A 144,179-nucleotide genomic window follows, 5' to 3' on the forward strand; every position below is an offset into this window, starting at 1 on the left:
GGCAAATCATATACAGGAAGTTTTAAATAGCAACTTTCTACATGGCATGGAATCCCTCATTTCTATCCAGCATCAGAAAGACTTTATCTGCTATATTGTGCCTTGGGCACCACTCTTCAAGACAGATGAAGACAATGTGGAAAGGGTTCAGAAGAGGATAGCAAGAACAACTAATGTTTGATGTAGAAAATATGGCCTCTTAAGAAAGATGGAAAGAATTGACCTGTATAACCAAGAGAAGATTGTGGATGGAAAAGTGAGAAACACTTTCCTTTTGAAAGGAAGGGCAATAGCAACTTCCAGTACACCACAGAATGGGAAAAGGAGTAACAAGTTTAAATTAAGGCAGGATAACACTGACATAAGAAAACAAAAAATAAGGAAATTCTACTATCTTCAAGCATTAGAAAAAAATTATGAGAGCTCATTATTTCTCCATCCATAGCTGATTCCTCTCTCCTTGAGCACCTTCTGCTGCAGCCCCTTCTGCCCCCCATTGCTGAATCCACTTTGAGGACATGCTTAAAGGAAGGAGCAAGAAAGATGCTTGCACATACTATTGGTTACCAGCATTCCATGAAATGGCAATGACAATACATTATAACAATCCAGGTAGTGATCACTCCATTGTTTTTTTTTTTTCCTGTTTTGCCTTTTTCTGCTAATATTTTTGCATGAATTGAGTAAAAGTATTTGTAGTCTGCAATATTAGCAAATGCATTACTTCTGTCTTAAAAGTAGATAATATTTGAGAAGCTTTTATTAAAAGAGAGAGCTAAGCAAAACATCAGAAGCATTAATCTCAAAAAAGCACTTATAGAGGGTCATGCAATGTAACAGGCATTGGAAATAAACACTTTAATATATTCTAAAAAATACAATATTGTCCAGTGAAAGCTAAATATATACCAAATACATACCTGTGTATGCATGCATTTTATCTCAGCAACCCATAAGAATTCTCAGAAGACATTTTGCTGCAACTAGGCTATAAAGAATTAACTTTATCAGAAACACGTTATCTATTTGTCTCAGGAAATAGCTATGTAGTTACACTGGCTGCATCATTACTTGTTAATTTAGCACCATAACATAAGAACTGAACAGCACTTAAGATTGACTTCAAATAATAGAGTAAAAAATTTGCATTATGTGGGAATGCAAAAAGTGGTGATGATCTCTGTCAATAATTGGTTTTCTTAATCTTTACTGCATTAAGTTTTAGGGAATGTGTGGTTTTAATAACCAGATACATGTGCTAGGAATGAGTAGACAGAGAAAGCTGCCTGTGACCAATTTACAACCTGGAACCTGTTTGTCCAAGCCATTTGGGAAGGATGAACATAAGATGGTTGGTCTTCACCCCTTAGTGTTTGCTTAAGAATGAATATAAAACAACCAAAAAAGAAAGAAATTTTTCAGAATCAATTTCTTATGTAAAACACAAGGGGACAACATAAGCCTTGTTCATCTGAAGTATTGCATAAGCATAACAACTCTTTGTAAGGCAGCATCACAATAAAAAAAAAAGTTCAATCACTTGCTGTATGGAGAGCCAAGTAACTTACAGTTTGTACTTCTTAATTCTATTCACGTAACAGAATAAAAGACTTACGTAATTTGTTTTATGAACTCAAGCAACTTGGGCAAGTGGTGTTTTCTGGCTTTTGTGAATTACAGTGGTTTGCATTAATAGGAGTCAATGGATCTGCAGGGCTTAGAAACTGCTCAGCAGAACATCAGTTGGGCTCGAGTTACAAACATCTTAGAAACTGCTTGAATCAATACAAGTGCTGTGCAAAGCTTGCCCTGGCAGAGAGTTCCACCAGTGAGGCAACTGTGACAAATGGAGCTGGGAATTCCAAGCCATAGAGTACAGAATCTTGTCAGTCAGGAATAATTAAATGGCTTGTTGCTTGTAGCGTTAACAACACAGCCAGAAAATAGCAAACAACCAGGCATTACTTTGCCTCAGGCAGTGAGGCACCAAGGATCCAAGCTGATACACCTGGTAACCCAAGAACTCTGTAAGTGACCAATGGGACAATTACTAACAGAGGGAAAGAAGTGAAGAGATCAGAAAGAGAATGTGAGGGGGCTTTTTTCTTATTTTTTCCTAAAGCATTAATCAAGTACATCCCAGGTTTGAAACTTCTAGTATTTTTTATTCACTTTTATTAGCTGTTCAGCTCTTTTCTTGAAATAAATTTCAAACTAGATAATTTTGCACATTAACAAAAAAGCGGCATCTGTACTTTTGCATAAGGCCTTGCTGGAATGAATGACCCTGCATGTATATTCATCCTTGCCTACTCTTAGGAGTAACAGCTTATTTTTGCTGAAATGTCCACAAGAACATGGAATCTGGAGCTGGTTATGAAGACAGCTATTCAAATTGTGGATGAACTGTATCCTGTTCCTGGAAGAAACCTAGTGAGACATTTACTGCCCTCCACATCAGGAAGGGGCTCCTTATTTACTTCAAGAGAAGCTATTCAGTTCTGAATGGCACAATTTTAGCAAAGATCACAGGCCTTTCTAAAACAAAAGGAAAATATCTGAAAGAAATTTGTAAGGTGATGCAATACACAAGCGCACTTGTACTGCTATTAGCATAAGTAATTGAAATGTATATAAATGTGTACATCTGATCCTGTAATCAGAATTATCTTCTCCTTCACATTGCAGACCATTGCATTGTGTTAATAAAAGGCAAAACATAGCAACCCCAGCAGGTAAATGATCTAGTCCCATGTGTCATTGAGAATCACCTCCCATTTAGTGTTCTATAAAAGCCATTACCTAGCAGTGATCACAGTGGTAAGGCAGCTTCTTATCCATCCCTTCCTTACTGAAATAAGCACAGCCTCATGGATCAGCTCAGGAGAGTCATTCAATCAGATGCCAAAGGTACGTGACTAGGTATATTAGAGTACTTTACCAAGAGCTTTGTTATTTGTCATCTTGTCCAAAAGGAGCAATGATGTACCTTTTCAAGATACAACAAAGAAGGGAGAGCTCAAAAAAGCTTGTAGAAAAAAATTTGTATGCTTACTTAAGAAATTTTTAAAGTCTTTAGCTATTGGCCCTCTGTGTATTTAGAATAAAGCTAATACAGTTTTAACTAGGCAATTGCTAAATAGCATTTTCTAAAGAAATCTGGAAGCAGAGTAAGCATCATTCAAGACATTCACAAAGTAGTGCTAATGAAAACAGCAGCATGCTATTATTACATAATCCTACACATTAAAAGCAAAACTCTTAATGTTTTTCTCAGATGAAATATGATTTTTACTTACTACTATTTACTGTACTAGCTATACACAAGAGCTGAAATACAGCTTAGCTTCATGTTTGCTTAGATTCAAAGTTACACCTCTGCTGATTAAGACAAGTAAAGTTTTTTTATGGCACTGGACTTTATGTAGAGACATGCTATCATTCTCATACCTAGCACAGTGCACACAGGAGAAATGAACACTCCCAGCACTACCCTTGGAGAAAAGGATCTGACTTGCCTGTGATCTCTTGCTGGAGTCTAGAGGCAGCAGATGTAGACATGTTAGGAATGTACTTCTCCTTCTGCTCTTTTTTGAGGAACATGCAAAGAACTCGTCCCACTGCCCATGTGCTAGTGAGAGAGAAGCCTACAGCAAAACCAGAAATCTTCTCCATTCCAGCATGATGTACAAAACCACACATGGCTGAACAGATTTGCAGTGGGCTCCAATAGTCACTAGAGCTAGGAGAGAAACTTTAGAACAGTTTTGTAGCAGAAAACTGTCTGATGATAGAACGAGGTCATAGTAAATTACATAACATTGATCAAAGTTCTTACACAGACCTTAAAAGAACAACATAAAGCAAATTCTTTCCCTTCAGAAACATTTTGAAATCCAGCACCATCTGGGATTTCATTATCACGGTCCAGAGGCTGTGGACCAAAGAAACACCCCAGAGTACTGATGTGGTCACGATGTGGCTGATGTGGCTCTGGCAGATGACTCTTACATCACTTTGTTCCTTTGCCCAACTGTAATAGCCTCAAGTAACTCAGTCATAAAAAGGCCATATTCTCTTCCTACCACATATGCAAACTATTAAACCTAATTTTTGGATAAAAACAGAAGAAGGGAAGCATTTAATTGCTGTTAAAAATGGATATAAATAATACATTTTCGGATCTTAATAACTGTCACACAAACTTTCTTCAATTGACTGTTCTTATGGGCTTAATGCCAAAATAAAGTAGTGGATAACAATCTGTAAAGGAAGCACTTTGCAAAAAGAGTGATCCAATTATGATATTGGATACAAGGTACAAAAAAGGTCTCATGAAGTTTCCCTCATTTAGATATTTTGGGAGAGAAAATGATGTTTAAATCCATGTCCAAAAGATTATTCAGCATTAAGCATAGGAAAGTTACTGCAGTTCCAGGTATTTTTACATTCATTATTGTTATAGCCCTTAAACTTAGCTTTAAAAATTGTTTGGTTTGGTTTATTTTAATATCAGTTTATAGAAAACTAAACCCATCCCATATCAAAGTTGTGGAATCAGACAAGTGAGAATCTAAGAAAATGACATTAGAGATTCTTTTGAACCTCCAACCTTCCAATACTTATCTTGAAATTTTTAATAGTGAAAGAGTGAAATTCCCTTTCATATAATTCTATATCATTCATTTTAAACCTAATTTGTCAGAGCATGTGTGAAGGACCAGTGCTTTATGGAGTTGTTGCTGTAAAAATGAGATGTTTAACTTTTCACATAAGTTCACAGCAATGTATGGTTATAGAGCCCTGAGGTATGTCAAAATCTTATCTTTCCCCCAGAAGTGGAACTACTCTTTTAAATTAAAGTGCTTAAACATCCATGGACTTGAAATACTGCAAGATATACTTTATACTCAGGGCAACAATGAGCCCATCTCTTAGCACACAACTCTTCCATCCTCAGAAGCAAGTTCATTACTTAAAGAGAGAATTTACAATTAAAAGGAAAATTTGCATCAGAATTATGTAGATTCCTTTTTTAAGTGACGATTAAATGCTAATTTTTAAGAAATTTTAACTTTGTTCCTCATTCAGAAGCACTGGAAAAGATACGGTTGTGTTTAACAAAGAAACTGCTGCCAGATTTGGAAGACAGAAGGAAATATCATGAGGAGTTTGCCTCATCCACTTCATTTCATGGCGTGCATAACATTGTCCACACACAGAGCAAGGCTCGCAGGGTGCTGTGGCTGCTGATAGTTGCAGGCTGCCTTGCCATTGTTGTTTGGCAGATCTGCAGTCGCTTCATCTACTACTTCAGCTGGCCAACCACAACTACAGTGGTGGTTCAGTATGTGGAAAAAGTCAAATTCCCCGCTGTGACCTTCTGCAACTTGAACCGGTAAAAATTATATTTGTTGTTTGCTCTTGAGACATAACGCATCTTTATCTGAAAGTAGCCAGGGTTTCACAACCTGTTTGGACAAATCACATAAACCAAGGAAAATATGGCTATGAGGGACATGTCTTCTACACCACCACATGGTACTTAAAAGAAGATGAAAATACGAGAATCAAGAAAGGGAGGTTGCTTTTTTAATCTTCTCTTTCCTTCCGATGACATGATTTTTAAGTTTCACAACAGAAGTTGGAATAGAAAAACTCTGGTGGTAGTCTTCTATTTATGAGTGTTGCTTTTCGGTGTAACTAAGGGACATTCATCAGCCACATTCAAGTTCAAAATAAAAGAAGGGATTAACAAATGATTTTAAATAGAAATCTCATGCAAAGGTAAAAATCTTAGGTAAATAGATACACTTTTTTCAAAGGTGCTCCGCCTTTACAGCTTCAGCTGATGTCTGGAGTTTTTTGCAGGAAGAAAGCATTTGGGTTGTTTGGAAATAATGTGTCTAAGCAAGAACGTCACTACAGATTTCTACATTTGAAGACAATGGCCAACATTCAGTGCAGCCACTTCAAAAGTAATTTAGTGAAATTGTGGCCTGATTTTTAGAGCAAAAACATAATTTAGAAACAGTTTCAGAAACATGGAAAATGTATCTACATTTTTTTCCTCAAAAATTAATAATTTTTCTCATTTCCTACCTTTTGCTGGCAGAATCAGCCAGAAGTCCAAGTCTCAAAGACCTGGAGTCATTCTGCTTCCCTATGCCTCCTTCTCATTACCTACATAAAGCTACCCTGGGTTATACCACATGATGTGCACTGCAGACAGAAGTCCATCTGGTTGCAGTGGGCTGGCTGTTATAAACATGCCTCACTTCTTGTAACTATAGCAGCAGCACGCTGTAAGGAGTCAGCTACTGAGCACGGCGTTTTTCCATCTAAGTAACAGTTTGCTGCCATATCCATCTGCCAGTCACACTGTGCTTATCCTCCCCTCCTGTTTTTATTAACTGGGGGTTTTTCATTGGCAGGACAAAGAGGCACAGCACTCCCTTTTTCTTTATTTTTTTGACTCAAATTCAGTTGTGAAGAACTTTTCCTACTAATCTTCCTTATACTGGGGCATTAAGATCTATTACATTAATACATTTTTGAAAATAACTTTATAACTTCTGTAAAACCTTACTTTACTTCAATAAAGAACTTCAATGTTGTACATAAGGAAAACACCACCAAAGTCTCATCATGTTTTTGAGACTTTTCAAGTGGATTCAAAGAGTAAAGATCACCTTTGATTTAAACCACTGTGCCACCAGCTCATGGGAAGGTACACTGTCCACAGTGGGGTGTAGTACCTTAGTAAAGCAGGTACATGAGACTACTGCTAATGTGCTTAGAATTCAATTTTCCAAATTAAGGAAGAGCTTTTTTTCTGAAAGAGACAGCTCTTCTCAGCTAGTTTCCCACATGTAAATGCAATTGTTCAGCTTGTCATTAGTTCTGCTAATCTGGTTGTTGGCTTATGTGAATGGTTCATCTGCTCAGGGGATTTGGTTTTTAATGTTTAATAAACAACCACACACAGCAGAAATGCCTCCTATATGACTGACTGGAATAGCCATGGGACGGTGTCTATTTGCTGTTTCCAGATATAGAAGATACAATCCTAGAGATAGGGACTATATTGTTTATTCATGTTGTAGAGATCAAACTGCAACCTGTTGGGCAACAATCAGTCATAGTTTGTGAGCAGACAGCAAATTGTGTCACGGTTTTGTCAAAAGCAGCCTTGAGATCAGTCCTATAACTACAGAATTCCAAGCAATTCTTTCTCCTTCTCACTGACAGATTTCAAGCTCATGCAGTGAGCAACCTGAAAGCAATTTTTTTAATTTGGAACATTGTATCTGCAATTTTCCAAAGATTTGCTATGGAAGATAAATATTCCGAGGAGTTAAATGATTTCCTTCTTGGGAACAAGGACTTCAGCATCAAAGACTTTACAAGGAAAAATGGGTTTTATCTGAACAGCAGCACATTGCTAGAATGCGATTTTTTTGGAAAGCCATGTTACCCACAGGTAAATATGTTTATTTTATTAAAACAATAGCACAGAGAGGAAGGGGATATATTCTTATATTCATGATATCTAGCTTTGCCATCTGCTCCCCTATGTTCCTTTGCAGTCAGAAAACAGAGAACAAAAGTCCTGCTCTAAATTACCCTGAGGGTCTCAATTCTCCCACTGACTACAGAGGCAGCCTGCTGGACTCTCTGAGCTGTAAGATGGGATTTCAGTTTAAATTGCTCTCTGCCTAATGCCACTTCTGCACAGACAGCAGCCTTTGAAAGCTGTCATACCTCCAGGCTGTATCTAACAACCTTTTCCATCAGTGGCCTATAATGAAGGACAGTTTGAATGAAGTTTTTTGCATGACTTTTGTTCTTGAGGTCAAGAATATCGACAGCCAGGGTAACAGGAACTTTAAATATTGAAAAGAAAATAGCCCATCTTTGGGAATTTGGGACAGCAGCCAAAAAATATGATCATCCCATTTTTATGTCAATGCTTCTGTAAAGGAATTCCCAACTTAGACAGAAAATATGAACAAAAAAGTCGGGTCTATATCCTTTCAGTTTAATCTAACCTTTAGATATGCTGTAGTTTCTAATATTAGGCATTAGAGACTTCTCTTAACTGGAAGACACTAGTGCTAAGAACTAAAACTAAAGTAAAGAGATGCAGTCATATTAAATTATGAGGTGGTTTCGGGAAAAAATGCAAATATTGTACTTTCATATGTAAGATGACATTTAGTTTTGAAACAGTCTTCACTAAGCAGCTAATGGAAAAAAAATTAAAAGTTCTTTTTGAATATACAATTTCTATATAATGTAACAGGTATAGAATAGCGGAGGATCTCATAAAATTACTCTGAGCAGCTCATAAGTATTAATAAACAATGTGAAATTTCTCCTTTAAACTTCATTTTCTATAGAAAGGGCTGAAATACTTTTGAATATTTCATCAAAAAACACTGTTCTGAATGTAATATTGAGCACTTTGGAGGAAAAAAAAATAACCCAACAGCAACCCCAGTAGTTCCCTTCTTGCATTGTAATTAACTAAGGAAACTGCAAGTGTTCCTTCTTTCATTTTACTCTTCCCTATTTTCCTTTATTGAAGGATTTTGAACATGTTTTCACTGAATATGGAAACTGCTTCACTTTTAATCACAATGATCTTTCAGCAAGAAGAGTGAGTTTGTCTGGAAGAGGCTTACATTTGCTTTTTGATGTCCAGCAGGTACAGCTATCCTAAGCATTATAAGCAATGAATCACGTATTGATTTTTAAATTGGTGGAGGGTTTTTTTTTTGTTTGTTTGGTTTGGGATTTTCATTTGATTGAGTTTACACAGGCCTCCAGAATTTCATGCACAAAATTCAAAATCAACACTATTTCCAAGTTAGAGGGTATTTTAAATGAAATACCCAAATAGAGATTTTAAAAGACAGAATTATTAGTGACTCTGTCCCCAGCTAAGGGGAAAAAGGTTATAAGTGAGCATATACATGCACTGTTCACCCACAACTGAAACATGTCATCAGAAGAGCTATTTAATTTTATACAAGCTGTTCATTTTAATAAAAGGCCCATTAGGGAAGGTCACCTGGTGCCAGTTTCTAAGTAGCACCAAATTTTAGTTACAGCAGCTACAGCAGCTCAATGCCAGCCAAGACCTTTGCACTGTAAATTGTTTCTGACATTAGAATTGTCTTTGACCAACAAAAAGCAGAAAACAGGGACTATCACCTTGTGAGAACAGGGGAAAAAACTAATAGATTGATAAATTACTTAGACATTGGCTTTTGTTCTCTAGGAATTATGAGTCAGAAGTGAAAGGTTCTGAAGAGAATAATGAAAAGTTTAGTGAAATGTGATGGGTAGTCGCAAGTAAAAGGAACAAATCTCCAAGTTATGAGTAAATGCTCATCTATGAATTCTTGTATTTAAAATTGGGGGATGACAACAGGAATAAAAAGATTAAAAGTTTAATAGCAACTGGAAGGAAACCCACAGAGGTAATGAACAAAGGAAATTCAAGTCAGTTTGCTTCTATACTTTCCTGTAAACTGCCAAAAATATTACTAAATAGCATAGTACCACAATAAACATAGCTAAAAGTTCAGATGGTAAGCAAAGCCAAAAACTACTTAAAAGAATTCTTTTTGTATCAGGACAAATTCACTGACGAACCTACTCTTGGTTATACTGATGCTGGAATAACTTTCGTTATCCATTCACCCCAAGAGCTTCCACGTTTTGATGGTTTAGGTTTACTGACACCAGTGGGGATGCACGCACAGGTTGCAATCCGCCAGCTGAAGGTAAGGACTTGGACGTGGACTGGAGGTGGTATTTTTTACTGTCTCTAATTCTCTTCTGAAGCACTAAAAATGAATCAGACATTTTGGAATGTAAAATATTTATTATGCCTTAGTGACTCCAAAAAATAACATTTCCTCCAGACACAAATGAAATTACTGCTGTTTGGGAGAGGATATAGTTGATATTTCTAATTTGTATCTATCAAAGTCAGCCTTTCTTTCCTGTAACTTTACAACTTCATTGACAAATAATGATAAAAAGACACCACAGAATTTCTCTATCAACACATTCTGCTATCATTAAGGGGATCTCACATTCCTAGTAGAATTCAAGCAGAGCAGAGTACCTACCATTTTACACTAAACTGTCTAATCAGGCCCTACTTTTGCTGTGAGAGAGGAGAGATGAATTTTTAATCCCAAGAGCATGAACTGTAATTGCTTCTAATTAAATCACAATGTTACGGCTTATGTCTTCAACAGGCTTCCTGCAGCACTTTAAAATGTGAAAAAGCAATACTGTTTATAACAGACCCAAAAAATTATATCTTTTGTTATTATTACCCTACAGTCAATTATCCAAGAATATCCATGGGGAGAGTGCAAGCCTGATATAAAGCTTCAGTACCACAAGATTTATAGTACTAATGGATGTTTGCTGGAATGCAAAGCCCGGTACATACAGGACTGGTGTGGCTGTTTGCCATTCGTTCTTCCAGGTATTTCTCAGGAGTATCATCATACCACACACTGATCATCTTCCTGGAAGACCTCACATGTTACTGAATAGCCAAGGAGATAGACCACATATTTGAGGGAAATCTCCAGTTGATATTAATTAAAATTCCAAGGAAATAAGCAAGATATTTGGTCAAGCCTAGACCTAGCATCTGGGTCATTGTCTATTCTTAGGAGTGTGAGAATTATGCCTCAGGAGTGTGAGACAGGTCTATAGTCTTCAACCTGACTTCCTAAGGAGCTGGAACTAAATCCGTAAGAAGGCATACATTTTCACATGTAATCCAGACAACTTACTTTGCAGGCAGGTGTTCAGCAAGCACAGCAGAAGAGCTTGCTTGAGGACAGAATCTCAGGACTCCCACATGAGCCACAGAAAGAGCCTGGCAGCAGCAAAGGCTCTACAAAAGCCAAAAAGCTGTATGGAGCCTTCTAAGCAGCCTCAAATGTGCAGCACCAGGTGCATGCTCTAATACTCCCCTAAAGTATCCAGGCTTCTTAATCACTCTAGAAATGTAAAGCAGTAACATTGAGCTCTCACGCCTTTACAGCATTAATGAAAATACTGTCACCTAAAGCAAGAGCTGGAACCCAGGTCTCTGCTCTTGCACCTCTTCTTTTCACAACTGGTGGACAAGAAAGCCACTAGATCGCAAGAAAAGCCACAAGAAAGCCTGTACTTTCTGACTCATTGTATTTTTTAAATACGCTCAAGCAAGGCAGAATGCTCTTACTAAAGTAGACCCATTAATGTATAATCTCTAGCCTGTTTGTTTGAGAACCCCTGGGAAAGAAGGTTGGCAGTCTTCTGCAAACTGTCATGGAAAAGGGGTTGCCAAGGCAATTAAGTCTGGGTCTCCCATGCCTGGGGTGATAGCTTTATACAACTTTATACAAGGACAATTAGTTAAAGGAGAGCAATGCCTTCTGGAACCATGTGCTAAATTGCTACACAACATTTCCATCTGATGGAAAAAAAATTAAAAATGTGAAACTGAGGCCATCTGAGAATTTTGCTCTAGCTCAGCATACTATCTTACCCCCTGGGTCTCCAAAAAACTCCTGCATGAAGTTCAAAATTTCTGCAGAAACACATGGGATGTAATCTCATATCAAATCTACCTTACTTTGGTTTTCTTTCTTTTTTTTTTCATTTCCACTAGGAAAAGCAGAAATTCCTGTCTTTATCAAGCTAACACAAAGAGTGAGCCACAAGCTTACAGGCAGCTCAGGCTGGTACACATAATGAAGGCGTTTGCTCCAACAGCAGCCTCCTGGCTAGGTCTGTTGTGTCTCTTCAGCCTGTATCTCTCCTGGTGTTGGCAACTGCACTGCTCCCAACTGAACTGATTTCTCAGTTGTGTAATCATTAACGTGAAGTGGTGAGCAGGCTTTGATGACATTACATTTCAGTTTAGTACAAACAGAGCTAAGGGTTAGATGGTTAATTGAGGCTCCTAAATCTTGTTATTTATTTTTAGGAAATGGAACAGAATGTGACTTGCTGAAGTTTTACAAATGTGTTTATCCAGCAGTCTGTAAGTAATAACTTCATATTCATGATTTCCAAGCCAATTCCAAATAGTAGACAATATCAATAATGAAAATAATTTGAAATGGAGTACATCCCCGTTCATTTAATATTCTGAAAACAGAGACCAGACAGAACATGAAATATATGCCCATTAAAAAACAAACAAACCACACAAAAACACTCAAAAATAAAAGTGTGTGTATGTGTATATATATATATATATATATATACTAATAGAAGAATTCATTTTAGCATTTAAAATGGAAGAATATCCAACTAATCTATTTTCAATTACCAAGCCTCTGCCTAGCATTTTCACATCTTCATGGCATCCTTCTAGATCCAATGTTGTATTCTTTGTGCAAGAAGAGTGAACAGTACAGTAATAACAGATCTGTTAACAGGTAAAAGATAAATCAGTGGCTTTAAGGTTTTATCATTTTAAAAGTAAATTATAAATTTTGAAAGCACTTGAAATGCAATTCTTTTCCACAAACAAATAATCTATGCAGTGGGTATGAAACTTCTAAGTCACTGCAAGAGACTGGAAAATACTTAAAATGGTAATCTGAGAAGTAACTTCTCATGAACTTCAGAAAGCTTTCTTTTTTAATTGGTTTGGTTTGTATTGTGTAATGTGACTCTCTCTGAGTGATTAGTAGACTCAGAGGTTGGTGGGGGGATTGTTTTGATAAGGTGTGCGCAACATTCAGGCCAGATCTACTATTGTGAACAATTACTTTTTTCCCTGTAGCGATTTTAAAATGGATTCCACTACGTTCACATTCTTACATAACCATGATCTTTAAAAGCCTGTCATGAGGGAAGATGTGTATTATTTCACTTAATAGATATTCAGTGACTGAATGTCAAAGAAACCACAGAACAATAAACAAAAATGACCCCAAATTCCTCTGAAAGATGGACAGGATTCAGAGCTGAATCCCAGAAGATTTTGTAGATATATGGTCCCCGGGATTTCATTTTAGGTGCTGACTCTCCTCTTGGAGAGATAAGACATTTGATAACAAAATCTCAAGTAACCGCACACTTACCCAGTATCTGCAGCACCCACTAAGAACATTATTTTAGGAGCTCTAACGGCTGCCTTTCCAGAATAAAATCCAGAACCCCAGCATCCCTGGAGAGTATTTCAAATCATCAGCTAACAGGCTGAGATATCTCCTCCTCTGTGCTTTGCAAAAGTGAGAAGCCCACTGCAAACAGACAGAACCTCTGCCACCCCACAAACAGGACAAATAGAGCATCACAAGCAGGAGATCCCAGTACTCATCTCACAGTGATGGCTTATGATTTAGGAAACATTTATGCCTTACAATTTTTCATCCACATTGTTTTTCTCTAGCCTTCCCAGATATCTGTAACGATTATTTTCTGTAATTCCCTGTTAAGACAAATGGCTCCTCACTTTCATGGCAGCCAGACCTGCAGAATTTTATGACTTGTCTTCATTATTTGAAGAGACAAAGCTTTTCTTAAGCCTTCTTAGCTGTCTTGGGCACAATTATCAAATGGCAGGCAAGAGGTAAGGTAAAGTGAATTTAGCTTACCAAGGTTTTTATAGTTATCAGATGATAGCAAACTACAGTTGGAATTGCTCTGGAAGCTGTTTCTGTGCACTGAAATGAGCTGGGCAGGCACTAAGGCATCAAGACCAAGGATACATACTTAAGAATTTAATTAGAAAAACAGTTCAGAACATGGAAAGTCTTCTGTTGTCTTTTAGTTTAACTGCGGGTGAGAAATAGTAAGCACATAAAGCCCCAAAAAAGGCAGAAAGAGGTGCTTAGAGGTGCTGTATTTCTTTGGAAAAAGTGAGAAAACTATCTCAACCCTTGTTTCTGTGCACCAGTTTCCCAAATGACAATTGCAAATACTTATTTCATCCTTCAAAACTGGTAAGTATCCACTTTTCCTGGGATAATTAATCCACACATTTATCAAAGACAAAAGTAATTTAGTAAGTTTTTTTTAAAGTTTTTAACCTGTGTGCTTTTTTAGAAATAATACATAAAATTATTTCTTCTGAAATTGCAGATGATATAGAGATAAAAGGATTATGTACAGTAGGAACACACAATTCCACTTGCCCTGCCCCATGTGAAGAAACAGATTATCCTACCACTGTCACCTATTCAAATTTTGGAGGAGAAAAAGCCATTAAATATTTTTCTACAAAACTGAAGAAAAGCTCAGAATACATCAGGTAATCTTGCTTAACACCTTGTCTAAGAAAGAAATTATTGATTCCCTTTAACCACGCTAGCAGAGCATATGATGAAAATATGACCTCAAAAAGCTATTCTTATGTGGGTATTAATAATGTTATCTGTGAGATAACATAATCTCTTGGACAAAACTGGTTAAGATTTATACAAATTCATATCTATATTTACATATATATGTATTATACAGATAGATACGTTATATATATATGTATGCATATATATATATATATATATATATATATATATATATATATAAAAAAATATACTTAGATACACCTAAGACTGGATAAGAATAGATAATGCAATTACAAACTAATATTCTCAATTACCTTCTCTCTCACTAATCTCTTATGACAAAGTTTTTTGATCACTTATGACCAGTTTTGATCTTATGACCAGTTTTTCGATTAGGAATAAAATATGTAGAGTTATCAAAGCTATTCACAATCGATCCAGTAGAGAAGACAAATCTTCACACTTCCACAAATTAAGGCACTGAAAAACCACAAACAGATGCTGCATAAAGCTTTTCTTATTTTAGTTTATTCCCAAAGGAAGTTTTGTAAGTACTGAAGACCTGGGTTTTATTGTAGCAGCAATGCCAAGCATTTAATAATATTTTCTACTGTTAGCAGAAGTCCCTAACACTATTTATATTATAGAAGTTATTTAGAAAATCTTTGGTATTGCATCAATTCTCACGAGGTAGCAGAAGAGTGAAACAGGATTGTTGTGTGTGACTGAAAGCACTACCCAGAAAAGGAGGAAGAAAATTTAATACAGTTTCATACACTGAATTGCCTCTTTCTCATAGCCAGAGATGTCAGCAGTACAAATAAGTATTAAGGCAGGTGCTACATGAACTCATAGTATATACAACATCAAAATATATTTGTAAACAACTATAGACTATTTGCTTCACTAAACATCTATGAGTTTCATTGTCTCAGTGACTTTGGTTTTCTCACATTTGAAGTCATCAGTCTGCAAATGCTGGCCTATGTTTATACGTGCACAGGAACTATACAAATCATAAAATGGTTGGATTGGATGGGACCTTTAATGGTCAACTAGTCCTAGTCCCCTGCAATGAGCAGGGACATCTTCATCTACATGGGGTTACTCAGAGCCTTGAATGTTTCCAGGCATGGGTCATTCACCACCTCTCGGGGCAACCTGTTCCAGCGTTTCACCACCCTTGTTGTAAAACTGCCTTCCTTACACCGAGTCTGAATCTACCCCCTCTTAGTTTACAACCATTACCTCTTGTCCTGTATCTACAGGCCCCATTACAAAGTCTGTTCCAAATGAACATTATGAAAATTAAACTTATTATGTACAAACAATATTAATCCCTTGAGGACATTTTATCTTTGTTGATTATTTTATTATCTGTAAATATCATGCGCAACTCAGTGATTATTCAATTAAGCAAGGGAACATACAGGAAATTCCCCTGTTACCAGGCCTTAACCAATAGGAATCCTGCCAACATATTGAGTACACATTTCAAACTATAAAACATAGAGATGCAATTATTTCTGAAGATGCAAGAAGGAAAAAGTTAAATATTTATTGGATAGTTCTGCTGGCAAATCCATTATAAGGGCAGGGGCCTTACTAACAGAATCTAGGAGAATAAGATTATTTTTATGCATTAGTGCTGAGATTTAGAATTATCACCTAAAGAGATAAAAGTGATGATTTTGTATAGAAAATACTTTATTTTCATGAATATTGTTAATGAGCTCTGTCACTGTCACATGTCACTGTCAGACCAAAAGCCTGTAGCTGTTAACCCTTCTGAAGAATCATAGAAGGGTTTGGGTGGGAAGGCACCTTAATGATCTGGATCATCTGATTCCAGCCCCTGTGGGCAGGGATAACACCCTCTACATCAGGTTGCTCAAAGCCCCATCCAACCTGGCCTTGAAGACTGCTAAGGATGGGGCATCCACAACTTCTCTGGGCAATCTGTTCCAGTGCCTCACCATCCTCACAATAAAGACTTTCTTCTCATTATCTAATCTAAACCTACCCTGTTTCAGTTTAAAGCCATTCCCCCTTGTCCTAAACCTACATGTCCTTGTAAAAAGTCCCTTTCTGTGTTTTGTGTGAGCCCCCTTTAAGTACTGGAAAGGCTGGAAGGCTGCTATAATATCTCTCCAGAGGTTTCTCTTTTCCAGGCTGAACAGCCACAAGTCTCTCAGCCTGTCCTAAAAGGTGAGGGGCTCCAGCCCTCTGATCATCTTCATGGCCTCCTCTGGACTCTCTCCACATCTTTTTTTTTATGATGGGAGCTCCAGAGCTGGACAAAACACTCCAGGTGTTCTGTTGTGCCCCTCAAGTCACTCCACTCTTGTGGACCTTCCCTCTGTGTTCTGGTCACTTTTCCTTTGATGCAGACCAGGCTGACTCTGAGGGCTGCATGTGCACAGTGCTGGTTCTTGTTCAGCTTCTCCTCAGTGAACACCCCAAGTACCTCCACTTAGGGCTGCTCTCATTCTACTCTCTGTTCAAGCTGTACTTGGGCTTGTTCTTGCCCTGTTCCAGGTTCAGTACTTAGCACCTGGCCTTGCTGAACTACGTGAGGTTCGCACAGGCTCACCTCTCAAGCCCGTCCAGGTCCCTCTAGATGGCATCCCTTCCCTCCAGCATGTCAGCCACACCACACAGCTTGGTGTCATTGACAAACTTGCTGAAGGAGCCCTCAGTGCCACTGTCCATGTCACTAGAAAGATGTTAAACAGCACTGGTCAAAATACTCTACTTGGATATTGACCATTGACATTACGTGTGCAGTCAGTTTTTGTGTCTGTTTTCTTCCAAACCAATTATTTTTATATTCAATTTAATACTTAGGCAGAGTCTTTCTGCAGACAAGATACCATAAAGAGGAGCTCTTCAGTCAGTCTTGCTTCACAGGTCTTGCTCCAACTGAGATTTACCTACTCTTACACTTTTGCAGCAGGCAAGAATATAATTAGATAAGTGAGGCTACTAGCAGAGGGTAGAACTGAAGAGCCAAGTTTAGGACAAGCATGCTCTGCTCAAACATGCCAGTTGAAATTAACACAATCAACTATGCAGTTGCACATAATCAAGAGTGGTAGGCTACACTTTGCTTGACATTTCCATTCAAGATTCTCTCAGTGACCCTTAAAAAATATGAGTCTGCCCCACAGTACAGATCTAGAGCTACCTTTTCAACACAGCAGGAAGATCTACTCCTGATAATCTGCTGTTGTTATTACAATTTAGGGTTTTCTCCTTCTCTCATGTAGCTGATTTAGATAAAATTCATCTAACTTTTCATTAAAGACACCATCCCTCTCCCTGAACTCAGACCATGTTGACAGATGATAGTAAAAATGAGCAGAACTCCTGACTATCTCAATTAAACTCTATGTATTTGTCATTAGGCAAAACCTTGTGCGTATTGAGATTAAATATCATGATCTGAGCTACAAAATAACACAGCAGCAGAAGGCCATGACTATCTCTGATTTGCTTGGTAAGTGAATGCTTAGTATTTATTATTAATAATTAATCTAAAAATAATAATTGAAAGAAACCACCAGACAACAAAAAACACCCATTTTTAAAATTCTCTCACCTCCTCAATATGTAGGCTTCTGAACGGGAAGCCATAATTTTTATACTAGAATAGTAATAATCATGTCTGTCTTGTGGTAATTTTTGGTACTGTCTCCTATCATTCCATTAAAGAAGCTGTGGTATGGACAGCAGCTGAGAGTAAGAATTAAGTTTGCCACTAGTTTATGGTTCTGTCACAGACAGGACTGTAAGAACAGTGACATTTTAGGGATTTGGAGAGGAGAGGGAGAACATGGGGATGAGAAGCAAGGGAACAGCTAAAAAGGCACAGAAGCAGTAAATATTTTAAGTATCTGTTTCACAGTAGGATGTCTTGTGTTGTACTTGCTTTATTTAGAATTTTCAAAACCACATTAGTCTTCTTCAGTAAACTTTCTTAAGAATATTAATTCTGTTTTCCTAAAGTGATGGATTATGTATATTGAATTCATGTAACACTTGAGCCTGGCAGGGTTTTGTTTGCTTGCTAGACTAAACCAGATGCTTTGTATGACATATGTTTATTTCCTTCTATTACAGCTGATGTAGGTGGCCAGCTTGGATTGTTTTGTGGTGCCAGTATGATTACAATCATAGAACTGCTAGAGTATACTTTTACTAACTTCTGTTGGATGTGCATCTTTCTTCTTTTGAAAGCTCCTGAAATGCCTCAATGGAACAATCCATCCCAGAACCAACCAACACATAAGGGAAAAAAGAGGGGAATACAAGAATGTTAATGGCTCGTAGAAGTCTGGAACTAATTGATTTCTTTTTAAGATACAAAGGAGACTGTAGAATTTTACACTGCTCCCTTCTCTGCTCTCCTTATTCTCCCTATTATTCCCTAAAATGATTTAACTGTGCTAAATAACTTTAAAGAGTGCATTTCACAAAGTCTCACTTTCCTTCTCATATAAAGAAAAATGCAATCTTTAAATTTTATTTTTAAAAATTATTTTAGAATAGGATAGCAAGTGATGCTGACATATGATACAATTTAGCATTCGTAACCCAGTTTTTATCTTTTGTTTTGAGTGATGAGAAGTAATACACATGCCAAATTATCTCACAGAAATTTCTTGACTACCATAAATATGGAGCATTGCTATTCTTAAAATGCTGGTTCCTTATTAACAACTCTTCTAGTAGGTTATCATTGTAACATATTCCAGTGAAGAATATGGTAACTTCACCTAGAACAATTAGGAATGCACCTAATAGCAATAAAATTTACAGTACTATCTCTCTGAAACACATAAAAAAAATCTCATGAGTCTGCCAGCTACTGTAGAGAACTACAGGGCATCCAAGTGGATGGCAAGTGGGCAAACATGGGTTGAGTTCAGTGTTTAATGTCATGAAAGATGATAATAAAGGTTAAAGACTTCATCTAAGTCTTACTAAATATGAGTCAGTGTAAGAATTTTGTGGCTTTGGTACTGTTTCAGGCTTCCTGAACATTAAATTCTTTAAAAGTGTTCAGAAAAGCTTCTGTCATTTCCTGCATCTGTTTGGGCCTATAGAGCAGTAGTGGTTCAGTCTTATGTTTTTTAAGAAGACTGTAGTGATTAAATAAGTAATAAGTGTATTTAATGAAGAGCCAAGTCCTTAAGGGCAGATATAAAGTAATGAAAATGCTACCATTTGGCCATCATTGGCAACAGCTTCCCTTCAACATAAGCCCTAGGATTTACAATTCAGGAAACACAGAAAATGTTTTTGCTACCTAGAAAGAGATGCCTTGATTTTTGTCCTCTAACCTTAAGCAAAACTCAAAGATTTTTTTTCTCAATTCTTATTTATTGGTCACTCCACTTCTGCTGGGACTTTTCCCCCTCACTGTTACCAAGCAGAGGTACATTTAGCTCAGCACCCCTATAAAAAGGTTGTTCTAACCCCACTGTCCAAGTTGTGCATTAGCCAACCCAGAGGAAGCATGGAAAGAACAGAGCAAACATACTGCAATATTTCTCCAAAGACTTCTCCCAGCCTCAAACATTTTCTAACTGTAGAATTCTTAAGCCAAAAGAAATTATAGGTTTGGAAGTAGGAACCAGGTATTATCTGAGTTCTGGATAAAAAGAAAAGCAGGGTAAAGTTTAAACACACCTTGTATTTCAGAGATCAAAGTGTTTTGTAGCTATCAATCACAGTGATTTGTTTTGTTTGCTTCTATTAATAAGGGCTAAATAAAATAACATTAGTATTGTAAGGACTAAAGAAAACAAAACTGGTATTGTTTCTGTCCAAAGGTTCATGTGAAATGAAGCACAGAACATGCTAAAAAATCAGCCAAAAAAAGCACCAGTCCCCAGAAAGGGAACGTACTGAAATCTTTGCTTTGTTTAACGAGACTAAAATTGCTTTTGCTTACTCCACTGACTTTGGACAAGGACAGCTGAAATCACGGCTTGGTTTCAGATTCTTTTAACATACGTGGCAGAAGGAGCTCTGAAGAAAGCACAAAGACTTGTTTTGCCCAAGGTTAAGTGACAGACTTGAATGGTTTTTTTTCAGCAATGGATTGTGATAGGATTATATAAAGCAAATGATTCCCCAGAACAGCTAAATTTAGCAAGTGTGCTGTGCAGCAGAGCAGAAGTAAGGGTGCTTTTGTATTTTGATGTATGACTACTCCTCTATTATGGCAAAAGAATTTTAAAAAGTGTTATGGAAATGTCTGGCTTTACTGACTAGGTGACAATGTCATATCTATAAGGACAGCAGAAGCAAGGTATTTTAACAGTTTGAACAGATCACTTCCTAGTTTAGCATTACTTTGTCACTTATTTATTCAGCTTTCCTTTTCACAAGTGCACATCCATGCTCCAAGTAAACATACTGGCAAGCTTTTCCCATACCAATTGATTCTAAAATGGTAGTCCTAACAATGAAATTAGTTTACATGATTGGGAAGGCCCCCTTGGGCTCCTCCCAAGTCCTTGTCTAATTTGCAAAAAGAGATGCAACATAGAATTAAAAAAAATATATATTTAAAATACCTTTTTAAAGGCATTCTGTAGAAGTCATTAAACTTTATGCTGTAGAGAATCTCACACTGTTGCATACATTTTCTGAAGAACAGAGGAAGGCAATTTAGTTATGTGGGTAATGACCTGTGTTTGGGAGCTCTGGGTATTATAGAATAGTGTTGCATTCACTTATTAATTTTATAAGCATTTTTCATAGATTATTGTTTATACATAAAGTATTATTTATACATAGTATTCATTTTCAACCCGTGGTCAGAGTGTCAGAGCTCCTGGTACAAGGAAGACAGACAAATTATCAGAGAACTTGCCATGAGAGAACGGGGTGGGGGAAAGTTTGAGATAGCTAAAGACATGAATCATACCTTTTGACAAGTTTCTTTAGCTCATTTCCCTTCTTCTAACTGTCTCACAAGAGTACTATTGCAATGTACATGGCAGACATCTCTAAAGGAGTGCCAGAAAGTAAGGAATTATTCAAGAAGAAATTGCATTTTTCCCCCCAAGAGTTCAGGAAACAGATCTGGCACTTGCTTATTTGGCAAAGCAAAATGTAGAATGTACAGAATGGTCTGTACAGAAGGATTTGGAGCAGACTCTCATGGCATAGATGAATTCACTGCAACATTTCACCAGTAGATGCTCCACTTACCTTAGGCTGCTGTTCACAAGGCTTCTCTTGCACAGTTGATTTCTCAGCACTTAGAGAATTTCTCAGTGTAACTGAAGTCAGATTGTTTCCCTCTGGTTAATGATGTATCAGCTGGGGAAATATTTCAAAGGAGCTCCTGACAAACCTGCCATTATTTAGACTGAACTAAGAGACATAATCTTTGCAGCACTATGTTTACATTGATTTCTGAGGAAAACAAACGTATACAGCCATCCCCACTCTGCATCAAAACAAGCTACCAAGCATTTCTTAAGTAGCTTATACAAGCCAGCTATCTAATGTTGATTAAGAAAGTGTGGGTTAAGGCAAAATATCCTCACCAACTCTTCAAGCTGAAACTATACAGGGCGGGGGGGAAAGTATTTCCCTATATAATCACTCGTTTGAAGGTAGTTAGCTGTGCCTACAGCCTAGCCCAAATACAAGTGTTTGCACTGTGTGTTAATCTGGTACTGGCAAAACTTCAGAAAATAACTCTTCCTCACCTGAGCAGTACCTCATGGCAGCATGAAACAGTCAAGTTTCTCATAAATAAACATTGCCTCACAGTTGCTCAGTATTCTGGAAATCCAAACATCACCATGCAATTCTAAAAACTCCCAGACCAACATAAACCATAGTGTTTCACTCACACTGTCTCTCAAAGTATGAAGTGTTTCAGGAACTTCAAACTTCTGTACACAGAAGTGAATATCCCTTTTTAGGCTATAAACATTAGTACATCTTGTCATACTAACTGTATCCAGAGTTAAACACATTTTTGAGTTGGCAGTTGGTGTGCTTAATAAACTCAGGATACAGGAAATACTTCCAACTTTGTACCATATTAATTAGTGCAACACTGAAACATGACAGGGTTATAAATGATAAATTCTGTATATTGAGGATACTGCTGCAGATCCAGGGTTAGCATCACATCTTGTTCATGTTGCATATGGCCATCCTGCACTGTTAACCCTCTTGCACTCTGTCCCTTTATCCAGCAGGAGATGCTCACCTCTGTTCACTCCTCACTAAAAGCAGTCACCACAAGAAGGAAAGCTTCTTTAGAACACAAAAACTTCCAAATAGCTCTTCCCACTGCACACGCAATTGATGTTTAAACAGGGAATCCCCACCTATCTTGTCTCAGGACAGAAATGCCCAAGGTGGTGGGGGTTTTGTGGTTTTTGGTTTGGTTTCATTACTTTTTAGCATCTTTTGGGATCAGGACTACTTCCACAAAACTAGGAGAAAGAGGTTCACACATGTAGCTATTCCTTCCCGAGTGAAATTCTAAAACACTTCTATCTCCAGGGAAGAATGTCATTTTGCAACAGGAAGCCTGGTTAAGTGCACATCTAGTTTTGTCTTGCTAATTCTTGGGGGTTACTTTCAAAGAAATAACCCTGAGCTATAGAAAATTTAGTACCACTTGCAGTACACTTCAAGGTCCTTAATAGAAAGGATGATAGCTCACATAATACTTGTTAGTATTTCTGCCTATTTTGTGACACTCAAAGCCACTCTCCCCTTAGCCAGTCATTTTGAGTTAAAGAGATGAACACTAAATAAATACAGGTTTGTCCCTTGTGGATATCAGTCTCAGCACAGCATGGGAATCCGTTATCTACTTCTACCTATTTAAGACTTGGCAAACAGGTCTGCAAGGCAGGATTGATGACTACACACTTGGCCATTCCTGATGTACCCCTCACATACTGTGAATCAGCTGAAGATAAGAAATGGGAACAGTTACAACAAGGAATGCTCTCATGCACAAGCTGTAAAAAACGTGGGTTTGTCAGGGCTGCACACATACCACAGAACATGCAAAAACCGTTCATTGAAAATGAAAATTTTCTTCTGGTGTTTTTCAACTGAACCCATATGCCTCCCACAACAATGACTCAATTCTTATGCAGTTTCCATAACTGATACTCCCAATAACTTTAGCTAAGAATTTTAAAATAACCCCTCTTCCTGAGGTAACCAACAGGTCTTTGTGTACAGTAGCTGCAAAGAAAACCTACTTAGAAGGCCTACTGTGAATCCTGGCTAATAGGACTAGCCCAGGAATATTTCCATTGGTCACCTGGCCTGCTACATTTTTAATCCTGAATTACACCTGAATGTTTCCAGCCCCATTGCATAGGACTCATATTACTTGCTACACACTTTGATTCAGAGTTCAGCAGAAATTTTCCAACCTTAAAATGCCAACAACTTCAGACCATGTCCATGTAAATATACAGTTCACTTATAGATGGTGCATGCTCTAGTCTGGAAATGCTGCATCACATCTTAATCTTCTCCTGCAATCTGAAGAAATGGAATTTTCTGGGGTTGTTTTAGTCCAAACATCTAAGCAATGCATGAATCAAAATGGCAAACAATGTCCCACATGAAACAAACCAGGTATGAGAAAAAAAGCCCTATCTGACTGGAGAAATATCAAAAAAGTCTGTTTTAAAACTTATTATAAGAAGCTGCTCACTGTTTAAACATGGAAGTCAAGCAAACAGTAACAAGTAGGAGGAAAAAAAAAATTAAAAAGGCAATACTATTACTAAGAGACCTACGTAATTCTAAAAGAAATACCTGAGGGAAGTGAAGTCATAGAGTGCAGTACAGCACCAGATTTTAGAGAATTCACTTGTCCTGAAGCATAAGTTGTTCCTTGCTCTTTTTTTTTTCCAGTATTCCAGTTCAGACAAGGACTCTGCTGTGTGAAGTACCTCATAGACCCTGTCCCAAAGGTCCTTCAGCTTTAGAAAACTGTAAGGCACCTGGTTTGCTCCTCAATTCAAAGCACCTGTGTGTTTGGGAAGCCACTTTACATGGTCAGATAAGTGTGGTTAGGTAGGCAATGGCAATTACCTTTTCTCTCATTATTACATCTTGCACAGAAAAGATGTCTCAAAACAAATGGCCTTAATAGTATTCAGAGAACAGCAAATGCACTGTTATGTGATAGACGTGACTCTTCCTGAGCCTCCCTTGTGAAGGCAAACATGTTCTGCACCTGGTGTATGAAAAAGGGTGGAGAAACAATGGTTTTGAGTTATGTGGACAGAACAACTTCCTGTCACCCAGTTGTTTTGATGACATCTTTGGGTTTGCTCCAGCAAATACTCACCCACATAAGCTTTGCTGGTGACACTAGCAAATACTGCTTTATGAGGTTTATATCTACATTTGGAAACAATCTATTTGTTCTTTATTGCTGACACATGGCTGATTCTCACTGGCTGGCATTGCCAGTTTCTGCAGACTCCATGGGAGGTTTTTAGTACAACAAGCCAATAAGAAACTTCTGCCAGAAAACTCTTGTCTGAAAATCAAGAACATTATTAGCAAATTAGTAATGATATTCAATTCCAAAGATGCATCCAAGGGTGAAAACCATCTCTTTAGGGAACAGGAAGGGGTAGGTTCCAACTGAAAAAGAGACTATTTCTCGTGATGGTATAGTTCATATCTCTGAGGAAAATCAGGAGGGCTGGGTTGCTGTGGTAAGGGAAACACTAGACTTTTGCTTTCTCAACCTTTGTGTCTTTCATAATGCCAAACAGGAAATAAACCTTCTAAAGGTATAATCTTCTACTGAGTTCACACCCAACCCAGCAATAGAATTCAGCTCTTCAGCTCCATTAATTAACCCTTATATAAAACACTCATCACTTTTTCACAGTGTAAAGTCAACAAATATAGTTCTGAATTCAACTGCATAATTCTGAATTCTTTGCTTTAATAAAGAATATAAAAAAACTCCACTAATTGATCAGTAATTTACATATCAAGACCAGACCTAGGATGCCCTGTAAGGAAAATATGCAACAGCTACTTATCAATATGAATGTCATTAACAAACTCTATGGAATAGTGGTTGAAGCTAGCAAAAATCTCCAGGGTTATGTAAGGACAAAGTTTGACTATTTTTTTCAGTCTCCCTTGATTTATAAATACTATGTTACTCAAAATTTTCTACCTCCAAATAATCAGCAGAAAGATGTAGAGGGTTAATTTCTGAAATTGTTCAGCAATCAGCTGAATAGAATGACTCTCCTGCTGAGAAAGCTACAAGTGGAATGGATTTTTATCATGTATTCTGAATGCATGCATTTGGTTTTGTATTACTAAGAGCAGGTTAATTAAATAAAGCATATATAGGTCTTGATAATTAAAATGAATGCACAGTTCACATGCCTCAGTAGATGAGTATTTGCCCTAAGGAGGTGAAGGACAGCAGATCCAGATCCATAAACCAAAATAATTCTTTTGGCCATGCTTACAGAATCTGCTAGTACCCAAATTCTTTCCCTCTTTTTCTTGTTAAAAGTGGGAAAGCAGCAACATTGCTTGGTACTGTTGTTGTTTTGGATGCTGCTGGAAGATAAAGTTCTCAGCAAGGACCTGGGCCTCCAGCACCTTGCCTAGGTCCCCTGCACCCACAGAGCCACACTGCCTCTGCTACAGGGCAAGGCAGGCGCATCCCAAATGCTGCTGCTTGTGCAAGTGTCCAGACAATGAGAGAAACCCAAAGGAGGCCTTGTGCTCAGGAAGCAACAAATCTCTTTTTCTTCACCCTCCTGATTATTTGCTCCACCTCTCCCTGCAGGAAGGAAAGCACCATAGTTGAAAAAGCCATGGCAGTGCTTAAAGTTATTGCCTGACTAATCTGTGTGCTGGTGGGTGGGACTATTCCTTTCATAGCCTAATTTCCCACTCAGAATCCTATTCCACTGATTACTACTAATTTTTTTTGCACCAAGCTGTGCACTGATGGAGTTCACCTACTTGCATACCAGCCAGAATAAAGCTGCTTTTTGTTTTTCCACAAGCAGGGGGCTTTCCAGCATATGTTCCTTGTTTAGGAGCAGGAGATGTTCCAACCTGACCTAGTGGCTGCAGTTAATAACTCTAATGACCTGTGGATGTTTTCGAGTAGACTGAACAAGTAAAACAGCTCTGACAAATGCTACCCAAAGTTCAAATCTGCATTACTGAGATGCATAGAAGGGAAAGGAAATTGTTACAGACACAGATGAGGGAAAGAATCAAAGACTCTTTAATTTCAGTCCCTCCAGTTTGTCCACATCCTCATAATTAACAATGGAAGTCGTTTGAAGGCTGCAGAACTGCAGAACAGAATAGAAGCAGATGCAGAGAATTTTGGCATACTCCAGGTATGAGCAACAGCCTGGAAATAATATATTAGTTCTTCCTGATTTGCAAGTATTTTTAATTCCTTTCTTCAATTCAGAGACACTTTCAGTAGCCCTTGTCTCAATATAACTTTTTCAGTGTATTTACCAGAGAGCTGTTGAGAAAATGAACATAAGGTACAGAAAGAGATGTGTAAAATTGACTACTCTGCATCAGGAGTGATATTGTTGGTCAGTAGAAACTCCTAGCAGAAAAGTGAGCACTCTACAACAGAAGCCACTCCTGAAGTGCTGATGAGCTCTTTCAAACAATTAATTAACAGATCAGATAAATTTTTTTGCAGCACTGTTACACTTGCCAGAGGCTTCCACATTCATGGGGGGCAATAAAATCAGTCACTATGCAAGCAGAAATGACCCAAAAATCTTTGTATGAGAAATTATACATGAGTGATGAATTTGAATGTTTATAAAGACTTGTCAGTGTAGTATCTTTGGCTTGTAATTTTTAAATAGTTAAAACAAACTATCTCTTCAAACATGACCTACATTGGAACAACCTTTAGTTAGTTCTAGGATGCTTTCCTTCTTAGACCCTCATGTAAATGTAGCTATAGGAATGCTGGGTGCTGCTTGGGCAAAGTTGAACTCCTTTTCTTGAACTGAAGTAACAACACTGTTGTTAAATAATCCTTACCAAAATGTTACCAAAGACCTGTGCCATTGTAACCATGTCTTATGTTAGATGTTGGAATATTATATCTTCATTTAAAATTGTAGATTATATTACATGCTTTTATATGAGAGATGCTACAATACAAAGTACTGACACATCCATTAGAGACAAAACACCTGATCTGTGTATTCCTGAACTAAAATGTAATGAGCTACGCGATGTATGGATTTTGGATAGCATCAATAGCACCAGTAATACATGAAACAACCACAAATATTGGACTGACTTCTGAAGTCCAAAGCAGAGTCAGCAGACAAGAAGGAAAAGGCTTTTGATTTCCTTCAGGGTGCCAGGGGCAGTCAAGGGTAAGGTGAAAATTTAGCACTTAGTAAAAACAAAACCAATGAACTAAAAGGATGGACAGTGTTCCTTGACAGCTATGCAGCATGGCTTGGAAAATAAGGTTCAAGTGAAAATTGAGATTGAGTCTCTCAGAGATAGAAATGTTATCATTAGCCCAGCACTTTTGCCCAGATAGCCTCTCCCTTCAGACTTATAAAATGAGCAATGGAAGGAAGCAATTGCTTTCAAAACTTAACTGTATAAACAAAATTGATCTTTCTTTTTTTCCAGTGACAAAAGCAAAAGAGTAGTTATTTCCATGGTCTTCCTTTGGAGAATTGACTACCTCAGGAAAGCAAGTTCTTCCAACAGCTGCTAACTTTAGAATTTACAGTCTGTACATCACTCATGACACTCTATGCAAGAATGTGCAGCACTGAAATGTGTGTGTGTGTGTGTGTATATATACACATGCATCTATAAAGCCTGAAGGCTAGGATAATGTGGGAAAGGCTGTGTGAAAAGGCATGAATCCTTATTTTGTGGGCAAGTTTCTTATCCTCTAGATCATTGCAAAATTGCCCAGAAACACATATATAATGTGACATAAAGTGAAGCTTGTATAGGTAGCTCTCATCTGAAAACTATGGCCTTGTAGTTTTTGTGGGAGGTTTTGTTTGGTTTTATTTTTAAACAAAGGCTCAAGGACTATTGGCTTAATTGGTCTCCAGGATTATGATTAACACCGGCCAGGAACTGTGAACATTTTCAGCCTTTTGTTGGGGCTCAGCTATGTTCTGTCATTTTAATCACAGCTCAGTTTTTAGGGCTCTAGACAGGACAGCACATTTACCAAAGTGTAAAATCAGTTTTTAAAAGCTAGAATGACCCAGACAACCTACAATATAAAAAGGCACACAGGTTTCCTGCCGGAGCTGCCTAGCATATGAACAAATACATCCTCAGCACACAAAACTGCTGCCCTTGAAAGCACAGCTGTCCTGTGATGTTGAATCTGTATTAGGTGCATAATCACCTTTGGAAAACAATGCCAATATGAATGCTGGATATGGAGAATAGTCTGGGACAAAACCTTTATAACAGAGATCACACATCTTCATCCCAGAATAATAATCACAATATTGTTTTCACATTACACTGTTGTCATTATCTCCAAAATAGTTACATTGGCAAAAAACACATTGATTATGATGAAACTGAACATTAGCCTTTTCCTGTTAATAACAAAAAAAGAATTGGTAGAGACAGCATGTGTTGCAGTTTTTCCAAACTGTCACCTAAAGTCAGACAGACATCTAAAGAACAGTAGAAAAAAACACAGTGCCTTGTATATGCAGCTTTAGAGTTGGGAATTGAACCTCTTTTTTGGGTTTTTTGGGTTTTTTTTACAGTTATACTAGCACAGCTGTTTACTGGCTTATTACTTGCTCCTCCCATCCCTGCCCCATGGTCAGATCAGTGCATGAAATGACAGGAGTTTCAGACTATCTCCCCTGTGAAAGAAAGGATCTTGTTAAAATAAAAAATAAAATCTTGTTAAAATAAAACAGGACTATAAGTCCAGTAACTTCCCTTTATTTGGATATGATAAGCCAACACAGGGACAGGCAGAATTAATTTAGAATTGCCTAAAAGATCCTGTTTGTACTAGTATGCTGAATGCCTGGAGAACTTGAATACTAAATTCTCTTCAAGTTCTCATAGTGCTAGAACCCAATGACCCAATTATTTCCTTTTTTTTTTTTTTAATAATATTTGATGGCTCTAGAAATGCACGGAATAACCATTTTACAGTTTGTGACAATACAGTAAAGTGTTGACCTGTCTACATGGTGAATGAAAAACACATTTTAGGGTACAGATGCCTCAGGCTGTGCTCTGGCTCCATGAATACAGGTGATCAGGTGATGCTGACAAGGCCACAGACATTGCAGAGTACAAGAATGTATATAGTAGTGCATGACTGCCTGCATCACATTAATGTATTAGCTTTAGATTTTACTAGAGGTTTGTTCAAAGCAAAGGTCCTGGGGCCTCCAGCACCACCCAGTTTTTATTCATATCAGATGCCAGCACATCCCTTCCTATTTCCTTCTTGTGCCTGTGTTTGTCTTTCAAAAGTGAGCTTGGAACCAATCAGACATGATTTGCACTATCACCTTATACACTGGAACCAAGCCATAAAAAAAATCTCACATAACCTTATTGGTTTTGTCTTCATGTGTCCCTCCTGGAGGATGTCCTTTACAGAATCACAGTTTGGAAAACAACTCTTAAGACCATCGAGTCCAGCTGTTAACTTAGCACTGCTGTGTTCACTGCTAAACCACATTCCCAAGTGCTGCCTTTTGAACACTTCCAGGGATGGTGATTCCACCACATCCCTGGGCAGCTTGTTCCAGTGCCTGACAACCCTTTCAGTAAACACATTTTTGTGATAAGCCTGTAAGCAGATATCCAAATGAACATCTCATCCACTGTTTATCATTTTGTTTAAAAATAAATCAAACATGAAGTTATGTCTCCAGAGGTTGTTGCTACCAAGGACTGAACCAGCACTTTGGAAGCCAACTGCAGTGCCCACTTTAAGACAGCATTAGAGTCACAGAGTGCCCTGCACAGCCAAAACAAACACCACCGAAAATCAACTTCCCCCGCCTGTCTGAATTCAAAGGAATGCATAAGATCCAGGAGATTCCAAACTAAGCATTCCATAATTTGCGATTTCATGGCTAATCTCCCCTTTTTTCTCCTTGTTCCAGTTTTTCTTTTTTAAACAAAAAATACCAGAATAAAATACATCCATTTATAAAGACCTTTGAAACAGACTTTGGTGATTATTCTGCCTCATGTTTCAGCTAGAGAGCTTCTATTGAAAAAGCAAATCACTACAGTTAAATAAAAGAGGCAGTAGAACACACATAAAAGAACTAAGTACCTGCAGAAGTGTTTAACTGTTAGCTGAGAGTAATATTTAACCAAACTATAAATTTAGTAGTTGGATGCAGCATTTAAGTGAAGACCAGTTTTAGTAACAGAAGTGGTTAAGTGCTTAAATTGTACTGAGATAAAAAGCTCTTACATGAACACAATATGAGCTATCATTCTGTGCTTTAAGAAACTGGTTATGTTACAAGGTAGCTTAATGGGAACTTTAATCTTTTGAAATTATTAATAAGATACAATATAAACGCAGAGCATTATTTAAGTTTTCTGGCACGCCTTCTTCCATCAGCTTGAAGTGTGATGCAGAGCTTCAGTTTCTTCAGAAGCATTTGCATATGAATTATATCAATACACAACCCCAGCTGTCACAATTCCATGTCTTTCAAAGTCACCATAAAGTTCTTGTAAGCAGGAACAACTTGATCAATCCAAATTGCTGCTGTGTACCTCTCTGAGAGAGGGCAACCTCTGACGATGTCTTGGGATGTGTTGCTGTCTGGCAGTGAGATGATGGGGAAGAAAATATGAGGTTTACTCTCTTCATTTCCCATTGCTAAAGCTTGGGTTGCTGATGTACATCCTGCTCAAAGCGTACAGCTAATAATGTTTGATTGTTAAATATTGTCCAAGGGTTTCAAAGGAAGGTTTTATGCATTTTTGTCACCTCATCTACTATTTTTGAAGCATTAACCTCAACATTTTGAACACTACTTTAATTTGAGGATGTGATCCATTAACCTGAATATGTGAGACACTTGGACATTTGCAAACATTGGAACAATGCCTCAACAATTTATTTAAATATGAACTGCAAATTATTTAATTGAGAAAATACTTTTTTTTGTATCAAACAATGAAATAAAGTTTTCTAAGAAAGAAAATAACAAGATTTCTAGAAGTCCGTGGAAAAAATAATTTATTGCAATTTCTTTTGCACATTAACATGAAACATTTATACATATATATTCTGTGCTAATAAGATATACTAGATATAGACAATTTTTATACACAAAGTAATTGCACTATTCTATTTTATAATGCAAATATTCAGAAATGATCAGTCAGATAAGAACAGATACTATTCACATAAAATGCACTATATATTAAAGTTATGGAAGGTCTATGCATCTGAAAACTTGTCCACTTTTACTAACTGTATCAGCTGATGAAACACACTATGTCCCTTTCCAAGCTTTACATCCTTTAATTATGTCATGATGTTAGAATATTGCCAGGTCCTCTCAAGGAATAAAATAAGATCATTTCTGAAAGTAGAGAGACCAAACCAAAAGGCAACCATGTCAACCATGTCCCAGCAGCATGCCTTCCAACTCCAGGGGCTACATCAGATGAGAATCAATGCACTACAAGTGGTCTAAAATTGTCCAGCAATCTATTATTAATATGACAATTTAATTTTCTGTATATAAATCAATGAGAAATACATTGCAAGTGAACAGCATTTCAGTAGAAGTACATTGGCACATGCTTCAAATGGCAGTATCAGAAAAACAGCTGCCCCCTTCCAGTACAGAAGATGTTTACAGTGTCCACAAAGGGAAAATACAGGATGATATCAAATGAGAAACCTTTTTCTAACCAGGAATTTACAGAGCATCAAGTGTTATTCACAAAATGAATGAGAAGCATGGTAATAGCAGAACTAAATCTGATACCATTTATGCAATAATTTTCGTAATGCTGCTTTAGGGTTTTTTCTTTTAATAAAGTTCCTTAGGTTCATTGTTCTGCCTATCAATTGAAATCCTGTCTTTCAAGAAATGTCATCAATTCACATAACCACAGTACTTCAGAGATGAAGATGAAGATGTTAAGCATCAGATTGAAGTAGTTATTTGTGGCGTGCATACTACATGGTTTCATTCAATATTATCTGGTGGTAGGAATGGTCACATGACTGACATGCAAAAATGCATATCAAAAAAAGGAAAGCTTGAAATACATGCTCATAGCAGAGATATAACAGTACCAAACAATAAGGACAAAAATTAGCAAGCAAGCCTGGAGAAAAATGGTAAGTATGACTTCAAGAGTAGGGCAAAAGACAATGGTATTGCACATGGCAACGGGAGATATAATGTGGAGAACATCCATAACATAATCTTACTGCCTGGCACCCTATTTGGAGACAGTCTTGCACCCTATTCAGCATCCTCTTCCTCTTCCCTCAGATCAGAAAGCATCTTGCTTTGTTTCCTTGAGAGCATGCAAGCAGAATTGTAGAAGTAAGGAATTTTCTTTGAAGTAACAACATGGTGGGTTAATGCAGTGACAAAATACATTTTATAACTTGCAACCAGTATCAGTAAATAATAAAAATTTTAAAAAACCAAAAAGCATAGGTAGTGCATGTATTTCTTTTATATGTCTTGTATGTAGGAATGAAACAATTCCTACATGCCCTGGTGAACTACCAGCTCTGCCTGAGATATTTCAATTCGTTCCCACCAGTAATGTGGGAACAGGGCAGAAGAGAAAGATATTAAAAACTGCAGAGGGAGTAAAATTGCAGTCATGCATCTGAGGCTCTTGGCAAGATTTATTTTTTACAACAAATCTGTTTCTCAAAAGAGAAACTTCAGCTGAACCTCTGTTAATGAAGATAGTAATAATTAATTTTATGCAAACAAGCAGATGCAAAGTGAATAACTGGTCACAGTTGCTTTGTTCTACATGTATTTCTGATCTAATTCTAGTTATTGCTGTACTGGTATCATGGAAGAGATATCAGAGAGAAAAAGTGAAGGAGCAGCACTCCAAACCAACACTTATTCTTGTAAATTAGGTCTTTCTCAGAAGTAACTGCTGCTCAAGGGGACTGATATTAGAGATGTCAACCCAGGAATCAAGTTTGAGGCATGCTGAGCTGCTTCAGCCCTATCATTTTCTACTGGCCTAGTAGAGAAACAGCATATTTTTAGCCTTGGTTTCACACCTCTTATGGCATCTGTAAACATTTTTTCCTTTTTCCTCACCATGTCTTTATTACTGGTTTTCAGAGTAAAATATGCTGATAGATTTGCAAATGCTGAGCTAATAACTCTCCAATGGATATAATGAAAAGAAAAATAAATCACTAATGTGCATTGATCCTAATTGAAGATATTGGAAGTAGAAAACTTCACAGTAAAAGCATAATTAGCAGAAGTATTTTCAGGATGATTTAAGAAATATTTTCATGCTTACTTCTATATGCCACTTCTTGCAATATTCTGGAGTGACCTTTCAGGAAGTTTACCATACAGTTTCTGAATATATATAATCATGCCTTTATTTATTGTCATGTACAGTGTTCCTGTACATAACAATAAGTGGCACTGCACAAAATACATTAGCATTCTGAAAAAAATTCTGGAAAGAAAACCAAGACTACATGTGTGCATAAAGCAAAGTGATTAAAGTTTAAAGTGATCAAACATACAAAGATGGCTATCTGATTTCTGCTTTTGGATTAAAACAATTATGCACAGCCTATAAAGTGCCAGAAAAAAACATGAGGAGTACGTTCACAGAAGAAATAGTTCAGAAAATCTTAAAGGAATAAAATTTTGTGCATCTTTTGTGTATGGACAGCTGAAATTGTGCAAGCAGTGGAAAAGAATCAAAAGGTTAGAGGAATATATTCTTTCACTTTTCAAAATCACCTCTGACAAAATGATTATCAGTTCACATCATCACATCAGTGTATTTTTCTATTCTCCTATGCTCCCAAACTTAGTACAATTTAGAAGAGATATCTCTCTTGCGAGAAGTCCTTCTGTCTCTAAGAATTACATCTATAACTGAATTTCAGAATTAACAAAAACTAACAAAATTAGAAAGGCTTTTTCAGTGTGCTTAAACTGTGAGTCTTAAGTGGTCCTGAAAACCAGGCTCACAATATCTCTCAGTCAGGTTTATCCCTGCCCCCATGTCTCCCTCTACAAAGCTCAATTATTGGATAATAGTATCAGCAAGTGTCTCTCAGGACTGCTGTGAGGATTAACAAAACCAGCTGTTGTACAATACCTCTGAAAGTCTTAAACTACTTGAACCTTATATTCATATTAAACACGTGTTAGGCTAAAACAAGGAAAATACCCACCTGACTCAGTGCCTCTCTGAAATTTACATTTAAAATTATAATGTGCCTTAATACAAATGATAGGACATTTATAAGGCAGAAAAAAGTGAAAGGTGTTTAATTAAAATGTATTTTAAATACAACAATAGATTCAAAATAATAGTAGCCATGTGAAGTTATAGTTATTTTACGGTAGAATAAGAATAGAAAATTATTCTCAGAAGTGGCACCCAGAATATAATTGTAAGTAATACATATTAAAATACAGAATTAAAATGCAGAGCTAAAGTATAGGGGGTTAATACTCGGAGTTACCATTAAAAAATCAATATTCATATACTTGAGTACCAGTGGTAATAAATCTGGATTAGATCTCCTAAAAAGCCTAAACAGTTTAACAGCCTAAATTATATTTTTAGAAGTACATGAGCATTCAGACACATAATTAATTTCCTCTGACTTACAAGAATTATTTCAGCCAAGATGACTGACGACTTTCATTATTTTAGTCAAGGGTGTTTTTAAGATGAAATACATAGCAGAAAACTCCTTCTTTTTATATTGCTTCAGGGCAAAATTCAAGCTATGTCAATTACTTTTAACTTTTTTTTCTTCCTGTTGATATGTTGGATGGAATGTATGCACCTGCTCAGCTATGGCAAAGCAGCTGGCATACTGTAACCTCATTGTCTAAGTTTGTAGCACACTTTGAGTCTAGCTCTCATTGGCTTTTACTAAAATTCTGGACAATAAATGCCCAGAATTCTGAAACTGAGCCATAAGCTTAAAGGTCCCTCAGTGCTTGAAGAGATTTATCCCACCTCATTTTGAGAAGACAACTTAGGCTGATATGTCATTTACAAGAAGTAGCTTTCACCCTGTGTATTTCTAAAGCGGGGCCCCTGCCATGCAACAGTCTCTGAACAAGCAGGTGCCATCTGGGGTTAAGAGACCACCATACACATCAGGTGTGAACCTGCTTGCAAATAGTTGCTAGACGCCTAAATATTTGAAAGCACATTTTTTCACTCACTGCAAGAAAGCAAATGGCAAATTTTGAAGTGCTGATAACCAGGCATGTCAGCTAAACAGAAACTGACATTATACTGCAAAATCTAGTACAGTGCAGAAATCTGTAAGAGGGAGATATAAATATTTAAACACTTGGCATTTCCTCAAGGACTTTTTGAAATCAAAAGTACTCTTTCAGGAACTGCACAAACTGCAAAGACAAATAATCAAGGATTTTCAAGTACTGTCAAGATAATAAATGTGTTAATGAAAGAGTGTTGCACAAAACTCTTCATTTTTTTTCCTATGGAACATTTAGTTTTGCAAATGTAAATGGATCTCCGTGGTTTAGATTAAATTTTTAATGTTTATGTTTGGAAAAAAACAAAATTACACTCTAGTTACTCATACCTCTGTCTCTGCACTCTTTCTGGACAAAAACCAAACCTGCATTGGCTCTTTTTTGCCCTTCATAGAAACTGGACCTCTGTACTCCAGGTGGAACTGAGGATCTGAATTTTCTGGTGTCATAAGACACCTGAAATTGAAAGAGAAAACATGTAAATGAATGGACTTTGCATGCATGCCACACACTATGTAAAACACCAATCATGCTACATGTACGTGAACAGACTATTAGAAGATTCAAATCTATCTCTACATCACTATTATATGTGCAGACCAATAACTGTATATCATAGTGCACTTTGCCATACAGTTTCAGGAGAACTCACATACTTAAATAATGGTTGCAGGAGGACTGTCACTTTCAACTCCAAAAAAACTTTTATGTTATGCTGATGAAGTGATTTATTTTAAGATGTCAATACCAATAAAAATAATACATCACTCACCTGTAAGTATATTCAGAGACATTGATCTTTCCCTTTTCTCCAGTAGTTTCTGTTCTGCTTGTAAGATTGACCGTATTTCCAAAGAGACAGTACCGTGGCATCCTTTGACCTATGACACCTGTGACTACCTCACCAGTATGGATTCCTATGGTTATCTTTAGAGAGAAAAAATTAAGTTTGATTATTCAAAAGTAATGTAACTAATCTGATGCCTCTGACTAAACACAGGCAACATGCCACTTATATCTACTAGAGTTTATTTTTCCAAAGTGCTACTCCTGCTTCTTCAAAGCCTTGTATTTTTTGGGTTTTGTGACTTCTTTGTTTTTTTAACTTTAGTACAGTGTCGTGCCTCTGCCCTCCACATGAACAATCAGACTCTGTAATTTCCCAGCCTGCACCCTGCTGTTATTATGTACTGTGAAAATAAAAAAAGAGGTGGGCAGAGAGGCATACTCTGCAGGTCTGTGTTTAATGAGTGCTCAGAAGGCGCAGAAAAGGATGGCATGGTTCAAGAAAAAAGATGTTTCTCAAAGGAAAAATCATGGTATTTTGTATTCAGAAGGTCAAGAGATAGAAGGGAGGTCTGGAGAAGCTCATTCTTGTAGCACAATACAGTTACTGTAAAGCCCCAAACCAAACCTTCTCGCTGCTTTGCACCGTGATAAAGTGAAGTACACAGCTCTAAGCTAGGTGATAGAACAGCAGCATTCACGTAAATAGAAATACGCATTGCACGCGTTAATCATTTTCTGCTCACAGCATGCTGATGAGGACAGTCAATGCTGCTTGCCCAGATCTCTGTCAGTGCTACAACATCTCCAGAAAGTCCCACAATGTATGAAATTCCACTAATATACACTGGTGTCAGTAATCATTGCTGTACCTGTCCATGGATCTGTAATGTTTTTTTCATGCAATAATGTCCTTCTGACATGAGGATCTGAGGCATGATCAAAAATATCAGGGAGGGAGTATTATTTTTCTGCTCCTTGAGTTGAAGACTCAACAGATTGTACTTGATGCACAATAGGAATTTATTGATTATATTGAAATTATCAGAAAATGGACATAAATGATGTGGACTTAAATGAGTACTTAAATGAGTACTTAAATGAGTACTTAAATGAGTACTTTACCTTTTAAAGCACAATAAGCATTTTAAGGTCTGGGAACTGCACCTCACAGCTATGAGAATGTGACTTCTCATATTATTTGTATATATCAGTCTCAAAATCTAACAAGAAAAAAGCCCATCTCTTGCATGGACTGGGACTAGAGCATTATCTTATTTCAAAACATTATCATGCTGTCAAAGAATGGGTTTTGGTTCAAGCCCACATTTACTAACCTGTACAGGCTCACCATCCACTTGAACTTGGCCTGCTATTTCCATCATATCCAAAGCCAGGTGGCAGATAGATCGTGCATGATGCATGCAAGGCTCTGGTAGACCACTCACTGTCATATACTTGTCCCCAACTGTTTCCACCTATCAAGATAGATATTTTTCAATTACTTCATTATTATGGTTTTTACAGTACTAGAATTGATGTAGTGCTTCAAGACTGTTTCTCCTTTAAAAGAGTTCCCTTTCCCTTTCATTCAAATCACCCTAATTACTGTCATCTCTGCTTGTTATTGAAGGGAATTTATTGCAAACTCACAATGTAGCAACTTACAATGACTGTGATTGTGTAAACCTGAGTCTTTCTTTTGGTGTCTTGTGAATGAAACTGAGCTCTATGTCTGTTCTGACTCACACCCTTAATTCACATGGTACAGGACATAAAATTCAGTTCTAACAAAACCTAGGAATGATCTTCATAGATATAAACACCCAAGCAAACACATGTACATATATATGGGATGCATATGAATCTATCTCTGTACCTTCCTGCTACCAGCCACATTTGCAACTGCACCTCGTTCCTGAAGTGAATGGAGGAATGAAATTCACATTGAGTAACTAAATAGTAAGTTATATACTAGAAGACCCAGGAATAGAATTGAAAAACTTAAAGCACAAGGTCAGAAGAACCACAAATGGCCTGTATAAGTTCACATCTGCTAAATGTGGAAGTACGTTTATATGACCACCTAATGGATGATGGCAGAAATTGCGATGAGAACTTAGCACTTTATGTTCCTTCAGACATTTAGAGATAACCAACATACTCTTCTGTAGCTATCTAATATCAGGTAACACAGTTCAGACTGAGAACATTAAGTTCTTTTTTAAAAAAGCCTAAAATCCAATAAGACTGCAAAAGACTGACACCATAGTAAATTATAGAAAAGTAACAGTCTAGATACTTTAAAACTCTTATGCTTACCTTATAAACGAATGGATTCCTTCGTGAATCAGTCAGAATATCAAATCTTGTGTAAAGATCATTTAAAAGATTGACAATTTTCATGGCCCCCTCTCCAGAGGCATGTTTGCTGCAAAAGGCATTGAATCCCACAATGCCACTGAAAAGAATGGTGACGTTGTCGTAGCGCTTGGCTGGAACAGGACGCTTGTGTCTCAGCTCATTTGCCACTGATGGCGGCAGAACAGAATACAGCAACCTACACAGGTAAGGAAAGAAAGGCAAAAGAGAAGCAGAGAGAATCTGGAGAAAGATGTTTACAGCAGCACTGTTCATATATTAACTTCCCACCCCCCACAGGGTTTATACCATACTCCCACCATCAACAAGCAATAGAAAAGGTGTTTACTGAAGAATATGTTATTTGGAAAACAGGAACTGATCTACATCAGCATACAATTTCAAACACATTAATACATCTAAATTATCAACAAAATGAGACATGTATTTCTAATTCTTTTGACATGATTTGTTAATAGTGTCTTGGATAATTTTTACTTTTTTCTGCCACATCCTCAGCTCATATAATTTAGTTTTGCTCACAGAACCATAAAAACTGCAAAAAACACCATGAAGAGATCAGTTTTCCATCTCTGATCAATTAATGCATTTCTAAATGCTTCCTCTCTGTTGTGCATGCTGTTTTTAGGGTCTAGGGTGTCTTTTTTTTTAATTAATAGTCTATATGCTGTATTAACACTTGTTCATATTATAAATTATGCAAATAAAATTCAATCACACACACAGAAATTCACCCTATTCTCATGTGTCTTCCTTCAACTAACTCCTATCTTAATGTCCATTTCCCTCCTGAAGATCTCTGACTGTTTCACAAATCTTGAACATCATTTTCTTGTACACAGCCTCCTGCACAAACCCTCATTAGCTGCATTTTTGGCAAGTTCACTACTTGAGTTATAATTAGTGAATACTTTTGGCACATCATACAGTAACTGACACTATCTGTTCCAGCAGCTGCCATGATGGATAGAATTCCTGAAGATAAAATGACTTTATAAAGGAAGCCAACAGGAATGAAGAGAAAAAATACTTCTTAGGCTTTGTTTTCTCTGGTTCTCCTGTCCATCCCTTTCAAGTATTTTTAAAATAATTTCCATTACTCCATTACAGAAAAAATGTATCTGTCAATAGAATTAATATAGAGATGGGACTGTGTTTTATAAATAAGAGTCAATCATGAACTCCATGCTACTTTTCACACAAGCTTTTGTTTAATTTGCCAGTCATTGTTGAGCTGAAATGCCACAGACTAATGACATTTGAATTTGACTTTATAGTTATCTGTAGAACTGGATTTGGGGCCTAATGCACACTTACTGTTATGTGTTATGTTTATGTACTTATATATAGATAAACACAAATTCATTTCTACAAGTAACTATTACAACAAATTCATAGCATTAAGATATTGCAAAGTTTCAGCTTTACACAAACTGTTTTCAAGGTTTATAAGATATGTTTTTCTGTTCTATTATCCTGTGCCAGAAAGACAAAAGTTGGTTTACTGAACTCTGTCAAATAACATTGGGCATTCATCAGATTCACCTTTGCTACAGTGACTGCATGTAAGTTTCCAAAATTTTAGGTAATTCACAAGAAAAAATGAATTGTCAGCTCATTTCTTATAACTTTTCTTATCAGGGAGGGAGCTATCAAAACATCTAGGCATGTAATGGCCTAGACCGTGGGTGACGTTTGACAATCTAAATAAAGAAATACCCCATTAAATGTTCTTTCTTGACTGCAAAATTGCCAGTCCTGATTATCTCTGATATTCCTTACAAGATTCTGTTATTCTTTAAAGAAGGTAGCTATAAATAATATATTGCTTTGAGTGTTTCAGCTCAAAGTTGGGATTTGGTTCTTACGTGTCTGTCTTTTTCTTTTCATCTTCCAGTGCACGCAGTGTGTGCTGCAGTCTGTCAGTGAGGATCTCAAGCTCCTGGGTCAGTTTATATTCCTCTCGAAACTGCTCTCCCAAAAGAACCAGATCACGGGTAGCATCATGCAATGGAATATCACTCAGATATAAACCTCTTCTGGTTAAATCATCCAAGTTCATCACACTGCAAAGCAGAGAAATACACAATAATATGGGTAAAATAAGCTTGTCAAAGGAGCATTTAAAACTCAAACAGCAGTCTGCTGAATAACAGTAGAAAGATGAAGCTTCTGAACTTGTGATGAGCTGTACAATATGTCCCTTATATGAAACACCTTATTTGTGATCATTCATTTTAAGCCACAGTTCTTGATTTTTGCATTTAAATTCAGAATTCTCATGAAGAGTTCCACGAGCATATCAAATGTATGTACTTCAGCGCAAAGTGAGATTATGTAAAGAATCTTTCCATTTAATCATCCAACCCAACCACTTCTTTATCACCATCTATTACATTAAAACTACTGCAAAAATCCATGAATCCACATAGCAAACCAAACCATTGTCACATTTCTTAGCATTCTCTGAGTAAAAAAACAAAAAATAAAACTTGCTAAAAAAAAATGGAATATGAGGAATAACCATTTGTACAAACTGGGCCAGGGCAAGCCAATGTTTATATGGCTTGCTCTGGCCATATAAATACTCAGTCAAGTTCCAATGTTTAAATGCTCCTACCTCTTTTAGTATAAATACATAAAAACTAATTAAATCAATACTCGAACCAATGCTACCAATACTCTGTAGTACTACTCTCAAAAGTGTTCTTAAAACTAGTAATTGTAAAATGCAAATCAATATTATAGAACTCTCTAGGTTTGAAGTACCTTGGTGAACAAAGAAAGAGAATGCTGTCTGCTTCAGGCAAGTAGATCATTTGCCCTTTCAGGCGTAAGCAGCTGATTTCTGTGCCAGTCAGTTCATCTTCACACTCCAACTTTTCCACATCCAACAGCCCCTCCTGGTGATGAAAAGCCACCACTGTGTAAGGGCAATGGTGCGTTGTGCACCAGGCCTTGTATGTAAGTGCATTCACTACGAAGGCAGTCAGAATACTGGGAACAGACTTACAGCTTACATTAAACCCTGAATAACTTCTCGTGTGAACACCATGCGCTGTCTGTATTTTAGTACTACGATTTGCTACCTTGAAGACACAAAGCATGGTATCTTTCTTTACATTCATGTTCGTAACTCCTTGTTTTTTTCCACATTATTTCTTAATGATAGTTTTGACAATAGTATTGTCTGTTCTCTGAAGTTCTGTCTGTGCCTGGGACCATCTCTAAGGAATCATCCTGGTTTCTCTCAGGTACAATTTTCTTTAAATACAGGCTCCTTGATGTAGTACGCATTACTCTACACACTGCATCTGTTCATATCACCTGTCTTGTCTCTTGCCCTCTTTAGAGAACAGGACACAGACTTTTGTATGAACATATGGGTCCAAGCAAGAACACATTTCATATTTGTCTCCCATACTCTCATTATGAAGAAAAGTAAATGTAATTACCTCTCTACATTTGCTTTGGTACAACACCATAAACAAGACTGGCCCCTTGCAGAGAAAGCAACAGACATGAAGTGCATTTACTTCACCATTCCTGTAAAACATTCTGCTTAACAGCTACTCATAAATTCGTATCTGTGACTCTCTCTTGGCTCAAGACTCAAAAAGGTCTGAGCATACTACAGAGAATTTTCTATGAAGACCTCTGAGCTTTCTGCACTTCTTATCTCTCCAAAGCACACTTCCTTAATGAAAAGCTGGGAAAATATTCTCTAGTTACCTTAGTCCTCAGTACGAAGACTGTATTGATATGGGAGAGGATCCCATGGAAGCTAATATCAATATGAGGCCGGACCAAGGAGAAAACTGACAACAGACTGCAATTTCCTGGCTGCAGCTAGAATATTAAAAAACAAAAAAAACCCTGTTATTCTTTATAATAAAAATATACATAGAGCAATTATATTCTATTTTCTTAGATGACAATACTGAATAGAAGAGAATATATACTTTATGTATCTCTCCATTGAATCGCAAGGTTTTTAAATTATTCTCTTACTCCATATGGACATGACCATAAGGAACAAGCTGTTGTAGAATTAGGTTATTTTCAAGTCCTTTTTCTAACAAGAGAAGGACAATTTAGTAAATATTATACACTTATATTGGAATGCTGTTTAGACAGAGAATACTAAATCTGCTTTATTCATCTCTATATTAACCTCTGAAGCATCTACCACTATGAATTTTCTATGGCTATCCATGCATAAGAATTATCTAACCTGTGGAAGGACTCTGTATATAGCATTGCCACATTGTGTGACCACCAGATCTCTGTCAAATATGATGTGGAAAGGAAATGCCTTGCAGAAAGTATAGGGACTGATGCGAGACTCTTGGGTACCATTTTCTTCAAATCTGTCAAGGTCCTCATAGTAGTCCTCTTCTTTAGATTCTTTCTCTTCAATTAAAAATTGAATGTGGTCACACTCTTCATTTCTCTGTTGAATAACCTAGAGAAATTAAGAAAAAATGAAAAACTGAAAATTCTGCTACTTGTTAGTAACTGGAGTGCTACTATGGAGACAGGAATGTATTTAGAGGAGAAAGATAAATTCAAGAATCATATTCACATCTTGAAAAATACCGTATCCTAATAAGAATTTCTGATTTCATAGTCTTTGTAATTCCAGGTGAATAATTATGCCTTTGCTTAGCTACAGTTTCTCTGTGCAAGAGTAACATATTGAAGATCACCCAAATACAATTTACTAAGCCTGAGTGAAATGCAAATCCTGAAATGAGGGATCAAGGCTTAAGTTGTGCTTGCTTTTACTGGTGCTTGCTAGAAAACAAGGTGGCCCCTTCCTCTGAAATGAACCTGTGTGAGCCTTGAATCACACAGAACCCTTGAACCCTTATTTTGATGAAAGCTGTTTGCAAGGTCTATAACACAACAGCAAATAGTGCTGACTGTTTAGTGATGACTAAATAGTGCTAAGAGGCCGGGCATTTCACTGACAGCAAGAAGGAAAATGCATGGAGCACATGTAGGATATACAGTCCTTATACATTCCAGCAGACTGCAAGATCAGAGCCAACAGACAAAGCTAAAAGCAATTACAATCTTCTCTGGGCTGTATTCCATATTAATGGAAAAGACAGCAAAACTAGAATCATCTACATCAGTAGAATATCAAAAAGGTGTCCTTAACACAGCATCATGCTCTTCAGTAATTTTACTCAAAGTTAGTAAAAAAATATGAAATTAATAGGGATTATTTTGTTGCAGTGAGAGTCATATATGGCAATATAATTTATGCTAATAACTAGTAGAATAACATCATTTACCCTGAGAAGCCAAATTTACCTCTTTTCAAATTTAATTAGACTTAATGATTGGAAAACAACCATTCTATTTACATGGTATTGTTTAACAGCAATTTTCTGGAACATGTTCCACCTGATTCTACTTTCATGTTGACTCTAATACTAAAGTCACTGAAGCAAAGAAAAAAGATTTCTTAAAATTTCTAAAGCATCCTGATTTTGCCATTTACACATAGTTTTAACCACAGAAATTAACAGTTACAATTTGAAAACATAACAGATATGCACAAACACTGCAACTGATCCCTAAGATGTTAAATTTATTAAATATTTGATCTCCAAAACTGCCAAAAATAGAACTTGATGGGCTAGGGAGTGCTGATGCCTTTATTTGTTCCTATACAAATGAAGGAGTGTAAAACAACAAAACAGTATTTTATTGTTAAATGATGATTAATTTAAGGTGTTCTTTGATCTACAAATTGACTGCTCATTTGAAGGAAAGAGTGGCTTTTCTGGAGGACAGTGTGGAGGAAGAGCCTGATTGAGGTGCTCTATAGCTGTGTGCTGCATTATTCTTCTCTTTCTATTGCTTATGTAAGTAACATTGAGAAAGATCAGCCTACTAAATTTATCAGCTAACGTAGGTTCCCAAGGCTGGATGTACAAACAAAATCAAATGTTGACTATGAGAAAACCTAATTTTCTCAAGAAACTGTACTGGTAATCCATATGCCAGTGTGTGACAAAGATAAGTGGGAAATTATGACCTAATAAGGGGTAGGCCTCAGAAAAAATAAATGGTGGTCATCTGAGGAAAACACATTAAGTGGGTTTGTCTAGGAGAATGGAACATAGTAGATGAACACCTAGTTTTCCTCTGAATTCAGAATTTAAAGGTTTTCCACATCTTCCTTTTAAATCATTATCCCTGAAATTTTAAGAGGCTGTGGTCATATTGAAGATTATCAGAAGGCAGTTAAGAGTCTTAGTTCTTACTTTCTATCACTCATGCACACTCCCACAGGTTTTATTTTAATAGTACTGCTATTGTGGCCAGAGATAGTTGAGATTATGCACAGAAACCTTTTTCAAATTGGCAAGATTTATCTCTAGAACTGATCTATGCTTCCAGATCATTTCCAATCTTGGATCTTACTTCAAAGTGTTGCTCTTGCCACAAATGGAAAAAAAAACCCTGCATATTTTGGATGAAAACTTTCTGAATTCAGAAAAGCTGATTTTAAAGAAGCTAATAATTTTTAAGGAAATGTTTATATTAACCACACATCGCTTTCCAGAGATATTAACTCCTTATGGCCATGTTACTCACTGCACACTAGTATTCTGTTACCAGCCTGTACTTACAGACTTTTTTTCTGCTACAATGCAGCACTTAACAGGTTCCCTTTAATAACTTCCCATTTTATTTCATTTATTAGAAATGAATGATGCATCAGTAAACAAAACTCAGGGTTAGATTAAAAAAATCACCTATAAAAACAGGACTGCTACATGCTTCAAGACATCTAGCTAGTTTGAGCCATGACCCTCTTGAGATCCTACAAGCTCACACAGTGACAAAGTCAGTCCTCACACACGCTGTGCTGTTTTCCTAACCTTTATAGATTAGAACTGTGCCGGTAACAGTGAAAAGCTGCAAATTTCCCAAGCATCTTCAAGTTCATTTGAAACACTATTTTTGATCGGACTCCAGGGCATCTAGAAATGCTTGCTGTATTAGTGCAACATGTTACTGCAGCAAATGAGCACCAGGCCAAACACAGGGACATGCATCAGACCTACAAGACAGACACAGCACCAGCAGCACATTCCTGGTAAACATGATATGCTGTGGACATGGCTGTTTTATGCAATTTTACTCTGATCATTCATGCACAGACACTTATTAACACATCCTTTAATCATACCCCTCTCCAGGCTACGAAAACTACTGAAGCGTTCCTAATTAACTTCCCAATGGGTATGCAATTTCATGACGTCTTTTCTGCTCACACAACTTAAAAACTATCCAATCTTCCTATCTCATTACGTCATCCACCTTGTCAGCAAATTCAAAATAAGCACTTTTGACTGTCAACATAAGATGTTAAATTCTGCTCCTTCACCCTTGTACCTATAGATCCAACCTAACTGGCCAGATATTTGTCTGGTGTGAGGACCTGCCCTAGATACTCTGCTAAGCTTAAGTAGAATAGAACTTATCTACTGTTTCATTGTGCAAGCAAAGTTTGCAAGCCACACAATTTCGGTATCATTTAAATACTGTTGAAGAAGTCACTGATAAATGCTTGGCAAATCAAAGTTCAGTCACAAAGCAACAAAGCCAGCAATCAAGTCTAATTCTTCCTCCCCCTGCAGTCTTAGCTGGTGAAGTGACATCAGTTCACAATGTCTAAGAGCTCAATCACCATGGTAACTGCAGTTAAAACTGAAGGGAGAAATCACTCTCTTGGTTTCAAAGAGAATATATAACATCTAACTGCTAACCTGCCTGTGCCTTCCAGGAGATGTAGCTTCAGAGTGTTTTCTTGCCTAATCAAGTGAGAAGTCACACCAATATTTCAGGGAATGACAATTCAGAAAAAAGTTATTTTAAAATGAGTGTGGTTTATTGTATTTTGTGAGCTTCACATAAGATATTAAATCAAGAAGTATTGCTGTGATACAGAATATATAATGAGCACATGCTATCTGTTAAGCTGTCACTGATGTGTCTACAAGACTCAATTCTGTCTATCTGAGCATATCCCCAGGACACACTCATATTTCAGCATGGCAGGATAGAATGTCCTTGGACACGGCTCTTTTTTGATGAGATTGTGAAAATTAATACAAAAACAGGGCGGTTTTGCCCTTTAAAGGTCTATACAGGATGAAATTTTTTATGTCTTCTGATCAAAACTGACTGTGCAATGCTGCTTAACAAAGTTCACTGTAGCTGTTTCAGAATGATCCTAAGACAAAGGAGTTCACTGCGGAAATGGCAGTGGAAAACTATCAGTTTTGCAAACCCAAAGATAGAACCATGGGGATATCTGTCCCTGGCAGCTGGTTGCGGCGCAGACTGTCTCACTTAACCAAACCACTGTGCCTGAAGATAGTGAAGTTTACAGTTGCCCCAGTGCCAAAATTAGAGGCTGATCATGCTCCATGACTTACTTATCTTCACACACAGTTAGCATTGTAATGTGTGGACCAGTACTGCTTGTCTTCAATGACAAGTACCCAAGTCGTTTTTAGATCAGGTCTCCAGCTGGTCACATCTTCACTTTGTTTTTTCACACTGCCTTTAGTAAGCCTGAAATTACCATCTTGTCAAGGACCTCCCCTGTTCTTTTCTCATTTTATATTGTAAAACATCTTCCCTATGTAAAAGATTTTGATAGTCTGCCCTCAAATAACAGAACTGCAGAAGTCTGCTCTCCCAATAGATTTTTGGGCTTTGCTGGATTATGTACAACACTTTTTGTTGACCCATAACATTAGTAGCCTTGAGGGAATCCCTATCCTGACTTCACCTTCAGAGGTCACCCTCATTTATATACAAACAACCTCTGACAAGCGAAGCAAGAGAAGGTATAGCCAGGAGGCTGCTAACAGAGATCTCATGCCAAAGTTTGTCACCAGCCTTGTGATGATTTTTTAGTTCTCATACTGAGACGGGCAGAACATGAACATTCTTAGTGCATACACAAAGTCACCAACAATCTTTGAGACAATACCTGCTGCAAAAATGATTTAGTCTTAGCTCTATTTGCTAAAAAATGATTACCATATCAGAGAAGATAATGTAAATTGGATTTGAACTAATTAATCAATTAATGTCAACTTGGGCTTTCCTGAACTATAACCAAAACCAGCATTATCAAAAGCAATTATCCTTGCTACCACCTCTACAGAGACATGCAATATATTAGACAAATTCAGCCAAAGTTTCATGAAAATACAGACTTAGAAGCATGAATTTTCTCAAGCAGATTTATATAATCATTTGTTCAAAACAGATGGAGAAGTGGATAATGAAGTATTAAACATCAAATTGCAGATACAAACATTATACTAATATAAAGAGAACTGCAGAACTTACTAAGTCAGTCCTGTGTTGGACTGTTATGTAAGTGGTTTGGATAAAGAAATTTGAAAGGACAACTCAGAAATCTCTTTTTGCAAGTCAGAAGATGACTCCCGTAATAACACTGGAATCTTTGAGCTAGGCACTGAGGTTTTCATCAGATTCCAAAAAAAAAAACCCATTCTTCCTTAAGCAAAATTCTAACTGAGGTTCAAACCAAAAATTTTACAGTAGAGGCACCAATTGGTCCACAAAACCTGAAGGAATTAAAAGCAATTCCATTGTTTTTCTGTGCTGTGCTGTTTCAAACAATGCATTGCTAACGGACTAAAATGCAAAAGCATTAATTCACTAAATTATGAGACAAAGAATGGAGATGAAATGAGTTGGTCTATTTTTTCCCCTAGTCTCAATATTTTGAACAGTAGAGCTACCTAGTTATTACAATGCTAGACTTTACTTTAAAACCTTCACTCCATACCATTCATGATTAATATCTGACCTGTGCAGTAACGGACGAAGACTTTCAATGTCTGTGGATAAGCTGCAAATTTCAGCACTCTCACCTTAGAGAATAAATTCTCTCCTTATCTACCACTGAAGTTTCTGAGTACCTGTGGAGTACAGCAGTGTGTCATGTCCTAGAGATGTCAAGACATAGGCTTTATTAATCAGGAGAGGCATGAAAATGTTCAGGGTTAAGGGTACATGACTTTCTAACAGGGAAAAGTTTAAAACTGGGGTAACAGACAAAGTAAGACAATATACACTTTCTTCAGCTTAGAGGTTAATACTATTTTTAGGCACCTATGTGCTTCTACCTCAGACAATCTAGAGGAATAGTGTAGATTTAAATTAGACTTTGCATTCATGTACAGTAGGTTTGACTAATACTATTAAATATCTACTTACTTACAGGAAAACTATAAAATTTCCAGAAAAGCTTAAAACAGTCAAATTAAAATAAGAAGTAAATACATAATAAATATTTGAACCTCTTTAGAACATATATTATTTGAGAAGTTCCAGATGGATATTAATACAATTTTCTCAGCAAAGTAATCTTCAGATTGAGAGGACAGTTTATGAAAAGTTTGTGCTGCTAGCTGCTTTGGACAACACAGATTTCTCCTCTATCCCATGGATCACTTTTGCCTCTGTGGGGACCTCTAAGAGACAGAACACTAAACCACCTAAAGGAAATATGAAGGTAAAAAAAAGTCTAAAAAAAACCCTGTTGTTTTGAACCCAGCTCATTTCCTCTGTATAGTTTACTTTATAACTTGACACCAGCTGGAAGGCACAGCCAAATAAGCTGCTGTAGGACAAGCCTGAGCACTGAGAGAACAGGGACCACTTAAGTTGCCTGTGCTACCAAAAGAAGTGCTTGTCAAGTGACAGCTTCAGCACTTTTGCAGCCAACTTTCCAACTCAGTCCTCCTTGTCTGTCTCAACACTTCAAATAAACAGGGATCTAAGAAGAGGATTGTTTTGATTGTGTTGTATCCTTCTGTATCTGATTACTAACACCTGCTGCAGAAGTTTGAACTGTGGTTTTCTACAAAATAGAATCTACACAAGGACACAAGTATATCACTACACTATACACAACTAGACATCTACTATAAACCTGAGCTAGCTTAGAACAGGAAACCTAAAAGGCAAATACACCTATTCAGCAGTAAAAATATCTTTGTCATTGGACTGCTTGCAAATCTCTTACCTGAGCAAGGTCATGCTTTGTGATGAAATAATGAAAGGATTTTCTCAATAAGCATACAATGAAACTGTGCTAGAAATGTAGTATGACTAGGGATTATTTAAGAAACCCAAAGAATGATTGGTGTATCCGCTTAGGTTCTTTTCTACTTGATGAAAAAAATTTTATATCAGTTGCAATATTTTTAATAGAAAAAAGCTTTCATTTTTTGTTTCTCCCCCCATATATACCTACACCTTGGACCAAATTCTGATTTTATAGTATTACATATACAAGACCTGATCAATTAATTCTTTCTGTTGCTCTGTATGGGCAAAGACGCCTCTTTCCCATTTCACAAGCGACCGAGCAATCATGTCATTACATAAACTCTGTCACTGAGAAACATTTTTTTCACTTCTGGGGCTCTAGGTACATATCCAGTCACTTCCATGCAATGACAGCAAGAAACCCACAAACATATCTTTTTCCTGGGAAGAACATGGCATGCTGGCTGGGAGGAAAACATTGCTTGCTGCCCAGGCCTCATCAATGCATATCAGCCTCACAGTCTGCACACAGATGAAAAATACAGGACAAAGAAGAAATGTCCATGTTCTCAGAGAACACAGTAGACAGTAAGAAATATATGCCAAACATGAAATAAAGGGGGGGAAAAGCATCCCAAATGAGCCAGTATCTAAATTCTTTACATGTCCTCTTTACAATCCTTTTCTGAATAAGGGGATATTATTCTGTACTTTTCCCAGTCAGGTCTGCCTGCCAATAAGAGCTGGCCTTCTCAGCACATGGCTGTGTCCTTCAAGCAACACAAATGATGATGGCTCTTCCAGAAAGTCAGTACTGATGCCACTTCTTCACAGAAGACAGCAACAGTGAAAATTACTGTTTGCTATAACTTCACTTTTGGTTTTCTTGTTTTTTTCTATTGACATAAATTTTCTATGAGTATATCGCTTCAGACATTACCTTCATATCTATTTCTGTGCCATGGATCTGTTGAGCTACTGTTTTGATGATTCCAATGACAATATCCTGCAGACCTTCTCTCTCTGAATAATAATGCAGAATGAGTCCCTTCCCCTTCTCTGCATCCGTGCATCTAAAGGAAGGAGCTCGCATACCCGGGTAAATAGTAGCGAGGTGGTCATGCAAAGCATCCAGATTCTGGAAGAAGAAATTAAAAATGTTATTATACGGCATTCACTTATTATTTATGAAGAAAATAGGCACATATTTTGTCCAATCTGAACATCCCCTGTCTCCTACTGCTCATACTTCTACACATTTGCCTTGCTCTCTGCAGAACTGCCATTGCAGTAGGCTTTTCAGGTAGCCCGAAATGTTCTATCTACCATGGCAACATTTGAACAATGAATGGCATAAAAATTAGGACTATTATAAATTGCTTCAGATAGTAAGAAGTTGTGCTTGATTATGCTGTGTTTTGAAACATTCAGATGATTAAAGACCTTCTGTGTGTTTCTCAGTCTGGTACCTCATCCAGTTTCATTCCTTCCAATTCTAGTCTCTATAATCTCCTCTTCAAATATTAAATTCAGAAGCCAAATACAAATAAGCATGTCTGAATAAACATAAATCTTTGTCCTTATTATCAGTGAGAAAGCCTAGTTCTGACAACATAAAAATCAAGCTTACAGGGCCTGACAAAGGTAAAATTTTAAAGTAAAGATTTAAATGCTTGAAAGACCAAACTCAAATATATCTTTTCTTTTGACAATAATTGAAAATCTCCACAAAATAAACAGAAATAGCACAGCTGTTGTAATAATTTATCCAAAAAAGTTGTTCAAGGAAGGGAAGAGATTTTTTTCCCTCTGATTTTCCCAGATAGCTCATGTATTTAACTTTCAATTTTAACCAGACAAATTGTGTTCTGGAGAGGAAAGCTAAATTATAAAATGATAGGCATACCTAATCAGTACATTAAAGAGAACAGTGAGATCAAAATCACACTGAAAACACAGCACTAGCTTCAACTTTGATTGTGGAGCAATTATCAAGGATCCAAGTTGCTATTTACTGCAAATTTAACACAGAAAGAGAAACCTAGTTTGCAGGATAGAGTTGCAACCCACATTTTTTTATTTATGCTGTAAAATTCATACAACTCCTTTCATCTTAAGTCCTGAACATTACTGCATATTTTAAATGTTGTTCTCTCACTGCCCTGCAAGTGACTGCTATCACCAGGCTTCACGTATTGTTTACTGCCAACACAGGAAGTGAAGTGAAAATATTTTCAGTGCGCTGTCTGGGAAATTCTCCACCTTTCATGAGCATCTGTCGATCATCAAATTTGTGGAAGCATACTGAATTTGATTTCATGTGAGCTGTGAAGTGCTTGAACAGCTGCCTTTTTTCTTGGAGACCTCCAGACAAAATGACACTCTTAGCAATAAATTCCGTGGGATGCACTTAGCCTGGAATTTCCTCCTTCAGTTTTTCAGCTTGTTTTTGTTGCTATATCAACATCTCCAAATTAGAACATGAAGAGGCAACAATCTGGGTGTCAATTCATTCCAGCTGTTGGTGGGCATTGACAAAAAACATAATACTTGAAGGCAAATTCTGCAAGAACTTTGCAGGGTTCAAGACAATGAAATTGGAGGAGACAGCTTTGAAAGTGTGGATGACAAAAGAGCAAGAGAGATGACTGGCTCTGAAAGATTGCCCCACCATCTCCTTCAATGGATGCCGAACTGCAGTTTCAGTAGATATGCCTCAGAAACAGATGGGATATATTGACCTTTTGGAGAAAAACTCTTAGGGAGATACATGGGAAAAGACTTTCAGAAATCTTCCAGTTACACAGTCACCAGCTGAAGAATTTCAAACGGGGAACAGCCAATGTCAAGGACAGAATTTTTGTAAAATAGTTGTCTAAGTATTAACGTTTAAGTCTGCCACAAGTGTGACTAACAACTGGTTGTAGCCCCATTCTGCAAAACCACTTTGCCACCCTTCCACTCATTTATGGCTGACTCTGTCAAAGCAGTGTCACAGGTGAAGTCCACGTGATAGGTCCCACAGTTTTTACTCTCTAATCTTCCAGAGTGGGGGACTTACAGCTCACTGTAGTCAAAATCTCACTCTGACACATAGTCAAGGAGTAGACATGTTTTTCCAGATCATGGAGCTGAAATTACTCCTAGACCTAGACACTGTCTTGTTACTCCTTACTCCTACTTCTTTGTTGTGTTCAATCCATTCTAAATTGATACTGCAGATTCTGAAAGAACGAATGTCTTTTTTCTTGTATGTTCACCTGCTGTGAGCCAGAGGTGAGGTTAGGTACAGTTTATAACAGTCTAAGAGCTCTCCCTGAATTTTTGGTTCCTAGACCACTCAGATGTGTGCCAGAGCTTGTGCTGGGACCCAAGAACAATTCCAGAGCTATGAGGAACAGTGATCAGCTCCATGGGGAAACACAAGGGAATCTCCAAGCAAGAACAAGCAGTCATACTAAATGGGGCTGATCCTGGTCTGTCTAAAAGTGAGAGTTGTGACTGGCACCTGAAATACAAAGACATGCTGTTCAGTGCTATGTGGTACACAGCACCTGGAAACTTATCTAAAAGAGGAATTAATCCCCTGAATTTTAATGCACTGCAAGTAGGAAAGTCTAAATAGCCATATAAACAATTCCTTAAATGAGAGAACTAACCACTTTGATTTTCATTCAACAGAAAGCTACCAAACTAAACATAAAAACACATTTGGGTGTCTTAGGAGGTACCTCTTTTCACATTGCTTCTCTTAGGCACAGTGTCTTTCAACATGATTTGCAAATTTTCCATGCTTGTTTTTTTCTCATAAAGTATAAATATTTGATTTAGTTGCCCTTTTTGTTTTCCTTTTTCATTAAGCTTGAAGTACCTGTGTTTCAACTATGAATAAACTAAATTTTCTTGAGATGTCAAAGGAAATGGAACATAAATGTGAGATTTATTTTCATATATTTTAAAAAACTGCTGTTCTCAATTATTTTGTATATTTCCTGGACTCAGTATACATTTCAAGAAGCACCTCGTGGAACTCTAGTAAGTATTTTAAGAATCTGAGAAAAGTTGGGGACATTAAACCCAGCCCACACCTATTTTTGTAACAGGTATATAGAGTAGCTTCCTGACCTAATACAACTGCTGGAAGATGCAAAAATAACAAATCACAGCTAATGTTGATTTTCCATTGCAATAAAAAGCTAAAAAGTACACTTCTGGCACAGCTACTAATACATTAGTCCTGTTAACATTTAGAGAAGTATATAATAGCCAATGTCATCCATCTGTTAACACTGAAATTCAAAGAAAGCAACTTAAAATACTGTCATTGGAAGAATATAAATGTAAGCTGTTTCCACTTTTATAGATATTTGGAGTGCATAACAAACATGTCCAGTCCTTCCACCAGCACATGTGGTAAGGAATGAAAAGAGAAGTATGTTATATGGAAAAGGGTATGAGGGAAGGCAAATAGAGTCTGTATTTCTGGCCCATACATGAGTAACCAAAGTGATGATGCAATGGGCCAGATATATCTTTCTCCCCCCCACCCCATTCTTGCTCAACCTCAACTTCAGTACATGAGTTACCTTTAGAAATTACTTTTATCTGAAGGCTTGCTTTGAGTGCAGCCTGTGAATGAAGCTATGAAATATAAAGGATGTCACATCCCATAGTGGTTTACAGATCGCTCATGGTATGCACATGTTGGAATATCCACATACCCTGTTCTGCCCAGCAACTACAGTTTGTGGGATTTGTACAGGAAGTCTGGGTTGACTGCATCTAGGATGCTCTGGAATTATGCAGACTTTGGGACAGTGAGACACACAAGTAAATATTCAAGTAATCCAGCAAATTATGATTCTGCTTTTTCCCTTAATGCTGGAGAGATTTTAAGGGTACAGATGACAAGAGGCTGCTATATGTTCAGAGAAAATCAAGTTTTAATAGTCAGCTTTTGGGCACTCTCCAATGCAATTCTTTTGACTTCATTACAGTACAGAGTTGTCTCCAAGAGTGATGTAGATCACAAATCTTAAATACAAAGTGCTTACAGAAGTGAATAATTTTCAGGTGACAGAAAAGGCCATTTTTCCACACCTAGAAATAACACTCTGGAGAAGATCCTACATTTCTTCCATGCTATTAAAGAATCATTTTCATTTTGTTTGTGTTTATAGTGCAGTATCATGCTGTTCTGCAGTATCCCACCCTCAGTTCATGTATGAAGGATAACATCTTAAGAGATAAGCTGTTATAAGCCCTAGCTCTGTAAATAACATACTACTGAAAATATCCAGTACTTATAATGAGAGATAATAGAAGAAATATCACAAAACCTGAAGATCACATTTTCTGTTATGATAAAGTAAGTCCACTTAAAACAGACCACCCCTGCAATCTGTTGCATATGAATACTCCTGTTCCAAATTTCTCTTTGGAATTTCAATTTAAATTTCTGTTCACTAGGCCACAATGATATTTGGTATCTGAAACAATTTTGCACAAAATTCTTACCTGCAAAAACTCTCTGACATTTGAGCCCAAGACACGTAGAATTGTATCATAACCAGATTCTTGACAAAACACAAAAAACATCTTCCCAAACATTTGAAGAATTTCCCCAGCATTTAAATCTAGTTAAAACATGAAAATATGATTCAGTCCAAACAATGTATTTCATGCACTTACTTATTTCTTTACTCTTGTATTAATTAACAAGAAAGACAGTACCTAAACACTACCCAGATCCAGTAGGTCAATAACCAAGCAAGATTCAGGGTTCATATGGCAAATAGAGAGTAAGCAATACAGGACTTTAATTAAAGATTTACCAATTACTATTATTATTTCACTGCATTGTACATTTCACACATTTATAGCATTTAGATTTTGATACAGAAAAATTAATCACTTCTTGAAAATAAAGGAACTTGGTTGTTAGTAGTGCTTGCCTCAGCAGAGTTAATTCCAATTTACAATAGCATGAAACCACATCAGCTGCTCCAATTCAACATTACTACAGTCATCAGTCTTATAGATTCTTGGCTAATTACTGATGCAGAACAATTTCATACCGCTCTCGGGTCTGCAGATAAAATAATGCTGATGGGCATAATTCTACCTTTTAAATTCCAGACCAGAGCTGCAATGATTGAAAATGAATGCAACCCAAATCAATGGCTGATATGTAATTAAATGAAATGTGTCCATGCCACAAGCATTTCTGTGACTCAGCACTGTTCTTCAGTAGAGATCAGGGATTCATTCATTCATTCATTTATTCATTCACTGCTCTTGCAGCAGTGGTTGAAACTTGCAGTTGCAGCAGGATGTTGTTACTTTACGACTGCTTGTTACACTGCCCATGTTGTGTGGATGAGGTATATTTTTTAAGATGGAATAGTTTGGAAATAATAAAAATAATTTCAAGCAATAAAAGGAGTAAATTTTTTTTAGAGAAATAAAGAAATACAATTCTCTCTTCTATGATTAAAAAAAAATTCTCTGACCAATACTCTGTTTTCACTTCCCCTGTGCTAAATCCTGTTCCTCTCTGCTACACAGATTTGGGGGGCAGGAGGGTATTACGTTTTTTGTGATGAATGGGTAAAGAAGATACCTGCATTACTTACTAAGGACCTTGCTTGCAGCTGCAACGAGGTCATAGGTTTTGGAATCATCGTAAATTATTCTGACCAGAAACTGTCCCTCTTCATCCAGCTGCGCCTCCTTCCTAAAAAGAAAACAGAATAAAATATTTTTGCTTGAGGGCAAAGCACCATATGGATAAAAGTATTTTAAAACAAATAACTTTGTATAGTTATTTAAGACACAAACTTAGAAATATTTTTTCCATAGCCATTAGCGTTCCCAGTCATTAGTGTACAATACAAATATTTCAGACCACAAGTGTTCTGAAAAGAATAATTAGCTACAAGAAAATAAACATGATTTTTCAGTACAGAGCCTCAGAAAAAAGTTGCTGTACTAATAAAGACACAATTTGCATTTTTAAATAAGAGACTATCCAATAATGCAGCCCATGAAGGGCTCTTTAAACCCTTTTTCTTTTTCATTCCATCACATTTTAATTACACTTCATTTACAAAAGGCGTGGGATGTTTCTAACAACAATTTGCACATATGTCCAAAGAGGAATTTAAAATAAAGATGCAGTACCAAAGCATGTATCCTTTTTTTCAGAATTCTCATGCCAAGCAGACAGGAAGAAAAAGGATGCTAGGATTTTGCAAGGCCTTGTTCTCACATTGCACATCAATTCTCACGTGTAAAGGGTCACCACTTAGCTAAAGCACAATAAAAATACACATTTCTTCACTAAAGGAAACGACTCTCTACCCCAGGTTTAAGACAAGACTCATATATATGTCCTGTGCACACTTACACTAAGTAAAAAACCAAACCAAAATGACTGCTTTGTTTTTCGAGTCCTTTACTATTCTCTTCAACTTGAACATCAAGTCAGCAGCTTATCCAAACGGCAGCACAAATGTGTAGGCTGTATTTTTTTATTGAGGAATACAAGTTCATCCCCCAGACAATGAATGAACTGTTGTGCCTTCCAAGCTTTGCATTTGGCACAAGCGGGTTACTAGGGAGGACCCACAAGTGACTTCCTCCCTGTTTTACCCCAACTGCACAGCACAGGAGCCAGGCCACTGGTGCTGCAGGAGTCCCAGCTCCTGGGAGGGGGACAGGGAGCACCTCCATGGGCTGGCAGATCCCAGGACACTGAAGAGGCAGCTGCCCACGTGGTTGGCCCTGCTGTGCACAGAGCATGCCAATGGACATGGCCCTGTCTCTGCCCAGTTTCATGTAAAGCGGTATTCTGCATTTGCTCTAATTTCCCTTGCAAATTTTCCTTCAGCAAATGAGGAGATGTGCAGAGAGGCCTGCTGTGCTCTCTGATGAAGTCGTGCTCTGTTTGTTGAAGTCCTCATCTGGAAAATGAGCACAGCCTCCTTTCTCAGTATGTTTTTTAAAATAGGTGTTCACCTCCTGTGGTGTTGCCTACCTATGACTCTCTATAGAGACAGTGTGCTTTGCAGAAATAATGATGAAAGAGGAGGCATTTGTAAGTACTCATGCTCTAATTGATGTATTTAGAATATATTTTGGCTCAGCAAAACTAATACTATCAGGCATCATTAGTATATTTGCAGGTGGAGGGTCACAGCTACCTCATTACAAAGAAATTATACCCTTTCATCTAAATGTATCTCTATGCTGCAGTGCATTTCAGGAAGTCAAAAGAAAGGCAAAGAGACAGGAAAGCCTTGAAGTGAATTACTGAATCACATCTTACATCACACCACAAAAAAAAAATCAGTACACGGTGTTTTCTTCAGAAAAATACCCTTAGAATTAGAAAAACTATTAAAAAAAGCAGAGGTGGGTTCTTAAAAAAATCTAAGCACAAGGGATGCAAATCAAGACATTCCTCCACTTAGTAGTAGGATAATTATTTTTCCATTGCACAAATTAAAGAAGAAAATGAGTAAAACATTATTTACTAGTACCATGGTAATGCAGAGCTTTTACCAGAGTATGAAAGATAAATAGAGTAAATACAAAGAAATGCTCTTTGAGATACAGCTCAAGCCTACCAAACCAATATTTCTAACTTCTGAATTTCTCTTGGTCACCAGAGGAATTATAAAGACCGACAAAAAGTAAAATTCTAAATCTACAATGTAAAATCCTGCATCCCCTTTTACATCAAACACTTTCTCTCCTTTATCATAACATAATCACATATAAATTAAAACCAAATTCTTTGAATGTAACTCAGGTTTTAATTTCCTAAAGTGGTGTCATTGATTTTAAAAGTTAATTAATACAAAATAATAATGCCTGCAGAACAAGTCAAGCATTTACAGATGTAGTGGAATTATCAATCCATAGAAACAGAAACATTTCCTGAGGTACTCAAAGGGGAGAGGTCTGAGAATTAAGCACTCTTGTTGATCTTAAAACTGCTAGATGGCAAATGGTACTGCTGGGAAAGACTGATTCCAATCTCATATGGTAGTATACTACTGACCTAAATGAAATGACTTGTCATATAACCCTCCAGTTTGTAATCATCAGTCTTTGATAATCTGTTCACTTAATGGATATCTGGAACCCCTTTTTCCTCTTCATCTTCCCTTAATCTTGCTCCTCACATTCTTCCCACTGTCCAAAAATTACACAACATTGGTTTTATATTTCAAAAATATATTATTTATTAACAACTGAAATATAGTAACTGTTACTTGACATAAACATTTTTATACTCACTCTAAGAATGATGAACTGAAAACAAGCTAAGCAATTTTCCTAAAGAAATATCACAAGGCTATAGGGGAGGTGTGAATAAATATGCTTCATAATTCCACCTAAAAGAAACATCGTTCTCAATCCAATGATATGAAAAACATTATAATAACCTTAATTAAGCAGGGTCTTAAACAGGAGGAGAGGTGGAGTTGTTAGTGGGAAATGATGTCTTGAAACAGAAGAGATCAGTCAGGGACAAAAAGGTAAAGTTTACATCTCCTAAGAACAGAACTGAAATGAATATGAGAAAAGAAAACCATCTCGATTCTTTGGTTCTCATAACATGGTATGCAACTACAAGCCAGCTACAGTTTGGAGGGATGTTTGCAAAGGGTGAACAAACTTTCCCACATCTCAGATCCATGCTGTGCTTTCTTTTAGTCTCTCTGATCAGAGCCAAACCACAAAGGAAAATCCACGCATCTGGAAAAGCAATGAACATCCTCAAAAATACGACATACTTACACAGTCCAGTACACACAGCTTTGCTGTGTGAGAATTTTCTCTATGAAAAATTGACCCAGTTTGATGATGTTGGTATCTCTTTCAAAACTTCTTGCATTTCTTTCCAACTACATTGACTGGAACTTTTCCTGTTTAGTTCTCTGTGCCAAACCACGCTTCCTTTTTTCTTATTTCATTTGTCCTTAGTTTACTTTGTCAAAGTTTTTCTTCAATATCTGCAATTTCTTTGAGCCACCGCTTTTTAAAATCACCACTGGTTATTTCAGTTATTTCAGCCAATTCCATTTAATTATTTTAACTATTTTTTCCTAGTTTACTCTAGATGCTTTGGATCACTCAGCAGCCATCTTCTCCATAGCCTTACTGATGTATTTCCCATTAAAAATATTTTTAAGTTGAGCAAAATTTTCTAGAAAATTTGTCAAAGTAAATATTTATTCCTGGAGGGGATTACACTTCTCAGTTAAAACCATGCAGGCAAAAATTTCTTCGCTTGTTCTACAAATATGGCAAATACCATGACAATGGCTAATTTAAGTCTGTGTCGAAAGATAAACTGCTTTTTTAAGATGCATGCTTGAAAATCACTAAATTTCAGAACTTTCTTCTCTCTTTCCAAATCTTACTTTTTTTCCTTTCCTTTTTCCTTTCCTTTTTCCTTTCCTTTTTCCTTTCCTTTTTCCTTTCCTTTCCTTTCCTTTCCTTTCCTTTCCTTTCCTTTCCTTTCCTTTCCTTTCCTTTCTTTTCCTTTCCTCTGAGATCTGTTGTGCTGATAGATCCCAGCAATTTAGATAGGTGCTGAGCTAAAATAAAATTCAGTTAGTTATCCGTTTTTCTGTATTGTTTTTCTGCTAGATGAATTTCCCTGTCTGCTCCATCACCTGTTCACAGAAGATGCTCTGCATACAGACAACACGTAGGCAGAGTGACTGTGGACAGGCTTCTGAAGCCCTTCTGCTTCCCTCAGTAATCTAACAGCAGTGAGAGCTTCCAAAAGTCCTTCTCTCTGAAATACTACTCTTAAGACTAAATGTGATGGGGAAATGCTGCTGTGAGTTTATCCAAAATGGCCACTGCAAAGTGAAAGCAATCCTATTTTTTCAGAGGCACTGGTCGTTCAGCCAGTCCACAAAGTAGCAGGGCCTCTAATGAATTTCTCTGAGAGAGCATCACAGCTACCAGCACCAGAAAGGCTGACCATGACTGACCTCCAGCAGCCCAGGAAACAGGGCAGTGTCTTTCAGGTGAATACCTAAAATTGTTTCCCCATGGCTGCAGTTTTCCCACCTAATTACCTGACCCTGATTTCTCAAAGCTGCCTGCACTTACACTAAGAAAATGATTTTATAACAAGGGTGATAGGAGAAATATATGATAGTGTCATAAGTATAATTATTGTTAAAGAGTGAGGCTGCTTTGTCAGCTTTGCAGAGCTTCTGTGATCAGCTGTCCATCAACTGTAATTACTTACATTTGTATTTGGCTGACCACATTTCAGAGAAAACTTCATAATCCATAGCTTTAAAAAAAAAAAAAAACAAAAAAAAAACAAAACAAAAACCCCAAACAAACAAACAAAAAAAAACCCCAAAAAAACCCCCACCAACCTGTGGCATTTCCCTTGAAATGTTTTGCTGCAATCTTAAGTTACAGTTTCTGACCAGATAAAATTGTGGGAGGAATCTAATGTTCTAATGTTTTTCTGCAGACTGTGGTGTTTGATCACAAAGACATTAACAGCAATAACATGTTGGTAGCTTTCTTAAGAACTTGACTGGAAATGAGCCAAAAGCAACAAGCTCTGGCAAATTCCCAAGCCCTGCTTATTTCTTTAGTGAAGAAGCAGTATTACAGTAGCAAATTCTAACTTTTATATGGCTGTTCTTTCAAAATAAGTTTCAAGTCAAATAGAAGAGAATTTACAATTAATGTCTCATTTACGTTTATAGAGACAAAATTAAGTGTAGGTTTTGCTCCCCTATAAATTTATGCTCAAAATGTTAAAACATCCCAGGATTTTAATGCTCTTCCCAAACTGATACCTGTCACACAATATGTGATATTTCATGGTTCTAAACTTACATCCCATGACATGCCTGCCCTAACTTCTACAGTCTGGCAGCCCTTTTTATTTACTCTAGACTAATTCTGAATGATTACACAGAGCTATTTCAATTGTGGGAAACAAAGATTCCAGCACAGACTTTTCTAAAATGCTTTTGTTTTCCTCCAGAATGTTTCTATTATCCAGGTTAATGTGAGGCAGTTTACTTGGGTAAGAGAAAAACCTTAACCACTGCACCATGGAAAATAACAGCTATACAGAGGATATTTTTCACATAAAGATTTGGCCTTGAAATCAGTGGAAAAATTCCTATTGAACAGATCAATGCAGGATCAAATCTTAAAGAAGCCTTTTCTCCATCAGTCATGCTAACACCCACAAAACTGCTGTTGATTTAGCAGCACAGAACAGCATTACAGGTGATACATCTGTGTACAATGGTCCCTTTGAAAATCTTTCCCACTGTGCAACTAGTTTAGTATTTGTAAACACACTACTAATGTCCAAAGTGATGTTAATAATTCACAGAAATGGCTGAAATGCTATGTGTGGACAAACATGAGAAAAACTATTCTTAAAATCGGAACAGATCCTGCACTTCAGATTTTTAAACCATAGGATGCACACATTTTTATTTCTCATAGAGGTTTGATGTAGAAAGGATTTTGTTTCCCATCTTTGGAGACTTTACAGACAACACAGCTGGGCAAGATGTTACATCAGGCTGATCTTACTTATATATAGTCCATTCTGCACAAGGTGAGTTTTAATGCAGTTTTGCAGTCAGACTGTAGTATTTAAAGTGAATTTGCATAAGTCATACTCAAGAAGGCTGCTGCTGACAAAACTTTCCATTTCCTATACAGTCATACTTGCTATCTTGCCTCTGTAGCCAGTCAGAAAGATGGAATCTTATAGAAGTAGAACCCTTTCCATTTGCATGCAGCAAATATTGACAAAGAATATGGCAGAAGACTGCATAAAGCAATTACTTTCTATCCTGAAGATGCATAGGCTTCTCTGTGACATAACATTATTACTTAGAAGCTGCTGGTGTCACTTTAAGAGATCATCCAGTGTCCCAAAAGCACAACTGGATCTCTTCCTACCAAAACTCAGCCCAAAAATGTGCGCACTGGGTGTGTCACCTTGAACACACCAAAAACAGCAGCTGGTTCCAAGACCACCTCCAGGACTTCTTCCATGATATGTATTGTTTCTGCTGGGACTTTTGCCACCATTGTGCTTCACTATTCTTGGTGTACCAAGGATGGAAAAGTGCTCATTAAATTGAAGGGATCAGTCAAAACAATCTTAATGACAAAATAACTCTACTGCACTTAGAAACACAGCATGGTTCTGATCTCACTGATAGGAGCAAGTCAAGTTTAATTCCGTTCCAAGAGTAGCACTCTTAAACAGGATTTCATGGGTCAGAACTAAAGATGGTATCTGTGAACCCAGAATCGCTGCCTTTGCATCTCATTTACATTAAAAAGGCAAACTCACTGCTCATATTACTTCACAGACAGTTTGTTTTTTTTCAAAATGCTTCCCATCTTTTTTTCATGTATTTGACAAAGACGCTTTACTAAAAGTTATTAAAAATATTGAGCCACTATTCTGAAAAGGAAAAAAGAAAATAGACTTGTACATGTTTTGGATAATCCAAAGATATTTTAAAATACCCAGCTGGGAAGAACATAAATTATATTAAGTTACAAGATTAAATAAAAATGGGAATCTGTCCAGGAAAATGATGTTCTGGGTAAAATAAATAGGTATATTTATAGACTTCACAGTTCTGAGCTATTTCCCAGTTTTACAGGCTGGATACTAGAGTGTTTAATGTAGGTTTTCAAAACAAGATAATACTAGAAGATACAGTTAACAAAAGTACAAGCTCCTTGCTGCTACTACAAACACTAAAATATTATTAAAAATATAAAGCTAGAATTATTTTGCTTCCTTTTACATAATAAAAAGAATGGTATTTACAAAATACTCTTTTATGCATTTCATTAACAAGAATGAATTATGTGTTTCTAACACCTGTTATCCTGGCACATCTAAAAGCACTTAATTCTGGGAAAACTGCAAAGTACCTGAGAGATACTGCAAGAACACTCACACCAAGTTTCATAACATGGCAGTATTTCCTTTTAGCTAACCCTTTCCCAGAGGAATTAAATAATTTGGCATCCACTTATTTTAACTCCTGACCTTCAAGCAGGTCCTTCCGCTGTGAGGAACTGAAAGAGCAGGAATTAAAGTGTTCTGACCCGACAAAGCTTGTAAATATTAACCTCATTACCCAGGAAGAATCAGCTAGTAAGCACCACGTAAAAAAAAATTATAAAATACTGATTAGAACTTTGGAATAGTATGAAATAAGGACTTTAAAGCAGAAATAAAAATAAATGTTACTTTCTGGATAAAAACTCAATAATGTTAAAAGGGCTATGGATTAAAAAGAAATCTTCTATTGCCATTTCACCACTAATGGCTTTCCAAAGTGTCTTTCTCATATCTATTTGTAGGCAATCTGTTTTTGGGTTTTTTTTCAAAATTGTTGAGATGGGTCAAACAAAACATTGCCTTCAGCACTGGGAAAACCCACATGGTACTGAAAGAGGCAGCAAAACCTCCATTTTCTTGCTTTTTAGCAGATCACTGAAATTATTTACAACTGAGAACTACATGATCCAAAATAAGAATGGATTCAAAACCTAAACTCTAGTGAAATAGTAAATTTTTTTCACCAGTGTTCATTGTGACAAAACAGTTAAAATAATTAACACAGTATGTCTGCAAACTTTTGAGCATGAAAGAATCAGTCAGTGCAAGTAAACTGTAAAGCAAGCATTCTTTACAATAATTAGCTGTGGGAAAGGGAAATCCTGAGCAAACCTCCAGCAGTTCAACAAAGAAGGAAAGAAGATTCACAGGGACTGACTGCCACCACTGCATGTGGCAGGTGTGAGTGTCTATGTGGTGAACTCCATAACTCACCTGCTCACCTCCCAGAATTCTACAGCTCCTGGGGGAAGAAGCACAGAAGAAAGGAACAGGAAAAACAGCATTTTGATGGGAGAAATCCCAAAGGTTTCAATAGGATAAATAAAAAAGCTTTAATAGGATAAAATAAAATTGAAATCTGGGACACACCAAAACCTACACTTAGAAATTTACAAGGAGGTTGGCACCAAGGTTCTCCTGCAAATCAACTCCTTGACAAGAAATACCAAAGATAATTGGAAGGCTTTTCACTTGCTTCAATTACAGATGATTATTAACCCAAGTGCCCCACCTCACATTTTGTACAGATATTTGATTCTCATTTCTTATTTCCTGTTTAGTTTGCATTTTTATTGCCCGGGCCACAGGGTGATTATGTAGCCATAATGTGCACAACACATAGGCATGCACATCAGTATTTATTTGCATATGTACTACATACAAAATAGATTTTCTCCAAAAACTTTACATTCTAAGCTGATGATTATACAACTTCTCTCCTACCAGAAGTAAAGCTCTTATCACTGCAGACAGACTGTTACAGACTATGGCACTGTTTTACATACTTTCTAAAGGGCTCCCCTATATATAGAAACTACAGTCAGCGGAAAACTTGAAAAACACTTTCCAGAGCAATTACAAAGAAATAAAACATGTCTCATAAAGAGCCATAAGCATCTGGTGAATTTTTTTTTTTTTTTGTAGTTTAGTGTGAAAGCAGGAAAGATGGACTCAGGTCCACTCAGCAACATTAGAGCAGTTTGCTCCAAGCAACATTTCCCTATCTGTTCCCGAGCCTGTATGACACAACATCCCAGCCACACCCATGAGCCCACAAAACCCACTCCTTTTCCACCAGGCTTCCAGCTCCCTCAGTACTGAGGCTAGATCCTACTCCACTAATGTACAACTATTTCGTGTTTTATTTTATCCCATTCCTCAATATATAACCTCAGGCTTGATTTACAGCAGTTTTCAAATCCAGTTCGGAAGAGAGAATTATTCCTTTCTAATAAGTCTTTCTGTGGAATTATCTCCACTAATTGCATGCAGAAGCATAAATTAGCACTCCAACAATCTCATGAGGCCAATTATACCATTTCCATTTAAAACAGGCAAGAACACCACAAATCAAAAAGGTTTCATTCAATTAGGGTGCCCAGTATGCAATGAGTGGTTCTGATTTTTTAAGATACTAAGCACTTTTTATGCTGAAAACACAACTTTCATGGACTTTACAGCCTACCAGCATCAGACCTACAAAGTACCTAAATTCCCACTAATCTTAGGAACTTACTATTGCAACTTAAAAGAGTCTTTCACTAGAGCTGTAGTGCGTATTTTTCTAGGTTTCTGAAAAGGCAAACTACATGATAGTAGGAGTGATTACTACATCTAAACACTGTGCTAAGCAATAGCAGTAGGCCAAAATCTTGATTCTTACAGTATTTGTCAACAAATATAAGTTGTGTTTTGATATATTAATAAAAAGAAAAAAAACATCTATGACAAAGAGAGATGCTGTCTGAATCCAGCATACAGACACAGAAAGCCAAGCTAGGGCCTTCATTCTGCAGCTAAAGAAGTTTTTTATTATTTGCTTTGTTTAAGCAGCATAAAAATGGACAATTTGTGCTGTGAGAAATTCCCAGGAAACAATGCAATCCTAGTCCATCTCCTGTGAAAAAATTATAAAATGTTTTCTTAAAGGCATTTAATATTTATTTTATATTATTTATGTATATTATTTACTATTTTAGAGTAACAAATTCTAAGTATATTACAAATATAATTAATCAGAATTGCACATCCTGTCAACGAGTTTCTAATTATATAAATACTAGGGAAATCAGTGGAGTATCATTTTTAGATAGGTAAATGAATAAAATCATGTACCTTTCCTGACTTAAGCAAGCAATCTACATCACTACTAATAAACCTAACTGCTAGGCATGCCTTTGAAAATTTACCCAACAATATGTACTGTTAAATCACCTACATTTCACTGCAAAAGCCACACCAAGTCACCAGACTGACCTATGTTAACCTTCACCAAGAGGATGTAGAAGTTTCTGTCTGTTTAGTTGAGTTTTCATTTTCAGGCCCTGCAGTTACTTTCACGTCCCCAAATGATACAGTCTTCCACCACTTCAGCTGAACCCAATTTGAAACTGAGCAGAGCTCTCCACTTTCCTTTTCCACATTGCACCAGGCCAATCACTCAATCCCCAGAGTTTCAGCATTTTAACCATAACAGGAGATTTACAGAAAAAAAAGCTTTTAAGAGCCTGAAGCTTTGGTAGTTGATAATCTGTGAAACTTGGGGAATTAAAGTTTCCTTCCTCCTAGGACAAGCAATTGATTTTTGCTCTTCCATAGTGCACTGTAAAGTCTGTGCTGGCCAGAAAGGTCCCCAGACCTGGAGTCCTGGCATTTGAAAGTGAGGACAGCACATGCCATCCTAACCCTTCCAAAGGACAAAACAGGGCAAAGGCAGGAAAAGATGCCTTAATTCTACATTAAGCACTGAGCACTAGGGATGTAAGGCTATTACTTGATTTATAAGTCCCCATGCTAAGGTACAGACAGCAAAGGGGCAAAAAACACTTATTTTTCTACTGTGCAAGTTTGAACACTTGTCCAGAATCAAATAAAAATACACCTCTATGTAGCTGCTTTTAGCAAACAATGAGCTTCAACTTCCACTCTAGTTTTTCACTAGAAAGCACTACATGTTTTTGTGGGGACTTCTACCATAAAAACAGAAGGAAGATGAAGACTGTGGCTGACTGGCTGTGCCACTTAATTTCCCAAATCCAGATATTTCATATACCTGTGTGGGAAAAATACTAATTAACTCTATGGGCTTGTGATGAAGCATTTTACTGCATTTATTAGATTTCTGAGTTCTCATTCATTTTCTTGGCAGTATGTTTCAAAGTGTCACAGTTTGAGCATCTAACCTGGCCTCAATTCAGATTTAGGAGCCCGTGGGAAAATCCTGTATTCATTTAATCAAACACAGAGGAACATTGTTGGGAAACACAGGAAAAAAGACTCTGCACATATTCCCTGCTGACAACATTGCTCTAGCTCCCACATATTGACCTGGAGCTGTTTCAAGAAGACATCCCTGTCAATACTTGTTACACAATTAAACCCTTAGAACTGCTCAATGGAGTGATCAGAATTTCACATACATTGGCTGTTCTGCTCAGCCATAAGTGATACCTGTTGCAGAAGAGAGAGCTCAGATTTTATGATAGAGGCCTCTTTCAAACATGTACTATCACACACATAAAAATATGCCCACCATAGAAACATACTAGGGAATACAATTTCTTAAGCCAATTTCAAAGGAAATGTTTGTTTATTTTGACAATATGAGTAATCTCTCTGCATTGTTTTGGACAGGTACATGGACAGTAATTCCACGTGCACTACTTACAATCATGTGCACAAGCTACCATATCACCCAGCAGTACAAATTTGGCCTTAAACAGACATGAGCACAGAATTGCATGTATGTGGGAATGGCCAGGCTGACAACTTTGAGTTTATGTTGGCTGCAGAGGACTTGAAGATATGTAATGCCAAAGGAATCTTGAGAACCACCCCTAAGAACCAGCCATTGCAACTGTGGCTACACAATCTAAACCAGCCCTCTGGATGTAACAGGTACAAAATAAAGGATTCAGAAGAGGTTTTCTCTTAAGTATGGAAGGAACAAATGAAAAGTGTTCAGCAGAACACTTCAGCAGAAGTGTGGTTAACAGTTCTAGGTTAACTGTTTATTTACTAGTAACTCTTTGTAGAGCTAGTGAAGCCCTGTTTAAAGGAGTCTGCCTCCATTGCACTGCAGGTCCTAAGTCTCCCTTTCCAAGGACTGAAATAGTGAATGACAATGAGCAGTTCATGTGCAGCTTACAACTGCCAGTAAGCAAAAGAAAAGACTATAGTCAATCATCTTCACTTTCCACCCAGAAAAATCTGCTACTGCAGAATTCAGCAACTACAGAAGGTCTTTCCTCTCACTGTCTCTTGCTCATCCAGCTTTGCTAAATCCCTCTAATGATACCAGGACTTCATCACAAAAACCCTGTTCACTAGTTCAAATTATCAATTCTGCAAGTGGCAGTCAGAGAAAACCCTAAGGAGAAGTACATTTTTGAGACTTTGCTGTTGAGAAAATGAATAAAGCCTCCATAAATCAAGATTAACTTTCATTACTTATATGCCAGCTTTCTTAGTCTTATTTTAAATTCAACCTATTTGGGATCAGAGTGCTGGTTCAGAAACAGAAGATTTTGAACCACTTTGTGTGTCAAGCATTTTAATTCTAGTTCTTAAGGAAAGCCAAGCCCTACATTGAAGTATATACTGTAATTTTTCCATTAACTTAGTGCCTTATTATATGATGTGTAAAAGACTCTGTTGTTCAGTTATGCTTTTTTTTTTTTTTTTTTTTTTTTAAGTGGGTGAAAATAACACAGAGGCCAAGAATTCCACTCTGGACCATTAAAAAACAGTGTGAATCTTTTTCTGAGAGATCATGGTTTTACAGTAATGCTGAAAAATGAACAAAAGGACAGACATGGAGACTGGAACATCATTCTAACTTAGGAAACAGTAAGTGACGGCACTAGAAACACCACTCCTGCAAGAGCAGAAAATTCAACTATTTGTGTACCTAAATTCTCTATGTAAGAACTTCATTCAATGCCACTTCTGACTGAACAAGCTACAAAAGAGTTTCCATGCTTCAGATGGAGAATACCTTTTCAATTCAGCATTTAACTTTTTTAACTGCACTTTTTTTGAAGAATGACCATATTTCATTACTTCAGTTTATTTAGTTCTATGTTTCCTTTTCCATTCTGTCAATATTAAGTACAAATTCACCTGCTGGCATTTGAGAATCACTAAGCAATCATAACCCACCACTCTGCAATGCTGATTCACATCTTCTGTGGTGACTTCAGAGAGAACAAAATAGCAGTAGGTGATCAGCTCAACATTGAAAAAAAACAAAATCAAGAAAGCTTAGATAAGAAATTTTATACTGAACTACCCAGAGGCCTCTCTACTTCACTAAAATGATGAAGTTCTATTGCAAATTCAACCTCACTAACAGTGAAAAGTTCCTCTTGGGTTTTTTTGAAACAGCCAAGGACTGTTGACTTTGATAATTATTTCTCCAGTCATCTGTGATTCAACTGATTCAATTCAGCACGCCACAACACTGTTCTGTACTTTCTTGCTGTTTCCTAAATGATTAACAGTTCTAACAAAAAAAAGCCTTTGCAAGAAGTTTGTATTTGCTTATAAAAGATAAAACATCTAAGCTTTTCCTCAACATCACTTGGCTACCAGTTGACACTACCATTCCCTAAATCAGCACCACTATAATGTGTTTCAGCAAGGGTTGGTTTACTGGTTTCTGAACTCTAGGATACACAACTGAGAAACTGGTGACCCCATGGTGACCAATTTCACATAAGGAGCTATGGCAGCTGTTGAAAAATACATTGGGTCCTTCTTGGAAATCACATTCCAATCTTCTGCTGCGTGGTGTCGTGCTGGTTTCCTTCCAGAGAGCCATCTTCTTGCGAGCTAACAGCAGAGCCTACCTGCTGGGCTGCTACAAATGTTTCTGATTTGAAACATAAATGTTTCTCATTTGAAAAGCAGAAACAGGATGTACCAGCTTCCTGAATTATTACATCTGACCTTAGAAAAGTCATTTGTATATTTCTATTAAATGTCTCCAAAATGTTATATGAGTAATATTCCTCATGGACTTTAGTTATCTACAGTATTCTATCAGGTGTTTCCCAAATCTAAAGAGATAGGATGCATCAGGAATTATGGCTGTGTTCTGACTGTCTGCAGCAGAGTCTTACGCTTGAAGATGAAACTCTGTATCTTCTCTGATGGATTGATCTTAAATACAAATATATATTCAAATACATATTTAAGGCATCTTGGTAAGAGATGCCATGGCAAGAAAGAGTGAATATCATATTTTATACATATTTTTATTTATTTATTTTAATTTTCATGGAAAATTATGCATGTGTCAGTATTTTATCACCTCTTAAGAAACATATGTCACTAAAAAAATCAAAACACGAATTCAAAATAGATCACTGTGTTTAGAAATGTTTAGTATGTAAGGAAAATAAATGCCACACTTATAGCACAAAACTCTGTGGTGTACACTAGAAGTTCATCTGTGCTATGCACAGAACTGTATTTGCAAACAGTAATTTACAGAGCACTTGTCAGGGATCAATAGAACAATGAATGCCTACTGAACCACAACTGACTCACCTTTGGTCATTTTAAAGACTTGGCTAGACAAAAGTCCTGGCTGAGCCCTGATCTAGTGCCAGTAGCCATTCAGGTTGGAACTGAAACTGGACTAGATGACCTCCAGAGGCCCCTGCTAGAGAACATTTCTGTGATTCTCTGATTTCTTGGTACTATGCAAGGTTACCATATTCTTAACAAAGGGTTTTATGAATATGTATTGGTAACAAAAATCTCACAATCAAAACTGGCCTTTTGAATTGTATTAAGACAACAGCAATATATTATAAAATCAACATCAACACTAACATATTAAAATAAATACAACAGAGGGATACAGAAGGCATCCAGTTGAAAGAGGATCACTTTCTCCAAGTTGGATAATCGACTTCTGCCTTATCAAGAGATCATATATTCTGACCACATGTTGCCTAAAGCCTGATGAAGTAAGCCTACAACTCTGTAAGCTTTTATGTCCTTTTAAAAATTTTTGTTCTAATTTTGCCCAGTGGTTCATACTACTATTTTTACGGTAAACAGAATTATGTTTGCACACTCATTTAAAACTTTTAGTGCAATCTCACAACTGATCAAAGGTTTAAAGTGAAGGCAGTCAGCTCCTTAGCAAAATGTTATACCACCAGAAAAGCAAGGGCTGGGCACAAGAAATGAAGCCTAAAACCATTCTTCTACTTATATCCTTATGTATATTTCTCTTTAATAATCAGTGACTGTTCTGATTTCAAGCTGAGGACAATACCAAAATCTGACACTATTTTTAGATAGTGTTTATTAAACAAACAGTGTATCTTAGTTCCTTCAGGGATGCCCAGAGATGCAACTGTTGCACGGTTCACCTGGTGGCCTGATGTAAGGACAGTACTTCTGCCACATACTCCATATAACGGAGGGAAGCGCGGGGATCAATGCCATCCCCGCTGCGGCTCCTGGACACCGGGAGAGATGGAACAAGGCGCGTCTTGGAGGCGTTACGGGAGGCCGCGAGCGGGACGAGGTGCGGCAGGAGCCGCGCTGCTCTTGTCACGGCTGGGAGCCGCGTCCTGGGTGCCTCTGCCGGGCCGCAGAGCTGCGGATACCGCTGCCGGTGCCGCTGCCAGCCCCTGCCGGCCCGCAGACCCGCCCGGCACCGGCAAACGGGGCGCGGGTACCCCCGGTACCCGGCCGGCCCCAGCTCCCGGCCCTGCGCGCCGCCGCGGACAGGCGCGCACACAGACACACAGGCACACACAGACAGACACACGGACAGGCGCGCACACAGACACACAGGCACACACACACAGACAGACGGACAGGCGCGCACACAGACACACAGGCACACACAGACAGACGGACAGGCGCGCACACAGACACACAGGCACACACAGACAGACACACGGACAGGCGCGCACACAGACACACAGGCACACACAGACAGACACACGGACAGGCGCGCACACAGACACACAGGCACACACAGACAGACACACGGACAGGCGCGCACACAGACACACAGGCACACACAGGCAGACACACGGACAGGCGCGCACACAGACACACAGGCACACACAGACAGACACACGGACAGGCGCGCACACAGACACACAGGCACACACAGACACACGGACAGGCGCGCACACAGACACACAGGCACACACAGACACACAGACACACAGGCACACACAGACAGACACACGGACAGGCGCGCACATAGACACACACAGACACACAGGCACACACAGACACACAGACACACAGGCACACACAGACACACAGGCACACACAGACACACGGACAGGCGCGCACACAGACACACAGGCACACACAGACACACGGACAGGCGCGCACACAGACACACACAGACACACAGACACACAGACACACAGACACACAGGCACACACAGACACACGGACAGGCGCGCACACAGACACACAGGCACACACAGACACACGGACAGGCGCGCACACAGACACACACAGACACACAGACACACAGACACACAGACACACAGGCACACACAGACAGACACACGGACAGGCGCGCACACAGACACACACAGACACACAGACACACAGACACACAGACACACAGGCACACACAGACACACGGACAGGCGCGCACACAGACACACAGGCACACACAGACACACGGACAGGCGCGCACACAGACACACACAGACACACAGACACACAGACACACAGACACACAGGCACACAGACAGACACACGGACAGGCGCGCACACAGACACACACAGACACACAGACACACAGACACACAGACACACAGGCACACAGGCACACACAGACAGACACACGGACAGGCGCGTACACAGACACACAGGCACACACAGACACACAGGCACACACAGACACACGGACGGACGCGCACAAACATGCGCACAGACACTTACTTGATGTCCTCCCAGACGGCGGGGCCGTAGTTGCGGATGACGAGCAGCTCCAGGGCGTGATTGACGAAGCCGTACTGCGGGGCAGGACGAGGCGGTGGCACGGTCAGGCACCGCGCGGCAGCGGAGCCCCTTCCCCCGCCGCGCAGCATCCCACCCCACCCTTCCCATCACCCCGCCGGGAAGCGACCCCACCGGAACATCACCCATCTCCCCCCGAAACAAAGGGCTGGGGCCCGGCTTCCCGCTTCCCAAGGGGATTCAGCCCCTTCCCTCCCACCGCGGGCCCGGTGCCGGGCAGCGCGGACGCGCCCCGGTCCCGGGCAGGGCGGGCGGCCCGGCGGAGCTCACCATGGTGCCGCCGCCGCCGCCGCCGCCAGCAGAGGATGGGCCCGGCTCCCTCACCGCCTCCCCCGGCCGCCGCCGCCCCGAGTGGCACGCCCCGGCAGCCAATGGCGAGCGCGACCGCTGCCCGAGGGGCCAATGGCGGGCGCGGCCGCCGCGCTCTCGCCCAATCAGAGGCGGAGGCGGGGCTGCGGGAGCCGAGGGCCGCGCGGGGGCCGCGGCCGGCGCTGAGGGGCGGCCGCTGCCCGTGCCCGGCCCGGTGCCGGCGTTGATCCAGGGTGCGGAGCGCTCCTGCTCGTACCTATCTTGCTCGTAGTGCTTGGGTGGGAACCTGTAGGGCGTTTCCCTGTGCAGCGGTTGCCTTCGCAAGAATGCTTCAGTTGTTTCTTGTACGGATGCAACCACTCAGTTTTTAGAAAAATGTCCCCAAAAAAGGGAAGAATCTAAGCGACAAAGTTATCCCAGACATTTCAGCTCCCGTGCATTCATATCTCAAAGGCCAGTGACGTTAAAAGCATAATAATGCTTTCAGTAATGGGTTTTTGTGTGTTTTTGAGTCCTTCCAGGTGTCGGTGTGAATAAATACAGCGTTGTATCATTAACCTACGGAACTTGGGTTCTTCGAGGGTTCTCTAAGTAAGGTACGACCCTTACAACAGGAGGTTTGGAGCAGAGACAATATGCCAAGGCCAGTTTGGAAATAGCACACTCTATCATATGTTACCATATAAAAGGAATAAAAAAAGACAATACAGCACTGTATAGTTTAAAGCACTTTGTATGATCAAAAGACCTGGCCCCAGTGTATGAAATAAAAAATCTAAGGAGACCACTAACTCTTTTAAACTTGTTTAAGAAGAATCAAAACATATTAAAATATAATTAGTTTATCTAGGACGACAAGGGGATGAGTACCTAAAGGACTACCAGTGTAGTAGCTCTTGGCCAGAAAACTTGCTACATTAAGCCATAAACACTAGTCAGACCAGATGGAATCTAAATGTAGGCAAAATTACAGAAGTTCGGGCCTTAGTAAAATAGTGCAAAATAAGTTTAACGTTGGAACTGTTCACACAGTTCTTGAAAAAAATATGAAGCATTGATGTTGGAAATTCCATGTAAATAAGTTTTTAAATGGTAGCATGTAAAATCTTTTGAAATTTCAACCACTGCCTGGTAAACTTTTGAATCTGTGTTAAGAGCTTTTAAAAATTCTAGTAAGTGCGGACACGAACGGATGGGCATTAGAAATTTGGTAAAATCATCTCAGTAGACATTCCAAGAACAGCAGAAGCAAACTCTACTTTTAGGACATGTAGGCATAGTAATCATTTTTGTTTAACACAGTCCAAATGTACTAGGAAAACCAATTTTAGTTTTTTTTAAAAGAATGACCAAGAACAAAAGCTTCAGTATAACCAGTTAAAATTATACAAGTAATAAGCTAATTTTGAAGGGAGAAGGAAAATATTTAGATAAATTAACCGAACTATTCCAAACTACTGATTGAATATCTCTGTGTAGAAGACAAAACAAAAACTGAAGAGATTCAAATCTCTAAAAATCTCTTCAATTTCCAGGAAACTAGCAACAGAGATAATGTAATAAATCATACTGTTGGAACCAGACCGAAAGCTGTGCTTTGCTGTAGCTAAAGAGGGGTTGTCACCAATTAACTAAAATTTGAACACGTCAGGTCACTATCTACTTTTTGCTTTTTGGTAGGAAGTAAACTTTGGGAAAATGGGAAATCCTACCATACAAATGTTGTAGTTACATACATCTTTGTGTGCCTACTGCTGGTAATGAAAAGACAACAGCTGGAACTTTTGCCCTCCAGTGTGGTTAGCCTTCTCCTTCAAGCACTTTTAAAACAGTTTTGAGGATACAAATGTCAAGGAATTCCTAGCAGCATGTCCCAGGCAGGAAACAAGTTGACTGTATGGAGAATAGGTGTAAAAAAATATTCTCATTCTTCACAAGTTTCAAGAGACTCCACTTTGTGTATGGGGTAGGCCCTCATGCTCATGAAGTATTAGAGAGATTACATGAAATTATTTTTGGTTATGGTTTTCAGAGGGTAGATTATCTGGTGATTTTGTGTACCCGAGTGACACTTTTTTGAAAGTGCTGAGATCTACAAGAGTCAAAATTGCATTAGATAAGTATAAAATTGCCTTCTGATTTGGTTCAGGCTTGGTAGGTTGCATTTACAGGCTGTTCTTGTGATTAACCCGTTATAATACAAATGGAAGTTCTAGTCAAGGTGAGATTTGTGAAATGTGAAGTGAAAACAGCATGGTCAGAGTAAAAACAGGCAGTGATTGATTTCGTTTTCTAAAACAGGGGTCTCCTTTTGAAAGTTTGGAAGATGCTGAATTAAAGAATTCAGCCAAGTGATTTTCTGAGAAGGACAAGGCTCCATTCCAGACACCTGCTCAGTCAAGACTGTCTGGAAGTCTAAGGCAAGATTTGCTTTCAGCTGAAGAAGAGGCTCGAAGTCAATAAGATAAATATCAAACTAAGCTGTTAGTTCTGAGCTGTGTTTCCAAGGCCCAACCATGTCAGTGTCAGGACTGTTATGCCATATGCATTATGTACATCACACAAATATTTGGACTGTATCTGGTGCACTTCCATAAAGTCTTCAGCTTATTCTGCTATAGCACACAATCATATTCCCATTTGGGGACCCTCATGCACTAGCTACATGTTATACATTTTTATTTTAACATGTTTCTTCCTGATTTGAGATGCTGACTTCATCTGGCAATTCTTGGTGAGATTCATGAAAGCAAAAAGTAGCATAGGATCCTTTTATGCTGTGTGAAAGGGCAGTTGCTGAGACAGTAACATTCAGCTCAATATGGTTTATGTTAATGCACAAGCACAATAAAACAAAGGAAGTATTTTAATAAGTTGCATTTTTACTTTGGACTTCGCTTTTACAGTTTATTTTGTTACTGAAGTCCTGAATAAAAAGACTGCCTAATATGGTACTGCTGGATTCCACTTACTGAAGATGGAGTTACTCTACTGACATGGACTGAACTATAGGTATTTCTAGTTATGGTCTGAGACCTGACATTTGGAATTGTCATAACAATACTTCTTAGGTGCAGAAATACCCTCTTAAGTTCACTTCAGCAAGATTCACTATTTCTACTCTACCACTATACAGTGTTCCCCTATACCATTACATTAATTTTTCAGTCCTAGTATTGACAAGCTGTTCTGTAATGCAGTAACATGTACATTTGAGAAACAGAGCTCCATTGCATCCTTCTGTTAGAGGAATGTAATCTTAGCCATGCAGAGCGAACTAATCATATGTTCAAATTTTCCCCAACATCATCTGCAGTCAGTGGAAAAAGTCTTTTGTTTGTTTTCACGTGCTTGTAGTCCAAAGCCCCTGGGAATGCCTTTGTCCTTGATGCTTCTTTGGCAGGTTTTGCTTGGGCTGAAAAATCAGAAGAGTGGAAATGTTTCTATGTCTGAATCCAGCCCTTTTCACATCCTTGGGATGCTACTGCATGTATTCTTTCGGTTATTTCCCACTATGTGCTGCTGTGTGTGCAGGATATGCATTTGCTATAGTGGCACAAAAAATTGTAATTTTGTACTGCTCAAAAAATAGAAGCAATTTTAGCCCAGATCTTCAAAGGCCATCCTATAACGAGGCTGCAAAGCAATGTGCTAATTTACATTTATATTAGGAAACCACTGGTTTGACTTTGCTTTCAGCATCAAAAGTATGCCGAAGCAGATGAGACACACAACTTTATAAGGTTGTTTACTTCATTTCAGATTCTTTTACAGTTTATTATTTCTTTGACTGGCTTTCCAGATTATGTTCCACCCTAACTGCATATTTAACATTCAGATCCTAATGCTTGTCCTCTGGAGAGTATGTATCTTTAAACTGTTGCATCTGGATGTAGCAAAGGTTCCAGAGTCATTGATTATCTTTCTTCTTTTATTTGTGTTTCAGTATCAGAGCAATGCTCAGTAACTTAAGACAGTGGCTTTTACTCTCCCTCCATGCTCTGCAGAAAAGGACTGCCAGTGAACATATGCAGATGGGATTGGAAAATGCCAGTGAACATATGCAGATGGGATTGGAAAATTTTAAACTAAAACCAAACAATATATATATCTGATTCTTTTCTTCCTATGCAGTTGTAAGCAGCCACACAATCAGAGATGATTTTAGTAGTCTCAAAAGACTGTTATAGCGCACACCTTGCAGACTTCAGAGGCAGAAAAGCAAGTCTTAGCTCTCATTTCCAAAAGTTAAATTTGGTTTCTGCCATGCTGACTTAAGATAAAATGGAGCAGAGCTTTGAAAACAACTCAGTACCTTGTACACTCTATGGCAAACAGCCACATAAGTCATTGCTGTTGCAGGAAGCAAATCTCCCACCACTTTTGCAGAACAATGGGCAGGCATTAAAAAAAATGTTAGCAAGTGGAGTGGCCTCCTAGGTTGTAGGATGGGTGGGGTTTGAAAAAGGGTCCCCTTGCCAAGATTCAACAGCAATTCCCTTAATTCTCATGGCCTTTAGCTGGAAATACTAAATGGCCATGATTTTGCCCCGTGTACTATTAATTGCAGCTGTTTCTGGAAAGATTGAAAAAGAAAATGATGGAATAAATAAACTGGGTTTGGGGGAGGTCTGAATTCTGCCTTCACAAGTTTTCCCAGGAAGAAGTAGATTTGTCCCAGGGGCTCAATTATCTATTTGCTTCACTGTTCTGTCAGTTTCCGTGACTCCCTTTGCTCTGCTTTTCACAGTAGTTCAGAGAGAAAGAAAGCATCAGCTCCACACTAATTGCACTTCCTCTGACATCAACAATGCAAATTTTTTCTGACATCCTCCTGAAATCTTATCAGGTCATGCCTGAATGAAATGAAATTAATTGAATTCTTTTGGTACAGCTTTCACTTTAGCTATGTCAGTGTTAAGATTCAAAGGACCCACTTTTTATTTTAAGGGCCATTTACACTTCTTTGGCAAAGAAACTGCAGGGATAAGAATCTATCTTCCATCACATAATGTAAGTGTGAAAAGGAATCAGCCACACACAGAATCTTCATGAACTAATAAAATAAATTTCACACATAACAAAACTGTTTCTGGACATAATACTAAGGTATTTTTATATTCATATAAATAGCATTGCATAGTCTCTGAAAATTTTCACAATATCATACACTATACTACAGAAGAGATCAACTTAAACCCAATTATATTATTTTCTTCCACAATGTCCCAATATTGCATCAGTTAAATTGCCTTCCTTCTGTTTATCTCAACAATTTGCTTATTAGATTTCTGATTCCTTTTTTTCAATTTAAATGAAATGATAAGTTAAAAGGTGAAAGGAATATTTTAGATCTAAGTGAAAAGATAATTTAAAATATTTGTCCCTCATTAAATACATATTTATTCAGCAAAACAATTTAAACAGAGGAACAGCTTCAGTGAGACCTAAATTCTTTAAATTATGTTTAAAGCTAAATGGACTTATGGGGGGTTTATTGTAGAACAGGTCTGAACACAAGTACATTTTAAAGCACTTTCATGAATCTTTGTCTTAAATATGTGCCTAAATCCTATTTACTTCACTGAGACTCAAGCATGTTGCTTTCTGTGTACACTAAAGCACCTTATCAGAATTCTTCCCGGAAGGCTGTCAACCTAAGGAAGGTTATCAAGAACTTCCATGATGAACATCCTATCTAACGACAGATTTTTATGGAATTTGGCTTTGAGCATGGCCCTCATCCAGTCAGCAATAGTTGTCTTCTAGGGACAAAAGGAAATTCCCTCCTAAACGTACTTCCCATTTGGTAGATCTGAGAAATAAATCCTTTTTATTTAAAAGTCTATTTATTTCTTAACAGAGATGAATAGATTCATACTGACCTCAGTGATTTCTGGTTTAATAACATAAGCCTACTGAACTGTCAGGAGTCAAATACTCCCCCATCTTCTATATCCAGGGGTACCCACATGGGACTGCTAGTAACCTCTGGGTATTTCTCTCAGTAGAATAGAACTGAATGACCAATATATTGGAAAGATCAGTCTCCACGATTTGCACAGTTCTTGTTTCTTTGAAACACTGTGGTCAAAAGTTACAAATACACATGCCTGTATATATGTATGTGTGTATATATATCTATCTATATATATATATCTGGTGTGTACAAGACAGACGTGTTTATTTATAATACACAGGCTTCTGGTTCCATTTTTGTGCCACAGTACCATTTCTAAGCATCTTGGATGGATATAGTAGACCTGAAGAAGGATTCAATGGTTAAAATTTTGTTCAAATGCTCCTTACAGGAAATCTGAATTGAAATATGACTTTAAAACATTCTTAATTCTAGTCTCTTCTAAGGTCTTTTCTCAAGATTCTGATGCTACATGTATGAATTTTTACTAAAAACTAGTAGGATAAAATGGTTTACTGAGCTTCAGAATGCACCAGTCAAGATCAGAAAATGAACACAATAGCACCTTAGTCTAATGTAAATGCTCCCTGTAAATATTAAGAGATCAAAATCTGATTTAGTGGCAAGTGGTTTGAAGAGACTTTTATGGCTTGATATGCCAAACCCTAGGATCAGAAGAAGTCAGAATAACAGTACCTGATACAAATGGGAGTAGTAGTATGTGTATAAGAGGTGCAGTTCTCCAGCCTGCAGTTGGGATCAAACTGTACAGCACAGAGGAACTTCTGGGCAGATGGATCTGCTACTTAAAGAGGCAAAATCCTAAACTCAGAACTCTTAACTAACTATTCTGCCAGTTGCACAGGCAAAGCCTTCAGAATTCTCCCCTCATATTCCATCAGCCACAACAGAAAAGCTTGGACTGTAGTAGTATTAATCTTTGTAAATGTGTTCAGATGTTTAAAAGCATCTCTGTCCACCTGAAAATTCCCCTGGTAACTTCAGAGCAAGCATGCGATGGGCATTTCCATAGCACCTCACACCCACATTGCATCCTCAAATAAGGATCAGAGCTTTAAGCTGGTGTGCTTCCATTCCATACAGTCTGACTGGAATTCCATTTCTAAGCAAACATTCCAAAGCATATTTTATTACACTTCTGTTAAAACATTTCAAATTTAAATGCCAACAAAAAGAAAACATTTATTGCTGTAATACATAATAACAAGTGGATATTATTATTTTTAAGTACTTTAAAAACCCTAAGAACTAAAATAGTTTGATGATTACAGAGATGTTAGTATGTGATTTTACAGTGTTTTAATCTATATTAATTTTATACACAAAATAAAGTTTATGAAACAGTAAGCAGCAACTCTGTTATGCATGTGTATTAGCTACAATTATCAGCCCGATCCAGAAAATGCTGAGCACCCTCATACTTTGACCAGTCAGTGTGAGAAGATGGTCAGCAGCCTTCTAGGATGGGGCCCAAATGATGCACTGCAAGGACTATGTGATGGCAATGACAATATTTTAATGGACATTTTCTTATGGAACTTCTAAGAAAATACATTTTCATAGTCATTGATAAGCACCAGCTCACAACACTGCCTGTGGCTGCATCACTTGCACATTACATTTCCTGACAAACTGCATATACAATACATCTAGAATTCTCAGTATAGAGAGAACTGTAGCACTTACAAATTACCACAGAGAAAATACAGTTTATAGTAGCATTTCCAACAGTGACGTTGCAACATTACTTTAGCAATTATGTTCCTTATGCAAAGGAGAAATAAAAAGTAGTCAGTGACATACTTCCTGAAATTTTAATACTGGCTTTCAGGTGTTAACAATCTAAAGTGCTTTCATGTTTCATACAGTTTTAAAAATTTTCAATTTATACCAAAAGAAAAAAAACCCCAAATATTTATAAATTTATTCTATACATTTGTGAATGTACAATTTAGTCTATTCCTGTTTCCTCACCGAAAAAATTGGCATTGCCATCTCCCAAATCTCTCTTTTGAAACCAAGTCTCTGAGTTTGTTCCTTGAATATAAGCATCCAGAAAATAGCAAATTCCAGGAATATCACTTGGAAAATTTGGTGGAAGCTCCTCCCTTGAGCGCGGTGTGAACACAAAACCTGGGTATTCCTTTAACAACCTGAAAAAAAAATGAATCATCTCAATTAAAAAGCAGTCTCTAAGAAGTGCAGATATTCAATAATTCTTCATGTATGGCAGGGAGAATCCAATTTAATTTTTATAGTTATTTACTGGAAATATAAAAAATAATGTTTACGTGGTAACCTTGATAACCTATTAACTTGCACATCAATGGAAATAACAGCATCTCTTCTTTATTTGTCTTGTCAGTGTTTTGCATGTAGGTGCTATGTTTGTTGTAAATATTTTCAAAAATTATTTAATGCTGAAAGCTAGCTCACATCCATCCATACATCAAATGCATCATAGTATTTGAAATAAGGGAATACTGTGAACCTTAGTAATTAAATTATTTAGACCCTCTTATCAATTCTAACATTATTTGCTTTTTCAAAGGTTGAAACAGAAACTGCTAATCTGTAGGGATAAATGTTGGTAACTCATACCAAAGCTTTCAAACAATTACTGCAATATGCAAGAGTTGTGCACGGTACCAAAATGTTATCCATGTGTCTTTAGAATTGGTGAATGAATCAAAATTAAAAAAAAAAAAAAAACCACAAAAAAAAAGGAAGTTAATACCTCATACACTCAGAAAAAAAAAAGAAACTCCACAACAACAATAGTTTACCCATTAATCAAATTGCCTGTTTTCTAGGGGTATGATTCAAAATGATTTTCCATATGAGTGGAATGGAAAAACAATCACTGTTGGCCAGCACTTCTTATGTTGACATACATAAGCACTGGTGATGCTAATGCTCTGTGTTTTCAGAGTGCATGATCAAAAGGGTTACTTTCTCTGTGCTCTAATACCTGTGCTACTTTTTCTAAATCACCTATCCAAGATCATCTAAAGCTTGGCACCGTCTATGTCACATAACACATGCTGCAGGGGATGTTAGGAAGGATCCTGTGCCAAATTCTCTGTCTGATGCTGGATGCAGAACCTTGCCACAAGGCATCAGACATGTGGCAGTGGGTACAAGCTGAGTAGGAACAACAGACTACAGTCCAGGCTACTGTGAGGGTAGCAGAGCTTCCTTAAAAAGTAAAAATAATTTATAATTTTGCTTATTTTACCCAGCCAAAAAATCAACAGGACTATAAAAGACTACTACAGTAACTACTCCAGGTGGACATTTTACATACTCCACTGTACCTGTAAGTCGTTGGGCTAACATTTATTTTTCTAGGTATACTGCAAGATTCAAACTTATTGGCAAGGGTCACATTATTTCCAAAAAGGCAATAACGAGGCATTTTAACCCCAACAACTCCAGCAAAGACGGATCCAGAATGAAGGCCAATACGCATCTTTAAACAAAAGAAAGAAAACAGAATTATTAGGTAAAACAGAATTGGTAAAGTCAAGTTTATAAATTATTCTTCATTTAAAATAAAAGAAATAAAGAAAGAGCTACTAAAATAAACAGGGCTAGCACAGTTTCCTTAAAATATCTGTACGCTGGTCATTGCTGCTCATGGAGAGGGAACTAGATGAAGTTTATCTTGCACTGCATTTTTAGTCAATAATCCTACCATATCAAAATGTCTGTGAATTGCTGTGAACTTAGCTCATACTCAGATTTTTGACTCTTACTTAGCTGCTACTGCTTTCTATGGTTCTTTTGGGTGGGGTTCTTTTTGAGCTATGTTCTTTCTCTCATGTGCATTATAAATGTGTAGAGGTGTTTTCTTCAGAATAGCATTCTGCCTAAATAATGTCAGAAAGCTTGCATGTCTACTCTGCATACTACTCTTTACATATCAAGAGAGTATCATACCATTATGAAGAAGCTGCAATTTCTAACTTTGAGTGTAAAAGCAGAAAAACCTGCAACAAAACCAAAATCCACCCACATTGTAAAGATGGCTGAAATGCATTCATCAAAATGCAAGTCTGATTCAAAGTATGCCATTTGCAGTTACACCTTTTTTTTTCTTTGCAATTGATATGTAAAATGACAGCAGATTGTGTGACAAATTTATTGCTTTGCACAATAGCCAATGTTTTAATGAAGCATTTAATTAAAAGATGCCTGCTTTCATTAAAAATAGATAGTTTCCTTCTAAGAAGGTTCTGTTAGGTACTAACACAATATAACTTTTTAATCTTTATTTTAAAATAATTTTTAAAATGTAGTAGTAGCATTGGCATGTAAATTATACACTTGTTATAATATTGCCAGGATGTTTCCGGGTTTTTAAAGTGTAACTTAATTTGATACTGTGAAATACAAAAAGAACAACATTTATTTACAATACAATACATACTGTATTATTTATTTATAATAGAATACTACTGTTCTCTGTGATAAATGTGAAGCATATAATCCTCTTAATAACCATTTTCTTTGTCTTGGAATACAAAGGTATTCCTTAATCTAAAATTAAAAAAAAAAAAAAACAACAACAACAACAAAAAAAAAATTAAGCTTCCTGGAGGAACAAATGAACAGGTAAATGTTAAAAATTAGCAAATGAAAGCCATAATGAACTGAAACACCTCTATTAAAATAATAGGATGCCATTCCAAGCCATTTGAACTACGTTGAAGGTCCACATAATTTTTCATGCACACAGTACTTTCTTTTTCGTTCTCAGTAAGAGATAATCCTATATGAAAATTTCAGTACATGTGTAAGTTCTCACTGAAAGAAGCCATTAATATAATTAACACTAAACTTAACAGTTGCTTTGACAGCATTAACACCATTATCTTATGGTATCTGACTGTGAAACAAGAACAGCAATGGAATCCTCTAAAGATGTGTGGATTACTACAATCAGAATGTCTTTGGGCATTCATATTCATAGCTTCTGCGTCAAAAGACTTGGAAGTCTAATTTGGAAAGAGGATTAGTCATTTCCTTAGAAAAGAGACTATACCATGCCACTGACAGTTTTATTGCGACTGAGACAAGAACTGCAGCATGTCAGATTGCACCTACTGACTTTACTGCATTTGTCTTTTGGGTTGATTTTCAGATCTCTTTTTCACCTTTACCACTCCACAAAACTCTCATCCACAGATCTAAAAAGGTTATCTTCTCCAGCCACGGTCACTTGATTCCCCAAATTCTCTAAGTTAATGCAATGATGTGAAATTTCCTTGAGACAAAATCCCAGAAAGCGACTAAACAAAAAAAACCCAGTTTAACCAAATAAAATACATTAAAATATATGACCTTGATAGGCTCTCCATGGGGAGACACCACCTCGTCTGACAGTTCCATCATCTTCAGGGCCATCAGTGCTATTTGAACAGCGTGTGTTTCACTTTCTTTGTGTAAGCCTCCAGCAACACAGTAGGCATCTCCAATAGTCTCAACCTAAAACAGGCATATTTGTTCCTTACTCTTAGACTGTTTGATAAATATAAAAGAACAGCCTAACTTCAGTAAGAATTGTAGCTACATACAATTCATGACCAAGCATTAGTTTTCCTGCAAAATTATTTAAGTACTGGACAAATCCTGCAGTATCATGCAAAAAAAAAAAAAAAAAAAAAAAAGTTGCACAACTTTTATTTATTGCTGGATATAATTCTAAAATACTTTTCCTTTTTCATTTACTATCAGGCACCCCCAGCTACATTAAACACCTGTTTACTCCAGAGTCGCAGCACTGTCATTGAAATTAGTTTTTGAAATTAACTCTTAAGTTTAGATGGGTTTCTTCTTGGCTGAATGAACAACTGTTCGTTTTGACTTTTTTTGTTTGTTTGTTTTGTGATTTATTTTGTCTTTCATTTGAAATAGGTTTATGGCAAAATAATTTTTGGACCTCTATAATCATCTGTCCCATTTAGTCTTAATTTCCTTTCCTGCCCCAGAATCCCAAAGAAAAGCAATGAACTGTGTACCTTGTAGACATCTAGCTCTCCACATTGGTAATCAAAGCGAGTATAAAGCTCATTAAGCATGGTGATAACCTGCATAGGTGAGCATTGTGAACAGATGGCAGTGAATCCAACAATGTCAGAAAAAAGCATTGTGACATTATTAAATTTCTTGGCTTGTACAACTTGTCCCTGCCACAGCTGCTGAGCAACCTCTCCAGGAAAAATTGAAAACAGAAGATCTACAGTCTTCTTCTTCTCTTCTTCAAGTGCTTGATGGGCCTGCTCAAGGGTTGCTTTTAGCTTTCCTAACCTCTTCTTCAGTCCATCCTGGGCTCTGGCCTGCTCTCCTATCAGAACAACATCTCTTAAAGCATTGTGAATGGGAATATCAGAGAGGTACAATCCACGTCCTGTAAAATCTTCTAGTCTGTCAACACAGGGAGATCCCAAGAATAGAATGGCACTGGATTCAAAAATATAGATCATTTGGCCTTTAAGATCCATTACCTGAAACAGTTAAAGAAACAAGAATTCATGCAAAACATGCATGGCAATAGTCTAGAAGCAAGAAGTTTTAGAGAAAATACATTTTGCTAAAATGTAAGAAAATCAAGACTGGTCCATAGTCCTTACATTTTCATTTGGTTGCTTAGAGAAAACATGGGGTGCTGAATCACAGAGCCATCAAGTAAGTTCATTTTTATTCAGTCCTCTAGTACAAGAGGACCCCAACTTAAGGATAAACACCTAATTATGTCTGAGTGTCAGTTTATCTTCGGGAGAAAAGAAAACAAAAAAGAATAATTTTGTGTATTTTCAGCAATAAAATGTGTTTCAGTGATAAAATGTGTTACTACAGTGGCCTCTGAATTTCTGCTAATAACTAGTTTATGCATCACTTTCTCCATAAGATAAAGTGAGAAAATCTGCTTCAGTTTTATCATAGGATGTTCAGTACTCACTGCAATTTAAAATTAAAGGCAGAAATGGCAGGAATATCCAATTTTAATAGTCTAAATCAGAAAAATATTTTGTGTGAAGTGTTTTTATATCCCTTTTGTAGTCAGTTGTGTAATGTGAAAGGTGCTGCAGAGCTTAGCTTAACACGGCTCTGAAAGACCACTTTTTAAATAAAACCTGTTCCTTACTAATTGACATTTGTATATGCAAGTACATGCAAAATCAAAGCCAACTCTACTACCCCTTGTAACCATTCTAGTGCAGAAATGGATCTGAGATGAAGTAGGTACAGCTTTTAATAGTAGCTACGTTAGTAAGTGGGTAAAACTCTTTAACCATTCTTCATTTAAGTTTTTGGAATGTTGAGTCTGAGCTGGTAATTCATCCCAGAGTGCCTCAGGTGTATATAAGCTGGAATTCAGCTGGGACCAGGAACGAATAAAAACAATCATGGATTACTCAGTGTTCTTTGCTGTCCCAGGTCATTTGTCACAGACCCAGCTTCAGCAAAGATAGTTGTAATCCCATCAGCTGAAACTAAGTGGAACCTTTGGTGATTGTATCTGATGAAAACATCAGAGTATGAAAGATACCAAAACACCAAAGGCTGAATGAGCACAGAAAATATCTCTTTATTTTCCCCAAACGTAGAGCTGTTCCCACATGACTCAGGGGCACTTTTTTAAATGTTTTCCTGCTACTTTCTTTGTGCTGAAGAGGCCCTTATTCTCAGCAGCATGGCATATCTCTGGCTTTATCTCAGTATTTCAAATTATTGAAATAAAATCAAATTTGCAGTCAGATTTTACTTCTGTATAAGTCCTAAAGCAGAGTTTTGACTGAACATTGGCTTCAGAATCTGACTTACATTTGACTAATTAAATCATTATTATGCAGTTGTATCCGATGTTCAGATGTAGAAAATGCAAAGTGCACTGTGTTTTGTGGCTATTTTAACTCCATCTGAAGAAAACAAATTCTTTGTAGAAGTAATGGTGATAAAAAGTCTCTTACCATGGATGGCTTCGTATCAGTATTATCCCATCTTCTAACTCGTACAGTAAACTGCATATTTAGCATGGTCATTATTGCACTAAAAGTGCAGCTTACTTTGGGGGTAAGAATTTCGAAATACTCTTCAAAATTTGGCTTAGCTTGAAATTCTCTCCTGGTCAAAAGCCTTCTTATCCCATTTCCAATTTGAAGAACTGACATATCCTTGTCAAACATAAAATGAAATGGGAAAGTCTTACAGAACACAGAGGCAGGAATCACAAGTGAAGACTGTGGTTTACATGGAGATAGGGAAGGTTTTGCACTTTTGACTTGTATAGAATACAGCAAATAAGGCTGATTAGCAAATTCAGTGCAGTCATTATGGAAACAAGGGGGCACAAGCATCACTTCCACCTCAGTTTCATACAAAATATGAGCTGCTGCTTTAATGATACCAGGTAGAATAAGACTTGTGATTTTCTTAGGAAAGAAATAATAAACATTTAAGAAGTCCTGATCTTTCTCCAGGCATAATATGGAGGCATCTTCAAGTCTGTCCTTTTTTCCTGCTTCTTGGCTGTGGCCACTCTGCTTCAGCAGAGTAGTGAAACTATTCAAGAAGTCCTTTAGAGTGCCTCCAATAACCCCTAATATGTGTTCATCCTCTTCATAGCATATTTTGAATAGCTCTTCACCAAGAGATTCCCGTAGAGACTCCACGGGAACACCTGCACAGAACCACATTTTAGTCAGAACTGCACTCATCATCCTGAATCTCAGGCTAACCTCCACACCTATTTTCAAAACAATCAATATCCTTCCCTGATGCAGCATTGACACCTGAGGGCACTCTCATTTAGGAGTCCTGGAAACAAGGCCTGGAAATGGGGAGACAATTGGTTGTAGTTTAGAAAGATCCAAGATTCAGTGTTTTTTGTAGAGATGTAGACAAAATGGATGCAAGTTTTGGCAGAAGATTTAACTCAGCTCCCATAATTTGATATAAAGGAGTAAAATAAGAAGTTTAAAAACTAAGATGCGAATAAAATAGGATCTGCAGATATAAGTACTATGCGTAATCCAGTACATTAAATGACCCTGGGAATATTCTGGAGCACTGAGGCCAATTGGTACTGAATGGCTTACATCTTTACTAGTAAATTTGTTTTACCCAGATAGCTGCATGCAAACTGACTGTTGGAAATGTTCCATTTCTCCAACTGTTACTGGGAATCCTTTGAAAAAGTATTGTCTCTCACAGACCAACTGTGTGCCTGGACCAGTTTAATTGCACAGAAGACCATATTTCAGTTCCAGGAAATGTTAATATACATCTATTACAGATGTATCCAGAGTTACATATTACAAATTATAGAGTTCTCTTCTGACACACAGCAGACTTCAGAATATGAAGTAGCATATTAATAACAAGACTAATTTCTATATAAAAAGAAATATATATATGCAGAATAGATACTCTATTTATTTATATATATATTATTAAATAAGCTTAAATTACCTGCTGCATTAGCATGATCACTGATTATTTTTTCAAAATCTTCTCTATCACCAGTTTTTCTGCAAAGATCATAAAAATATAATAAAACCCCTAAATTATCAAGATAAATGTGGTAAAGACAGTAAGTACAGAAGTTACCTACCTTGTCTTAAAGTGTATAGACCTGGTTCTGCTGATCAAATAGGAAGTTTTTAATTAATTCAAAAGGGGGTCTTGGTAGGATCTTAGATTATCCTGTGCATTTCTGGTAAATTAAAAGTTTTGGAGGTCTGAACTCCAATTATGGATTTTGGTCAAATGCTATTGCCTTTCACTGTAGCAGTCCTGGTTTTTTGTTTGGTTTGTGTTTCTTTCTTGAAGCCAAAACTACATTTCCTAACATATTGTAAAATATAATTGTATTTTATATTCAAGCATTTTTTGGAATTACAGTGCATTTAATTCAAAAGAGGCGAGAATGTGTTTCTGCTTAGAGAGGAAATACAAATAACAAAATTAACTACAAAATTACTTGTTCATTGGTAGTAATGCAGATATTTGACACAAAAGTGCAGCCCTCTCAGTTCTCTGACAACAATAAATGTCAAAGTGAATGTTTGACTCCAAGTTATGCGAACAACATATAGTTTAGATAAACCTCCATATAAGCAATAAACTCCTGATACATGCCTTCTGAATGTATCACTTGGAATATCATAGGTATATTTATATGCAAAAGCAAGACAGACATTTAGATTTGTTTTACATTGGCATTATTGCCTCCTTCAGAATATCACAGTAATTTTTTCTTTTCAACTAATACTCCAGGGAAGCAACACATAATTAGAGAATGGGAAAACATTCATAGCAATAAGCCAGTCAGCAATTGCAAAGCACATCTGACCCGCTATCTTTGGTTCAGTCAATGTATGTAAAGTGCTTTAAAAATATCAAGTATAATTTAAAAGAGACACTGCAATTATCTATTCTTATCATGGTGAGCAACAGTGTAGTTTCCAACTTGATTATTTTTCTTCACTTCAGAAAGCAGATTTAAACTGATGGGCTTATTTTTTCAGATGCATTCAATAAACTGAATCCTCAGTGTATCATAAGATTCTAAGAAATTCTTACTCTCTACAAGGCTCAAATGATTAATATTGGATTAGTACTAAGAAATGCTAAAAATTGAGCTGAGTTCCTCAGAAACAGAAACCAGAACCCAAATGAGCTCAGGAAAACATCCAAGTCAGTATCTGTAGTGTATGAGCGTTCATGGTATCAGAAACCAAATTCTTTTTCATAATACTAATTGTATTTCAGACTCTTTCCCTGGGATCTGAGAAACACTGGGCTAGATCTATATACAACCTATCTATTGTTCCATCTATGCCAAGCAGTCTCCAAGCTCCTCCAAAGTCCTTGACTGCTTTGCTTCCCTGTACAATTTGCCCATTAAGTCAACTTTGTGAGTGATGTAAATATTTGTGAATATTTTAAAACAAACTAAATCATCACTAGCTTACATTACATGAAATGTTACACACCAATTTGACAAGATAATTGAATATAAATTCCAGAAGTCTTGACTCCCGGTCACTACCCCATTCCTGTCTGAAAAACATTTTTGCAGTGAAGTTAGTTACAAACCCATTACACTTACATACCTGGTTTCTTTAATTCTGTGTTTTGCAAGTGTTCTCTGCAGTGCAAGATTTAGCCTTTCAAACTGGGGAAAAAAATATTTATGTCATATGTATCGATGTCATTGCTGATTATTTAATCATGAGATACATTTCTATACACAGAATTACTTTGCCACCCTTGATACTAACAACTTTTTTCAAGACAGTATTGTTGTTAGAAACAGCATGTCACTTCTGTGGTTATGGGATTTACTTTATGTTTATCTCTTCAGCTCCAATACCACTGCAATTAATACCTTCAGTCCTTGTGCACCAGTAGTAATGTATTTTAAAAACAGTGATGTTCTTTAGCTCCAAATTTTCAGATGGCAATAAAGACAGTGCTGCTAAGAAATATAACTAACACAGCTCTCTATTACTACAAGTCCCATCTCCCAAAAAACCACAAAGTACCATGAATACAAAATTATTTTAAAGAAAAGAATAATTTTTGTTGGGTATGCCATGACAACCTCCAGATGAAAATCTAGTAATTGTAGACAGCCTTTATGAAAGGATTCTCTAATAAAAGAAACTTTAGAGCATAACCAATATTTGCCTTAAAATACTTCAATCCCATGATTCCATAGCCCTTCTGCAGTTCCTAACTGGAACAGATGGAACATTTTCCAAATATGCGTATTTCAAATTGTTAGGGCCAGTAAAGCTGTCATATGTATGTAGTCTCTGATATTCAAAACCCAAACTTCCCACACAGACAGGGTCATAGAATACTACTATACTGGCATGACAGAATTCAGCTGTGAGGCTTTTCTTTGGCTCTCATTCCCTGAAGAAACTAGCAGCTTTTACTGCATCTTATACTTTTTGTATTTCCATGAGGAAAGTTTGCACAACCAAAGAAAATATCACTTGAAATAAAGGCTAAGTCTGGAAATGTTTTTTCAAGGAAAAATCTAAAGTGAATTAGATAAATACATACATATCTATGTATATATACCATATATCATGTATATGAACACAACATAAATTACATCTGTGTAGAAACTAATACACTAAGTGGAATGCCATCCAATCCATTACTTCTAAATGAGCAATGTTCTTCATATTTCTGTAAAGAAAGAAGCAAATTAAACAACATGCACTACATTATATCCCAAATTTAATCAAAAAGTTATGTGGGTGCATTTTGTCCTGGACATCCATGCATAGCTCGCTGTGTCCATGAGAAGTTCACATTTCAAATTCATGATGCAGCCCCATCTTGGAGCTTCCAGCTGGAAGGAAGATGATGTTACTCAACGACATTTAAGTAAGGTAAATCTTCTAATCAATGAAAAATACATTTCTAAACTAGCAAAGCCCTTTTATGGAAAAATAGGAAGATGCTTAGAGCTTGACCCCAAATCAGCCTAAGAACAGACTTGGACAAAGTTCTGATGCATATGACTTGGATAATTGTAAATAGCAACAACGATAACCTTGAATTTCAGTGGTTCCTAAGGTACATGGTCATAATATCTTCACTTTGCAAAGTTTTGTCCCAGATGATGACCTAGCCTATCATAATTATGTTATAGGCAACTGCATACATTTATACCACTATTTAAAGAGAAAAAAAATGCCAGTTATTAAAAATCCCACCAACAGCTATACTAGAACTATACTCGAAAAGCAAAATAGCAATCATGGCACCATGGAAAGGGTGCTTTGCCAGTTCATTTTTGGGTTACAAGTCTTTTCCTTTATAAATTTAGAGATCAGTTTAAAGGTTTAAAGGGATGCATTCCATCTGTATAAATGCAGCAGAGGTGAAAAGGAGTTTTTCAAAACTTAATTATTTAGAGGTTTAGTGAATGAGTAATAGATGAAGAGCTGCATAACCAGATCTACAAATAGATTTAACAGAACTCCAGCACTTTAAGTAAGGTACACTGAAAGTCCAAGTAATGGAATTGTAATTAAATGAGTGTACAGAATTGTCCATTTGCTATTTGTAGTCCCGATATGTCAGTCAGTTCCTTCAAACCTCCCACTGAATTTGAGAGAAGGCCAAGAGTTGGATGTTACAGAGCTGCATTTTTCATGTTATTTTTACAGGGATAAACCATGGTATTCATCTCCACTCAAGCAAGCCTGGGCCTGTTTTCAGTTAAGCTGAGCAGAGACATAAGAATATTTTTGTGGTAAATATGACAGTAATGATTTTAAAAATAGTATGACAGGAGGTTAGTATCACAGCAGATGGAAACATCTATTTTAATTTTTTTGTGATAATGACTAATGCACTTAGCAGTTTGGATTCAGTTAGGTGAACTGATGAGATGACCACATAATTTACATAATTAGGTAACAAGGCAGAATTGCTATTACTAGATCTCTAAGTTAAAAAATGGTACAAAAACAGATGGATTTAAAACGATAAATTAAAAAGACTAGTGGAAAGTTGCAAATACAAGGCAAAAATAAGGGAAATACAGTGGAAGAAATGGTGTGTACAACACAGATTGTGGCAAAATTATGTCCAGAAGGAATGGAAGTGGATTTAAACTACGGAGAACTACATAAGAACACAAACTTTTAAGTGAAAGCAACTTTCTAAGGAATTACATCTAAAGGTAGGCATAGAATGCTTTTTTTAACATTTATCTTTAAATGCTATTAAAGTTTTTTAGTATCTATTTACCTCAGGAAAGATTAGTTTGCAGATGCTTTCCGTTAGTGTGTGCAGGTACACTCTACTTCTGCTCGTTTTCCTTTGTGGAAGGTTTCCTTGACCATCTTTTTCATGGACTTCTTTGCAGATGGGCAAAGCTGCTCTAGAGCTGTTTTCTGTGCAGTCCTTGTCATGTTCCTCAGGAATGTGACCTTGAGTCAATAAGGAGAAAGGACACTCTCCTGTGATCTTCAAGTCTTTCAGTTTTGTACAGAACATACTGTACGATGTCTCTCTCTTGAGATTAGGAGTACTTAGCTCTATGTTTACTAACAAGAGCAGAAGATGCCAGAATAATAAGTTGATAAGGCAACCACTGTGGAAGGTTATTGGTAGTTATAAATCACCACAGGAAAGATTTTCTGTCCCTACAAAACAAGAAAGAAAAAAACAATTACAAACATTTATTTTCTCTTTTAAATTCTGATGATGTGCTGGTTTTATCTTAAGTACATTAAAATAGTGGCTTTTTGAGGACTTAGCTCAGGAAAGCACTTACTCTCGTCCCATTTTAAGCATGTAATATCTACTGACTTCAGTGTTTCAGGTAACTCAAGCTGCGTGCATGGTTAAGTTTTGTATGAGTTGGGACTCAAGTGATTAAGGCAGATTACTCATCTTACTCAACACATATTTGGTCACATTGATGGATGAGGTTTCTGAAAGAGTGGAATTCCAATGAGGAAACATGTTTGATTCTTTAAAAGTAACTATTAAAAACTATCTCATGTGGCACAATGAAACAGATTAGTTATGGATACTTAAATCTAAATTTACTTGATGTCCAAGATATCCTTTATGTAACAAACATATGACTTAAGTTAGGGTGTGTACTTAAACAGTAAACCATCCAAGACCAAAGGTTAGAGCCTCCTGTAAAAACAACTGACTGGTGACAACTCACATCTTGGAAATGTGACCACAAACTGCAGTTGCTTGGAAACACTAAGCGATTTTTATGCTTTTGAAGGTGGTATTTCCCAAACACATTAAACTTTTAATTTTAATAATGTTCCATTTGTTACAGGGCCAATCCCCAGCTAGAACTTAAATCTGACTACTGCTGTAAAACACAAAAATGTTTTTACAAATATATCAGCAACAAAAGGAGGGCTAAGGAGAATCTACATCCTTTACTGCATGCAGGAGGAAACATAGTGGCAAAAGACGAGGAAAAGGCTGAGGTACTCAGTGTCTTCTTTGCCTCAGTCTTTAATAGTGAGAACCGTTGCTCTCAGAACATTAAGACCCTGTGCTGGAAGACAGAGACAGAGAGCAGAATGATGGTTCTATAAACCAGGAGAAAATGGTCAGTGACCAGCTGCCCAAGTCCATGGGGCCAGATGGGATTCACCCATCCCAAGGGTCTAAAGGCAACCGGCAGGAGAGCTCACCAAATCATCTCCCATTATTTACCAGCAGTCTTGGCTAATTGGGCAGGTCCCAGTTGACAGGAGGTCAGTTAAGATAATGTCCATCTACAAGAAGTCAGAGGGAGGATACCACCTGACAGCCTGACTTCAGTCAGGCTCAGTCAGCCAGGGGAGATCATGGAGCAGATCATCTTGAGTACCATAACACAAAACATGCAGGACAACCAGAGGATCAGGCACAGCCAGCACAGGTTTAGGAAAGGCAGGACCTGCCCGACAAGTCTGGTCTTCTGTGACAAGGTGACCTGCTCAGTCAATGAAGGAAAAAGATAAAGTCTACCTAGACTCAATTAAAGCCTTTGACACCATTTCCCATATGATTCTGGAGAAACTAGCGGATCATGGCTTTCACAAGCATACCCTTTGCCAAGAACTGGCTGGATGACCAAGCCCAGAGAGTACTGGTGAATGGAGTTGCATCCAATTGGCAGCCAGTCACTAGTGGGGTTCCCCAGGGCTCAGTACTTGGGGCCAGACCTGGTTAATATCTTTATCAATGACCTGGACAAGGAGATTGAGTGCACCCTCAGTCAGTCTGCAGGCAGCACAAAGATGGTGGGAATGTTGATCTGCTCCAGAGGGATCTGGACAGGATGAATCTATGCACTGAGGCAAATCATATGAGGTTCAACAAGCAAAGTGATTGCTCCTGCCCTTGGATCACACTAGCCTCATGCAGTGCTACAGGCTGAGGGAGAATGACTGGGAAATTGCCTGGCAGAAAAGGATCAGGTGCTGGGCATGCTGGTCAACAGCAGTGGAACACAAGCCAGCATGTGCCCAGGTGGCCAAGAAGGCCAATAGCATCCTATCCTGGATCAGCAATAGTGTGGCCAGCAGGATCAGGGCAGTGATTGTCCTCTTGTACTATGCACTAGTAAGATCACATCTTGAACCCTGCATCGAGTTCTGGGCCCCTCACTACAAAAAGGACAATGAGGAACTGGAGCATTTCCAGAGAAGGGCAAGAGAGCTGGGGAAGGATCTAGGGTACAGGTTTTAGGAGGAGCGACTGGGGAAGCTGGGCGTGTTTATCCTAAAGAAAAGAGGGCTCAGCCAAGACCAAACTGCTTCTAAAAGGAGGCTGTAGCAAGCTGAGGATCAGTCTCTTCTCTCTGGTAACAAGTGTCAAAGAAGAACCAGCCTCCAGTTTTAACAAGGGAGGTTTAGACTAGATATTTAGAAACATTTATTCAAAGAAAGGGTGCTCAAAAATTGGAACAGGCTGTGCAGGGAAACAGTAGAATCATCATCCTTGGAGGTATTTAAAAGACGTGTAGATGTGGCACTTAGGGACACGGTTTAGTGAATATGATTTATTTCAGTTAGACAGTCTGAAAAAGGCTCTTTCATTTTCTATTGACTGTATCTCATTGAATCAGATCCTCTCATCCTCATATAATACTCTTTAAAAATAATCCTCAAGAGCTTTTGGTGACGCTGGAAGCAATTAAGTATTACATTTTTCTCTCTGGAGATACAACAACTACTTCTCTCAAAGGCACTACGGCTTTAATAAGCCTGCGCACTACACCATTTGTTTCTGCCCCTGAGACACCCTAAGGGCGTTTGGGGTCACATGGCAACTGTATCAGGGTTAAAAATAACTAATTCCCTGATACAGGTTATCAGCTGCTGCTTTTGAAACAGCTGGAATGAACGGCACAGCAGAGGAATGCTGCAAACACAGCACAAATGGCACGGATAAAAGGAGAAATAGCCAGGAGCTACTTTGATTTGAGCTGCTGCTGAAAAAAATATTCGGCAGAAAAGCCCCTTTTTAAGTATGTTGTAATACTGATGGTGTCAGGCCAGGCTCTAGGGCACATCTATCAAAATTAACATCTCATTTTAAGAATCAATAAACACAATGCTAAGAACAAGAGGCTGAAAAATGTTTACGTAACATTTTATATTTCTGATTTCAGTTTTTATACAGAAACTCATTTGTTTCTGCTGCATGGACATCAGCAATACTTCATTTTTTATTGCTGAATAACACTGGGTAGCAAATAAGGCAGTGAAAAATTTAAAGCAAGAACCATACTTCATATACATAAATATACATAATACTTTATACTGTGAGTGTTGTTATAATAGATAGATATTTTTATTCAGAAGCCATTACATACCCACTATTACTACAATGAAAAAGAAAAGCAGAAAAGAACCATATTTTATGTAGGACTGATGTGTGTACTGAAGTTAAACACACATATTGTCAAACCTAAAAAAAATTATGGCTCTGATGGATCTTACATTTATAGTCACATGCTTTGCTGGATTTGGGCCTTAAGTTTCAAGATAAATTTTGAATTTATAAAATAACTACTAAAATTTCTTAAGTATATCAGCAGTTTTAAAGAAAATAAAAAGACTCTGAAATATATTTTTGTAAAAGAATGTAGAATTAAACATTTTAAACATCTCCCAGGGAATGCAACACTGCAAATGCATATGCTGCTATTTAAACAGACTTAAGAAAAAGTTTCTCAGTGAATAATGTAAGCGTGAATTAATGTCTAAATTAGACAGCAACAAATATGTACTGCATTTGCACTAACCTAAGAACAAAGAAACTGAATACCTTCATCAATTACCAATGAGTTTTCAGTTTCTTTGGATGTTTTTTCCTGCTGAATAAGTTATTTCTCCATTTTTAGAAAACAATAATCTGGAAGTATTTGGAGTTCACTTCCATGCTAGCATATTGTATTTTAACTAAATCACATTTATTGTGATATGAAAAATATCCAGGCAGGTAGAATCAGTTCAGTAAAGGAAGTGATGCCATTGTTTTATACCTGAAGTCTCCAGAAGCTGCCAAGTGGGAAGAAGAGGTCCCAGAAGATGGTCATGGGACAAGACTTTTTCAGGGGCAAAATGGGCACTAATGTGAAGACCCCTGAGTTGACAAAGCTGCTGGACATGTGTCTGCAGCTTCTTTTGTGATGCCACCCTGTGTGCTGCAGGACACCAACATTCAGCCTCGTCCTGCCCTGGTGGGGACTGGAATCTTTGCCCTCGATCTGAGCACTACTTTGGGCTCCTGCCAGTTGCTATTTATGAACACATTATAATCAATTTGGAAGAACGTGGATATCCATGATATTTCTAGCAGTAATACTGCTGTACAAAACCAATATCAGATCTTTAAAGTCCAAATAATGAAGACACAGTCCCTAAAGAAAGTTTTCTGAATAACCATTTTCTAAGCATCCTGAAGTTCTTGTTTTCCCAGAAACAAACTGCATGGCTCTTTGGTAACAGAGATCCCAATTCAAAACCATTATCAATTTAACAGGTATAACAATTTTCAAGCAGTGGTCAGCTCAAAACTCTTCCTGACCTCTGCAATGACAAAACCCCCTAAATCACATCTTTAAATAAACAAAGTGGAGAACCTATTTCCATGACACTTTAGGGAATTCAAATACTGAAAAATCCCTCTATGTGTTTTTTAATTAAAAGATCAAGTTTGCATCTGGTATCCTAAGTGCATCTTGCACTTAATTTAAGTAATGTTCAGAAAAAAAGTCTACTGTATTACAGGAAAATCTGTCTCACTTAAATGGTAATTAGACAGTGGTGTTAAAGGTCTGACAAGAGAAAGATAATGAATCCCCAGTGCAGAGACTACAGAAGGAATTTCAGCAGTATGATGGACCTTAAAAAGGTATGAGAAAGATAATACCACACATCACAGGTTAACCCAAACATCTGTAGATGTGTTTCAGGAATGAGGAACACCAGCCCTCCCACTGTTCACCATGTCTTTAGACATTTTCTGACCATAACAAAAAAAAAAAAAAAAAAAAATTCCGTTTTTGATTCCTCTCCAAACATGGTTTGAGAGAGCTCATCCCAGGGGAGCAGCAGTGTCTAATGTGAATTCTCCATCTCTGCCATATTAATTGATGTTGTAGTTACCTTGGGAGACAAATTGAAAATTAAAATTAAATAATCTGCTGTGAGATCAAACTACAAGCAACCAATTTATTTAGTGTCTGACTGAGTACAACATGGCACTGTGCCACTCAGAAAAATGAAGATGACTTTACATAGTATAGTCATAGCTGCAGAATAACTTAACAGTACTCAAAATGCTCTGTACAAACATTTCATTCTAAGTTTACATCTATATATGTCTCACAGTCAAAAATGCATCCCTCTATGTTTATTTTTACTATCTGCTTCTGAATATTTCCTTTATTATAACATGTCATGCAATACAGATCAATGAATCAATCATACAGTAAAATCCCTAATATTAACACAGCCATTTATAAAAACTAAGCAATACCACTTATCAACAGTAGCAAAAGGTAGTTTATAATCTTAATTTATGGACATGGCACAAAAATTAAAAGCAACATTAAATACTTTCTCTTATGAAAAGCAGAGTCCTTCACTCAGAGTAAGACAGAATATGGTATGATGGTATGTCATTTTTAAATTTTAAACCATATGCATCACTTTGTTAGGTGAACTGCTGCATGTTGAGCAATAATTTAAAAAATAGTCTGTTTTGCAGCAGTCAAAAGATTTCACTGACTGAATCTAACTTTCTCTAGTATGAGAGTGATTGCAGCACTTGCAGGAATGGTGTGGAAGCCTTTGCCTCTACAGAAGCAGCTGTTAACTTCTGCCATTATGTAAGAAAGGGGTTTGCTATTCCCACTCAGGCCTAATCTCTGTGGGGTTCAGAAATCATTGCCTTTTGCCCCTTGCCAGTCAGTGCCTCTGAAGAGAGCAAGGCAGGAGCTGTTCTTTTTATGCACAGGCAAAACACAACCAGCTTCCAGTGGGACAGGTTAGGAACCAGCACCCTCTGTATCAGTAGCAGCTCATTTCTCTTTCAGCTGCTGAGTCTATCAGCTGACAAACACAGCTAAAATAACTAAATATTATAATTTTGTCTTAGTAATATTAAGTACAATATCTGCATATTATTTTTTCTACTTCAAGTTCTGTGGGTAGCACCAAAAGCAAAGCCCTGGTAATTGGTCCATTTCCAAGGATCTTAAGGTTGTTCTAAAATACTAAGAAGAAAACACCTCAAATCCACAATATCCTCAATATATAAGCTCATATTCAAAGAAGTCAAAGCAAGTATTTATTAGTCTTATTAAATCCTGTACAAATAAGTTAACCTTTCATTGTTTGCTTCATTGTTAGTTTAAACAAGTACTGGGTACATACACCTTCAAAGCATTAATTTGTTTGGATATTACAAAGCCAAGGAGTTGAGGTCTAGAAACCTCTTAATACACGTAACCATTCAATCCTAAATCATTACCACCTTGTGTAGCCACAGGCTTCACTTAATTTACAAAGTAGCACTTTTATTTCCTGAAAGATTCTAGGCTTTTTCACAGTACATATTTCTGCCACCTGAGCAAAGGCAAGAACTGATGAAAAGGTCGTTATCCCCTCTACAGATCAGGAAAAGACATGATACGGAACAGTGGACTTCACAAGAATTTACTGGTGCCCAAGAAATAACTAGAATCAGCAATCTCAAATTCCATTCCAGTTCTCAAAATGAATATGCTTTGCCAGGCATTAACTTTCCTGCTTGTTCAGCCAAAATTTCCACCCTCCTTTCTTTCAAGTCAATTCACTTTCTGATCTGCCTTTACCTCAGAACCCTTTAAGAGTAGTCTTTTACCATTTTTTTCTTCAAAGCACTAAATTTGCCATTGTGTGCTGTGCAAGACCAGTTCCAGTGTTCTCACCCTCTGTTTACAGCTATTTCTGATACAAGTAGAGACAAAATTTTCCTGTAAGTCACAGCATACCTTTGATAATAAGGAAATACCACAGCACACCACAGAACTTACTGGATTAATGGAATTACAGTGATTACCAAACAAATTAAAAGATAGTAAAGAAGCTATGATAAAATAATACAAATCACACCAATCAAATATTGTTTTAACTGTCCAAATGTTGTAGTAAATCCAAGTTCAGTGTTGTAACTCATCCCAGTGACTGTCCTAAATGACTATATGACTGCTTAGGGCAAGTTAAAAATCTAGACCTTGCTTACAAGAAATCTTTCTCCCCACATAATGTGGAATTTCCTCACCTTTCTACTTTTTTTTTTGTATAAATTGTTTTAAGAAGCAGAGAAAAACAATCAAGTGTTTCCTCTGTGCTCCAAGTTGAATAGATTGCAATTTGCAACATTAGACAGCTACCAAGCCAGGAAATTAAGAAAATAATTACCTTTGTTTTCTGAGAAAAAAAAAACCAAATTATCTACTTTTCTATCTTGTCATCTATCTTGAAAATAAGTTTCACAGAATACATGTCAACTTCAAAACTACTAATATGTCTTATTTTAAGGTCACGAGACGGACATTTCTGCTTCTTAAAAATATTAGCATTTATGTAATAACACCAAACACTATATCTTAATACTGAAACTAATGTTCTTGAATACAGGGCAAAACCCTAATTTTAAAGTATCACTGAATTTCTTATACTGGTTTTGTGACTGACTCATTTCCCTGTAATAGTCTGAAGCAAGTCCCTGGATCCAAATATACCCCTGGGAGAAGCCCAGACTACAGATGTGAAAGTTATATTGCAGCCACATCTCTGGTTTCAATTAAAAGCTCAGGGGGAACCTTAATTACTACACCCATGTTTTGGCATATAGCTAAAGGAAGGACCGATTCCCAAATGCTGCTGATAAAATACATATTTGCCATTTTAAGTATCACATTAAGTACTTTCATAGGGTAAATATTTTCCTATGCTAGGACCAAATAACAGGGAGGCATGCTGAGAAGGCAGCGTGGGAAAAATCTTATTTTCCTGTGAGTCAAAACCTCTGTGAAAACACTCCCTAGCAAGCCCAGCAGGCAGGCTCACAGCACCTCTGCTCCCTCCATCACACACTCAGGATGAGAAGGCAGCTCTCAACTGTGGCACATCCGCACCCCCTGGCCCGCAGCATGGCTGGAACCCCAGCTGAGCAACTCCCGATGGAGATACCCCGAGAGCCACAGCCCCCTTGCACTGCAGGAGCGCTGGAGCTGCACTGCTCACGGCCATTTTTACTGAGGCAGAGATAAAGATACCTCAACAATAACTAGAAACCTGCTGTATGTAACCATGATGCATTATTCAGGTTTTGAGCTTCAATTTGTTTTTGCTTTTTTGAGAAATCCCAATATGGAACTGACATAACTGATGAGACCTCGAGTGATCTGGGTGCCCAGATGAGGAAGCATTTGAAGGAGAGGAGCTGCTGCAGTGAAGGCAAGCAATCCAAAGCATCTGGAAATTATTCTTACACTTTGAAGGAATGTATTTTTAAATATAGCATAATCTACATTTGCAGTCCCTGAAAGTACAATACTTCCATAAAACTTGTAAGAGAAAAGCTATGAAAAATAAATTTATGTCTTTTTTCAAGAATTAAAACTCATCCTGAGGACATGCAGTGGTCGTGACAGTCTGCAGGAGTTAAATGTAAAGATCAAAGTGTTGCCCATAGCCAGTGGAATTTAATTAGAATCCACAAAAGGAGAAGCACTGACGGTCTAGAACATGAAGTCATCGTTAATTGTTGTGCTTACTGATTCCTTCCAAATACCTACTTACAGCTCAGTCTCTCAAATTTAGCAATGCATAGCACGTTACTCATTTAGCTTGACCTTTAACTTTACATGTCTGCAAAATCTGATTTTTGTTTATTTCATAGATCAAAAATGCTTTTAAGGAGCAAATAAACTAAAAAATAATAGTAATTATTTTGTGATAAAAGTGAAATCTAGTAACCTTTTATCCCATACCACTAGTGAAATCTTTAGCTAGCATTCATGACCTAGCCAGCATTGCTGCATCTCTTTTATTTAATAAATGAAACAACAAACTGTTTAACAACTCCAAATTTCTAATGCATGAAGTAACTTCTCATTTGAGTATCATGGTCTGGATTAACTGTGAAGCATCTTTCAGAGTAATAAAAAATTTCCCCTACTTCTTGAAAGACACTTATCTTGCTGAGATTTGTAACTGCAGGTATTCTTGCTGAAGTTGATGTAGCCGTTTACGCAACTGACACACAGGATTGCATAAATATTATCTTCCCAAATACATTGGAGCATGGTAGAGCAATATAAGACATTGATTGTAGTGTCTAAAGACAGTGCATATAGTTAAATATTCCCTTTGTGTTCATAGCTTTAAATTATAATGAACAGTAAGTTCTATAAATAAAATTACTAAAAGTATTATAAATAAAAGTACTAAAAGTTTCCATGGACTCCACAGATCTTAGAGAAGTGTCTGAAAACTAGGTCTGTAGAAAGAAGTGTTTTATTAGCAGATTTCAGTTGCAGAGTTCTCTGACTGGGTATTTGCCACCTGTCACTTCTGTTTCCAATGTCTACAAAATCATTTTCATGCTGAAAATCACTGACAATTACCTTTCATATTTATTCATAACTAAGCACTCATGCCAGCTCCTGTTGAAGTCAACAGCAGGTTTCTGGATATAGGAGGAAAAGGATTAATCCTAAAAGGTCTGTCACTGCTGTCACTGAAATACTGATTTGCATGTTTTCTTATTTTTGAACCAAAATATGACCTTGGCTTTTAAATGTTGGGTTTTTGCAGCTAAGTGTGCAGATGCAATAATCACAGAACTGAGGTCATTTGAGATAACAGAAAGGTTAAAAAATATGCAATGTAATAACAGGAACTTCTAATTAGTAAAAATGGTTTGTCCTGCAGCATTGAGGTTATGTCCTTGTATTTTTCTGCAAAAACATGTTGATTGAAGATGTGAAATCAACCCAAATAGATGGCTGAAGGGGTGTTTTCATAGCCATCATACAGATACTGATTCTGCTTTAGGTAGGTCCCTGTTAAAAAAAAAAAGCAGCTCTGAAGAAGCAGAGAAATCAGCTACTTTCCCAATTGTTCTCTTCCATGGTATTTGCAGAGCAGGACCAAGAGGCACCTTCCTTTTTGATTAAATACCTACATATGGTTTCTGCTACAAAACACGTTTAAAAATAATTGGAATTGCTGATTTAGCCCATGTGCACTGTAAATTAGCACCTTCCTTTTTATTTCACTGATTGGCCTGTCATTTTGCACACAATGGTACAGGCACATATAGTTATTCATAGCCCACCTCTTTCAAAATCTGCTCTTGTAAAAAAGATTTGAGTACACAAAAGCAGTGCATCTTACCTTTGAAAAGATTGTCAGCACATCCAGAGAGACTGAATGCTCTAGGAATACATTACAATACCAATTTGAGTATCTTGTTTAGGTGCTTTCTAATACTCTTCTGCAAAATACAGCAGATATGAATTTAAAGCAGGGAAAGCTAGGTAAATATATGAATTTATATTGTCCTTAAAAACACAGGTTTCCTTTTTCACTAAAATGATGAAGCTAAGTAAAGATGAGAGCTCTTGTGAAATATTGAGCTTGCACGTATGGTATTAAGAGAAATTAATCTTGTTAATCACAACAAATAAGCACTTAATGCCTAACATTAGCCTGTCATTAGTGTATACCACATGTGTAACAAATCTAAAGGTTAAAAAAATCCAGAATCATATTTTGGCTTCCTGTTGAACGTTCAATCTGAGATGCTTGTTATTGTCTCCAGTGCAATTGCTGAAGTTACCACAGCTATTGCTCTTTCAAATCTTTCCGTTCCATTTATTCAACACTTCTTTTAAGCATGTGAATGAAATCAAATTGCACAGAGTGTTTTTCAGATTAGTTTTGCACAGGAAAAGTCAGCACATGTAAATGAGAGCAGCAGGGAGAAAGAATGCAAGATTAACTCAGAAAGAACTGCCATGTTCACCACGTATTCTGTAATATCTTCCCCTTGGCCCTGGCGGCAGCTTGAGGTAAAGAGTGAGGGGATAATGTGGCCCTATGGAAAAGTAAGCTGAAAATATTTAGGAAAATTCAGCTTTGACATATCTAAATTATAGCAAGGCTATTAAGATGTAGAAATGTGAGCTCCTTTGTAAAGAAACTTCTCAAGTCATTAAAATGTAGCTTTCTGTTTTAATAATAGACACAGTGAAAATCAGAGAATCATTGAGGTATTGATCATGACACCAAGGAAAAGAAAATATTTATAATGCTACATATTCAAACCCTCACTAGTAATAAACAATAAAAAAAGACACATCTTTATAGCTAAAACATGTCAAATAGAAGAAGCCTTAGTCAGTGCTGCTCCCCCAGTTACAACTGATACATTTAGAAAGAGCATATTTCAAGCTACGCATTATACAGATTCAAGTACATTAGTGTTGAATTGCAGCCTCTTGTAACAATACCAAAGTTGAATATTCAAATAGAACAAAAATAATACCATCCAGTTTTTTGAAACTCCATTTCAGTTTTGGATATTTTTGTGCCGAAGTGCTGGTTTTACAGACTGGCACAGAAATAGATGCTTAGCTTGCAATGCTTGCAAATTCCACTGAAATTCACCAATTTCCGTGGCAGGTGTTTCAGATGAACAGAGATTCAACAGATTAAGAGATACTGAAGAATGGAAATCCAAGAAAAGGTTAACAAAGAACAATTCAGAAACTTTGATCAGATGTATCAATCGCCAGCCTCTAATTCAAGGTACAAATTCAGGGTTTAATTATTGAGGCAAATTAAATGAATTTTAACCATAATTCTTCTGGTGCTTTTTTGTGGCTTTTTGTGCAAGGTCCTCAGGTCTTTCTCTCATTGGGTAAATACAGACATTGTGCATTGCATGAACCACAGGGTAATCTTCCTGGAGTTATTCTAGGCAGGGTACCTAGAATCACCCATATTTCTTCATTTCACAACCTGTATAACTGCACTGGCTGCAACAATGTCAACATCAGAGTATTCTTACTGAAGTCTGAAAGATCAGAGCTTGTCTCCGTTTCTCAGATTTCAGTTTTCCTATTTTTTCTAATTTATTTTGCAGTATGTGCTGTTCTGTATTATGTGAAAGATAAAACAAAGGGAGATACAGACAGAATAAAGGATCAAGGAGGAAAGAACAGAAGAAAACCTATAAAAGCACATGAAGACCAAAAAATCTGTAAGAAATAAGGAAAACACGGCCAATAGAGCAAAACTATTTGTGATGTAATGGTCACTTTTCTTACTGATAAAGTGCTTTCTCTCTACTAAAAATCCACTGAAGTTTGGTAGGTTCTTATGCAAATAAATTTTCCATAATCTGTCAGTATAGCCTATAGAACATGTTGACATGCTAATTTCATGAAGCTTTCCAGCAGTATTTTAGATTTTAGGAGAATTTTTTTGTTTGCTTTTTCTGTGTTTCAACCAACTCTCCTGGTTATGTATTACTCTCTGATGCACAATTAAGGAAGGACACGTGTTCACTACTTTGACTTGGCCATCAAGATTCAATTTCTAGTTTCACTGGTTTGCTGCACTAGCACCTATTGGGAGGCTGGGAACGACATACCTTGTTTTGCAGCATTGTTTAATGAGGCTGCCCTGTGTTAATAAAGAAGTAAAAACTTCCTATGTTATTTTCTAGTATTTTGTTTTAAATGGCATTGATTTGGAACATAAAGGCTAGATGTCCATTGTTACTGATTTAAATTTTCATTTCATAATTTTACATTTTATTTCACTTGTCTATTATAATATGTCTATAAGGAACCTCTATTCTCTCTCCATCAGGCCTTCTGAAATACCAGTTCATGCTGCACATGTATCTGAGATCCCAGGACAGAAACATGACTTACCTGGCTTCCTTCAAGGCCCTGACCTGCATTCCAGTGAGGCAGCATGGAAGTGCACAGGTGCCAGCAATCACCCATAAACACAAGCAGACCTTTCTCCTGCTGCCACCCCAGAAGGTAAGGAACTGTACGGGCATCCAGTTCTTAGTTCAAGGTGTGGAATTTATGATTCAGTGCTGGTAGGCTTTGGGCTTCAGTCCCCAGGCAAAATGAGCACAGAACACAGCTGAGCATCTTGGTCTGGAGGAGCTCCCAAACAGGAGCAACAGCCAAAGAAAAGTAGCAACAGAGTCATCTCAGATTACGTTGTTGAGAACCCAAACTAAAATCAAATATTATTGATAAACATTTTTGTCTCAACACTTCAGCTACCCAGAGACCTAAGGCTCACTTGAAGTGCAGGGGCTGTACCACACCAAAGGTCCTTCAAGTACAATTTCCCACCAAAATGTTAATGAATAACATACGAATTCTGTATGTGCTGTTTTTTAAATTTGTAAAATGGAAATCCACCACTGAGCACCTGTTTTCTTTCATTATATTAAGAAATTATGTTCATTTCAAAAATGGAGCCATATAACAGGATGTCTCCAACTTGCTGTGTTGCATACTAGCTCTGTGAATAACAGCTTCAAGCAGCAAAGAACACAGTTCAGTTGTTTCAGAGGTGAAAGAGCAGAGCAACTGGCCAGTGAACTGTGGCAGAAAACCTAAAAATGAACCAAAATCAAATTCTGGCCATATCAAGTGCATATGTACTCAGAGGAGTACATCAAATAGGTTTTGAATGTTATTTGAATATTATCTTGAAGAGATATGCTCCTTTGCCTGGACAGTTAAAATTATTGTTCACCGGACCCTTGAAAAAAGAAATCATGTAACAAATAATGGGTTTCACCTCTGCACTTGTTTACGTGCACAGAAAGAGGATACTACATAGCAGGTTCCCCCTTTTCCGAGGGAGTAAAGGCTGAGAAGCCAAGAGAATAGCTGGGCAGAGGGAGGGAATGAGATGCACAACTTCCTGGAGGATGCAAACCAGAGACTTAAGTTTAAGGATAAAGAAAGGTAGTATCTCCTTCACAAGGAATTTCCTGCCAAGATGAAGACAAATTTTTTAAGCGTTTTGGCATTCTAGAGCATTTTGAAGCACCACGAATCTTGCAGAGTTCATTCTCAACAGGTAAAAATAACACAGGGAGGAAAGAAAGTCTGCTGCACTGCGTATAATGTTCCTTTATATGGGGTCAGAAATATTTGACATTTCTGCTTACATTTTCGGTGGTGTGGAAAATACAAAACATTTATTTTAAATACTTGTACCTGACAAGCTTTAATGAGACACAAGTACTAACTTTACATGTATCTTGTGACAATGGAGAAATTAAATTCTCACAGTATCACAAGTGTCTTTGAAGCACATTCATGTTGTAAACCTTTGCTCTGGGTTTTCAACTCTGTTTATAACAGGCATCTAAATCCCACGATGCCCATACTATGTTAAACTGACGTTAGGATTGCATTCCTACGTAATGCAGCTTCTTTGCTAAAAGACAGAGTGCCAAACCTAAGTTTAAAGATTGAAATGCATTTACTAATATTTTACTAAAGATCATGAGTGTTTTCTTTTACTATAGTGTAACAGTTGGGAAAGAAAACTTTGAGTATTTGTCATATAAACCCATATAACTGCCTTTTTTGGCAAATTTATTCCAGCATTACAATATAACTTTCAACAGTGGCAATATAATCTAACTATTTTTTTAACACATTAACTTCGTTAGATGCTTTTCTGCCACTACCACTCTCTTATTTCAGTTTATCATCTTATTTTTCCATATACCAATTTACTGCTAACAAAATTTTGCCCACAACACAGGCAGGGATAGATGTTCTGTTTCAGTTTTTGCTATGGGTAAATCATAACCCTGTATCCTATTAGCAGTCCTTGCTTTTCACTGTTTCAAAACCTATTTGAAAATACACCTTTTCCTTTTAATTCCCCTCTATCGTTTGAACCCATTTTTGCTTAGAACTTACTATGACTTAGAAGTGCAAATAATTTTCAAAGAGAAACTCAAAGGAAGATATCATGAAACCACATTTCATATATTAAGCAACCATAAAACCAGTTTTTACTGACATTTCTAAGTGCCAGTCTCTAATCTGCTATGAGAATAGCCAACGACATGGCACCCCCCCCCAACCCCTATCTCATGCATGTTATAGCTGCACACTTTAAACTGTGACTAGCCATGACTCTGTTGATTCTAAAATTTACTATTATCATGGTCAATTACTTTTTCCACACAGAGTTGACAATCATGCTGCCTCTCCCACAGATCTGGAGCATGTGACATACAGGGCTAAGTGTGAACCTGATACTAATTTTCAAAACAGCAGCAGATTTTCAGTACAAATGTGGTCTCAGCCTCGTGAGCACATAACAAGGTTTTCCAAACTGTGCCTAACTTGAGATGGAGACTGGTCTCCTCTGTGTTATTTCATTGCCACCACACAACCAGATGTTTTTGTCTGCAAAGGGAAATATTTCATTACCTTCCAACATTCATGAAGGTCTCACTATTTAGTCAGCAAGATCACTTCTTGTGAAAATACTTGCAGAACTTTTGTTTACACTTAAATACTGGTATTTAACCTTTTGTGAGGTCATCCTTGGGCAGGTTACTTAGCAGAGAAATAGTGCCACTGATACCCTGCATTCTGCTCGCTCTCTCTCTCTCTCTGTTGCTGTTGGTAGGCCTATAACTTGCTTATTTTAACCCAGAAGGCTCCAATTAAGAGCAGGGCCATACAGAAATACACAGCAAAAGATGATGTCTGACCTGAAGGGTTTGCCCTCTGAACAGCTAAGACAGAAAAACGGGATATGAAAGGAGCACAACAGTGTCTCCTTTATAAGTGGGGAAATAAGGCATGCTGGAGATCATAAAAGCAAGACAGCAGCCGAGCTAAGAAGTGAATCCAGATGTCTTAGCACAAGTTAAGAGATTGCACACGTTTGTTAGGCAGTTTAGTAGATCTGAGTGGTTTAGAAAAGTCATGTTTGACCTTATAAAAATTGGCAGCCAGATTTAAAAAAAAACAATGGAATGATAACACTTTACACAGTAAAATTCTAATAGATTTTGCAGATAGGATTCATAAAAGGATGCAGGTGCTAAATATACAAGCAGAACAAAGAAGGTATCCTCACACTAAATCTTCATGGTTAACACACAGCAGGTTAAATGTCACTCTGTTATTTCTGAAGGGTTCATAATTCCTTAAAAGAAATGCATTTCCCCTTGGCTGGTTTTTAATATCATGCAACTTGTTCGGGAAATTAAACTGTATAAAAATAAGCATTTAATTCAATCTATAATTAATTGTAATTATTTCTGTCACAATTTTTGAGAAAAAAAAATCAGCTCCTCATTGACCAAAAGCCTTGCTAAGTTACTTAAGCCACAAGACTCTCTCCCTTCATACCAATGCTTCCCATGGGGAAATTCTAAAATCCTACCTCCAAATATGCCTTGTGAGTTCTATGGACTAATGGCTCCATTTTCATTAAAATTTCAGAAATTTACCTGTCTGCCAAAGATTTTTCTCATCATGAAGGCAAATGGTTTTGCACTTCCAGCTTGCCAGTGCAAAGTGACAAGAGACAGCTATGAACACCATTTTGGCAAAAACAACAAAAAAGGAGATTTAAAGTTAGATTGATGCGTGCTTTCTCTGAAGACATGGAAATTTTGCCATTTTTAGCAGTTCTATTTAAAACAGGAACTGCAATGAGTATTTTAGGGTCCTGGATGCCAGCAGTCAGGACTAGGGAGAAACAGAGCTATTCATGTAAGCAGACGCCCCTCCCTATTAACCAGAAGGCAGCACCTGAATATATTGTCTTGTGTTTTCAAATCATAGAAATCATTATGAGCAAACATAAAATCCCAAATTTTCCCAATAACAAACCAGAAATATTGCTGAGGTGTTCCTCTGTATTCAGGCTTTTACTAATGCTCTTTTGTGTGTGAAGAGTTTCTGCATTTGCCGAGGAGGGCAATCAGCTTTCCCTGAACAATTTTTGCCAGTCTGCATCTGTATCAAGTGCCAAGTGAAATGCAAGGTTAAAATGAAATTAAACACACATTTACTTTGGTCAGCACTAGAAAGGCAGTCATTACTGCACAACACACCTGTCTAATATACTACTGAGAAACTTGTTTCTGTGCTATTATTTATTAAAAGTGGAGAGTTTAGCAGCAACTATTGTATGCAGAAACCACAAGTTTTACTGCACTCTCTGGAATCGGTGACATTCAAGAATTCCACCATGAGGATTCCCCAAAATACATTTTCCCCAAAAGCATGATGTATTTTTGTTCTGAATAACTCAGAACTGGGTTGAGGAACAGATTCACCTCATAAATGTATGCTTCTTCCAATTTCCATTTATGAAGGGGAAAATAATCAAAGAATTTTAGCATGCAGCCTTCTAAAAAGAAGTTTTAACTTCATTCACAGAGAGGCAATTGGATGACTTGCATGGGATATTCCCTGCAGCTCTCTAATACAAATAGCTGTCCAAGGACTAGATTCCATGATGCTTGCTAACATCTTTGGAAGTGGTTGCAGTCTCCTCCAAGATGATACACACGTCCTGTTTCTAGATTACAACTGCACATTAAAGCTTTCTGCCTGAGCCTCTGCATGGCTGACCTATTTTCTATATGGACTTGGCTGAAACAGTCAATGGGCATAGCCATGCGTGAAGTGCAAGGCATAGCCAAACCATCCCAAGGGAGGGTTCCAGACAGCTCCATGGCCCACAGCCTCCCACAGGAGTGCAAGTCTCCAGGCATTTCTCCCCTTGCCTTATGGCAGAGAAAAAGTGGCCTTGTCACTCAAGCAGGGACAGCACAGCATACTGTTCACAGACAGATACATATGCATAGGAAGTAGAGACAGGGGCCCTCATGAAAGAAATACTCTCTCAGAAATAACACATAAGGTCACAGCTTGGTTATCATCTGGGCTTAGTGCCCTCCCTGAAAGGAATTACCCTCCTGGGGTTGACTTGCACAAGGGGGTTCATTTGAATGCTTCTGATAGCAGGGCACCATTCTCTTGGAACAGCTACTTCAAGTGTGAATAGTGAATATGCAAGAAGAAAATCAATTCACAAACTGACTTTAAGTAATACAAAGGAACTAATGTAAAGAGTCGGAGCAGTAAAATCAAGAATAATGTGTACCACAATACTGCCAAGTTCAAGCAGCTGAAAGAGTGCTTAAAAGTAGCACTAAAGGTCTGAACCGTGGAAGGGGCATTTGAGTCAAATGAGAATGCCACTTAAATACAATTAATCTCTATTAAATTTGAAAGCAGTAATATTCTTAGCAAGGGCGTCTATTCCATTTAACAAAACTATCATATAATAGGAAAGATGAATGAAAAACCAGTGGAAGTGAATATCACAAAATATTATGTCCTGATAGGGTGGGATTCTCCTAAAGACTGAAGGCTGTGGAGGCCCTGAAGCTCATAGAGGTGCCTGGGGTCTGAATCAATGAACAGGACATGGTGAGGCCTCTCTGTGGTGAAGTAAATTAATCTGTAGGGATCATATTTGCTCTGGCTTAGGTCATGAAGCAGCAGAAAAGTGAAATGTGCACTCCTACTAGAAGGGAGTAGATGTCAGCTTGCTCTCGACACCACATCTACAAAAATAAATATCCTGTGTGGTGAGCCACTTCCTAGCAATCTCCTACAACTGCCATCACCCGATTAGGACAACCAAAAAAATGGAACAGCATATCACCAAATGAGCTGCAGCCAGTACCTATGGCACAAGTAAAAGGCTTAACTATAGATATTAACATGTTTTTTCAGTTGTCTCAAAGCATGTGAATCTATAAACAAAAACCTTATACAAAATCTGCTTTGTCTAGCAAATTTTGCTGCCTTTATTAGTAAAAATTAATTTGTTGTTTATACCATAGCTAGAAGCCTTAGTCAATTTAAGCACATGCTTAAATCCTATTGTAATTTTAAAACTAAATAGATACTAACATTTTGCCCTGAACAGTGTTGTTTTGTTGAATGAAAACCGATGCCTTGAACTGACTTAAAAATATAACATGTTTAATGATAAACTTGAATCTCTACTTGTCATACAACTATTCATGGAAGACACACTGAATATACATCATACATAGAGCCATACAATATACAAACATCATACAGCCACATCTCAAATGGTGAAGACATGCTAGAAAGAATATTCAAAGTAATGTCAAATATGAGATTTGACCCTAATTTAATTTCAAATGCTAAAAATCTTAATTGCAATGGCAAACATCTACATAAATACAGTAAATTTTAAGACACATAGACAATAAAGGTCTTTAAACAGTAAATAGTACAAAAAGTGCAAGGAATCCCAACAAAGAAACTCTAATTGCAGCTTTCCAATGGCCCAAATTTCATTTTTAATAAAATGTGCAATCTGAAATGTAATGATTTCTAAATAACATTACAACAAAATACTTTAAATCATGTCCTGTATTTTCCAAGACTTTTTTAAAATAAGATTTTTTTTACCTATACAGAACTTTTTTTAAATGATTAAGGTTTCATTAAAAATATTTAAAACCTGTTGCTAGTCTACAAAGTAGATAGAAAATACAGCCAGTACCTCCTTACACATATTTCCTTGCAGATAATTTTGAACGTAGCATATGCTTGCTTAGATTACTGAGGTTCTTGGTTTTTAGTTTTTGGGGATTTTTTAAAGTACAATACTATTTACAGGATTTTTTGTTAACAACTCATTTCAGTTAAAAGGAAAATAGTTGTGTTTGCTACAGATTCTATCTTGGCTTCTTGGATTACTTATTTTGAGTCTTGGTGGTTTGGGTTTTTTTTTAGAATTTTAAACAGATGGCATTCATACTCATAATAGCACTGATATTTTATCTTTTATGGCATGACATAACCAGGTTTTGACTGCTACTGATATTTGGCATATTAGATTTTATTATCAACTCTTACTTATGTTTTGATTTCACTAAGGGATCTGTTTTGAAACAAACTGTCATAGAAGGCTAAGGACAGATTTTTTTTAAAGAAAGCATTAATCCCAATAAGACAAATATACTCAACTTGAGTACTTACTTTTATGGACCTTGACTTCTCAATTTTAGTGTTCTATTTAAAAATTTGATTCATTTAAGTGAGTACTCAGCAAGTGAACCAGTGGAAGAGAGGACAGCAAGACCTCGGTGAGACATTTTACTGGTGTCAAAAATGGTAAAAAAAAACCACTGTAGAACTAAATTCCTTACCTTCTCCTCCAATGTTTGCCTCATGATCCAGCATTGTCATGATTCATAATAGCTGCAAGGTACATATTTCCCCAGAAAAAGGAAGTACAAACAGGAAATCTGAATATGTGCTTTCCTTCTCTCTCCTTCCATACTTTTCCTGCCTGCTTTGGATAAGCATGATTTCAGCAAATGCTTTTTTTTTTTTTTTTCACTGCTACAGTACTCCTTGTGCGTCCTTACAATCACCTGGTTCATTTAAGGTTCTTGCTACTGGCAAAGCAAAGAGAACAGTCATCAGAACGTATGGCCATATGTAGCACCCCAGAGCAACACAATCCAAGCAAGAAACTTCTCTACAATTCTCTTCCCTCCAAAGAGAACATTTGTAACACATTTGCACACATTCTCTGGATGCCTGAATTGCTTATCTTCTCTGATTAATTATGTAAAACGGTCTGTTACAGGAATCTCTTCCCAGTACAGCCTGTCACCACCTTTTGTTCCTGACCCTAGAAAAGTAGTAGACCCAATTATATGATTTAACGTGTGTGTTTCCTTATGACTACTTTTTGTAGTTTGGAAACAAATCATCTTAATTCTAACTACAAGAAAAGGGAGTGGCTCCACTGGGTGTTCTGTCTTTGGAAAAATTCTAAGATTAGACCACTTCCAAATAAGTAAAGCACTTTGTTCTATTCATACAAATATAACTAAACTCTTATATTTGTTATGAAAATATTCCTCTGTTACATTATTCTGTAGCTCTGTATTCTCAGACTTAATAATGGAAAATCCGAGTGAATAAAAATTTTGGTTTTCCTACTAGTATTCCAAATAGCAAATGTCTGACCATCTCTTTAGACCAACCCACATGCAGCACAGTGTAACCTGGAGTCCAAAAAAGCCCAAAAACAGCATTACAGACACACTGCATCCTTGCTTATGACTTCTTCCCTGTAAAATCATCCTTCGAACTTAAAAAGCCATCTTACTACATCCCCAGAATAAGTGACCAGCTCTGAAAATAAGCCATTTTAGAATCAGCATTAGATCAAGCTTGAGACATGATACAAGATGTTTAATAGATGTATAAAAGCACTCCTTTATATACAAGAGAAAAAGTTTTCAAGTGTCTCATGATTATAGGTTGTGATGATTTTATAAAGGGAATACTAAACGTAGGCTACTAATGCCCACTAAGCCTTAGCCACAGATTCAAACCTATTCACTCAGAAAAGGGATTACGAGCCTAAAGTCTTGAAGAAATGGAAAGAAGAGGGAGAAAATTGACTGAAGAACTGCTAATCATCATGAATGCAACACAGTTTGGGGGTTCATTTATTCTTCCTAGGAAAAAGAAATAATTGGAATAGCAGATGCAGAGATGAAGTTATTGTTAGAGCAGCAAGTATGTGATGAAATATCAGGCTGATGTCTAATTCATGAGGTGGAATGGTAGAAATTGCTCTGAAAACCGGGTAAGAAAGCTTACCTAAGCATAACGCAGTAACATCAGCCTGAATGGCTTTAATTAGCTTGACGAGCATCAGCAATTCGCGAATTCTTAGAAAGCCTCACAAAGCACAAAGGCCGCCGGAGTACCGCTCGTGGCCGGAGCCCTCAGCGGGCTCCAAGAGCGCTTCCAGCCCCGAATCGATCTCTGTTTCGCTCACGCCCATGTCTGGCTCGGGGCACGGCACACACGGGGCTCGGAGCGCTTAGGGGAAAGGGCTTCCCGCGCCCCCCGCCCGCTGCCGGGGCTCAGCACCGATCACCGCCCGGCCGGAGAGAGCCCCGGCCCCGGCCGCGCCCCGCGGTCCCGGCCGGCCGCCCCGTCCCAGCGCTGTCCAGGGTCCCCGCCGCCCCTCTCCGCGCCCCGGGCGCCGCTCACTCCCTCCCTGCCTGCCTGCCTGCCTCCGTCACTCACCATGGCGCGGGGTGCCCGCGGCCGCAGCCCCGCCGAGGGGCTCTGGGCAGGCGCCGCTGCCGCTCCCCGGCGCCGCCAAGGTGTATTTGGGGAGCGGGCGCGGCGCGGCGGCGGCGGGGCCGGGCGGGAGGGGCCTCCCCGCGGGCCCAATCAGGGCGGCGGCGGGGCGGGGGCGGTGGCCGGGGGCGGTGCGATGCGATGGCCGTGCCAGAGCCGCCCCAGAGCCGCGCCAGAGCCGCCCCAGAGCCGCGCCAGAGCCGCCCCAGAGTCGCCCCAGAGCCGTGGCAGAGCCGTGGCAGTGCCGTGGCGGTCCTGCCGAGCGCCGCCGTCGCGGAGCGCAGCGGCTCCTGCATGGGCATCGCCGGAGGCGCGGGGCGCCGGGGGCTGCGAGCGGGGCGCGGGCTCCCCGCCGCCCCCCGCCCCGCCAGTGCCCGCTCGCCTTGCGGCCCCGCACGGGTTGAGGCTTCGAGAAATGTCAGTCTGCGCAGTCGGGAGCTTGTGTCTGCGGCTTCCCCGCGAGTAGAACCTGTGTCATGGGGGCAAGCCGCTGTGGTTACTGACGTCTTTTCCACACCAGTAACCTTCCACATACCCTTCTGTTCGAAAACGTGTGCTGCCGTATTTGTTTTAGTCGCATTTTCTCTACCACGGCTTACATTTACTTGTTGCGAGTGATATTCCGTGCAATATGTGATATTTACCTTTTTTACTGTAGCCTTGGAGTGCTACTATTTAAGCTCATACCTAAGCAATGAAAGAAGGGAAACGCCTTTCCAGATAAGCACAGAAAAAAGAATCGTTTACACAACATCAGCAAACCAGATGGCCAACTTCAATTTAGAAAACAAATTCATAAAACGCTCCTTGTAGAGCATTGCCCAGGTCTGAAATTGTGCTCTTCATTCTTGCATGCCATCAGAATGATAAGTCAACAATTTTTAAAACATAACCAAGGCATTTTCATGGTATTTTCACTGGATGGAACCAATGGATAGTTTTTGGAAGCCCAGGAAGATAAATCATTTTGTCAGGCTTGACAATTAACATTGATTGAGTTCAAGGTAGGAACAGTTGCCTTATCAAGTCACGTGGAAGCAAACAGAAAATTTCATCAGGTAAAACAGCTGTCGTAAGCTGAAGGATGAGTTTGGAGGAGCACCATACCCACACATCAAGAGAAGAGGGGTATTATTTCTTGTCACTCACTGACTGTTGTACCTTAATAAGCTTGTGTGGAAGCAAGTGTCAAAATCAACCAAAACAAAAGTAGCACATCTCCATTTTGAACAAACCAACTTTATGCAAGACAGGTGATAAAACTTAAGGTGTGAATGTTTTGTTGCCTCCCTGACTGTCAGAACTGAAAGATGGTTTAATAAATATATCTGCTTCACACCATACTTCCCTGCCTGCCATGTTAAAAGAAGAGAAATCTGTCAGCTAAAAAAGTGATTAATTCCTTCAACCACCAGTTAGTCAACTGAAAATAATCTGCTAAAGCCCAATTTGTTGCCATTTATGAAGTCATTGACAAGCAATATGAAACTTGAGTGTTAAATAGCATAGGACATTGTGCACCTCATAAAACTACTGTATGAATAGGTAACGCGTTGATGCAGTGTCTTGCCTTCAGAAACAAAAATTAGTCTCAAGTAAAGGTGTGGCCCTGCTAATGTTTGCCCTCATTTGCAAACTACCCTAACTCTCACTTTTCAGTCTCCCTTTTCTTGCTTCAAGGAACCAGACATTTCTGGAAAAAAAAGTAGAAACATATTCTGAGCAACAGATATAAGTGAATTCCATTTTCAGGTTTCTGTACCAAAAGGAGTAAGAGCTTCTGTTGCACAGAGAATTCCTCTTCCAGGATGTGCCATGCAGATTTAGATGTGACGATCACTGCAGTGTAAACCAGCTGTGACCAGAGTGACAAACACCGGACAAGAACAGTGACTGTGGACATTTGGTGAGGAGCTGAATCATCAGCACACAAAGATCTCCCATAGTTCTTGGAAAGCCACTGTTCATCCCTGTCATTTGTTGTGTGTGTACTAGCAGTGACTTGCAAACTTGCACCAAATAAAACAAAGAACATGCTTAGGAATAGGATCTTTGCAGTGAGTATTTGAAAGAAGAGTATTTCAAGTTATATTAATTGAAGTATTAATACAAGGCAGTATTCATTTTACTTTAGTCATTGGAAAGTTAGTTCTCCAAACAAAATTAGATGAGATAAATTCCTTCCATAAGATTCATAAGATCCTACAAATACCAAAAAAGATATCACGTTTTATTTAAGGAACACTTATGTCACACTTAAAAATGGCAACATTTTCTTAATTTTCTTCTATAAAATAAAGTTCTCTTTTTTTGACCAATAAGATGGAAAGATTGTATTATATGTAATGGTGCTAAGATACATGTATAATCAAATATAAGGGCATCATAATTCAGAGCATAATTAACACTCCTAAACTGCCATTTACTGGCATCTGCTGTATTTAATTCAAGTTCTCAAATCAGATGTCTTCTAAGAAGCACCTCTCAAATGTATCATCTCCCCCATGGCAACTGAAATTTCTGAAAATACAGAAAGCTGCAGCCCAGAGCTGTGGTGCTGAGCAGCTGATGGCTCAGCCTGGATGGTTTCAGGCACCAGCACCATGGGGCTGGAGATGCTGACAGATAACAGAATGGCAGAAAGAATGAGGTTGGAAGTTACCTCTGGACTTGAGCTAATCCAACCCTGCTGCTGACAGCAGGGTGAACTAGAACACATTGTTCAGCATGATGTCCAGCCAAATTTCTAGTGTCTTCAAGGATGAAGACTCCACAACATCTTTAAACATCACATTGCAGTGTTTGACAACCTTCACAGCAAAAAAAAAAAAAAAAAAGGAAAAAGAAAAAAGGTTATTTTCCTATATTTAAAAGGAATTTCCTGTATTTCAGTTTGTGAAATACGAAATACACATCTTCCTGTCCTTACACAGGATGCCACTGGGAAGAGTCCAGCTCCCTATTCTTTTCTCTTCCATTAGATATTTATACCTGTGGATAAGATCTCCAGGGGCCTCCCTTTCCTTAGTCTGAACAGTCACAGCTGTCTCCTCTTCTCCTTGTACATCAGATGCTGCTGTCCCTTAACCATTTTAGCAGCCCTTTGCTGCATTTGCTGCAGCAAGTCCATGTCTCTCCCTCGTCCTGGGGAGCCCAGGCTTAGACCCAGAAATTCAGATTCTTCACCAGTACTGAGTAGAGGGGAAGCATTACCTCCTGCCACCTGCTGGCTGTGCTCTCCCTAATGCAGTCCATGGAATGTTTATGGCAACCTAAAATGATCCTATTTGCATTTATCATTGACACTAGAAATTGCACTGCTGCAAATGTGCAGTGCTCCAGGTAGAAGTTAGTTTGGCTGTAGTGCTCATTTGTGTTTTCACTTGTGAAGTCAATCTGGTCAATCAGAGTCCTCATGGTTTCCCTGGCTCAGTTCACATCTAATTGGTGAATTATTGAACCAATAATAAAGGGGTTATGTGGCTGTGCTGTGCATCTTTTTTTCAAGGCATGGAAATGTTTGGCTTTGTAGATTTGATTTTATTTTTCCATGCTTCTTGTTTGTAATTGTAATTTCTACCCTACTGTGTAATTATGCATTTTCAGGATTGCCATGTAATGGTGTTTGTTGGAGTCTCCCATGAGAAATACATTACCTTTCCACTCCAGTGCAGAGGAGATGCACACAACACATAAAGGTGACATGGCACTAGGAATCCATGGCACTAGTAATCAAATTGGGATTTATACAACAGGAAATGAGAATTAAACTTGATGATGGATGAAAATTTCAAAAACTTAAAAAACTCTGCATCATTTACTGTGCCTTTTTAAGAGCCTTCTAAGATCAATCTTGGTGCCAAAAGGTGCGATGCCAGCTGAAGAGCTAATTTAATCTTATACTATCTAAAAAACATCTGAACTGAGATTAATTGTGCGGTTTTGATACCTCTGTCCCTGGTTAGTATTCTTTTATTGATTCATCTGTTCTTACGATAGGAAGTTGAAAACACTGTGGAAGACATACTACCACTGATGTGTCTAAAGGCATCTTACCAAATTACATCAAATTCAGAAGAGGTTTCAGTGATTTATCCACATCTAACTCAGTATGTCCCTTTCTGGACAATGTTAAATCCTCACCGTTAGATATCACTCTTATTTAAGGGTCATCAATTCCTTCTTCAGGAATGTGTCTCATGCTGTTTGAAAATATATCAAAAGGGTACCAATGTTAGATGTTTTGCCTTCAGTTCTTTTCACTGAAAGACTCCCTTTTCAAATAGTACCTGTCATTTTCTCACAGTTATTCAGCCATGATCAATCAGATCGGAGTATCGGGATTAATGTCTGTATTTTCAACAAAGAAAGTTTTGCACAGTTTCAAGTCTGCCTTGAAGAAGAGTTTTTTCAATGAATTAATAAAAGCACAGGTTCCCTCTTCTTTCATGGACTTCATACACCTGCAAGCAAGCTGTCCTGCAACACAAACTTTCAGAGGATCAAAAGGATTTTTTGTTTCTGTTGCAAGTTTTCTTGGTAAACTGCTGTTTCCTGGAGGGCAGATTAGATTTACTATGTGTGTTCTAACAATATGTCTGTATCTTGCGTACAGAAATACAATTTTGTGAAGTTCTCACAGTAAATTACCATGGAGGGTCACAGCAATGTTACAAAAGTTGTAACAGCAGTGACAGATACATAGGATTCTCGGTTTTCATTTTCATTGGTTGGCAGAGGCAGTCAGACTTCCTGTGGAAACATCTTCCAGCTGGATTTGCTTTCTTGCCCAACATTCTTATTTTTATTTGAAAGATGAATGTAATGCCTGTTTGTACTGATCGAGTATTAATACCTCTTTTTAGGCAAGGAAGTAGTGATATTTGGCCAGATGATAAAATTATTTCATTTATGAAGTCATATTTAGGAAACTATAAATTTTAAATACAAGCTCCATCTTGGGTAATTGAAAAAAATCTTTGCATCCTCCTCTAACTTAAATTGTTATGGCATCCTTCCTGTCCTGAGTGAGTTGTTATGAAATCTTTGTCCTGTGTTGTACTAAACATTGGCTATGCTTAAGATGTTTGATCCTGAAAACTTTTCAGTTCCCTGCTGCAGGTGTATGACCTGGTAACACCCTGACTTTTTCATGGACGAGCTCTGCAAATGGATTCTTTCCCACTGTGGCTTGATTTCCATTAAAGGAAGCCTAGGCAAGCAGGCAGGCAGGCAGGCTGGCAGCAGGAAAGCAGCTGCAGAGTGCTTCAAAAGGGAGCACAAAGCTCAGGGAATTAGGAGTGCAGGGAGCAAACATCATAAAGTGCATGTATGCTGCAACACATTTTAGCCTTTCTCACATTTATAATCACATTAGGGAATTGATTCCTGCGGGCATAAGAATTCAAATCTAGCAAAAGTTTTGGTATTTCTTCATAAATAAGCTCAGTTTTGGGAAATGTTTGAGTTATATACTGTAGTCCACTGCTGTGGACTTTCTCTGCTACCCTTTCTTCACAGTCTCTGAATATGAGCTTAATTCAGCTGTTAAAATGATGTGAGAAGAAAAAAAAACTGTGCACAAATTGGTAGTCACATCTGAGGCATTCAAATTATATGCTGTTTGAGCAATATTGAAAATAAGTTCAAGTATAATTCTTGTGCATAAAAGTAGTTTCATTCAATATTTCAATCTCTGATATTCTAAATTAGAATAAAGTTTTGTGATTATGTAATGATAAAGATTGCTTGTTTGCTTTTTGTTAAGAAGGTTCTGTTTGCATTGTGTTAAGTATGATGGATTCCAGCCATTTTTTTACTTGTTTGGATGCTGTGAGAGGACAAATACATGCTAACATCCTAGTTCCTATACATATTCTCTCTCAATTTTCTATAGAAATTATTGCTCATGAAAATATTCTTGAACAAGCTCAGTACGTTCCTCATTTAGATACTGTTATGCAAACATCTGGATCTACCCTTTATTTTGTGGGGAACTATTGTGAGTAGTTAAAGAGACACTATTCTGGAAATCCTATTGTGTCAAAAGAAGATGGAATACAGTACTGTATTTTCATCACTGGAAAAGCAAGAACATTTGCAAATAAAATTAGTTTGACCTCTGTTTTGCAAATGTTGGTTTGTATAGATAAATATTTCTCTTTTATTCTAATTACTTGCCATGTCAAATGCTTACTGATGGCAAACCAGTACTGTAGGTACGGGTTTCTTCTTTTCAGTTTTTATTCCTGGATCATTTTGGTTTGCAACTTCTTAGCATGGTCTGCACAGACTTAAAATATAATGGGCTACTTACAGAGCAAAGTCAGAATCTAGCTCTTAGCAGTTGCTACTGAATTCTGGAAATTTTGAATAGGCTCATCATACTGCTAAAAACTGATTGAAGTTGGCTCTCTAATTCATCATAAAAAAGCCTGCAACACCACCCCCCCCAACGCCCTATTAAACTCTGTTGTTTGATATTAGTAAATGCAAATAAATACTAAGCTACAGTGACCTCATTAATCTCAAGTTATCTAGTCAGATAAATTATGACTAGATAATGAGAAGCTAGCTCAAAATTCATAGGGAGAAAAAAAAAAATCCATGTTTTTCATGTTGGAACTTCATTTTGGTTTTTTGGGGTTTTTTTTGTTTGTTTGTTTGTATGTGGGTTTTTTTGGAAAAATATAAAAATACCAAAGAAGGAACCTCTTTCTTACAGGACTTACAGGACTACACACATGCAGGCAGTTCTATTTTCTTCTCTGGGAGCACTCAAACAAATGGAGACTGCACTATTAAGGAGCTTTCTATATTTTTTTTTCCTCCTGCCTGTCAGATCTTTCTTTTTTCTCCGTTTTACTTTCCTGCTCCTCACCCTCATTCCTTTTTTACATTCTATTTTTTTTTTCTGTTCCTTGTACTTCCCAGCAATAGTGAAGGGTACTGTCAGGTAGCTTTCCTCTTTTTTATTGCTTTTTAATTTCCTTCTGCCTTCCCTGGTAAGGAATAAAACATTTATTGTGGGGAGATAAAAATGGACTGGCTTACAGAGAACTAACATAGGGACTGTCCCTCCCACCTCTCTCCACAGCAGAAGTAGAGCTCTTCTTATGAAATAACACCAGGAAAGAGGTATTCCAATAATCTTTGTGAAGCCCAGTGCATTGCGTGAGCTGAGTACTGGTGGTGTAAGAACAACCACAAATTAACCAGCTTAAGACTGACTATAGAGGAAAGTGTATTATCACCTGAACTTGACATATTAAGAATATTTAGCATTGATTTCCTACAAAATAAAATGTTGATTTCTCACTGCCTCCCCCCCAAACATATGGGTGTCTTTTTGTCATTCTTAAACTTCCTACAGTAATTTTTTTCTACATCTTGGCAGAAACCTTCTATTTTATGTTAAATGAGAGCATTTGTCATTATCCCTTCACCTCTCACTTGTATTCATAACAAAGAATTAGTTCCTTGCAGAGCATATTGTCCTATAATGAGCCTGACACTCCTTTTGTTCTGTAGACCTTTCCATGGAATAAGTCTATGAGTAGATTCTTTGTATTAAATCAGTACAAAGTAGCATGCTCTCAGTTTTGAATAGCTAAATATGATAATAAGACAACAAAAGAATGAAATCTGAAATTGACTTAATACAATGACTAGAAACAGAATAAGAAAAAGAGAAAAGAAGCCAAGTTCTGAAAAGCCAGCAAAAAACTACCTGGCAAAAGAAAAAATATATGTAAGAATAAAAAAAATTGCGAATTTCATAAAAGAAAAGCACCACTGAGTGATTTTATTCTTTTGCCCCCAAATTTCCAAGTCCATGCATATTAGCTGTTCTATGAAAATTTCCACTGCTAGATTACACCAAGTTCCACTGCTCTTGTTGCCAGATAGGCATTAATAACTATGTACCTGCACTGCCTAGGCTTGTTCTGTCCAAACTAACACTCATAAAGTTGATGGGGAGGAATTAAAAAGCTTCTAAAGTGGTTTTTGATTTTGCTATTCTTATAATAACTAGTTTATGGAAAAGGTCTTGAAAGTTAGAGCTCTGTGATAGAGGAGTTTTGCACAGCTGGATCATGCATCCTTAAAACTGAAGTAAAAACATCTTTCAGCCAGCAGAGTAAAAGGCATTCTTCCTCAAAGAGTAAAGATCATATGCTCTTGTGAGCCTCATCACATCCCCTAGGACCTATTCAGTGTCACTAGGTTTGACATGATTTTCTTGAGGTAGTTCCTTGGGTGGAAAGATATTAAGAAAGCAGTCTAAAGTACATTTTAATATGTTTGTAATAATTTCAAACTACTTACTTAACATTAGAGACCAAAAACCCACAAAGCACATGCATGCTTTTGCAGACACATGCACCAATGCTCACTGTCCTCCTACCCACCCATGTGCTGCCATCGGCATCACCCATGACATTTCCTGTAACAGAACCACAGCTCCTTTGCCACGAGTCTGAGTTAAAAACAAACAAACAAACAAACAAACAAACAATTATTTACTTTAATACCTGTTTTAAAAGTGAAAATGTGGATGATGGAAAGACCCTTTGATGGGTATTCAGGAAGGGTTTCCAGTTGCTAATATTCCCTCCAAGGAAATGAGAATGCATCAAAGCTATCATGGGCAGCATCACTGTGTGCTAAGTTATTTACAAAGCTATGGATTTTTCAGCTAGAAAGGAACTATATAAATATCACTGTAGCTTAACTAGTATCATTTGTAGGTGGTATGTTAAAGATTGTCTCTTTATAAAAGCTTTTCTAACCTCAGAAGTGTATTTCATTATTTTTCCTGATTAAGAAAAGCACAAATACACCCCACAAAACAAACTATCAAAAGCCAAGGGAAAAACAAAAAGAAAACCAAAAAAAGATAAAAAACATTTTTATAGTCCTGGTCTGTCTGTCCTGGTCTCCTTCAGTTTGATTTTTCAGTCAAAAGACTAAAATAGACTTTGTTAATAAGCCTGTCCAACATGCATCCAAATAAGGAAGAATTTGCAGGACCAGGGACAGATTCAAAAGATTCCTTACCTGCCTTTCTTTCTAAAAAAGTTTGGTTAATTTAGTAAGCTTTAGAATGAAACATAACTTCACAGGTTCTGGAGGTGATGGTACATCTGTTTGAACAGCTGCAACAACATGACCTTGTCAGTGATTTAATTTTTATTTTTTCTGGTTTCAATATGTAATTGAATTGCAAAGTGAATTAAGTCATAAATGTTTCATTGCATTGAAATCTAAAATTGCATATGTCTTGAATGCTATTAGTCAAAATAATAAAACAAAATTCTGGACTTTCTAAAAGGGATTGTTCTGATAAAAAAATTGCTTGTTTTGGTATACAGAATGGCCACAATTTATGCTGTTGGTCTGAAATGTTTGGACCTGGTTCTTGCAAAAGAGATTTTTGTATTGTTTGGTTTAGATTGTATACTCAAATAGCTGAAACCAAAGATGTCCTAAAGTAGTTTGAGAATTTTTATGTACTTCTTTTTTACCTGGGTACTCTATGCTTTATTTATACTCTTTGGTTGCATTTTTAAGTTGTTTGTAACTACTCTGTGAATTTTCCTAGTTAACATCTGATTGAACTAGGCCAGCCAACCTTACAAGCTAGCCTACTCGTGTGTGATGGAAACATGTCTACAATCAGATTATCATTTAAATAGTATATTCCCAATAATTACCTATACTCAGGAAAAAGCATGACAAAATCTGATCTTCCTGTTTGTATAGCATACACTTAACCAAGCTCTTGTTTCTTTAATAACATGTACAGATAGACAATTCAGTTTCTGGACAAGTCCAAAATGGATGGATTATTTATAACAGCTTCTAAATGTTCATGGGTAAAAATATTATCTACTTACTGCGTTCATGAATGTGCTGAAAATCTGAATATTTAGCATAAGAATCCTTTTTTCCTAGCAGCCACAGCTTTAGAATTGCCAGAACTGAGGTATTGTTGCATTTCTTACTTTCTTTCAATCTTGATGTTGTCAAAGAGCTGACAATAATAAAAAGATCTCAAGGTTAGACAACTTATATGCATAGGAATTCTAAGCAGGGGTCAACTTCCATCCTTCTGTTTTAATTCTATTTCAGTTTTATGAATCACCTCAATGCATAAACTACTGCTGTCCCACAGGTGGTTTTGTAATTTGTGACACGAAAGAGCCTCTTGTTAATATCAGAAAAACAGGTGTTGGTGTCCTGTTGTAGAAATGCATGGGAGACTTCTGAAATAGGTTACTAGAGTAGGCTGTGGAGTGCAGTTGGGTACCAGCCTCTCTTTGAGGGTCTGTAAAGCAACTGCTGGAATGACTCACTGGCTTCAGGAGGAATCTCAAAGCATCCAAATGGATCTTCCTGCCCTGGATCCAAGCATGGCACTGACATTCATTCTCAGTAACACCAAGGATTCCTCCCAGGTCTATTCACAAACATGGAGTTTAATGTAGCATTTCAAGAGTTTATTAGTGAAGGAGGCCAATACAAGTCTCTTTCACCAAGCCAGGCTACTGCAAAGCTCTTCATTGAAGCTTCTGTAGGATTAGAAGAGCTAATTGTTGTAGCTGTCAAGTATATTATCTCTTAGTATGCCATACATTAATAGATGAACTTTGAATTTCCAATAGTTATTATATTAAATCAACAAGAAATTTATTTTAAAGAGCATGATAAATTTTCTGAAATTATTCATATTGCCTTTTTGCAGGTAATTAATCTTGCCCATATTGCAGGCTATAAGAAAAACAATAAATTCACAAACCACTGAAAGTTTAGCAATGAGTGGTGTTTATAGGGCATGTGCCTGCTGATATCTGAAATTTAAAAACTTTGTATCTTACCTATAGAGAATACTAGGTTTTATGGAAACTACTGATTACCTAATATGTGAGTCACAGCTTAGGTTTCTGTTAAGTAACAGAAATTTTTATCCAGTAGAATCTTTATTTTCACTGGTATACCAGAACAAAAAAAAAAAAAAAACCATAATTGTCAGAGCTTTGGCTGAATTTAAATGGACACAGATTTACTAGAAGCAGAAAAAGTAGAAATTAAACAGAACTGATAGAAAATGGGAAGTGTGAAAAGGAGGGAGGAGAAGAAATAATTCTGATTATTTTTAGTTCTACTCTTTGATCTCCTCTATTGACTCTGTCAAATATCACCAGCAGAAAAATTATGTAAAAAATCTCACAGAAAGAAGAAAGCAAATATAGTTTAAATATAGATACAATGTATAAAGGAGATTTATTGTAATTTTTGCTCCCTGCTGTAGTTTAGCACATAGGTAGACATATTTTGAAATGTTTTTGAGAAATGGCTGCCTAATACAGTTTTATGGTCACTGAACTTCTTACATATTAGAAAAGCTCCATCTCTAACCTCCTGAGGGAATGGCACATAGGTGACTACTTTTTAAACATGATTAGGGAAATACACTCAATTGCGTCATGAAAGTTTAGGAAATGCAGTTGTGTATTTAGGACAAATCCTGGTTTTTTTACAATGCGGCGGATTGATCATCTGATTGTGACTGCCTCACCCCTGGCTGCTGTGTTTCTCTTTTGCCCTCCCTTGCCTTGGACCTCTCAAGGCTTCTACCAACCAGAGGAACTGTCTCCTCCTGCAATCCACATCTTCACAGATATCTCTCTTCTCAGCTTATCTGGGTGAAAGACTAATGTTCTTCTCCCTTGTTTCCTCTAAAGAAGTAGGATACGACATGACAACAGTATCATATATTGCAATATCATGCATCACATTGTGTCTCAGGTTCCAAGTAAAACATTTTTTCCATATGAATTCTGTTTTTCCAAAAAGTGATTCACTGTGTTTTACTCTCATGTGCACAGACTCGGAGCAATGTTTACATTTCTTTTATGCATGAGAATAAATATGCACATTGTAATGTGATTTTTTCTGTGTAAAGGAATGTTTCACAGGATTGAATGTAACTCATCTTATGCAATGGATTGACAGGCATTGTCTAAAGCAATTTAACTTTCCTGTCCCTTGATGATACCAGAAAAATTAATTTATTTGTTGCTTCAAAGGAAATATTTTAACTTCTGCAGTCCTTAATGTAGATAAACCCTTGCTTTTATCATATGAAGTGGAATAACTTGAAACATATTTGAAGTACATATGCTGATATTGCTCAGTATTTTGTAAATGAACTGTATACACGAATGAACAGTGTAATACTCCTGATGTGATGTGGAGTGGCTTTTGAGAGCTATAGCAAAGGATGAGCCGTGTCACCACCAAATTCTCACCCTGGCTGCTGTTTCATTTCTGCAGCTTTAGGTCCTTACTTAGAAACTTTGCATCCATTTTTCTGGCCTCATCGCAGGTAATGACACTACATACTGAAAGTAATAAAGACTGACCTTTCATTTGTGTTGATCTCTCTCAGGCAGTTCTTCTGGGCATGGCAAGCAAATGAAATGCAGTGTATATAACATATCACTTGTTACTTCCAACTGGCCTTTTGGAAAAAAAATGAAATTTCTGGTACATGAAAAAGGCTGCCGCTTATGGACTAAGCTCATGTTAGCAGGCCAGCTTCACACTCAGCTACCATTATCACTATATCCAAAAGCAAGAAGTGTAGAAAGCTGAGGTGCAAAACTCTCTTCGCACTACTGGCATGCTAGCTTCAAGGACAGTCATGACAGACACAGATAAGGCAGATGTAAGGCAACATGTAAATTCAATATCTACTCTCACTATTTGATTTCTACTGGATGCCATTCTTCATTCACTTCAGTAGTGCTACTCCTCCGATAGATGGATGCTACACAAGAAAGATTATCTCTAAATAATAAATACATATTTATTCAACAGCTATGTTTTAGATTTTTAACCTTAAATATTAAGGAAAAAATTTACAAATACTAGAGAAATCAGCTTTAATACAAAGCAAAATTGAAATTTAATTATTTTGACTATTTAATGTATTGTCTCTATGCAAACTTGTGAAAACAAATTTGTGCCATCCAAATTTCTTTGTTTTTGTTTATTGATTTATTGATATGTTAGTTAACGTGCATTTTTATGCCTGTAAAATGTTGATGAGTATAGAAAGAAATATTAATCTCCAATTTCCATAGATCTTATTAGGAATTGAAGTTAAGGATTTCTGAGATTAACCCTTTCTTCTTCAGGTAGTCTTATCCCTTATCTCAGTGCTGGAACTCTTAAAATCCCCTTTTCATGCTGTCCACATGTCCACAAAATATGACCTGACATTGAAGGAGTATCCCCACCATATTGCCTGATGCAAAGCTCTAGAGCTTCATATAAAGGCCTTTCCATATAAACATCTTTCCATGTAAACAAATATTAAGTACCTTTTCAAGCCTTGTATTGAAAAAAAAAACCAACAAAACAAAACAAAAAAACCCCAAACAAACAAAAAAAAAAAAAACAACCAAAAAAACCCCACTTGACTTCTTGACCTGTTTAGTAACAGGAGGGGACATCCTATCCTCCTTGCACCAGGTGCTAATGCAGCTCTGTTCGGTACTCGATGACCTTGAGACTGCTAGTTTCAGTTCTGTACAAAGCTGCAGTCAGCTGGAGCTTCTTCATTTGCCATGCTTGAACAGGCTCAATGTTGTAACCTCTGCTCTGTGGAAACTGATGTCAGTGAGACCAGGATCAGACCTCTGTATTAGTATAGACCTGGACAACACAGGTGAAAGATGGAGAAAAGAAAACAAGAAACTTATTTTCCCCTTTATCTTTTTTTTTTTTTTTGATATCTCAGTCAAATCTGATTATTTTAATCATTATTTAGCATAATTTCACCAATTTTGAGCTGCTTAGGCATTTGTACAGGTGCCATATGTGTTTCCAAGACCTATAAATTCTAACTGCCCTTGCATAGGGGATCTGACATAAACTTTTCCAGCTTCAAATCACACTTGGCAGCTGGGACATACACTCCAAATTTCTAACCCTTCTGGGGGATAAGGAGAGCTATAAGCCCCCTAATCAGTGCTCTGAGAGATGTCCCTGCCCTGCTAACAGCGAAAGCCAAAAACTTCCTCCAGCCAAATTGTCGTCATTGTCAGCTGGCTGTCTCTGCATCCTCCTATATTGCTGTGCTTGCTAAAATAAGTTACAGTAAGTTATGTAAGCTTCCCTTTTACTAAAACTATGAAACCTGAAAATAAAGATTTGTTCATAAGGTTTTTAAGATCCCTGTCTAGAAGGCAATAAATTTCCTGTTTCTCCCAAGATAGTTGTTTTGGCTGCCCCAAAATGGCAGAAGAACCCAGTGTACAAGGAACAGAAGGAGACTGGCAGTCTGAATTCTTGTGTCCTAACAACTGTGCCAGCTCAACCGTCTGTGTTATCCTCTGCTTCCTCACTACACTTGTGTTTCTCTCCCTTTTTCAGGGAGAGGAAATTAATTAGGGGGAGGAGTCAATATTTTATGTGGGAATGTATGAAAAATAAGAACAGAGTATCCCATAAAATTTCAAAAGAGTAAGTTGCCACCAGTGTTATATTCTCCTCCTCTTTTGAGCATTGCGAAGTATTAAAGAGAGCATTTATAAAAGGTATTTATTTCTAAGGAAGAAAGAAAAGAACAAAAGATAGGAAATACTGTGTTAGTGTCTGTGACTGTTATGCATTCTGTAAGTCTTCAAGGAGTTTGAGTTAAAAATGGAGGTTTTTATTTCCTTCCCTCAGAACAATGGAAAAATCTTTTGCCATTCTGTAAACCTGTATGAGATAGAAGCAAGAAAGAAATAAAAGAATTTCACTTCCTTGAGTACTTGGGTCCATTTGGGGACTCTAGTTTTTATTATATAACCGAAAGGGAAAATATATATATATTGTAATATAAATCTTTTAGTTCACACTGTTTTCTTTCTTTCTTTCTTTCTTTCTTTCTTTCTTTCTTTCTTTCTTTCTTTCTTTCTTTCTTTCTTTCTTTCTTTCTTTCTTTCTTTCTTTCTTTCTTTCTTTCTTTCTTTCTTTCTTTCTTTCTTTCTTTCTTTCTTTCTTTCTTTCTTTCTTTCTTTCTTTCTTTCTTTCTTTCTTTCTTTCTTTTCTTTCTATGAAAAAAACTTCATGCTACAAGGCAAAGTAAAAAGTGAAGGCATTAGGTTTCCTTCGATGTTCCAGTGACATACTGAAATAAGTCTTACTGTTTATCCTTCTTACATCCTCCTGAAACAAATCTTTATTAATTCTCTGTTTGAAATAGAACACAATGTGTGTCCTCATAATGGGCCATATCCTGCTATCAATATTTTAACAGATCTCCCATGGACTGTAATGTGGAGTCTGCTAAAAAAACGATGGCACCATTATGCTCAACTGCAAGTATATTTATAATTAAATTATTTTTCTTTGAGTTCATTCAAATTTCTGTCTATGAGAAATTAAAGTGCCCTGGTTAAACTAATTAATTGTAAACACATTGTGTTGTGTTTATTCTGGTAATGTTTGCTTCAGTCTGAAAACCTGTCAGAATTATTCATGTTTTCCTGCTATGGATTAACACACAAAAGTTCAGCAGCTTAGTAAAGATTCCAAAGACAAATTACAGCAAAAGTAATTTGCTCTGATTATAGGAAGCAATTGTTATAACCAAGAATAATATATATACAAGTCAAGCCTTGTTGAATAAAGCTGCATAAAAGAGAGGAAGGAAGGCTAGAAATTGCAGAACAGTAAACTTACTGAAATAGAAGAATTTATGAAAAATTTCTATTTTTAATCTTCTGACTTCCATCAAGGTTCAGAGAGCTGGGAAATAAAGTATAGGAAGTTTCAGCAAATATCATAGAATCTCCAGTGAAGAAGTATGTGCTTTAGAAAATAATTCTCCATGCCATTTAAAATTTAAACAAACAAATTGATTGCAAAATATATACAGCAATTTATTCAAGGGGGAAGACTTTCCAAAATAAGAGAGAGATTAAGTTTCTGGGTTGTATTACATTTGACTAAGCCTTTTAGCTGCTGTTTTCCTTTATTAAGTGCCTGAATTTCTTATTTCTGGGTATTTCCCACCACTGAGATAAGGAATTAATGAATTGTTAGCTGAATTTGAGCCCGTTCTGTCTTTCCTTATGTTGTCTTTATTTCTCTTGGTAGCTTTTTGAGGTTTTCTTTCCTTCCCTTCCTTTAGTGCTTTGCAGCTCTTGGAAATCTTTTAATTTACTCATTCCAGAAACCACCTGAAAGATAAGTCTTGGTAACTATCAATGCACAAGATGATCAAAAGCTTTATGAATATGATACTTTTAATTTTTTTTCATCATGTGTGCTAGATAAAATTTAGTTTTTTAGACTTTCACATTGCATAAATACATATATAAATCTGTTTCCCTTTTTTGAGTGTTCAGAAACAGTATATCATTAGAGTAGATGCATATGTCTATAAATAGGGTTTTTATGGCTAGATTTTTATGTGTCTGTCTGAAAATTTTTTCAGCCCATAACAAAAAGCAGGACAAGCCAACTGAGCAAAATAGAAGAATAGGAAGAACATCACCTCTAAAATACTGAGTATCTCTCACACAAACAATAGTGGAGTGGAGCATTCTAGATAACTTGATTTTAAGCAGAAAATCTCTTATTTCCACAAAGTTTCTGACAGGAATGGAAAATGGCAGTTTATGAATGATGTTTTTTTATAATCAGAATGGAAAACTGCTCAATCACAGCCTCCTTTCTTCACCATATTTAATCTGGACCTTGATATCTCTTCTTGGGTGCAGCAGGAGAACATGTACAGAATTCCTTTTTATGCTGCAGTGCATTCAAATCATTATTCAGTAAATATTGCTGGAAGGATCTGTTGCATTTGTGCTATTGTTCATCCATAATGTGACAATCTATGTATACAAATCCATTGGGCATGTGTTTTGCCAAGGTCCTTACTCCCAAAATCAGATTTAACTTTTCTATGGAAACTAGCCTACTAATTTATGAGACAACAGGAGGCCAGCAAAATTCTTCTCATCTGTATTTCTCAGCAGTAAATAAAAAACAAATATACAAGTTTAGGAACTGTTTCTCTTGTTTTTGCAGTTCTGCAGGACCAGTGTTTTCTAAGTTAGTTGCTTCATGAATTCTTTGGTCTTGAAAACTAGAGAAGACACACAGAAGCTTAAAATGGCATCGTATTTATGTATAGAGTTTATAAATATCTGTATATGTATATGTGCTTATGTATAGAAAATTATCTAACCCATTTAGGCCAGGTTATAAATGAACCCTGTTTTCAACAAATTAAAGGATCCAATATCCCACAGTAGATGAAAGCTCTCTCTTTTTACAACTGCACAAATGTCAGCTGCTCAAAATGGGCAGAATGACTAAAGGATAATTCTCTGTTCCCCACCCTGGTGCATGAGAAGTGCTGCAGTGTGGGTGGTGTACTCTTGCCATGTATTTTTGGGCCACCAGTATGAGACATACCACTCAGAAGATTACAAAAATATTTGCATCGATGTCTTTTTATGGAGTCTTTATCTTTATATAGCTTTTTCAGTCTGCTGCTTGGTGTAAACCTGCAATATGAGAAAAAATCTTGAAAAAGCTAAAAAGAAAAAGGAAAAAAAAAAAACACTACCAAAATTAAATTTACACAACACAGTGAGGGTGAACATGCCCAGTCTGGTTTGTTTATAATTATTTTCAGCAGATCTGCTTACAAGTGCTATATGCTGATATGTCTCATTGATAAGAGACACCACAGTAAGAAACAGAAGGATTTTTCATAACAAAGGAAAACTTTTCATAAAATAGAGGACGATTTTTCATATAAGAGAATTGAACTTAGCATTGTCCCATTTGCATCTTTACAGCTTAGAGATTAACTTGGTGTTTATGCTGTGACACAATGTTAAGTCAACAGATCAAAAAATAATGAATTGTCGTTTCAAGGCTGATGCACCAGTGTTTATTATTGTTGAGACACAGATTTCTTACATGTGTAAATTTTTCACTATCATAAAATTGATTGAGGATGATCTTTAATACTATTTAGGAACATTTAGGGACATTATATATTTCACATAAACTATTAGACTTCTTATCTTTAGTAAAGGCAGTAAGTTTCTGGAATAAAGCTGATCCTACTAGCTGCATGATGCTAAACCACGCTTCAGTATCATTTAAATGAACCATAATTACAGTTGCAGTTGAATCCCAACACCTGCCTTAGCTGATTACAGTAAAAAACCAACAAATAAGCATAGCTTCAAAGGAATAAAATTAAACCTACCAAATCCCTATGACTGTTCCAGCAAAGCTGTGGAAAACAGATTAGAAAAGAGGTCAGTGAGATATGTTGTGAGGCAGACAATATAATATTCCTTTTGTATTACATGATAGAGCAGAGAAGCTTTAAAGCATGAGCTTTATACTGGTAGTTCAGCTGATATTGAATTGTCCTTGGCTGGAGTAACACCAAGAAAACAGGTTTTGCATCTCTCCTGATCCTCTATCCCAAATGTGTACAGGTTGACATAGCCTACAACCTTCTGATGCCACCATGGAGACACCATGTAGAGTTATAAGAGGGCACAAAAAAAGCATCCAAGTTTCCTGTATTTCTTACCTCCTGAGATTTATTTTTGGCCTGTTTGAAGCAAAATTACATGCTTCAGATGTGGATGAAGTAGAAAGAATAGTATTCTTGTAATTGTTGTAAAAGAGTATTGTCAAGCATTCTTGTAATTGTTATAAGAAAGTTAACACTAGTGTTATCTAGCACACAATGTTAATTTATTGATAGCAGTACATTTATCTTTTCATGCACCAGTCTAGCAAACACTGCGTATTTTATCAGGACAGTACTTTTTTTTTAAGAATCTGATGCAGATTCTGCATATCAATCATGTCTTAAATTGTCAGCTCTTATTCTATACTTAACATTCAAGCAACATAGCAAAACCACCTTTGTTCTGAACTCAGTGGGATGTGAAATGCCAGCATAGTAGAAAAATACCATTTCTTCATGTAGAAACAGACCATCAGACCATCAAAGATGTCAGGATTAATATGAAGTGGGCTGTCAGAAGTACTATTTGCACTGAAAAAGCAGATAAACAGATTTCAAAATGGGACTTAAATGCTTTTCCTTTTAAAGTATTAAAGAGCAACTATAAGTTCATTTCTGTGTCAGGAGTAAAAACTATGCCATCTGGTAGGACAAGGAAGTTTTCAGGCTGTAGTCACAGTGAGTGCAGTTGGCTCTGCTGAAGACTGTCTATACTGCACATTGCAGTACAATGTAGAATTTCCAGAGATATATAAAAGGAGGACCTTGAGTACTGGGAGGAATAAAGCCACATTAGTTAAGATTTCTGCTTGGATTAATACATACTGCTTTTCATCATAGGATTTGTGTATTAAAATTCCAATTGGATTATCTTCAATGGAAATGTTGCTATAGTGCTTCTAGTTTCCAATCTAGTGCCAGCATGACTCTGTGCTGGGATATCCTGAACCTGATTTCATAGGCAAAATTAATACAGATCATCATCTTGAGTATGTGCTACTCCACTTATGTAAGAGTCAATTTACCTACACACTAGTAATCTGAAGAAGTCACAAACCCAGCCTGAGGATGGTGCAGAGGAATTGCCAAGGCACCATCTCATGGGAACTATTAGCCTTTCCTGCTCGCAAGAAAAAAAAAAAGTGTGAAAAGCACACTTTTGTGCTTCCAAAGATATTGGAAAACCGGAGTATAAAGCCGCCAGAACATTTGGCAGGCTGGAGCACATAGTGTGAAAAGATGATAGACTTTAATTTGTTCAGTCTGGAGAAGAGGAGGCTCATGGGGGTCTCACTGGTTTCTTTATTACTTCATGGATGTCTATACAAGAGGCGGAGCCAGAATCTTCACAGTGCAGACTGCAAAAAGTGTCAAGATAGCAGAAATAAACTTCATCAAGGTCATCAAACACAAGATAGTGAAAGGAAAAAAACTCTTCACAGTGAGTGTGGTCAGAAGTTTTAAATTAGATGTGATCATCTAGGGGAGTATATCCCATCTGCATGTTTTATATGCAAACTATGTGAACAGTTGCTATAGTGTCTCAATTCCATTAACAGACTTTTTCCTACCAGAATGTAAAGATGAATTAGTAAAATGCCCCATAAGTATCACTAGTAGCTGAAAAATAGCTATGCATGTCATGAATATTTAGAATTCTTATCCTAAAAAACTCCCATGTTTTAATACAAATATATGGGGTTTTTTTGGTTTTCCTAAGGATTATTTGAAAAAATACTGTTGAAACAGAAGGTGTTGAAAGTAATTTCTTTTGAAATACAGAAGTTTTTGATACAAAGTATTTATCCACAAACTGGTTTGAAAGCTTTTTTTGTTTTTTAAGTTGTCATAGAGCCAAATTCTGTTTTCAGTGTGAAGCATGTGGCTACACTGGAGTCAGCATACATAAAGTTATTGAAAGTTTATAAACTTATAATGTTACAATTTGGTTCAAATTTTTTAGCACTTCTGCCTAGAATTTTTCAACAAATCATTATATAATCTCAACACAAAGCTTTATTCTAACTGCTTTTTGATGCATTTTGTAGAGCAGCTGACTGATGCTCAGCATGTAACAGTAATGAGTGGCTGACTTTGCAGTATGATCAGCAACCATTGTTTTTTGAGATAAAAGGCCCCTTGGGCTCAGCCTTGCAAAATGCACAATATTCTGGCTTCAGTTCTGCCATCTTGGTCAACACATACATGATATGAAACATCTGAGTCAGCTCCCAAAAATAATGAGGTTGCACTTGCATTCAAAGACAAACACACACTAAAACATCTCTCTGAGCACAGCACACACCATCCCACAGGACTGGCTTTCTACCTTATCTGATTATGCATGTGCATCAACTTGTCAGCTGCTCTACTCAACCACAGTTTTACTCTCAACAGAATGGCTGACAGCAGCTCGGGAAATTTGCGTTATAATACGTGTCAAGAATTTGTGTTACTGTTTGCTAAGAGAATGAAAGAGGTCATACTCACAGTTGATACTGATGTGCAAGCATGATCAGTTGTCTGTATTGTAGATTCATACAGCACTGATCAAGTCAGAGGGTGTTTCCTGCAGGTTAACAGCTAGCCGATAGTCCAAGCCCATTTACAGTGATAGTGAGAAAGATAAGTTTGATAGAGTTGCAGCTACAGTGCTAGAAATACATGCTATCCAGAGCAATGCTTGAAAACAGAAACTCTGTGGTTGAATACTCTCTCACAGCCAAAGAGCGAAGACTGCTGTCCAGTGAAGATGCAGTCAGATCCTTCTTCCCTGGAATACATATATACAAGCCATGATTTTTGGTGTTTTTACAGAGCTGCAACTTGTTTTATCTCAGTTTTATCTTCTATTTAGGACATGCACGACTGCCTTAGACCAAAACAGACTACTAGGGCTAAAGTAACATGAGGTCTTTTACTGTCATATAACTTGCTGCTCTTATTGCAAGTTTTAAAAGTGAACCACATCATTACTTTTCATCAGTTTATTCTATAAACCAACTTCAACTTCAAATACAGTGATGTTGAAAGAACCATGCAGAGCCTGCTTTTTCGTCAGGTGTTTCCAACAGGCAGTGCAAAGATTTAGAATATTTTACTGGCATTGCTGAAATCTGTGTAGCTGATGAGAAATAGATGATGTGAGTTGCTGCAATACAGGGTGACTTTCGGTCCTCCCCTGCAAGGGCTGGCTGGATATCCTACAGTAAGGGTGAGGGTTGCCGTGCACACTCCTCCTTTAGCACATTGGCCAGGGCATGCTTCCTGAGGGTACATTATAAATGTGTTTTCCAATTTGAAGAGCATGGTGATGAATTAGGATATACACTACAGAAGAGGGTGCTGACTCTTAAGTTAGCAAGTCACAGACCTTTGCTGCTGACTCCACCATCCATTAAGAAAATGCTTGATCTCACTCTCTCATATCTGACATTTCAGAGTACACTGTGGGAAAGAGAAGTTCCAATTGAAATTCAAGCCAAGTAAAACAGAAGAGAAAAATGCATTCTGTGAACTGAAAAACGGGGTTAGAGGTTTGCATAGATGGAAGGGGCTCTAAAGGGTCAAACTTTTGAAATCCTTCATACAGTTTGACAAATAACTAAAAATAACAATGAACTTAAAACTTCCATTTTACTTTTTGAACTTTTGCAGTTCTGGTACAGCTTAGGATATTTACCACTGTTTAAAATAAATAACTTGTCCATAAAACATATAAAAAGAAAATAAAACAAACTTCCAACAACCCACCTTAAGTCACTTGGTTAAGAAAACAGTGTACTTACTTATTTCAATGTAATATACATATATTTTTTTAACATTTTAATATCCCCAAGTACATTTCTGTGCCTATAGCTATATAAATAGCTAATAATATAATAGCTATATAATAATATATATTAGCTAATAAATACAATAAATATTTAGCTAATAATAGCTAAAAAGCTATCTAATATCTATTCCTGGCTATTGCTGTGTCTGTAGTGGACACTGATAACAGAATTTTGGAACAGTTATAGAATATCACCAGATTAGATGGAATACACACACTGAGTTGTCTGAGACTTAATAAACCTGTAGGAAATTTCATGGTGATTGCTAAAAATCTGCAAGGGGAAACACTATAGCACATTTGTGGCAATGAGAAATATTGAATGATGTACTTTCTGAATATTTTTTCTTGTGATTCATAGCTTTTATTTACATTGACTAATTGTGCAGCAGGCCTCAGAGATAGTAAAATGAAAAAAAAATATTGGCAGATCCCCTGGTCATATTGCTAATGGATGACATGCACAAGCATTATGAAATAGGACTTCTATGACTATTTTAATTTGCTTATATACTGAATTTAAAACAGAAAAATATGGCTGGATAGGAATTCTGAATCTGCTAGTGTTCATTTAGGGTTGCAAGTTCAAGGGCAGTTCTTGGGTCTTATTCTTTATTTGCCAAGAAATGTTGGACCAAATGATCCTTGAGGTATCTTCCAACCTGGTATTCTGTTTCTATCCTATGATTTTCTATCAGTATATAGCTCATGTCAGAATACCCCTGGCCTTGAAATGAGTTGGTCTGTTTACACTGACAGCTATGACTGACCTGAATCTTCCTCAAATCCATATTCAAAGATCATTAATATAGGAACTCCTCAACAGTGCTCCTGAGAAAACCTGTGGTATCAGGTAAACAACATTCCTAATTGTCAAATTTTTACAATTTATGTGTTAGACTTCACTGAAGTGGAAGATGTTTTTAAGTATTAATGTAACAGTTCAGTCTTGCAGAACTTCTCTTCCCTGCCCCTTCTCAAAGCTGTTTTAAGTGGACAAAACTCAGAAAGGGAAAGGAGCCACCCACCCTCAGGCTGATCCCTGAAGGAGTCTCATCATGAGAGTTTAACCAGATCACAAAGAGGATGAGGGGACTGGAGCACATCTCTTGGGAGGAAACCTGAGGGAGCTGGGCCTGTTCAGCCTTGAGAAGAGATGCTTGAAGAGGGGATCTTATCAAGGCATACAAATGCTTTGAGGGCAGGTCTTCAGAGACTGGGGCCAGACTCTTTCCAGGGGAAAGTGACAGGATAAGGGGTGATGAGCATAAACTGAAACACAGGAAGTTCTGAAAATGAGCAAAAAAAATTCTTTTCTTTGAAGGTGACAGCAGTGGAGCAGGCTGCCCAGAAAGGCTGTGGAGTCTTCTTCCGTGGACATACTCAAACACCATTTGGATGCAATCCTGTACAACCTGGTGAACCTGTTTTAGCAGGACGGTTGGACTAGATGATCTCGAGAGGTCTTTTCCAATCCCACCCATTCTGTGACTCACTGAGAAAGGACAAATGCAAAATAAAGTCTTTGCATGAGGGAAAAATGCAAGAAAACCTTTGTCTAAGCAAAGACAAATTTATGTTCACACAAATTTCCATTCAGTCAGGTACACAAAAAATGCAAATTAAAATAATTTAAAATATTATTAACCAGTTAAAAATAATACTTCTTAACAAAACCCAGAGAACACAGCCTTGAAATTGTGCTCAGAAAGACTACTTTTTCTGTCTTTTTTCATTTTTCATCAGGAATATCAAAACACTGCATTTCTTTTCATATTGTTTGACTTGAATTGGAATACTGTATTTCATTTGACTGTCTCCAAATGTTTAACATTTGTCACTTCAATACTTTCAGGGGTGAGGGAGAGGTCTGCAATGGTGCCACAGATATCTTGTTATGGAACAAAATTTTTAATTTATTTCCTCTCTATTGGCATTCTTGGTTGAAATACTGCCTTCAATAAAGCTAGGGCAGATTACTCTCTGCCTGAGCATCAGAGCACTCAGGAGAGTCAGCACAGCTGACTGTGAGTCCTGGAAGAAGAAAACACTTTCATTTTAGTACACCTGGGCTGCTCAGGGGCTATAGCTGAGTCAGTGCTCATCTCACCATCTTTGGCAGACAAAATGTGTCTATGGCAGCCGTAACTTAGTGCGTGTTGACGTCACTTGTCAAACCCAGGAAATACCTGGGAGGGAGCACACAGAGTTCTCTGTTGCCATGGCTACCTGCACTGCCATCCTCTAAAACCAGTGTCAGTATTTTGGTCCTTTGTTCATGTCTGCAGTGGAAAAAACCTGAAAATAATAACAAAAAGTAAATTTCATTTCACATGCTTGTTGTACTCTGGATTATGGGAAGTTACAAAACCATAATTTGTTTTAAAAAAGAAAAATCACTGTGCAAGGCACTAAAATGCCAGAGTTGATTTCCACTTTTGTTTAAATTGTATAAATTGTTTATTCAAGATTTGCAAACATTGTTTCTTGATTACAACTGGATTTTTCACTTGTAGCTCTTCAAACACAACATGATTAAATATAACAGGAGTAACATTCAACCCACATAAAAATAATCATAATCTGACAAAGTGCTAAGTAAACTTTATTAGCCCTTTTGACAGGCCAAGTGAGACTATCCAGAAGCTTTCTTAAGATACTGTGTAGTAGAGCCTATTAAGGAAAGTATTTACTGAAGCTGATATAGCAATAGGTAGTCAGAGAGGGATATAGAGCCTTATTTGTGACATAAGATGAGAGAATATAAAAATATGCACCTGATTATAAAAACATGATAGATGAACTGTCTTTTAGTTTGTTTCTGAAGTGTTAGGCTTAAACAGATCCTAGATACATGGCAGGAAAGCAGCTATGGAAATATAAAATGTTATTAATTCTACAGAATAGCTGTCATCATTGGTCTGCATATTTTGTAGCTAATTGATTGTTATATTCCAAAACTTGAGGGCTAGCTGAGAGAGCAAGACTCTATGACCAGGACACAGAGACAAGGGGCCCGTGCAACAGTGTTCTGCCTTCCTGGGAGCACTGTGAAGCTGGGACAATCCCTCTCCTTCTGCAACAGTATACTGCAATCTAGTCAATATGCTATTACCTGGTTTTATCTGTTTTAAACAGTAGAAATAGTCTGATAATTTACATTTTTATAAGTCAGAATAAAAAAATGGCAATTTTCTTAGAAAAAAAACCCTCAAAACATGTTCTGGACCTGATCTGTAACCTGCCTAATTTGCTGCTTTTTCACTATTCATCTCTTAGTTAAAGTATTAAAACTCATTTAGATTGGATTCTATTGAGTAAAATCCTGGGAAACTGTGATTTTAGAGTATCATCACGATACATAAAAGAGCTCAGAATAAAACAAAATACCAGCCATATAACTGACTTGTTGAGCTATTTAGGGAAATAAAGATATATCATATCATAGGAGAAACTCAATTCTGGTGTTCACACTGGATGATAGCAGATATTTAAATAACTTCAAAATCTTTATGGAAAATCTCATGGACATTTTTCTGAAATTTTCTGCTGATTCTTTCTGAAACTTAGGTTTTTTCAAGCCAAGCTCCTACTTCCTAGGCCTATTGTCTTAGTAAAAATGAATAAAACGGGACAGTAACCAGCTGAGTACTTCCACAAGCCTGCTGGCATTTGAAGTAAGTGAGGGGAATACACAAGAAAATACACTAAGAGTAATTAAAAATTTGCACTTTCAGACAAGTCTATGTCCTCTGCTGCTTTAACATCCAAGTCAAGCACTAAAACTTGAATTTCCTACCCTATATATAGTATAAAGCATGTCAGTAGAATCAGTTTCAGGAAAAAAAAGAAATTGACTCACAGAGTCAGGTTTTGCTTTGCCTCTGACAGAGTTGTGCAGTGCATATGTCACTGTAAACTTGCCTCAAGACAGCTCCAAATATGATTTAGGGAATTTAAAATAACTATAGTTGAATCAAAGAGCTTTGATAGCAACTATTATGACATCATTTCAGTGAAAAAATTACTGGTGAGAACTGGGGAAAGGTCTTCATAATAATTAGATGTAATAATAGAAGTATCTGGCACACCAATATAGCATTTTCATCTCCCTACAGTTATTTTTGCACTTAAGTGCCCCCCAACCCAGCAGATAATGGACAGATCCAAAAGCAAGCAGTTTGCCTCCTCAAAGGCATGGATGTAAAACTGGCTGTTTTAGACCTGCAGTTTGTGAGACGGCTTCATTCCTGGAGCACTGTTTAGATTACTGGGCAAGGCACCAGGTCAAAGATTGTTGAGACTAAATCCAGCCCCCCAGCAAGGGCTATCAACTCTTTCATGTAAAAATTACATTGACTGCTCCTGTGGAAATGAGGATCCTTCCTGTGAATGAGGACCAAATATGAGAGACTTACTTTTTGCTTCCAGTTAATGATTAAATATATCTGGAAATTTGAATGCAATCAGTATTTTCTACTAATAATTAATGTTTCCTACTAAGTTAAAATATAACATCTTCAGTCTAGCAAAACTGCTATTCAGGGACAGCAAATTCACTTTTTATATATGAATTTATGGTATTGGCTGGAGTTTCATTCCAAAACTACAAATCCGGGATAACTTCACCTGATAGCAAAGCATCCCATCATACAAGCAATGAGTAAGTAAAAGGTCCCAGTGAGACAGAGGTGCATAGTAATTTGGAATGGCTAAGAACATAAAAAATTATCAACTTGTGTGGAAAAAATGAGGGTTACCATAGTACCATTTTTTCCCATTTGGTTCACACAAGATATAGGAATTTTATTTACAGAAATGAGTTTGAGGTTAGATCTACAAAGAAACTTTATGAAATGCATTCGGTAGCTTTGCAAGGATGGGGCTCATCAGTGACTGGTACAGGGTGGAACCTGCCTGGGATTGTTGGGCACTGCCAGCATTACAGTGATCATATTCCAGAGAATAAGCACTGGAAATGGGATAAGGGAATATAACTAGTACTGCTTCCACTGCCTGAGCAAACATCCTTACTGAAGTTCATAGCAGAATGTAGTAAGTACAACAGCAGAAGGCATATAAAATAACTTGGATGATCAGTCTATATATATTTATTGATGACATTTCTCTGTCAGAGTATCAAGTGATTATACTAAACAAAACTGTGAGTGGTATCTATTTTCACATCTATATTAAGAATATGTAGCAATGCATGCCAGAATTTCTCAGTTTTCATTTATTGTTTTGACATCAGCAAGCAAAAGTGGGTGTCTTACACCACCATATGACAAACAGCAGATGATATTGCATGGTCA

At 37.4% G+C, this 144,179-nt stretch overlaps 3 protein-coding genes and 1 long non-coding RNA gene across 8 annotated transcripts in view; 1 reads left to right on the forward strand and 3 right to left on the reverse strand.

Moving 5' to 3' along the window:
• The first annotated feature begins 2,824 nt into the window (after nt 1-2,824).
• Nucleotides 2,825-19,358, forward strand: ASIC5 (acid sensing ion channel subunit family member 5). 2 transcript variants are annotated; one of them, XM_068187220.1, is made up of 10 exons: nt 2,825-2,910; nt 5,092-5,398; nt 7,252-7,483; nt 8,591-8,710; nt 9,645-9,794; nt 10,366-10,513; nt 12,014-12,070; nt 14,125-14,293; nt 17,738-17,829; nt 18,453-19,358. In XM_068187220.1, exons 1-10 carry the CDS (start codon nt 2,871-2,873, stop codon nt 18,650-18,652), a joined length of 1,515 nt encoding a protein of 504 aa, XP_068043321.1. In that variant the 5' UTR covers nt 2,825-2,870; the 3' UTR covers nt 18,653-19,358. The 2 variants fall into 2 exon arrangements, with proteins under 2 accessions (XP_068043321.1, XP_068043322.1); XM_068187221.1 differs by having other exon boundaries at nt 18,570-19,358.
• Nucleotides 19,359-31,609: 12,251 nt separating this feature from the next.
• GUCY1B1 (guanylate cyclase 1 soluble subunit beta 1) lies at nt 31,610-74,206 on the reverse strand. 2 transcript variants are annotated; one of them, XM_068187218.1, is made up of 14 exons: nt 74,145-74,206; nt 73,797-73,870; nt 56,818-56,918; nt 55,700-55,818; nt 51,123-51,320; nt 43,290-43,520; nt 42,788-42,904; nt 41,825-41,958; nt 40,924-41,121; nt 38,996-39,233; nt 38,011-38,151; nt 36,660-36,814; nt 36,217-36,343; nt 31,610-32,927 (listed from the first exon to the last, which is right to left on the reverse strand). In XM_068187218.1, exons 1-14 carry the CDS (start codon nt 74,145-74,147, stop codon nt 32,904-32,906), a joined length of 1,860 nt encoding a protein of 619 aa, XP_068043319.1. In that variant the 5' UTR covers nt 74,148-74,206; the 3' UTR covers nt 31,610-32,903. The 2 variants fall into 2 exon arrangements, with proteins under 2 accessions (XP_068043319.1, XP_068043320.1); XM_068187219.1 differs by lacking the exon at nt 55,700-55,818.
• Nucleotides 74,207-81,080: 6,874 nt separating this feature from the next.
• Nucleotides 81,081-116,538, reverse strand: GUCY1A1 (guanylate cyclase 1 soluble subunit alpha 1). The gene is made up of 9 exons (XM_068187217.1): nt 116,399-116,538; nt 93,913-94,310; nt 91,248-91,309; nt 89,602-89,660; nt 88,101-88,810; nt 86,148-86,633; nt 85,471-85,614; nt 83,442-83,596; nt 81,081-82,277 (listed from the first exon to the last, which is right to left on the reverse strand). Exons 2-9 carry the CDS (start codon nt 94,159-94,161, stop codon nt 82,076-82,078), a joined length of 2,067 nt encoding a protein of 688 aa, XP_068043318.1. The 5' UTR covers nt 94,162-94,310; nt 116,399-116,538; the 3' UTR covers nt 81,081-82,075.
• Nucleotides 116,539-133,018: 16,480 nt separating this feature from the next.
• The window catches only part of LOC137472271 (uncharacterized), a 12,192-nt gene continuing 1,031 nt past the window's right edge, over nt 133,019-144,179 (reverse strand). Inside the window, exons 2-6 of one of the 3 annotated variants that reach the window (XR_010998094.1) lie at nt 143,089-143,246; nt 141,054-141,162; nt 140,579-140,898; nt 138,049-138,476; nt 133,019-134,034 (exon numbers count right to left, since the gene is read on the reverse strand). This is a non-coding gene — a long non-coding RNA (uncharacterized lncRNA). Of the gene's footprint in view, nt 134,035-138,001; nt 138,477-140,578; nt 140,899-141,053; nt 141,163-143,088; nt 143,247-144,179 lie in introns of those variants that run through there. The other 2 variants (XR_010998093.1, XR_010998092.1) reach the window with 2 other exon arrangements.

This window comes from Anomalospiza imberbis, chromosome 4 (genome assembly GCF_031753505.1).
Source record: "Anomalospiza imberbis isolate Cuckoo-Finch-1a 21T00152 chromosome 4, ASM3175350v1, whole genome shotgun sequence".
Taxonomy (NCBI): domain Eukaryota; kingdom Metazoa; phylum Chordata; class Aves; order Passeriformes; family Viduidae; genus Anomalospiza; species Anomalospiza imberbis.

Coding starts and splice junctions, on each gene's coding strand:
- GUCY1A1 (XM_068187217.1), bottom strand. CDS start 94,161: ATGTTCTGTACAAAACTGAAAGACTTGAAGATCACAGGAGAGTGTCCT. Junction 88,811..89,601: donor TGATCATGCTAATGCAGCAG/GTAATTTAAGCT, acceptor GGTTCTGTGCAG/GTGTTCCCGTGGAGTCTCTA. Junction 83,597..85,470: donor CCCATGGAGAGCCTATCAAG/GTCATATATTTT, acceptor TTTTGTTTAAAG/ATGCGTATTGGCCTTCATTC.
- ASIC5 (XM_068187220.1), top strand. CDS start 2,871: ATGGATCAGCTCAGGAGAGTCATTCAATCAGATGCCAAAG. Junction 5,399..7,251: donor ACCTTCTGCAACTTGAACCG/GTAAAAATTATA, acceptor TCTCACTGACAG/ATTTCAAGCTCATGCAGTGA. Junction 17,830..18,452: donor GACTATCTCTGATTTGCTTG/GTAAGTGAATGC, acceptor CTTCTATTACAG/CTGATGTAGGTGGCCAGCTT.
- GUCY1B1 (XM_068187218.1), bottom strand. Junction 56,919..73,796: donor GCCGTCTGGGAGGACATCAA/GTAAGTGTCTGT, acceptor TTTTCTTTTTAG/GAAGGAGGCGCAGCTGGATG. Junction 39,234..40,923: donor GAAAAGAAAAAGACAGACAC/GTAAGAACCAAA, acceptor TTACCTGTGTAG/GTTGCTGTATTCTGTTCTGC.